General features: G+C 39.4%; 11 protein-coding genes across 18 annotated transcripts; 4 read left to right on the top strand and 7 right to left on the bottom strand.

Moving 5' to 3' along the window:
• Positions 1–5,039: 5,039 nt before the first annotated feature.
• pms1 (PMS1 homolog 1, mismatch repair system component) lies at positions 5,040–21,824 on the bottom strand. Of its 2 annotated transcripts, none has more exons than XM_054615148.1 (13): positions 21,740–21,824; positions 20,720–20,863; positions 20,130–20,312; positions 19,853–19,955; positions 19,206–19,369; positions 15,747–15,863; positions 11,377–11,499; positions 11,098–11,244; positions 10,144–10,943; positions 7,692–8,159; positions 7,356–7,486; positions 5,509–5,669; positions 5,040–5,425 (listed from the first exon to the last, which is right to left on the bottom strand). In XM_054615148.1, exons 2-13 carry the CDS (start codon positions 20,849–20,851, stop codon positions 5,225–5,227), a joined length of 2,730 nt encoding a protein of 909 aa, XP_054471123.1. In that variant the 5' UTR covers positions 20,852–20,863; positions 21,740–21,824; the 3' UTR covers positions 5,040–5,224. The 2 variants fall into 2 exon arrangements, with proteins under 2 accessions (XP_054471123.1, XP_054471124.1); XM_054615149.1 differs by lacking the exon at positions 21,740–21,824 and adding an exon at positions 21,399–21,465.
• Positions 21,825–21,929: 105 nt separating this feature from the next.
• On the top strand, positions 21,930–26,782 carry ormdl1 (ORMDL sphingolipid biosynthesis regulator 1). 2 transcript variants are annotated; one of them, XM_054614859.1, is made up of 4 exons: positions 21,930–22,266; positions 23,599–23,778; positions 25,218–25,369; positions 25,681–26,782. In XM_054614859.1, the coding sequence occupies exons 2-4, from the start codon at positions 23,605–23,607 to the stop codon at positions 25,814–25,816; spliced, it is 462 nt and encodes a 153-aa protein (XP_054470834.1). In that variant the 5' UTR covers positions 21,930–22,266; positions 23,599–23,604; the 3' UTR covers positions 25,817–26,782. The 2 variants fall into 2 exon arrangements, with proteins under 2 accessions (XP_054470834.1, XP_054470835.1); XM_054614860.1 differs by having other exon boundaries at positions 25,218–25,373; positions 25,681–25,768.
• A 132-nt stretch (positions 26,783–26,914) lies between these two features.
• Positions 26,915–31,785, bottom strand: adat3 (adenosine deaminase tRNA specific 3). The gene is made up of 2 exons (XM_054614856.1): positions 31,697–31,785; positions 26,915–28,731 (listed from the first exon to the last, which is right to left on the bottom strand). Exons 1-2 carry the CDS (start codon positions 31,706–31,708, stop codon positions 27,670–27,672), a joined length of 1,074 nt encoding a protein of 357 aa, XP_054470831.1. The 5' UTR covers positions 31,709–31,785; the 3' UTR covers positions 26,915–27,669.
• alkbh6 (alkB homolog 6) lies at positions 29,629–31,782 on the bottom strand. Of its 2 annotated transcripts, none has more exons than XM_054614858.1 (2): positions 31,697–31,782; positions 29,629–30,741 (listed from the first exon to the last, which is right to left on the bottom strand). In XM_054614858.1, exon 2 carries the CDS (start codon positions 30,734–30,736, stop codon positions 30,032–30,034), a length of 705 nt encoding a protein of 234 aa, XP_054470833.1. In that variant the 5' UTR covers positions 30,737–30,741; positions 31,697–31,782; the 3' UTR covers positions 29,629–30,031. The 2 variants fall into 2 exon arrangements, with proteins under 2 accessions (XP_054470833.1, XP_054470832.1); XM_054614857.1 differs by lacking the exon at positions 31,697–31,782 and adding an exon at positions 30,886–31,160.
• A 426-nt stretch (positions 31,786–32,211) lies between the features above and the next one.
• On the top strand, positions 32,212–35,589 carry osgepl1 (O-sialoglycoprotein endopeptidase-like 1). Its single transcript, XM_054614855.1, is given in 8 exon segments — positions 32,212–32,442; positions 32,527–32,861; positions 32,864–32,913; positions 33,011–33,215; positions 33,844–33,992; positions 34,343–34,473; positions 34,572–34,643; positions 34,743–35,589. Coding segments are annotated over 8 exon segments (1,239 nt in total). The 5' UTR covers positions 32,212–32,230; the 3' UTR covers positions 34,828–35,589.
• Positions 35,590–35,951: 362 nt separating this feature from the next.
• On the bottom strand, positions 35,952–42,722 carry fkbp7 (FKBP prolyl isomerase 7). The gene is made up of 4 exons (XM_054615626.1): positions 42,450–42,722; positions 41,664–41,815; positions 39,835–39,962; positions 35,952–36,881 (listed from the first exon to the last, which is right to left on the bottom strand). Exons 1-4 carry the CDS (start codon positions 42,665–42,667, stop codon positions 36,720–36,722), a joined length of 660 nt encoding a protein of 219 aa, XP_054471601.1. The 5' UTR covers positions 42,668–42,722; the 3' UTR covers positions 35,952–36,719.
• Positions 42,723–44,764: 2,042 nt separating this feature from the next.
• glsb (glutaminase b) lies at positions 44,765–78,774 on the top strand. 2 transcript variants are annotated; one of them, XM_054615665.1, is made up of 18 exons: positions 44,765–45,162; positions 52,220–52,316; positions 52,519–52,640; positions 53,596–53,725; positions 54,786–54,865; positions 56,036–56,199; positions 57,204–57,262; positions 62,946–62,978; positions 63,935–63,993; positions 65,509–65,575; positions 65,901–65,951; positions 66,563–66,739; positions 67,518–67,649; positions 68,669–68,761; positions 76,885–76,946; positions 77,502–77,578; positions 78,311–78,374; positions 78,627–78,774. In XM_054615665.1, the coding sequence occupies exons 1-18, from the start codon at positions 44,864–44,866 to the stop codon at positions 78,772–78,774; spliced, it is 1,914 nt and encodes a 637-aa protein (XP_054471640.1). In that variant the 5' UTR covers positions 44,765–44,863. The 2 variants fall into 2 exon arrangements, with proteins under 2 accessions (XP_054471640.1, XP_054471641.1); XM_054615666.1 differs by lacking the exons at positions 76,885–76,946; positions 77,502–77,578; positions 78,311–78,374; positions 78,627–78,774 and adding an exon at positions 70,319–70,852.
• A 25-nt stretch (positions 78,775–78,799) lies between these two features.
• On the bottom strand, positions 78,800–92,902 carry LOC129104815 (signal transducer and activator of transcription 1-alpha/beta-like). Its single transcript, XM_054615663.1, has 24 exons — positions 92,808–92,902; positions 92,284–92,411; positions 91,340–91,484; positions 91,097–91,192; positions 90,705–90,782; positions 90,508–90,586; positions 90,337–90,425; positions 89,518–89,669; positions 89,194–89,355; positions 88,999–89,091; positions 88,326–88,385; positions 88,139–88,165; positions 87,933–88,023; positions 87,772–87,813; positions 86,447–86,530; positions 86,200–86,301; positions 85,830–85,965; positions 85,360–85,400; positions 85,162–85,238; positions 84,890–85,029; positions 84,207–84,386; positions 83,845–83,908; positions 83,544–83,622; positions 78,800–81,660 (listed from the first exon to the last, which is right to left on the bottom strand). The coding sequence occupies exons 2-24, from the start codon at positions 92,409–92,411 to the stop codon at positions 81,529–81,531; spliced, it is 2,277 nt and encodes a 758-aa protein (XP_054471638.1). The 5' UTR covers positions 92,808–92,902; the 3' UTR covers positions 78,800–81,528.
• Positions 92,903–94,784: 1,882 nt separating this feature from the next.
• On the bottom strand, positions 94,785–108,553 carry stat4 (signal transducer and activator of transcription 4). 4 transcript variants are annotated; one of them, XM_054615961.1, is made up of 24 exons: positions 108,495–108,553; positions 108,186–108,314; positions 107,473–107,608; positions 103,892–103,990; positions 102,556–102,648; positions 102,379–102,457; positions 102,122–102,204; positions 101,802–101,953; positions 100,404–100,562; positions 99,792–99,884; positions 99,591–99,650; positions 99,386–99,406; positions 98,664–98,754; positions 98,306–98,350; positions 97,938–98,021; positions 97,750–97,848; positions 97,412–97,547; positions 97,246–97,298; positions 96,925–97,019; positions 96,413–96,549; positions 96,056–96,247; positions 95,883–95,928; positions 95,598–95,703; positions 94,785–95,110 (listed from the first exon to the last, which is right to left on the bottom strand). In XM_054615961.1, exons 1-24 carry the CDS (start codon positions 108,536–108,538, stop codon positions 95,087–95,089), a joined length of 2,256 nt encoding a protein of 751 aa, XP_054471936.1. In that variant the 5' UTR covers positions 108,539–108,553; the 3' UTR covers positions 94,785–95,086. The 4 variants fall into 4 exon arrangements, with proteins under 4 accessions (XP_054471936.1, XP_054471935.1, XP_054471934.1 ...); XM_054615960.1 differs by having other exon boundaries at positions 98,664–98,757; XM_054615959.1 differs by having other exon boundaries at positions 102,122–102,213.
• Positions 108,554–110,054: 1,501 nt separating this feature from the next.
• wdr75 (WD repeat domain 75) lies at positions 110,055–123,134 on the top strand. The gene is given in 22 exon segments (XM_054615128.1): positions 110,055–110,152; positions 110,386–110,515; positions 111,716–111,781; positions 112,098–112,197; positions 113,391–113,515; positions 113,902–113,972; positions 114,271–114,387; positions 115,227–115,315; positions 115,455–115,613; positions 115,923–115,982; positions 116,572–116,631; positions 116,634–116,686; positions 116,917–117,092; positions 117,361–117,518; positions 118,021–118,204; positions 120,074–120,168; positions 120,293–120,388; positions 120,821–120,990; positions 121,265–121,324; positions 121,830–121,970; positions 122,061–122,146; positions 122,494–123,134. Coding segments are annotated over 22 exon segments (2,493 nt in total). The 5' UTR covers positions 110,055–110,066; the 3' UTR covers positions 122,705–123,134.
• A 3,434-nt stretch (positions 123,135–126,568) lies between these two features.
• Positions 126,569–135,200, bottom strand: slc40a1 (solute carrier family 40 member 1). The gene is made up of 8 exons (XM_054615792.1): positions 134,852–135,200; positions 134,652–134,719; positions 134,107–134,266; positions 133,643–133,758; positions 131,567–131,693; positions 130,937–131,182; positions 130,115–130,753; positions 126,569–129,642 (listed from the first exon to the last, which is right to left on the bottom strand). The coding sequence occupies exons 1-8, from the start codon at positions 134,883–134,885 to the stop codon at positions 129,326–129,328; spliced, it is 1,707 nt and encodes a 568-aa protein (XP_054471767.1). The 5' UTR covers positions 134,886–135,200; the 3' UTR covers positions 126,569–129,325.
• Positions 135,201–139,805: the final 4,605 nt, after the last annotated feature.

Below are 139,805 nucleotides of genomic sequence, written 5' to 3' on the forward strand. Positions count from 1 at the left end.
GGGGTCACTTGCAGTGACCGATATTCAGAGAGTAATCCCCCATCTCTAGTCCATGCAGCATTTTAGCCTGTTTTGCTTATAGATTTAGTTTGAAGGCTCAAAATGTTGGTGTGTGGTTCAGTCCCACTACTGTCTTTTACGTCATAAATTAAAGGTTCTCTATTCAACATTCAGAGCATTAATTTAGCAGCAAACAACTAATTGCCATGCAAAGTTGAGTGTTAATTTTGTATGCATAGCCGGGCCGGCTGTTCGTGCCTTTTAGTGAACGAGTGTGTGCCCCTGGCTAGCTCATGTCCGCCCTCCTGACATCCAGACAAGTTAGCAAGACTTAAAAATTGAATTCCGTGAGGATCCCCATCATTTCAGAGCAACAGGTGTTTCAGTTTAACAAATAACTGTGTTAACTGGTGACTCTCAGCTAAATGGGTTCACGATTGCTTGTAGTAATTTACGTAAATGATTGGCATAGATAATAAACACAGATTAGTATATATAAAAAAATGATTAAAGGCTATTATAAGGACACCTTCATCTTTTGTATGTGTTTTCAACAGCTGCAATGGCCACAAGCAATCACTGACAAATTTGGCAGAGTCACTATTTAATATTACTTGTTAAACCGAAATGCGGACAGCTTCTATGGCTGTAAGTTATCAATCACACCACTGGACTGAACAAAATTCTAGTGTTTGTAGCACCATTTTAAAACTCAAAACTCTTTTTCATGGTGTTTCTGTACATGACCACAGATAGCGTAGTTGTAACATTTAGTTACTTGTATGATTTTAATTTTGTGCTGGTGTAACATTACACACTAGGTTTCTCCACCAAATATATGTATATATCTGGCCACTACATATTGTGCCACTTGCTAATGTATTCCAACCACTCACTAATAGCACAAAGATCTGGAAAGTCAATTTGTTGTATTTACTATCTTTGGTGGTTAATGCCCTTGAATAGCTTCACAAGCTGATGTGCTGCACCATACTTCTGTTGCCATCTGTGTACGCACACTAAAGTACTTCATCATTGTATACAAAATGTGACAGGGTCTGTACGTAATGTTACACAAGATTTAAAAAGACTATCATTTGGGAGAAAAGCTATACTGGCTTTAAACAATAAATATAACAGTAGCAGAAGACGGACTAGATGACAAGATGACATTTTGTAGTTTCACTTAGACAATTGTTAGCAACCTCCTTTTTTAAAACCTGTCAAACCCTCAACAAAAAGATAATGATTATAAAATAAAGGAGGTCGTCACTATGCAAGCTATTGATGCAATGTATGCTGTGATTTGCAGATTGAATATTACATTTTTCCCACTTTTGAACAGCAGTTTCAGTAATAATTGCAAATAAAAGGTGAAAGCCTGGTTCCTACTTCTTCAACTAGCTTGTTAATATTAAAACACAGAAGAGTTTCTTGGAAGAAGGTAGATAGAATTTTGCATATTGCGTGAGTTGTATTGAGCCCCTACCAACATACAATGTCAGTGACTCGCTAGTGAAGGCCAAGAAAGAGGTAAAAAATTGTGAATATTGAACTTACATTCATCAGGTGACCAAAAACACGACTCCAAAAGAATGCCAATGTTGCTCCCCGTCTGCTGGATGTATAAATTGGCAACTTTTTGCTAACACATAAGCCATTACAACTTAAGTTGATATTAAAGTGCGGCAGGCCCAGCAAACACACACAGGTGATTTCAGTGACTGTGGTAATCAAGCACCTCTGGTCAGGTTGAAGCTGGGTGGATCTATGCTTAGTGGAGCTATGCTGGGTGGTGTCAACAGGTGAAACACAACTAACATGTGGAGAGGAAGCTATCAATCATAGTCTGTAAACACCCACACAGTAGAAGAGGGCTAATGAGGCAAGTATACAAACCCCCACCCTCTGTATGAATTTCAATAACTTTGGCGACCCCATAACTTTATACCTATCGTGCCATCAGGTCCAAAACTTTGGTTTATGAACACCTTCAACACCAGACATTCTCATGCTAATACGCTAAATCACATTAGCGATAATTAACAACATTGCTATTGTGAGCGTGTTAGCATGGTGGCATTAGCAGCTCACACAGCTGTTAGTGTGGCTAGACTAGTGTGTTTGGGGATTAAGTGCAAGTCAAAATCCCCCTTACAAAACCCATAACATAATCAAAGCTAGCAGCAGAATACGGGCAAATGTATAAAGTATGATCTGTTGAAGATCTCTATGATTTATTTTAAAGTGGCTCTTCACAAGCATTAGACCAATGCAGCTTTAAACACAGATGCATTGGTTAAAGACCAGAGTATGCTTGATACAAATAAGTTTATTCAAAGATTTGTCCGACCATGTGTGAAGGCAAAAGTGTCAATAGCTGCAACGGACACACTAGTACAAAGGGTGAAAGCCGATGTAGCCGTTTTTCCTGCTTACTTGATTTTTACAAAAAGTTACAAAAACGATTAGATACAACTCTGGATTCTGAATGTTGAAAACGTGTGTGTGTGATTGTGTGTGTATGTTCAGACACTGTGTTAAGCTCTAGTCTTTGCATAGCCAGAACTATCTCCACAGCGCTGTTTCAATGGCATCCGGTGAGTCTTCTGACGATCCGCCAATCACCTCAGTAGAAATACCTTTAGTCTGATCATGGGCATTTTTGGCAATATAAAAATAAAAGCTAAAATTAAAGGTATGGCCTGATTATTGGTTACTTTTGAATCTATAAACTATATTATTTTCTCATTTGATTACTACATTTACATTCTCTCCATCTAGTTTTACATTTCTAAACAGAAACAGGTGTTTCTTGCACCTAGTGCCGGGCGAAGTACTCTACGTGACTACTTCTCATACCCGTTCCAAAAATAGAGAGGGAAAGGGGTTAAATTTAGTTCATGTCATTTTATTTTTGGATTTGATGACTCTGGGTTACCTCTGGGTTGTGAGTGGTGTACAGTTGCCCTGGCTGCTGAATACAACTTGAGAAGCAGTAGCTCTGCACATTAGGGCAGTAATCGGAGAAGAAATAACTATCTAGATGACGCTGTATGTAAAGTGAGTATTTTGTATTATCGTTTGGACATTTTTGCACACCTTCCAAAGCTGTTCCTTTATTCTGTTCTTCAGGTTGGGTTAATCATTAGCAAATACCTCAATGTGGTTTCAAAAAATGTCAAAAACAGTGAAACAGGTGGTTTAAAAAAAAACAGCTGGCAAAATGAACCGTTGCTGACCTTTTAAACAGGGTGGTCACATGGTCAAAAGATGATCATCAGTTAATCCTCGCCAATTACTCTGATATGCCCCTTGGGTGCCGAAGGCAGCATGTACTGAGTAGATTCTGCTGCAGCACGCATTTCTGGACACAAGCAACTGAGGAGTGAGAAGTTTCAAACAAGAGTCCATGCAGGAGTGAGGGGCAAAAAAGCTGAAGGGAGAAGGGTGAAAGGAGGGTGAGGGGTCCTCACTGGATTTTATCCCCTTACCAGAGGCACTTTGCAGAGTGTTGGCCCTGCAGCAATGCTGAAGCCATCTGTGGGTTTTCTCAGCAGAGGCCACGTAAAACAAGACGTGTGCTGAGGTTTGACCTTTCACGGTCCTAACTATAATATTATCATAAGACGAGGGGTCAGATTGCACTCGTCCCTGTGGTGGGATTCAGTGTCCATATGAAAAGGCGATGAGTGAAAACCTCATGTGGCTATAGGTATTCCTGTTATCCAAGTTTGGTCAAATCACAGTCAGTGTTTCTGTAACGACAAAACCAAACTTTTTCCAATGACATCCCTTGCTCAGGTAACACCACTTCTCATTACATAAGGCCTATTTAAAATAATTAAGAAATGATATAAATGCTAAAAAAAAAAATCATGCTTAGAGAGTTTAAACTCTGCCAGTCCTCTTTTTTTATTTGTAGAGCGAAGCCTAATTTAATTTGTTTCCCACAGGAAACCTCAATCAACACTGAACACCAGAATGATGGCGTAAAAGACTAATGTCTTTAGGAAGTGGCAACACCACAAGTTAGCGCAGTGTCAAGGATTTGTTCAACTTTGTGGCTGAAATTACAGTGCAAATCTCTGAAGCATTTAATGCAGCCAGGGATAATATACAACTATCTGTCAATACTAAAGGGCGAGCAGCTGGCACTAATTGGGGGAAAAGAATTATGGGTAGTAGCTGGCAGTGTACATCTCTGGCTTGGAGCTCGCCAATACCCATTCCAATGGTGCCACAATGAGGCTCAGGGGTAGTAGGATACTCTGGCTATTGGACAGAAGTCAAGTTAGGGAGAGATATCCCTCTGTGGGTCCCAGAATGCTGTGTTAATCCATGAAAATGCAAATTATAAAATAAATACATTTTCAAAGCTAAATTTGAAAATTGGCTTTGAAAATTCAAACAGTTGCCAAGAGCATATCTTCAAATGAACTAGTCAATGTCTCAATTTTGTTGCATGTCCTGGCGCATTGTTATTAAGTTACAGTACTTAGGTTGAAATAGGAGTTCTTTGTTGCCAGGAATCTGCAGACAAAGTTAAATAGGTTTACTGTAGTTGCGTTATTAATTGTGACCGATGCATTGTCTTTTCTCTACATCTGCAAATTATAGGGCAAGCTTTTCCAGTTCTTTGGAAAAAATGATGGAAATGTTTGGCTATTAGTACATTCATATTGTGAGTAAAACACTGAAGTCTGGTCCTCAACTATTGGCCACTAACTGACAGCGTTTTAGGTTTATTGCTCTAACAGTCATACAACAGTCGATGCTGAGACAACATTACCTGTTTACATTCCTCATCAAGACTGTTTGAGTCAGTCAAATGATTATAACCTGCATCCCTCCACAGAGCAGCTAACCCCTTTTCTTTTGCTGCCGTGTGAAAATTAGGTCACTTTCTAAACTGAGATTATCTGCCATCAGAGATCAATCATAATAGTTTGGATTCAGCAATTCAGTGTAAAATTAAATGCATGTAATACATTGCAAAAAGGATAAACTAAATAAAAATGGACAATTCAAGGTTCACATGACTTAAATGCTTTATCAGTGCACAAAACGAGGAAAAATTATTTGATTTTTATGTTCTGTTTGTAACAAAATTGGACATCATTTACAGAGTATCTTACATTGAGAATAACCAGCTGCGTTAAAATGAGGCGGCAGTTTCATAGATATTGCACAGCTGTGATTATTTGATTCAGGTGTCTTCTTCTTACAGCTCTAAAGGCCTCAGCAGAGCTTTAGCTTCCTGGTCTGTAGAAGGAATGTCCGACAGGTGTTGGAGAAATGGTCGACCGTGGATGCAGGTCTGGTTGCTCTCACCGAGCTGCTGATCCATCCGTCGAAGGGTTTCCTCCACATCTTCCCTGGATAAATTTGTAGGTAACTGACGAGCAAGTCTTACTGCTTCACCCTGCGAGGTAAAAGATACAATTTAGATATCTAATAGAGCGAAGAGTTTATCCACTGCTAATCTTCATTCATAGCGTCTCTCACTTGCAGGTAGTTTGTGACTTTAAGTGGCCGGCACTCTTGCACTGTCCGGGCCTCCCTGTGAAGAACTGCTGTCAGGATCTCCCTGAGGTCCTCCACACCGAGGAAAGGCACGCAGTCTGCCATGGCTGTCACTTCCAGATGTCTCTCTGCTGACGTGAGGCCTGGCCAAAGCAAGCAGAAAACAAGGATTAATATACTCCAGACGCTACTACTATCTCCAGGAAAGAATAATAAATAAATATTGTGGTTTACGGCTGGACTGATGACCAAGTCAAACAAGCGAAGGGCCAAATGGAGTGTTAAATGACTAATAGAAGCCCCAGCAGACTGGAAGGAAGTTGTCTTGTAGGGTGAAAGAATGATAGCTGCTTATTTCATGAGGAAATACTGCAAATCATGTGCAATTTATATTTCTGACACACAACTTTGGATGCAAAATGAACTCAGAATTGTATGAAAAAAAACCTGGAGAAGTAGAGGCAGGTATAATATTTATTAAATATTTCTGTGCTGGTTGTGTTGCCTGTGTAACACTGCATAGTCCAGTGAATTTGCTTTTAAAAATGTATGCAGAGCAATAACTGACAGAAACACGTCAACTTATTGTAATACAAGTTTTGAAAAAAAAAGAAAATTACCAATTTTAGACAATCCTAGCTGGAGGATAGGATACGCAGCAGAGTTTATGGAAAAGAAACCACATTACATGTGCCGCTACTTTGCACCCCACTCCCATGCACACCAACCGAGGCTGGCAGTGCCAAATGAAAATTCCTTGAATTTCTTAAAGGGCAGCCATTCTCATCACCTGCACACTGGGGTACAAACCCACTGTGAGACCACTCAGTCAGGCAGAGAGCCAATGTCAACCGAGGTGAACCATTCCGGCAACAAAAACAACCAACGCTCACAGGACACTGTACCCTTTGCAAGCGAACAAGGAAATAATGTCACAAAAATGGTGAAGAAGCTGACGAAAACAAGTTATTCTGTTTTATTCTTCCATTATATTTATAACTTACTCACCCTTACTGATGACTTCAGTTATTAGAGTATATACACATGATTAAACTACACTGATGTATACTGTAATTATCAGAACAATCTATCTATCAATTTAAGGACCACAAGTGTGATCTCCCTGAAAAAAAACTATGCTCAGTTTAAACATAATTATGCTTTCTGATCAGATATTTGCATTATATATTATAATAGCTGCATAATACTAACTTGTTGTTTTCAGTTACCAGATTTTTGGATTATGGCTAATTTCTTAGTGTATTAAATGTTAAAATATGTGATCAGTTCAAAGATAACAAAACTTGAATAAAGATGCTATGGTCAATGTACATAATATATTAAGTAGTCAGAATGTGTTATTATTTACACTTGATCCATTATAAAAGAAAACTCTTTTAATTACATAAAAACATTCTTGGTTGTTTGGGCCTCATGATGTAGAACTTTCATGATGGACAAATTTGTTGAAGGAATGGGAATATTTAGTTGTATCCACAACTTCTCTGACACACAGAAACTCTGTCAGAAATAATTGCCTGTAATCCAGTTACTCTGGACTGTGTGTTTGACATTTCTAAATGACTGGTGAACTCTGACATTAAATGATGGCAAATGGCTCAAACATTTTGTTAATAAAACTAGACGATCTAGGAGATCTTTAAAAACACCATGAATCAACAATAAAGAAAGAAAGGCCTGTTTCCTGATTGATTAGCTGTGTTTTTTGTAATCAGGTTCAGAGGGACACAATTGGCAAATGACTGTCCAATCATATTATACTGCCTCATACAACAGCGCAGCACTCAGAATATGTATCTACAATGTACCTGGAGTGAGTTTGATTTTAAACCCATTAGCCACAAGCCTGGGATCAGAGAAGAGGGCCCCTCCGTTTAGCTCAGGGCTTTGTTTCTCCATGTTGCACAAAGCCTCAGTATATTCAGCCCCCCCTAGACTTCTATAAAAAAAGAGAGACAAGGAGATGTTTAACATACAACAACTGTGTGTTTCTGGAAATTAGAAAAGCCCTAATAGAAACCAAGAATTAGGATTTGTTTATCTTAAACGTAGTCTCAAGCATGTATGTATGTAAAGAAATTGGATGAGCGTGCAGTTTTCCACAGGGTTGGCATTTTGCTGGTAAGAAGTGAGTGATACGTTACCCATCTGTTAACTGTATAGGGTTCTGGAGACTCACTGCTGGAAGTATATTATTCTCTAGGAGTCTCTTAAACAGCAAGGTCTCCTCCACTCGAAATGGGTTTAACAACATGAGCCTCTGACCGTATAAAATGACCCAGGCGCTCTGAGAGGCCAGTCGGTTTACAAGACGGAGGCCCCGTGGCACTGCGCTGCTCTGGGATGAAAGGCGCTGAAGCTGCAGCCGAAGGGCAGCTACGCTGCAGGGAAGGAGCTGCGAAGGCTTAGGTGCAGGATTCCTCGTCTTCTTTTGGGGCTGTGCAGAGAAGAGCTGGTCCAGCAGCTGCTGGTTGGACAGTGGGGCCTTGCGTTTCTGGCCCTGTGCTTGGCCCCTTGGGTTGCTCACACTCGTCTCTCTGGGGCCTTCAGCTGAGGCCAACTTGGTCCTTTGGTCGTGGTGTTCCATGTGTTTTTTTGCCTTCTCCTCATACCTGCAGAGTTCAACCAAGTGTCTTAGAGTTACAACAGTAGTGGCAACCCTTTAAAAAATATTACAAGTTGCCTTTACAGCATGCACGGATTTGGATATTTGTATTGCAAAAACATGCCCAGGCACCTAGGTTAAAGTAAGCCTATATTAAAGGGTCACCCAATCTATTTTAGACGTGAAGTTTCGTTTACTCATCACGAGGAGTACGCCTCAATCTGCGAAAAAATTAAATGTCTTCTGTGGCTCTGAAGAGAGCTCTCTGAAGATTCAGAGATAATAACCCAAATACCTGTCTCTTGTCAGTCCCTCCGATTTATGAAAGTGCAATACTTTATTGTCTAGGTTATGTATCGTATTTGTTTCAAAAGCATTTAAACGACTACACTTCAAAATGTAGCTAAGATCTGCTTCATACTCAAATTTGCAATTTCAAATGCTGTTGAAACAGCAGTAATATGTAACCTGGGCATCTAAGTCCACCTAAATAAGTGGTACAGAACTCTAACACGTCTGGCAAATCTTTCTTTATATACAATGTTTTTCCCGTTGATAACTTGCTTGTATGTTTAATTTCTCCTGTATAGCCCAGCGGCTAAGCAGCCATCTGTTCTTGTATACAAAAACAGTTTGCCAACTCGTGTTTCCATAGATCTTCATATGTTAGGCATTAGGGCTTACACGTCAGCACCCCATTATTCGAAGAACCTGTTTCGTGAACTTGTGCAAGTGTAATTCCTAGAAGTGATGTGCCACTTAACAGTGGCGGTGAAAGGAGCCAAGTGCTTGCCACATCTTGTTTCATGTTGAAGACAGCAGTACGGCACGGCAGGATTCTAAACAGATGTCTTTTTCCATACGCTCTGCCATACCTTATATGAGGCCCCAGCTACTGCTGATGCACATTATCCAACTTTGCAATTACTTTAAATTGGTATGCAGTAATCTAACATAATTGGGTTGAAGCCCCTTCAGGGCTGTGTAATGGTAAATGTTATTCTATGATACTACTTGCTGAGTAGCTCAGTGGATAGAGATCGGTAGGTAGCACAGTATGTCATTTATTTTACTGACATTTCCGTGCATCTGGACCATTCTAGAAGTTACTAATGACTGTGTGACCAAGTTCACCTCTTATGCTATTTCATAATTGGTTTTGATCAAATCAATCAATTGCTCAATTTAAGAGCTGTGTGCTGTGCTCTTAGACCTGCTAATAGAACCATTTTGTAAATGTTTTTTGTACCTGGATCTTACACTCGAGTCAGAAGCAAATTCACATCTTGAGGCTAGAGAATGACACACTACACCAAAATGGCACATCTGATTCTGAGAGGTATATTTTGTTTGTTTGTTTGTTTTTCAAATAACTCCTCCCCTGTCTCACCATCATTAATGTAGATCCTTTGACTCTTAGGGCGCGAGGTTTGAAAACAAACACCCATTACCTCCATCTGTTCTGTGCCAAATCTGTTCTTGACTGGCCAACTATGTGTCACTCCTCATACCAGCTGTGAAGTAGGTGTAGGTGAGATTTTAAATGGACAGACAGACTGGAACCTGAACCTGATAACAGGACATTTAGATATAAACCATATCATAGTGTCTCTATGAATGTCTCCGTTTAAGGATGTTTGTAGGTATGGGAGATTAAAACAATTGCAATATTATATCAGATTAGTAATTAATAAAATCTGCCACAAATGTGATACATGGGAGACACGTGTATTCTTTGGTTAGATGGCATACTTTGGAAATAGAAGATATTTCACCATAAGTGATACCTGTTGTAGTGCGGTTAATGTCATCTACCTAAACCCCGTTTTAGACGCTGTAAATTAGAAACACAGCTCATATCAACAAAATTTCCAGACTAGGTAGTACACATGCAAATGACAGGTCAGACTCCCCCCCACCCCCTCCCTCTGCCTTGCAAATAACAAGAAATGGAAACAACTGCTAGGAAAGGTGAAGGTCTGGAAACTCACTTCTTACGGTCTTCCTCCCTCAGATTTTTCCACCTCTCGTGAACGGCGTCGCTGATATCCTGCAGGCTGGCTGAGGGTTTCTCCCTGAGGACCTGTACTCTGGCCTCCTTCTCGAACAAGGCGGCGGGAGACAGCGGTGCCCTCGTGGCACGGTTGCTGATCAGGTCGTAGGCCGTCAGCGCAGCCCGCTTCTCTGTTATGGCGTTGAGCATCTTTTTGTTTGAGCTGCTCTGACTCTTGATCTCATCGGTGTCAAAATGACTGCTCTTTGAAGGTTGATGGATTTTGACGGGCTGCAGGGGCTCTCGCGATACAGGGTCGGTCAAAGCCGTCCCCCGGCTCCAGTCTTCAGCTGATATCTGTTTTTTGTTTGAGTTTGCGGCTGACACAGCATTGTCCTCTAGTCTCTCTGCTGAACCCGTTCCTGCTATCTTAGGGCAGCTCTGAGCGGTCTCATCGTCATAGAGAAGCCCGGCTGGGAACTGGTTGACAAACCAGTCCTCTGCTACGGAGGATGAAGAGCTGCCGTTTGAGGCCCGGCGGTCTAGTGAAGCATCAGTGCTTATTGCTGTTGACAGAGCAGAGTCACCGTGTTCAGGTGCATTGTTGAGGAAGTTGGTGAGACTGTCATCCCTCTCTACACTTTGTTCATCGTCCGGTCGTGAAGCATCAGTCTCCAAAGTACTAGGTGTTGATGGGGATGTCTCATGGCTGAGCTGTTTCTCAGCTGGGGGGTCACCATCGGACCGATAGCCATAGAGAGAAACCAGCAATGCATCTACTGCAGTCAGCACAGCGTCCTAAATTTCAGACAGATCACAGACGGTAAAAAAAAAGTATTGACGATATACAAAATGTATTAACCAATCAAATCTGGTAGGCTAGGATCTTGGTCTCTTCCCATAATAAAGACTTGAATTGCGTCTGACAAAATTCTACCCGAATATATACAACCTTGTTATGAAGAAGAACCTGGGTCTTGTCCGGCGTCAGATTGACATCGACTGTGGATGGTGGAACCGTAATTTTAAGCATGGCGGTGGGATAGCGGTTTCGGACTGGGTCATCCGGATACTGGGCAGTGTAGTGTTGACGTAGCAACTGATGATCGACCACACAGTCCAACCAGGATAAAGTGTTCAGGTAAACAAGACATAAAAGAAAAAAGAATTGGATGTAAAAAGTTTTCGTTGTATGAATTGTGTTGTATCGAGTTATCCAGAATGACTCTACCTTCATTATATCCTTTTGGTGGACAGGCCGGTTGTTGACAAATATAAATGTTTTGTCAGGGTTAGATGAGCTTGTAGAAGAGTAGTCCGCTCCGGGTTTTGGAAAAAAGCCTTCTAAAACAATCTGAATAAAATACAAAGCAATGATAATATTAAACAGAAAAGCCCAAAGCAGGAATTGTGCATAAACTAGGAAAATATGACACAAAAAAATTAAAATAATGGTTGTAAAAAAAGGCTGAATTTGACATTTCTAAAATGAGACCTTAGGGCTTTTGCAAAAATGTTCAAACTGACATGCTCAGCAGCTGGCTGGCACGGGGGCATAACAGTGTAACTACTTGAAACCTGGAGGTTACATAAACTTTACCATCATTACACTTCCAATGAAGACGGCACGGTTGATCCATTCTGCTGACAGTACAGCTGCACAGCTGGGATTGAAGCCATTAATTCTGGTTGTGTGCAAGCAAACAGGCACTCGTCAAAGCATACCGTAGATACGCTGTCACGGTATAATGAGGACGAGAGGTAGAGCTACATTCCTCAAGAAGCTCACTACACTCATCTCATCAACCTCTTTAAATTTTTATGTCTGATTATCAACGTGCTTTTCACAAATTTGGAAACAACCAAGAAAGACAGGCAGTGCGACGCCTGAGTTTGTGGGTTCCTCTCAACATGCAGGCTCCACTATGAACATGTCGTACACCATTACCTTTCACCTAGAATCATGCCAGAGGCAGTTCCCATAAGATGAAATTGATGACTCGACCTAAAACTGAACAATTACACTTAAAACTCCATTATTAATATAAGCTAGTAAGAAATTATGGAAAGCTATTAATGTTCTACAGATTGTAGGCGGTGTAGCTATGCTTTTTTTCCCCACATGGCCTTGGGCTCATTATTAGCAGCAACGCACGCTAATGAAGTTAATAAATGAACTGCTGTTTCAGGTCGGGGCACATGTGCTTCTCTCTATTTCTGCTCATTAGGGTCACTTTATGAGAGCACGAATGGCACCTCTGGCCCCAAAGGGCCGCGGCTATGTGTAGTCCTGCAGCCAAAAAGCGAGTGTCAACTTTTTGTTCTGCAGAGGAACAGCTCTTACAACTCTCCCGGAGCGAGGGCCCCGGTGACATTGTCAACCTGGTTCCCTTGATCACTAAACTTTGGTGTCGGGGACAAAAAGGCGAAAAGTGCTAAAGGGAGTAAGAGGGAAAAGGTGAAAGGTCGTTCTCATAACTGGGCACCAAAGTGCAGCAGCAAAATAACAACAACAAAGAGGAAAATGAGAGAGAAACAGGGTGAAAAGGGCTGCTCCATATCTGTCAGACTAGATTAGTTGGCAGCCTAGCAGCAGGTACGAGCCACATGACACCTACCGTGACCAAGCAGAAAGTTACCGCTCGCCAATAATTCAATTACCATCAGCACAGCAAAGCTTAGCTAACGAAAATCACTCACTCTTCATCAGGAAAGAACTCAAGAGAAAAGGGCAAGGGAATAGTTGGCCAGCCACCAACTGACCACATTTGCTGGCTTCAGACCAGGCGTCCATGATGAGGATATTAGCTCACGGTCCCGTATGCATGCTCTCATTTGCTCTGCAAAGAGTATCAATCTTAACCAGGCATTTAATGAAATAATGACAGCTACAATTAGATGTTCCTAAAGCAAGTAAAACAAATAAGACATTGAGTCATCATAATTTATTTCCAATGCAATTCAATATATTTCAAACTTGTTTCCAAGTGTTTTTCATGTTAAGCACTAGTGTCACACAATGTCAAAGACACTGACTTAAAGAACATTCAACCACATGTCAATATACCTAATTCAATTTGAATGTTGACTGATAATGACATGCAATTTTAAGATGGACTTGTTGACAATGACCTTCTTTAAGGGGGCAGGTGTGTGCCATAACTGCCATAATGGTCCCACATTGAAGGGCAAAGGCACATGGGAGCCACACTATGAGAGCAGAAAGTGCAAGTTGTGTACACAAGGAGGTGGGAGTGTTAGCATGCAGCTCTGGGCCAGCTAATGCAATCCTTGTAGTCTCTTCAAATTCATGACATCAATTTTTTCAAAGGAGACTATGTTCAACTGAGCAATGGTCCATATGACAATCAGACAGGGTTAACTATATCAAAGGAAAAAACATCGAAAACAAAGTCTCTCCAGTTGTTCTTAAATCTACAGGCAGGGCTCGACAATCAGGGCTGCAAGGTTGGCAACCATTTTCTAAACAATTGCATCCAATTCTTGGCCTTTGGTTGCTGTCAGTGGCAACTACTTTTTAACATTTAAAAAAAATAGCCACAGCAAACAGGAAAGGTTGCACCCTAGAATATATATATATAGTTTTTCTATATATTTGTTGCATTAGTGACGTTTAAATATTTGAGCCACATGATGTGGTGTTACAAAACATATTTTCAGTATCGGCAACCAAAAGCTGACACCTGCTTGCCAGCCTTGTAAGCACTTTTAAAAGTTGAGCCCTGCTAGGCCACTTACATTCTTTTTTTGTCTTGACTTACACGCAGGCTTGACTTAATTGAACTACTGTCAATTATCTGCATCGACTTATATAGTTATGGTTGGTGATTTCAACGTCCATGTTGACATCCTCCAGGACAGTAGTGCTATCGAGTTATCTTGCATGCTATTAGCTGTGGACAAACCCAACATTTTGACCACACACGAAAAGGGTCACACTCTTGACCTTGTTATCACAAAGGTCTCAATATGTCTAGCGTACCAAATCATGACAACAACTTTGCCACTTTTTTTACAGACAAAATTCAAAAAAGCAGGCAAGCTGTCAGTGTCTCTGTACCAGGCAAAGGGTCCATGTCATCCATGCTTCCTCTTAAAACCAATTCTATCTGCATGACACAATTTGATCCCATAGGCCATAACACCCGGGAGGAGATTGTGTTACGTTTAAGTTCTTCCTCCTGCAGCCTCAACATTCTTTGTACGAGCTTTCTGAAGAATGTTTTTAATTGCATGGCACCAGACCCCCTAGATATAGTCAATACCCCTCTTTCCTCAGGCCATTTCCCCACTAGATAATTGTTTTGTTTTTTCCAATCTGGATTCTGACCACATCACCACTCAAAGACTGCTCTAATGAAAGTCCTAAAATACATCAGACCACAGCAAAGTCTCTGCCTCAGTACTGCTGGATGTCAGTGCTTCTACAGGGCGGCTGTGGCGTAGTGGAGAGCAAGGTAGTTCTCCATTCAGAGGATCGGTGGTTCAATACCCGGCTTCGGCAGTCCTTGGGCAAGACACTTAACCCCAAGTTGCTCCCGAAGGCTTGCCATCGGTGTGGACTGGATGTTGTATGAATGTTAGTTAGAGTCTGATGGTGGCACCTTGCATGGTAGCCTGTCATCAGTGTGTGAATGGGTGAATGATATGTAATGATATGTAATATACTACTGATTGTAAGTCGCTTTGGATAAAAGCGTCTGCTAAATGACCGTAATGTAATGTAATGTAATGCTTCATTTGACACAGTCAACCATAACGTACCTCTGGACATACGGCCAAACTGTGTCGTACTCTCTCTCTCACAGTTTCAACTTCTCTGAATCCTATTTTAGAGACTATTTTGTGTCCGTTGATCCTAACAAATCTGAACAAACAGCAATCACTTGTGGAGTTCCCCAAGGGTCCATTCTTGGTCCAGCTCTATTCAACATCTAGCTTGCATCTTGGGAAACAATAAAATATCCTACCATAATTATGCCGATGACACACAGATTTACATAACTATAAACCCAGATTATTATCAACCAATATAGTCACTGAATAGGTGCCTTGAACAAATCAATTATTGGATGTGCTTTAAGATCATCTGGCACAGGCTTGCTCACCTTCACCTGTCCCAGAACAAAAGCAGAAGCAGCTTTCAGTTTTTGAGCACCACAGATCTGGAATAAACTTCCAGAACACTTGAGATCTGCCCAAACTTTTGTTCTTTTAAATTGAAGCTTTAAACTTTTCTGTTTGCCACTGTTTTTCCAGAGGTAATTTAAAGATGTTCGATTGTTATACTTCTGTACCTCTTAAATCCTTAAAATCTACCTTATTTCTACTGTTTATTCAATTTTTTTCTCTGTTTTATGACTTGTCTTTTTTTGTAAAGCACCTTAGATACTTTGTGTCTGAAATGTGCTATATAAATCAACTTGCTTTGCCTTGATATCAAACTGACTTATCTAAAATATGAATGATTTTAAGTAATGCACATACATGCATTTCTGCCAGCAACGTTGTGAAAACCAAAAGAAAACTGTAGTTTTGTACATTTTCTCTCTCATCTCTGCATATTTCCCCTTAACTAACCTCTGGTTGCTCTTGGTGATGGTGGCAAGGTAGCAGGTTGGCAACGGTGCTGGCCCCCAGAGTAGCAAGGAGGGCACTTCTGTGATCGGCCACCATGGCCTTCTGCCAAACCACCACCTGCAACAATATGACACCAGTCAACTTCCATGAGTCCACATCACGCAAATCACACTGCATACGCACGTGTCAAGTTAGTAACACACATTTTGTTTTGGTCAAGTGATTCAGCAAGAGAAAGACAAAAAAACAGCAAAGAAGCAGATGTCAAATGTAGGGAAGGGAGCATAAAGATATGGAAGAGTCATTATTGCCAATGTAAAAAGGATATGTACAATAAAAATGAACCATTCCATTATTTCTAATCAAGAAGAACTGTTAATTATCTGGCATTATCTAAACGTCAAACCCAAGTTGCCACATGCCACAAATACTTGTAGATATATTGCTGTGAAAACAGTTAAGTCGACACGCTGCAATACTAAATCTCAAGAACTCTAAAAATGACAATGTTGGCTCAAAAACATTTAGTTCATACTGTGATTTTGTTCAGGGACCGGTGAAACTACCGTACATTTAAAAGAGTCATAAACTTAAGTCATTTTAAGAATTATGTTGGATCAGAAATGATCTTAGGTACACAATATGTTGACACCCACCACGTATGTGCTAGTAGTTTGTGTCCACCAGTGAATGTATTTCCCGGGTGTTGATTTCTAAAAGTATGCACTCTGTTTGCAGGGCATGTCTCGGCTATTAAATACGCAATTTGGCCCATGTAAATGGAACACTCCTGTAAACAGTTCTTGAAGAAGCTGTGAAACACGACACGGGCCAAATAGCAGAGTTGGAGATAAAGGATAGGGGCAACTGAGTGCTGATTGAACAAAAATGGCTTCACTACCTTCCTCTGACCACCTCTAAACTGATTTCTATGAACATGTGGCCCCTCCGTGACCCACACCACCTATACACTTCTGTGTTCAAACTGGCTTCAGCCTGAAACTGAATCCGGGGTTAAGTCCGCAGCTGTGTTCAGCAACTTACTCAGGTGTCATAATCAGCCAAATCAGAGCTCACAGTCAGCAATATTTGGGTTTGGAGCACCTGACAGTTACGCTTAGCTGTGGTGGGGAAGGGCACAAGGGATGGAAATGTCTAATTGCTAAATAATTCCACTGCTGATTATTCTAGGGTTATGCAATGGAACGACTGAAAATAACTGGCTTTTTTATTGTGCATTGCAAAAGTCTACAACCCTGTGCAACCCAGGGGACAGGTGATAAAAAGTGAACAAAACTGGTTAAAAACATGCTACAAAACAAAATTGCTGACTTTGCTCTTGCAACAAAAACATGCAACCTCCATTTAACTGATGACAATTACTGACTGATGATTAAGTTGAAGATAAATGATAAAAACTAAAGTAGCACTGTTTTGATATGCGTGTTGGTTATATTTTGTTAAACTTCCATTGTCAACTACCTCACCTTCACACAACAATCAAGTACGTCATTTGACTGTTTCTATTTGGTAATGGACATTAACAAACATGCTTTAAAGCAATATACACATTACTTTGCAGACACTATAAATGCAAACTGTAAAAGTTGCAAGAGTCAAATATTTTTTCAATGGAAAGGAAAATCATGATCAATTATTAATATTTTTTGTGGAGTCAGGTGAGTGTTTGGAATGATATACAGGCAGACATGTTAAGGGCTCTGACTCAGCAGATCTCAACCAAACCTTTCAAAAGAGGGGACCTTTAAGCCACACCTAAATGCCATATCAGTACATTGGTTACATACCAAATAGCCCTTTTCATACATGTAATTTTCCCAGAGGTAAACATACTTTATCCGTAAGTGTATTTAAGAAATACTAGTGCAAAAAGTATTGAAAGTTTATCTATTTTGATAATCAATTAATAATTTCAGTCATTTGTCTAATAAAATGCCATACATTTTCTGGTTCCATCTACTCCAATGTCAGGATTTAAGGCTTTCACCAAGTGTTATATCACTATTTTTTAGAGTTATGAATATGGGTCGGACAAAACAAGGCCTTTTTTTTTTTAGATGTCAGGTTGATCTCTGGAATATTGTGTGGGGGAATTTCCCCCAAATTTCACAACAGATTGGATTAATCAGTAATAAAAATAATTGTTAGCAGGAGCCAAAATAAGTAAATGTAATAAACTGTATTCAGGTAGGGTTGTATGTTTTGAGGACAATTAAAACAGTTCTTATGACTCCTATTATTGCTCCTTAATAGCTACAGGTATATTCTGTTGCGGGCATGACATTTCAAGACATGACTGAACTTTCTCAAGCTGAGCCAATAAAAAACTCACTAACCTTTCTATCAGGTTAGACAATCCGTCCTCGACTGGCTCGATAAAAGATTTGTGTGTTCCTCAAGTGCTTCTACAAGCCAAATAAGTATTTTCCATCACACGAAACGATTTCATAGCTCAAAGACTCGTATTAGCACTGACAACAGAACAACAGGAGGCTGGAGACAATTACTGTCTTCAAGAAGGTATTTGATAAATAATTGACCTAACAAGCTCCTGAATATCCTTTTATAACCTTCTGTAAAAGTTATTTTACAAGTTTGACACAGAATTTACATTATCATGAGTGAAATTTAGACAGGGAATTTGGTGCAGGTGTATGACAGGGTGGGATTACAGTTTTTTTGTATTTTTTTATATCATTGTTAGACTGAGTTATTTAAACTGAGTTATATGTTAACTAAATCGATCAATACAAATATATTTTTAAAAGCATTAATCTCCATACGTAACATTTTTATTTAATGTAGAGTCAATAGTTACTCCTTTCATATTATTATTAAATCGTTATTTTGCTGGAAGCAACCATATTTTAGAAAGTGCTTTATAAATATAATTTATTACTAGTAGTAGTAGCTCCAGATGATGCAGTAGTAGTAGTAATAGTAGTAGTAGTAGTAGTAGTAGTAGTAGTAGTAATATCAAAATGTTGAGGACCAATGAATATCATGGAATCAAGCTAACCTTTCTTCCCTCTTAGATCTAAATGATGTTCCTATGTGTATCAATAATCTTACATAATACGTAATCTCACATGTAAGTGCTTTTACACATTGTCAATGTCATCGCTTAAGTTCGCCACACATACAACACTATACTGTGAATACATGGCATTTTAACAAAAACTGAGGGTGATGTTGGCTCATTTGAAGACAAATGAGGACATCTAGTGGATGCTCTGCATGGAGGACATGCTGTCTGAGCAGGGATTTAACCCTTATGCATCACTTGTGTCACCATTGTTGATTTTAATAATATATATTATGCATACATTTGGATGCTGCTGATTGAAAGCTGTCTGTTACATCTGGCATTAACTGAAATTGTCAGAATACGTTTCCCTTCACTACTTGAAATCTGAAAAGGCAGAAGGAGTTACTGACCTTATTGTGAATGAGTGTGAGCCTCAAGTCCGGTTTTATAATGGCGTAGGCCATCAGCAGGTCCTGTATTTTCTTCAGTTCCTCCTTGCACTTCTTGGTAGAGGAGTAGTATTGCCGTCTCACTGGAATGTTCTTGAAAAGCTTGAGTGCACTCACTGTTGTGCCTATAAAACACAAAGAGCAGAGGTGTGCAAAAGATTTTGACATAAAATTTCCTTTTTGGGCAACAAGGCTAAAGAGTCAGGTCGACAGATCTAACTAGTGACTGGTAAAAGTGTGTGTTATTCTGAAACTTTTCATGATCAACAACAATATTACCTCGACAAGGAAGATTTTCCTTGTCAATCTTTTTACTGTTTTTCCAAGATATTCATAAACAGTATAATCCAACTACATAATGAATCACATTCATAGTACAGCAGATAATGTGCTTGCTAGTCGAGTCAAACAATATGCAAATTGCTGTCTAAATCTCTCAGTGACATGGCAATGCATTTCAAGTTAAGCGGTATCATTTTTTTAACTGCTGTCAAAGTTTCTCTATCTGTGACTACAGCTTAAATGGTTCACGTTACCATTTCATTATATAAAGCAGTCTACACTTTTTGTTGCTCACTATAAGACTGATTCAATTATTTATGCCTTGCCTTGACCTAAGTGAGACGGCTTCTGAGAGACAATCCCCCCTGTGAAGTTAAGCGTGTACTGGGTGCTGATGTCATCCTCCTCTGTCTTTGTGATGACAGCGACCTAAAAGGAAAGAGTACAATAAAACATCAGGAAATGTTTCCTTAGTTTTGCTATTAGCTCATTGCATGTACACAACCTACAGATCAATATGTATAACTTCCAATAATTCCGTCCCATTCGCCTTTTCTTTCTTTTGATCTGACCGTAATTTAATATCACTTTAATACTTTTCACCTCGGCCATAGAACAGATGGAGCCCAGCGCCTCTCCTCTGAAGCCGTATGTCTCCAGTCGCTCCAGGTCCTCATTGCTACAGATCTTTGAAGTGAAGTGTGTCACGGCCATAACAGGAGTATCTTCAGCTTTGATTCCATGGCCGTTGTCACGCACTTCTATTCGGTCCAAACCGTAGTTCTCCTGCAATACATTTTATAATACTGTAGTCTGCGGGTGCAAAATCAGTACTATGACTTGTGAGGATTTAAAGCACAAAACTTGCAGAAGAAAAATATAGATATTCTCTATTCATGTCTTTATAGCAGTGTGTGGTTTTATACCATGCTTTATGCTGATATTTTACATTATCCATTACAACCACAATAGAGCTACTTAATAGGAAAGAAAACACCAATTGACAAAGGTAATTAAAAAAATCCAAATTCCTGAGTTGACAACAGAGATGCACTCATGCATATAGCAGGCATCAACAGCTCTATTGAGACAAATCCTACTATAATCGACCCTACTTAGAATTCATCGTTTACTAATCAATCATATTTTCAAAAAAAAAATTTCCTTGTTCCAAAGTCATTTAGAGATTCTACCAGTTTAACGTCAATGTTCGAAGACCCAGCATCCAGGGAATTTTCCATCAGTTCTTTCACAACGTTCACTACAGAGGTGATGACCTGGGAGCTGGACAACAGCCGAACAGTATCCGGAGGCAGCTGCTTCATGATTTAAGGTACCTGTTGGAGAGTAAAGTCTGTTTTTAGTTTGATCCTTTTGAGTGTTGTTGAGTCACAACAACATGACATGAGAATTGAAAGAAACTTGAAAATTGTCAAGATTTAAGTGACATCTGTGGTTTCACATGCTACAAAACACTTCCATGAACCAGAATTTCATTACTAAATTATGGAAAACACATTCAAACACATTCAGGGCCCCTCTTAGGACTACATAAATTGATAAGAAAAGATAGTTTAACACTGCACATGATTGTTGTTATTGTTGATGTTTTCAGATGGGTTCAAATGTGTCTCTGACCCCAAAGGTATTGCTCAAACACCTAAGTCATGATAAACCAGCCTCATTCATGTCAACAAATGCATGCATGGGTGCAAGCCTGTGAACAGGTGACAACTGTGCAATTACATTTGCAGCACACTTGAAATCAAAATGTATCATGCTAGGAAGCATAGCCTAACACATTATGCGAGACCAACAGATGCATCAAAAATACTGATTTATTGCTGCAGTCACCTGACAGAAATACTTTACCTTTACCTATTGACGTTATATTAGATTTTGCAAGGGACGTACTGTACAATTGCCAGTTTACAGAAAAACTCTAGTTATCTTATTTTAGTCAAGACACAATTTAGTCCAAAACAATCAAATATAATAGAGGAACGTAATGTCAACTTAACACCATAGTAAAATGGGTTTTACTCATTGTTAGGTTAACCTTACTGCGGTTTACACTAGCTCACTTAACTGCTGTGAGTTGCTTAGACTCGTTAGTTAGCAATTAAAAACCCACTCTCTTATAAACTCAAACACACTCCTATCGAGCTTAATGACAATGTGAATAAACAGCTAAATATTAGTTGGATACTCACCTGGACGAGTCCTTTTGACTGCAAACCCTGTTGAATCGATCCATAAACAACACACATGAGCCACACAGCGGAAGCGACCTGATTCCCGCCCCCTTCCTTGAGCGTTGATTGGTTAGAAGTGACATAGAGGGCGGGTTCTGTAATAAGTGGGTCATTTCTACCCTGAGTTTAGACTAAAAGGTATGATTTATTTTGGTAAGGGTAATTAGAAAACTATCTTTTGGTTTGATGTCATGCCAAAACCAAACGCAAGACAGACTCCAATTTACCTTTACTTCAGGCTCATGTAATCGAAACGTGTACATAACCATCTGCTTCGTGTAACGTAATGGTGTCGAGGCACAGCCTTAGAAAAAAAATGTAGGGCATCAATACCCAGATATAGTTCGGAGCCACGACTACTTCCGCTCAGGTCAGTCTAACGACGTGCTGTCTGCGCTTGGGACCTGCACACATCAACAAGGACATAAACATTTCTCTCCATAGCAGATTGTTTCTATACCTACCTCCACTGCTCGCTACTTCTCGTAAGTTCGCAACGCTGGGTGCATGAATGATTAATGTTTAATGCTTTTAACCACATAACGCGTCTCACTGTTTCTTGACGTACTGAAGCTGAACAACTTGGTTTAGAATAGTGGTGGTTTGGTCTGGGCTATGTGCTGGAGACCAAGACATGTCCAAGGCAAGGGACGTCTCGTGTTTACACACCTAGATACTTGGCAAGGCAAGTTAGACATATATTATACAAAAGTATAGTTAACATCAAGTTACATTAGGTCGATAAGAAGTTGTATCAGCTTGATTGTGTGTATCTGTGTAACTAAAGGATATGTAAGCAGTTTGTTTTGCTATTGCTACAAAAAGTCATCAACGAATAATAGACTAAATCAGTAATATTTGTGTGCAACTTTTGTCAAATATTGTCTAAAATGTAATATTCTTTCCAGTTGTCTTGTCATTCCTGTCGTTGCAGATACATGTTTTCTTACAAGCATTTGTCTAATGCTGTTAGGGCTAACGTGATGTTAGACTGAGACTCACATGTGGTCTAAAGCCAATAAGAGTCTTGTCATTCATAGTGGCGTGTGTGTGTGTGTGTATATATAATATATATTTATTTAAACAAATACCAGATGTCAAAATCTAATCTGGCTGGCAGAACAGTAACATTGCCTCTTGAATGATGGCATGCACCAAGCTTTGTTGGGAATGTGGAAGAAATGCATCATAGACTTTAATAACTGCAACGTTGCAAGTCTGTTCTTTAATCCAGCCTGGCAGCTTAAAGTCTGAGGGTAGAGTTCAATACGATTGCACAGTGTGTTTTGTTATCACATTTAGACTTGCAGGGAGGTCAAAGTGCTACAATGGCATTTAGATAGTATCATTTGTGGCTTCAAATAAAGCTATACCATTTAGGACATTTTAAATGATGCACTTATGCTGTTTCTGCAGGTAGATCATTTACAGAGTATATTTGCTATTTTCAGGGCTGCTTAAAATTGGTACAGGATTGTGGTATTCAGAGCCTAAATAACATTTATAGTTTGCATAATGTCAAAGTCTGATTAATTGATATTGCCACACATCATTTATCTAACACACAACTCTTAAAGAACTAGGACAAGACAATGGGAAAAGAGTTAAGTTTATTCTGAAGTAAAGAAAATGTTTTAACCCCAATGATGATTAAGACAGCCAATGCTGAAAGTTTACTATTAACAATATAACTACTTCTACTTTACTATTTACATTATTCCTTCTTCAAGAAGTAGGTAATGGGGGAGAAACAAACAAATACAAATTTGGCACAGAAATTTGATTTGTGACCAAATGTATGTATTTTCTGTTCCCAGACCAGAATGAATGTGGGTGTGGCACACAGTGAGGTGAACCCAAATACTCGGGTCATGAACAGTCGAGGGATCTGGCTGACCTATGCGCTTGGTGTCGGAATACTTCACATTGTGCTCTTGAGCATACCCTTCTTCAGTGTACCATTGGTGTGGACTCTAACTAATGTTATACACAACTTTGTAAGTAACATTCTCACACTGTCACTGCTGCTCACCACGTCAAACCAAAAAGACAGGCCGTTAAGTTTAATGTCTTATTGCTCCCCAAAAGAATAATCGTTTTGATTTTAGGGTGTTTTTGATAACATTTTTTGAATACAACAAAGTTAGTTGTAGCCACACAAGACAAATTAATCTTGCATGCATGCTCAGCCGACCAGCCTGGTGTCTGTTACCTTGTCTGCTTTTTAAGATATGCTCTATCCTTTGGGGAGTCCTTGTGGCAGCCTGACTCGTGACATAATATGCTAATTTCCCTACTCCACATTAGGTCTGTGGACATAAACTGACCTTTCATTGTTACATGGCTGGCCTCAAATAAAGAAACAAAGTCGATGTGTGTGTGACATCATGAAGTAGTGCGAGCTCGAAGCAGTTTACAAGGATTGCGTGTCACAGCCAATACGGAAGGCTATTAACGGTAACGGTTAAGGTCAACTATAGCCTTTTGTTTCCCACACAATACAACTGCAGTGTGCTGATTATGCCTTGGCCATATGTCAGCATTTTAGTTGTATTTCTTTTCCCTCTGTAATGCAGGTTTTCCATTTAAAGCTTCATTCTTGTTATTTGGACAAAGAGGCACACAAATGGAAATGCATTGTCATTGCTAAAATAGCTTACTAGGCAATAAATCTACATCATCCCATCCTTTTTTGTCTCTGCAATGTGTATTTATTATTGTTATTTTATTGTTTTTTATTGTTTTAATTCTTTGTAAGACAACAGGAAAGTAAAATGCTTTGCAAATAGTACAAAATAATTATATTTGCAAAAAAAGAAAAATAATCTCTTTTTACACTTTTTCAACATCTCCTTCGCCCTGGTCTGACAGTTGACCCTGGGATAAATTAGTACCTTTTCACATACCTATTGTCAATCCTGGGTTAATCTTAGCCCAGGGCATTTCTACTAGCCCCGAGTTCAATTTCCGTTGAAACACTCAACTAATGTTAACATTCTAGAATGATGCATGATTACTCTTAAAACAGATTGGGCAACCAAAATGTAATGAAATGATATTGTGTACTTTAGCCCTGTTTCACACCGGCAACTTTTAACCCCCGTGCTTAGTCGATTTTCAGGGTGAACTCGAGGCTAACCCTGCTCCAGAGCACGGCCAGCAAGCCCTAGGCTAAAGTTGGTTAGCCTCTTTTGGAATGTGCCAGGATTGTGTCAGTGCGAAAGCTTTTTTAGCCCCCATCCTTGGACTAAGACAGCTTTCACAGTGACACAAAGCAGTGCAGTGAGAAAAGCCCTTTAGATAAATGGTCCCCTCTTTTACATATATACACTATACTATACTATACTAAGGTATAATGGGAAAAACAAGATGAAAACAGAAAGGACTTAATCAGACTGCAAGCACTGCTCTACTGGCTGTGTTTTTGTCTCTACAGGGAATGTATGTCTTTATGCATGCGGTGAAAGGCACACCCTTTGAGACCCCTGACCAAGGAAAAGCCCGACTTCTCACACATTGGGAACAGCTCGACTACGGCGTGCAGTTCACGTCATCTAGAAAGTTCTTCACCATCTCCCCAATCATTCTGTAGGTATTAGATATCATCTAATTCTGTCTTTGCACTGATGTGGACATAGTTACAGGAAACATTTTATAGTTTGGTAATTCCCACTCATTACTAGAAATAAAACAAAGCATTTCATCATCTTCATCGCTAAAGATGTTGATCACGACAACAGCATTTACTTTTGTGGAACAAAAGGGAAACCGAAATGCTAAAATGTTCCTAAATATACAGGCAATTGTTCTTCACTCCCTTTGTTTTGTCTTACTGCCTATTTCTTCTATTAAGGGATGTCATGGTTTAGTTTTTTTAACTAACCCGTCTTGTTTTGCAGATACTTCCTGGCAAGTTTCTACACAAAGTATGACACAACGCACTTCGTCATAAACACTGCCTCGCTTTTAAGCGTTCTGATCCCCAAGCTGCCACAACTACACGGAGTAAGAATTTTCGGCATCAACAAGTATTAATTTATTGTGAATGCTGTGGCCCACAGCAACAGAAGTTGAAATGTCAGTGTAATCCGTACTGCCGACGTGTGTACAGTTTGTGTGAACGTCACTGTCGTCGTTTAGGTTTATCAGGTTTAAGATGAAATGTTTAAAATAAACAGGAGTAGGTTTGTAGATGACAGGATGCCATATGCATTACTAACGTATGTGAATATTTAACGATGTATTTTTGGCCTGCATAGACCTGGGCTGGCCCGGGAATCAGTGAGGCTTTTGGTTGACTTTTGTTTGTTTCTTTGCCCTCAATTCACATGGCAACACAAATTGTGAGTATGAGTCTGTTTCTTGCCACAGAGACGTCCCTGACTGTATTTTTCAAAGATGTTTACTTCGTAAGGGTAGGGGCCTGTGGCTCATTGTTTATTGGTACACTCTCATTTTGCAATGGGTGTCAAACTTATTCACGCTGAGTGAAGAATAGAATCATACTCTTTATTTGCACAATTTCCTTGGTATGTGAATCTTTTCTCGTTTGTAACTCAATCAAACAGGGCAGGCTGTCTCATTGTACAGTTTTATTTTTTTTTGTGAATGTTATGTCCTGTATGTTAAAGAAAAAGTCACGTGTTTAGAAATGAGACAAATTATTGTTGTCTGGTTAAGTGTTTACTGAGGGAGGTCTACAGTATCTCTGTGATCAACTTGCATTCATGTAGCTGCTCTATTTTAGATTTACTTTTTGCTATCATCAAGGCAGCTAGTCCTGCTTTGTTTGTCCATAGCTCTTGATTTGTCCTGTTCTTAATCTTATTAAAAGGTTTGTGCCCTCTAAGTGTTTCATCTCTTACTGTTGTGCATAAGCATGTTTCCCGATGATTAGGGAATTTTAGGAATGTAATGAGATTTTGTGTAATCTCCACAGAAGACAAGTCAATTATTTTGAGGATTCTCTCAGATTATCAGGGAACACACATGGTTTACTTCTAAAGATGAATATAGAACATTTACTACCCACCTTAGATGTGAGCTGTTCTCATAAACTATGGTCAGTAGAACCCTCAGCTGTGGAGGAAACAAATTCTGACCTGAGAATAAACACTGGGCTTATCAGGTAAAGACATTAACACCAGCCTAACCTGTATAATTAACACAAACACAGTTCAATAGATGTAATGATTGAGTATTACAACAAATTGCATCAGAATGACACAGAGAAGCTTTACAAATAAACTTCATAAAATCTGCAAAATTGTATACAACATGGTCAAAAAACTAATTTGCCATGCTTTGCAAGTTGCTGGATACTTTCAGATTCCACATAAAAAGTTATTTAAAAAACAATGACAAAAAATGAAGTCACAAATAAGCCAGCAGCTATGAGGAAATGAGAATAAAGTCCTGAAGCTAAATACTGATTGTAACTATTCAGTACATTGAGCCATTTTGGAAAATACTTAAAACAAATGCTCCCTCACCTGGACCTATGCACTAAGACTCTTACGAAAGAAAACTGCTGTCATTTCCCCTGAATTAAGATTTGTGATGCTAATGTCGTAATCAAATTCAGGTTTGTCTCTTACTTGTGATGCTAATGTCGTAATCAAATTCAGGTTTGTGTCTGACTTGTTAAGCCTTCCACACAAGCCTGTAAATCACAGAAAGGTCAGGGGGTCAAACTCCCCCACCGAAAAGGAAGTCAGCACTATGGTGGGTGCCTTGTTAGAATATTCATGAATACACATGCTCCCAATAGAAGAAGCAAATTATTAAAAACTTTAAAAAAATAAATAAAAAAACATTGGTTTAGTCCTGCAGTTTCACCTGTGATAACTGAATTCCACAGCTACTAGCCCATCCATGAAACTGAAACGTTAATTATTTATCTCTCTTTTGATGTGGCTGACCAGGCCATTCAGATCCTCACACTGCTTTCCCACCACGCCTTTGTAAACCTCAAATCGATGGTTCAAATCCTTCTGTGAGTGGATTTTATATTTGGTCCCCATGGCGCCGTCGGCAGAGGAGGTCCCATAGAAGACGCTACCTATCCGGGAGTGCACCAGCGCCATGGCGCACATAACACAAGGTTCTCGGGTCACATAAAGGTCATACCCAGTGCATATGTACGGCTGGGAGCTCGCCTCTTCACCAGCAACGCTTTGAGAGGTGTCCGAAGTTGGTGAAGTAAATCGGCAAGCAGGGTATCTGTCAAAGGAATAGCATCCTCCGCCCTGGCTCTGAGCCACGAGGTCGATGCAGACCATGACTGCATGGTGAAGGGGATGGTCACCTCTGCAGTCGTGGCCCACAGCAACGATTCTCTCCGTTGCCGGGTCGACCACCACGGCCCCCACCGCCTCCATTCCCAACTCAACACCTGCTTCGGCAGCAGTCAAAGCAGCCGTCATGTACGTGTGCATCCTGGCTTTCTGAAACGGACTGAAGAGCTCTCCTCTCAGAGCGACGGTCACCTGTTTGTCCTCATGAAAGGAGGTGGGCCAGTGTTTGGTCGCCAGCTCAAACTGGGGTCGGGTCAAGGGGGGACGTGCAGGGACTTTAACCACAAAAGGTTCTCCTAATCCGTCTCGTCGAACGCCATCTGAGGGGAGCAGGGAGTCGATGCTTACCACCTTCAGGTCTGGTGCGTCACTGACGAGGCACACGAGGACTTCCAGAGGATGAGGGCTGCCCTTCTCCTTCACCGACCGCACCCTCTTGATGTGCTGGAGGCCGTTCAGCGGGTAGAGGCCGTTCAGCTCCCGGAGAAGGCGGGAAGTCTCTTTCTTGTTGACAATGGGTGCTGCGAATGCCTCAATCAGCTCGACTTCTTGGGACTGCTGATCTGACAGTACGGGATAAGCGACCCAGGAGTCGGGGTCGCACACTGACCCTTTCCAGCGTTTCTTCTGTGGCTCCATTGTTGTGGTGTTCTCCTGGGAAATATGATTTCACATCAGAGTTAAACAAGTTAAACAGAGTCAGCGCATGTTCAGGACAGAGCACATGATGACAAACACTTTCAGTCGTTCTGGACAGAAACTAAGCCAGCTCTCTACAATACAACCACTTTAGACCACAAAAAGACCTTTAAGATGCAGCTTACTTTATTATGTCCTTAACAGAGATCAGCCGGCAGGTTGTGTCCCAACAGTCTAGGCCTATATCAAACTCAGAACAAGAACAAGCCAGTTGAGACTTAAAAGAAAAGAATTGGACTAGAAATAAATAATTTAGCCCATTTTGTTTAGTAAGATAGGATTTTTTGGGATGTTTTACTTGATTTCTTAAATGCAACAAAATGTTGTATGTTTCAGCTGAAACATTCCGATTTGTAAAACATTCATACGCTTAGTTGAAGTAAAAATTATTTATAGTAAGAGCCAAACTGATACTTGAATGTTGAGGCCGATATTGATATCCACACCCGAGGGTTTCAAAACATATATTGTTTAATATATTGGCCATTACTCTTTTTAAATTTATTTATAAATAAACATTACATTTGATTAATTAAAAGCTGTGACCAATATAATGTACTGGATCATAACATTTTAGTGAGATGAAAAATAAAATTGTCAATGTTCTCCCAAAGACAAACTATGTAATGGTGTCAATGGAGTTTCTTAATATTCTCAGACATTTCTTTGGCACTTTTTTTCCAGCAATTCTTAGTTACTTATCTGCGATACAATACACTGTTGAAAATCTGAAATCAACCACGAGCCATGCTTGTTTATCAGTTGGACTAATTTTTGTAGCAGTTGACCACCTTGTCCTTATAAATCCATGAAGTAAACAATGCATATGCCTTCACAAAGCACAACCAATAATACTTTTAGATCCATTTTATGTAATGCAAGAAGTTGATGTACAGAAACTATTTTAACAATTGAATATTGATTACAGTCATTCATCAATTAAAAACACCAAATTTAAAGACGCCATTCTTCTTCCGTAGATATTTGCTACATCGATCCCATACTCCCTTAAAATATTTTTAGAGAATGAAACCATAATTTAAACAATTTCAAGTTGCTACCCTATCTGTATTGTTGTCTTTGACAATGTCCAGAAAGGTTACTACAGCAGTAAGATCACTTGAGGCAGCACAGATATTTAACAAAGCCAGAAGTGATCGATTACGACTGAAATACACTTCATAAAGCAGCCAGGAGGAGACAAACGTGGCATGTAGTACTGTAACAAACTATCAGTCAATCATGCAGTCTTTCTTCATTTCCTCCCCAGTAGAAACTTAGTCTTCATCACTTTGGGCACGTGTCGTATGGTCAGTGACACTCTGGTGCCTCGGGTCAGGGTCTCTCCTGGCAAGGCCCCGGCAGCAGACAGGTTCACCACTTTGTCTGTCAGCGTGTCCTGGGCGTGGGGCCGGATGCCGTGAAGGAGACGCTGGTACATTTCATCCTGCAGGATCAGAAGGCTTCGAGGCTTGACCAGCAGGGAGAACAGGAAGCGGCTCTCCTCTGTCTGCGGCGCGTCGCCCTCCTCGACGCTGACGGGCGTGTAGAAGTCAAGGAGGGTGTGAGAGCCCAGACTGATGGTGGTGACAGTAGGGTGGTACAGAGGGCCGTCCTCATGGGGCATAATCCCTTCCCCTTCTTTATACTCATTCACCAACACATGATTGGCTGTTTTCCCAGCGAATGCACCCAGAGAGGAAATTTTCTCACAGTACGGCTGGAGCCAGTCAGGGATCTTTTCTGCCAGCATGCCTTTTGGATGTGGCAACCCTCCCCAGTTCTGAAGCCTTCGGCCTGACAGCTGAGTCCATTTAGTTTTGGGAGACTTATACACCTGCTGTTGAAGATAAGACTCCTCATCTTCCGTTATGAAATCTGGGATGCAATACACTGTCGGTGGGGCATCGTTTACGACAAACTGCTTCAATTCCTCCAAAATACAAGCTGGGTGTTCCATGCTTCCTTTAGAAAAGTCAACATGAAATGCTTGTTAAAACCAAAGACAAAAAAAAAAGTGCTAATGATAGCAAATCTCCCTGGTGGTGGCTAACAGGGAGGAAAATGTACAGGTTATCCAATTAATGGGTTTATAATAAAGAAATCTACCACTTGTTAGCAGCATGACGTCCCACATCAACCACAGCTGTAATATCACAATGTAATCCGAGGCATTTCCGTGTGTGTTGATAGCCTTAGCAACATTTAGCTCCCACAAACCCTGTACATACCCTCTATGCCTTCAACACAATAAAATACAGAGATAACGTCAAACTGATTGTATGATACAAGTTCACTGACACATGAAATGGGTACTGGTTCTTTTTTCTGCAGACAGCCATCGACAGGGAAATCCCAAATGGTAAAATCGCCTACAAATGAGAGTAATGTTGCCTTCAAAGTTGTAGTACTTAGGAACCCTCTAGTGTTAAATCCGATCACACTCTCATCCAAATGAAGTGTTTTTGGTTTTGGATTACTAGAAATGAACCCTTATATTAATTGGTTTGCAGTGGTGATTCTCTATTAATCACTCAAGTCGTCGTTGCCTGCTGATGCATTGACATACAAGATACATGCAAGTAATGTAATGTAAATAAGTGTTTTTTTTTTAGCTATACTGAGTAATGAATATGTTGCCTTTTACAACACTGAGTGTTTTAGGAAATGTATGAGCAACTCGGTCGACTTTACCACAATGCACAACTTTGTGCCCGCGTCATTGTGCTTTTTTTGATCAGAGTTCCGCATTTCCGGAAGCCGTGAAGGCAGCAAAGGTAAATTCCCAACACAAGGAAAGGACTCATTTCAAATTCAGAAACAGCGCCATGTTGGTAACACACAGCTTAGCGCCGTTGCCCACACAAACAAAAAAAACGGACACATTTTACGTTATAAGTGACACAAAAATCAACTTTACCTCTTTCGGCATCAAAACTTTAATGAAAGCACCGTTTAGTCAACAAGCCCAGTCAGTCACTCGACTCCATGCTTGCATGCCTGTGCAGCTGACTAAAATGTCCCCCAAAATACAGCTTCAAAACTTTGGACCCATGCTTTGTTTTCCGAACTAGCGTCTCAAATTCTTGGCTATTTAAAAGTATACGTTTGACAGGAATAATTTGAATATTATGCCCGTATTCTTGTTAGTGTCTAGATGTCTGTTCTTAATCTAGGGTCACAAACTTGACGTACACGGAATTATTTACATGTCACGCAGCCACACGGTGTAAGAGCGAGGGTTCAGTGAAGAAAGACTTCAGGGTATACTTGTGTTTTCTGCTCTGCACTCTACGGGCTTTGTGTGTTTTTTGCTTTTGGTTTCCCTGAAGCCTGTGTGTGACACCGTCGCCCTATTCGTCTCCGTCATGGGTTTAACATTCAATGGGAAATGAAGTGAGGTCACCCTCAGGTATTAGACTATTTTACCTCACAGTAGGCTAGCATAAGGGTCATGACCATGTTCCCTACACAAGTAAAATGTCTGCACAGACTGCTACAGCTTAAGCACCCATTATGGTGCTATCTTTCACTGGGAAAAGCACCTTGCTCCAGACTGGTTTTGGGCATTGAGACAAGCTGTGACGACACTGGAGCTGCTGTGCTGGATGAGACAGGTGAAATACTGGGAGAATCTTTGCATTCACAGAAGGAAGTTCATCTGAGGTGGGTGTCAGAGCTGTATTCAGTTAACAAGATCTTTGCTTTAGGGATTTCGCTTTGACTTATCCCCCCCTTTGAATGCTGCAGGACTGGCGGTATCATCCCCACAGTTGCACAGCAGCTCCACAGAGAAAACATAGAGCGCGTGGTCCAGGAGGCTTTGGAGAGGAGCGACGTGGACCCCAGCCGGCTCTCAGCTGTGGCCACCACTGTGAAGCCGGGCTTGGGCCTGAGCCTGGGCATCGGCCTTGAGTTCAGTCAGAAGTTTGTTCGACAGCACAACAAGCCCTTCATCCCCATCCACCACATGGAAGCACACGCCCTGACCGTCAGGATGCTTCAACCTGTTGCCTTCCCCTTCCTGGTCCTGCTCGTCTCTGGCGGTCACTCACTTCTCGCTGTGGCTCGAGGAGTGGACGACTTTTGCTTTTGGGTCACGCTCTGGATGAAGCTCCAGGGGATATACTGGATAAAGTGAGGCCTTAACACTAAAATATGGCTGTCGTTTGTGGCCATGATGTTCCATTTTTGATTATAATCAAATTAAATATTGTCTTTTGTGGATTCACAGGTGGCAAGACGTTTGGCCCTCATAAAACACCCACAGTGCTCCACACTAAGCGGAGGACAAGCTATAGAGCTTCTAGCAAAGGATGGCGACAGGATGAGGTTCCCTTTCACAACACCTATGGGACAAACGTACGACTGCTGCTTTTCTTTCGCTGGACTACGGAATCAAATTAACAAGACGATAATGAAGAAAGAGGCAGAGGAAGGTATAGATATAGATAGATATATTCCTTTATTGATCCCCATGGGGGAAATTCGAGTTTTGCAGCAGCTCAACTACAGAGAAACAGATGAGGACACACAAGGTCTCGTAAATGAATACCACGACCTGTATACCGGTGATCAAATTCAAAGAGCTTTTTCTACAAAATACATTGATTTGTCCAGCACAGGTTTAACTCAAAAACATGAATTACTGCATTGCAAGGATTCCTGGGATCACTGATGTAATTAGTTTCACCTGTCCTTTTCCTGCTATGACAAAGTCAAAATGTCTGCTGTGAAACACATTTTAGAATTTTATTCTTCTGCAAAATGCAAGAGAAAAAAAAAAAAAAGGGTATCTAGATGAGCAAATTACAGGATTAATAGAGGGTTGACCGGTTTATATGTAAAGCTGGCAGTTTGGGAACATTTACATATTTAATTTGCACACAAGAATCAAATGAGGAACAAGCACAAAAAGAAAGACAGTCCTAATCAATGTTTATTCAATAACATGTACTTGCTGTTTTCGCTTCTAACTCCTCAGTATTGTCAAATGTTGACAGAAACTGTTGGGAAACTTCATATCTAAATATATTAAACTAGTCATTTTTCCCCCTCCATCTTTAGGTATAGAGCAGGGGACACTGTTATCATGTGTGAATGACATTGCAGCTTCTACACAGCACACAGTCGCCTCTCATCTTGCAAAGCGAACACATCGCGCCATCTTGTTCTGTAAGGCAAACGGCCTGCTGCCATTAAACAGTCCCAGCTTGGTGAGTTTGTTACTTCAGGTTGTTTATATATGTATGTTTTTATATATATATATATATATATATGTATGTATATATATATATATATATATATATATGTGTGTGTGTGTGTGTGTGTGTGTGTGTGTGTGTGTGTGTGTGTGTGTGTTTATTGTTCAATTAATAATACTTACCGTTTTAAATCTACAGTACATTTTAATCTAAGAAAGCTAAAACACTTTCTTATTGTTCTCTCACATTCTAACATTAACATTATATATGAGGGGGTTCCCGGTATCTTCTCTCATCCTTTTAAATAAGAGTAAACTGTGAATATAGATTTCAAGATTTCATCATTTCCTCTTCCTTGACAGGTGCTGTCTGGAGGAGTTGCAAGCAATCAGTATATCCGCAAGGCATTGACCATTATCACAGACACAACAGGACTAAGCCTGCTCTGTCCTCCAGCCAAATTCTGCACTGACAATGGAGTGATGATTGCATGGTGTGTATATTGACATTCAGTCAATCTGATTGGAGGATTTGCCCCACTGTAAAGTGTTGTCAGTCTGAGACAAACATACTTTTCTCTTTGTTAACCAGGAACGGTGTTGAACGCCTGAGAGAAGGGAAAGGAATACTTTCTCCAGATGTGGATGTCTGCTATGAGCCAAAGTAAGTGAACACTGAAGCAAAGATCTCATTTGCAATTTCAGTGGAGAGTAATTTGAGATACAGATTTTACCATTAGCTCACATAAATGTTGTATTCCAGGGCACAGCTGGGTGTTGACATGACAGCAGAGGTGAAGGCAGCAGCGATCAGGTTGCCGTCAGTCAGGATGAAAATCCCCAACTGACAGACTGTTGGTGTTGGTTGACACTCCGAGATTTTCACAGTTCAGGGTATATGCTATGTATATACTATATAATAGAAATGTTTTTATACATCTCAGTTGATTTGTTTTGTTTGAAAACTCCTTACAAAACTACCTGAAAATGTGTTGTTTTTCTATGACTGGATTTCAGAGTTCAGCTTATTGTGAGGGGGTATCCAATAAATATGTGTAATAACTAATTCTGTGTAATGAGAAGAATGACGGCAGCAGCAATCTGAAGGCATGGACGTGTTCTCATTTTAAAATGTAAAAGGTTTTGTCTTTAGATTTTTTGCTGTATGCATGCACTTATATTTGATTATGTGTAACACAAAAAGCTGTTTTTTAACACCTGAAAACTGAGAGCAGCCTACTTACTCAAGAGGGAAACAAGTATTCACTGTGCCTTTGTATGTAAGACCAATCTGTCTATAGTAATGCATGATCACCAAATAAATAAGAAAGTTTTATCATCTCCTGTAATAAAGGAGAACTGTATAACATTTTAACAACCAAATAGATCAAAAGATATACAGCTGTTAATGATATTAGGTACACCCCATTCAATTCTGTCAAACCCCTGTACAGCAGATACCATTTAAATCACATTGAGGCATGTACTTGTTTGTTATTGGCTAAGCACCACCCAGTGGTTAGTTTATATAAATGCACCTCAGCACACTGGAGAGGAATCGCTACAGTAATTGACCCAATGAGGACAAATCTAAATTATTTTCCTACGGAACATTATATATACACATATACAGAGGAAACACTGACATAATAATTTGCATGTCATGCTTGTTGGTTGTACAGTGACTGATCATTTCAGGTCAGAAGAACACCTCACGCTAAGACAGATGTGTCTTTTCAGGTCTGTCCTCTAATACCAGTTACAACCACCAACGCTGGAGGTTAAACTACAAATTCTCTTCTGAACGTTTTTTCTAATCTTAGTAAAAAGGCCATAAATGGTTTCAACCTCGAGAAAAATATGAATTACTTGTGGCATACTATATTTTTCAACCTTCAATATGGTTTATTTCTTGTGTTACTAAAACAACAATTTTTCAACTGGATACAATGATCATCACTATTTTGACCACATTAAGATGTAAAAAAACTTTGAAAAAATATCAGAAAAACCACAACACTTTATTATCAAACTGGTCAAACACAGCCACCAATACCGGCTTGTTTATAATGGACAGAACAAACATCCTTTCAACAAACTCTATGGATCCGTACACTGGTGTGATATTGCAGAGGAAATTCACAGGAAGGATGGGACAATTTTGGCTCTTTTTTCTCAACTCTGGTTAAACCATCCTCTCAGATCTCATATGACAGTCACATGACAGTTTCAAAGCCAAGGACATTGTGCAACACAGTGGTTTCTTCTTTGTGCTGCAATGTTCATCGGGACACAAGACTTAAAAAAAAAAAGAAAAAAATGAATTCAAATGCGAAATTTAGTGGTATTTGCACAAAAGTTTCCTTATGTGTTGGAGATGTTCTTGCATAGTTTAATACTTAGTATTAAAAATGAGTGGCTAGTTTGCTGGTATGGAAAAATGTCTTAGTGACTCCAAACACCTCAACACTTCTAGTCTACTTTTTAAAGGAAAATTCCACCTCAGAACAGCTGGGGCTGATTCTTCAGCATTTTAGATCCCATTTAGGCTTTGATAACTGGTCAAACATGGACAAAGTGGTGTCTCATTGTAATATTCACTGCTTCAATATTTTCATAGGGAGAAAAAAAACCATCTGCATTGTGAGAACATCTGGCTTTTTCCTTTACCTATTCATGTTTTCTCTCTAATTGATCAAAGTACATCATTTAAAATAATTTCCAAGATCCACATCCAACATTAGAGCTCATCGTGTTCGTATATATTATACTCCTTGGCACTGATGTGTCCGTCGCTGTCTTTGTCGCTCTTGCGGAATATATCTGCCATGATCTTCTCATAGAACGGGTCATCACGTGGCTTCCCACCTTTTTCATACTCCAGTTTCAAGTATGCTTTTACCTGAAAAATAAAAGCACTTCATTGGTCACACTTTGGAATCAGTAACAGACATTTATTGTACTTTTACAACAATGCTATTCTATATTGAGCAACTGTTGTGCCTTACAAGCAGCATATCATATGGGTGATAGTTAAAACTGTAAATGGTATTGATAGCGGGTCGTTCACATCTTCTTCCAATATGCTGTCAACAATCCAGATAACGTCATGACTATAAGCCTTCTTTACATTTTGTTATCATAACATTAATAACTGAAAATCAGGGGTTAAGCAAACATTTTGGTCCCTTTTAAAATAGGCTTCCTTGGTGGTTTGTAGTACTGATATTGTCCTTGATTTAGTTTTGACAATACTGTAAAGAATTACTGCGAGCGAATGCAGTAAATTAATTTAAGGTAAAGTGACTTATAGCCTCACAGCTTTCTAGTAAAATCAATGGATGTTTATGATGTGAGATAATAAGATATTCAGAAACAAACATGGCCTTCAGTCTTGCTGAGGCGAGGTTACTTTGGGTTGGATTGTTTCATTCTTGGTAGGCAGAAAGCCTGTGATTAGAAAATAAAGTAAAAGTGTAAAATCCAATTTAGATGAAGGTTCACTGGGATGGGAAACGCATTTTGAGTTTATTTTTATTCGTGCTAATTTGATCTGTTAAAAATAGACCCACTACTAAATCACATGTCTGACAATGTAAGGACAGTACAGAACAAAACACTTATTTACTTACTTTCCTAGAAGGAGATGACAAGATTTATACAACTCTCAAGTCTGTGTGACGATTATGAAGCTCAAGCCAGAAGCAATTAGCTAACTTTAGCTTAGCCTAGCATAAAGACTGTCAGCAGGGTGAAACAGCTAGTGAAACTCTCTGGTAACGTAGACAGTACGACGTTAAAGCTCACCTATAACAATGTATTGTATTTGTTTAATCAGTACATAAACTGGACTAAGCTAATCACCTCCCAGCTTTAGCTCCATAATTAATGCACAAACAAGAATACTATCAATGAGTGGTATTGATCTGATCATCTCTCTTGTGAGTAAAAATGAATCAGCTTATTGCCCTAAATGTTGTGTTTAGACTTATCGTTACTGTGGCCCTGACAAAAAGACTTCCAAAGCTGTCAGAGACGCAGCTTGGAAGACAGCCCAAACCACCAATCATCTGTCTGACTGGCAGAATTTCAGGCATTGACAGAATAACAGTCTCAGATCTCAAATCTGACTTTTGCTCATCCTCGCTTGCAAATACCTCTGGCAATGCAATGTTTTTAAAAAAAATGATCTGCCTTGCTCCCTCCTAAAATCAGTCTTGAAAATCAGAACTTGAAAGACAAATCAAGTTTGTGTGAAGCTTTCAATCATGATTTCATTTCTTCTTGCAATATATTCAACAATCATTTCACTAAGAATTCCTTAGGTGCTGGCTCTCCATCTCCTGGTTCTTCCTCAATTATTTATTTTTTTGTCAGTAAGTTCAGGTGAGGTTTGAATATTTTATCATTTACATCCGGCAAAATGCTGATAACCTGGAAGTCTGCACAGGTTAACGCATTACATAAAAGGTGACCCTAGTGACTTTAATACCTACCCACTAATCTCACAGACAGACATGAAAGCCGGAGCAATCAGGATTTAGATCAAGTCATAGCACAACAACAGCTGCAGTAGATGTATTTAACACTATAATTGAATCCTTGGACAGTCATCACAATGAGCTGCACTTGTCATACACCCATCAGGCAAACTGAAGGTCAATCAATCTACAACGCTTGATTATGTTGATATTGTACATATGCATGTTTCTCACTTCTAAACCTCCAGGAAGAGCTCCGGGCTTTTAAGCAAATTGTACATAGTGGCCAAAGCGTGGTATTACATCTTTGGGATCCATCACGTGATGCCATTGGGCCTGAAGATACTTTTCCCCATAGGCTTACATTGGGAAAGAGACGTCTGTCAATCGGATGATTTTATTTTTTTTTATTTTTTTAAATGAAACAACTTAATAGTACAAACACTTAAATTGCCCCTATTAACTCATTAGGTCCTAAAGGTTGTGAAATGCACTAATAGCCAAATCCAGAGTTATGTTCTTTCTCTGTTTATGTGAATGAGGCTGGTGTGGAAACAGTCAGAGGATCAGGGTCATTTTATCAGAATTTTATACTCAGAAGTCAAACTTTTTTTGCTTCTTGCGCCACTAAGCAACTTATATAAGCCCCACCTCCAATGCTGTATCCAGATGTTTTTATACATCCATGCTCCCTTCACTTTATTACAGTACAGTACAGTCATTTAGCAGACGCTTTTATCCAAAGCGACTTACAATCAGTAGTATATTACATATCATTCACCCATTCACACACTGATGACAGGCTACCATGCAAGGTGCCACCATCAGACTCTAACTAACATTCATGCAACATCCAGTCCACACCGATGGCAGCAACTTGGGGTTAAGTGTCTTGCCCAAGGACACATCAACTGCCGAAGCCAGGTATTGAACCACCAACCCTCTGATTGGAGAACTACCTTGCTCTCCACTACGCCACAGCTGCCCCCTTTATAACCTCTTGAATCTCTATATCACAATGTGCTGCGCTTCATCACCGGTGATACATTTCTCATCCACCATTGCATTTTATATAAAAAGGTTGGATTGTCCTCCTTAATAAACAGAATGGAACAACATTGGATGTTGTTTATTTTCAAGACTGTGGTGCCAATACTGCCTAGTTACCTCTTCTCTCTGGTGACATTTAATTACAGAATCCCAGGTATCATCCTGAATGGAAACATGTACACACTGCACAGGAAGAGTAACCGGTGTTTAAAAGGGGCCTAGCAGCTTATTTTGGCCCCACTAGCATGTTAATCCAACCATGGTTATTGCCTTTCCTGTCTGAGCTACTTTTGTGATAATTACCAGCTTGTGAATTATTATTACCTCAGCCTTTGTGAGACTTCTGTCCTTATCAAGGTCCATGTGTCCGAAAGCCTCCATGCTGCGTGGTCCCCTGGAAACAGAGTAGACCTCCACTTCAAAGACCACCGTAGCGTTGGGCGGGACAGGATCTATTTTATCAGGAGGAAATAACAGCACATCAAGATTCTATAAAAACCACAAGCAATTATAATGTCATAATCGTGACCCCATAGTTACTGATCATTTTCATCATGCTCTAACGCAGGGGTTTACAACAAGTAGCTTGTGAGCTGCAAGTTGCTTGCTAACCGTTACACACATGGAATTGTGAAGTCGGTGAACATTTCAGGAAGGATGGGAGTTGCATTTTACTGAGTTTATCTGGTTAGTGCTTCTGCTACATATTCAGACTTTGTGATGAACTGAACAAAAAGCCACTAACTATATAAACTAATTGTTGTTAACATAGTGCTGATTTGGCATCTAGAGCTAAAGTCATTAAGAAGATGTAAAGACCAAGAAGAGATATGGCATTAATTCAGCAAGAAAATAATATATTGTCCATTGAGCAACATGCAATTAAAGTAAAAAAACAAGAACATGCAGGTCCCATAGCAGCTGTACAACAGAGGGTTTTCAATCAGCAGCTCTCAGACCTTTGAGATGTTTACATGTATGTAACTGTAAAGCACACTGTTGTCGGGACAACTAAAGCATGAACTCTCAGCAAAACAATGTCCTCCGTAGTCAAATAGTGAAATCAAGTGAAGAAACCTGAAATGCAGAATCCCAGCCTGGGCAACACCAGAGTCAGATCATAACATAGTGCATTTATGAACAACAATTAGGAAAAGTTAAAACACTTATCAGCTGTTAGTTTTCTAAAAGCTCCAATGCATGCAAGGAAGAGCGAGGTGAAGTATAGTCCTTTAAACCTTTGTGCATGCTGACAGTACATGCCATGGTGGGATGAGTAGCAAACGGGATGCGATGCCCTTCCGACTAAAGTGCTGTGAAAGAACAGAAGACAGTATGATAGCAGCTCTTCCAGCAGAGACAATACTACATAATAATCACTTGAAATGAATGTCTAAGTAGAATTGATTGTTTTTAACTCATTAATCACAACATATGCATACTACTGCTGCCCATTTTCATTGATTTCCTATGTTCCCTTGGGCCACTGCCATACATTTATTTCACAAGGCATTTACTTGCAAACATAAAACTTTCTGGAAACAGGCGGTCCATCAGAGAACACGTGGACAAAAACATTTTTGTAACACGTTTTAATTGCCTAGTAATATAACTTTTTGGTACTTGGTACTAAAGAAAACACTCACATAACTATCAGTTTACTCATCACATGGAGCACTACCGTAACAGTTGTATAATGTATTATGTGGCTCTGGAGGAGCTTTCTCAAGTCAAGGAAATAACCCTGGTGATCATAGTGATGTAATCAGGGTTATCTCGGCTCGGGCTTAGGGAACTCAAATTTATGACATTACAAACTGAGGCTGTGGAGTTTGAAAGACATGGATGTTCACTAGGCAAGGAGTGTCTAAAACATTCTATCATGATGCATTATGGGAAGTGCAGGATCCAGTGTTCTTAGAGTCCGAACAATATTAGGGGCTAAGACCTTCTTTAATGTAATCTCATTGTGTAAATCTATGGTTTTGCATTGGGTTTTTTTGGTGATGCGTAGTACGAATGCTCATTATGTTCTTTCCAGAGCTGAAAACCCAATAAAACTTAAAGTAATACAAAATCTACAGGAAAGCAATGGGCAACATAGACCCTCTGCTGACGCTTGTGAAACATCACTGTGCATAGCTTTTACTTACCTTTGCCTTTTTCTCCAAAGGCCAGGCCAGGTGGAACGGTTATTTTTCGTTTCTCTCCAGGACACATGTCTTCCATCCCTTTATCAAGGCCCTTGATGACTTGTCCAACGCCCAGCACAAACCACTGAGGGTGCCCAGCTTTGTCTGATCGACTGAAACAAATACAGGAGAAAAAGAAACAACATCCTGTCAATAGATTACCCTTCACATCTATGGAATATACATATATTTTATTTTGGTTAGGGACTGTACCATTACAGTGGGGGTTCAGAGATGGTCTCGCTTTATAATCAAATTCATTTTAAGATTCAGCCCCCCTCCCTACTACAATAACTCTTCATACTGTCCCTTATGAACATAGATCCAGGTGAGGACTGTTGGAATGCTATACACAGTTTTAACTACAGTTTATTTAGTTCTCTAAATTTGAATTTGGAGAAATCTTTTACTATATACTTAAATATTTCCCATAATATATTATTAGATTTGGTTAGAATTTTTAATTGTGTTATACAGTTGTTTACCCAACCCTTTCTTCATTTAGGTCACACTGACATAAGGGTATAGAATTCTACTAAACACAGTAAGGAAACCTTTGCATAACATGCAATGTGAAACCTTTAGTGATTACTCACCACTCCCTTCAGAAATCAAAGCTAAATAATAACAATAATAATACATTAATAAAGTGCCTTCAAATTTGCATGTGGACTTTCACAGCATAATTTGGCCTGTAGAGATAATATATATTTTAACTGTAGATAAGTTTTTCTCAAAACCACAAACCTGCAGTAGAACTGAGAACCATCTTTGGCGAGGAACCCATCGTAATGGACGTTCATCAGATCTCCTCTTTTGCTCTTTTGAGTGCACTCCTCGGGCTTGAACAAAACTTCAATCTTGACCTCGCTGTCCAGATCAGCTGTTGTCGCCAAAACGCACCATAAACCGATCTGTGAGGAGACAAAGAGGCACAGTGTGCAGCTTACTAGCCTCCACATCATGCCGCTGTCTGTGTATTCGTGGCAACTTCTGGGAGCGACGTTTGAACACACCGGAGGACGTGGATAGCTGCTGCTATGATGGGCTTTACTGCCCTCAATTTAGACTGTCAGGGATTTCTCCCTTCTCGTTCGGTAAATGCCATCTCCTTCACTCTGATTGGCCCAAGCCCTGGCCCTGGCCCTCCTTTAGTGACAGCTCATTGGACGAGACGACCTTGCTGTGGCTTTCAGCCTGACAGACTAAACTAAGAGCAACAAGAACATCCAATACCTCAATTTCATTCCAAAAACGTTATAGATGACTGTATGTTGTGTATGGAATGAATGAGTACCTAGGGTTATAATTAAATAAGTGGGAAATGTGCTAAAATGATAAAAAAATGCTACACGTGAAGATTATGCTTATACTTATTGTATTCGTATCAGTTCGCTGCACTTATTGTATTCGTATTCGTTTATTGCACTTATCCTATTCGTAGTAGTTTGTAGCACCTATTGTATTTGTATTAGTTTGTTGCAATTATTGTTTTCGTAGTAATTTGCTTCTGCACTATACTTTTGCTCTGGTTTATGCTTTTAGATGCTTGTTTAAGAAAGGAGATGCACTTATGACTTCTGGTGACTAGTAGTTCTCTTGAATACCTATGTTGAATACACTTATTGTAAGTCGCTTTGGATAAAAGCGTCTGCTAAATGACTGTAATGTAATGTAATATACAACTGCTGTAAAACTAAAACTGTAAAATACTTGTGCATCAAGTCTGAGATTCATTATCATCACATATGCATACTAGTTTATAAACTATATAAAACCTTATTAAACAAAGAGCAGCTTCTAGTACAGTGCAGTTAAACATAATGCCAGGGATATAGAAATACATGTATCAAAGGTTAGGCTATATGAAAAAGAGAACAGGGCATGAGCCAGATTTTAGTAGTTTTACTTTACTGGCAACAGTGGTGGCACTTTCAACTACACTGTGGTGAGACAAGATGAAATGATCTTTAATTTGAACAGAGCAGAAAGTATATATAAAAATAAGTAAAAGTTGTACATTTGGCAGAAAAGCTATCACAGAAAAATATGTATAACAAATTAGTCTATAAATCAAAACGTAAAAAAGGTTATGGCAGCAACATCAGTAGTATTTATGATGAGACAGCTTTTTCACAAAATAATGTCCCCCTATGCATATAAATTACATAAAAATATCTCTATTTAAATAATAATTTAATTGATTGTCATTGTCATTAATGACAGTCGCAGTTGTTTTTTGGCTTTCACGACCTGCAAAACTATCTTTTAAACTGCATTACATGGCACAATTCATACAGGATAAAAAAAACAATGTTTCTCACCATTGAATACTGTCAAATTTACACATTTGTTTTCAGAAATAAGTCATTTTGGTTCTCTTTGCAGTTGTTCTGCTCCTTTTCTTGTCTTTGAGGTCTTTTTTTTTTTATCTCTTTGCAGCTGTTTAACATGTCTTAGTTAATGAGGTGTCTTTGTAGTCTTGTTATGTAACTTTGTGGTAATTTTGAGTCTCTTCTTGGCACTGTCCCTGTGAGAGTCGGGCAGCAACAAAACGTATTTAAGACACTTAAAAGAAAGGCCCACCTAAAAAAAATAAAAAATCTATATTATATTAAGTGTTACACTATATTTAGAATATATTCTCATGGGTACCTGAACTAAAAGTATAACAATCTATAATGTTTGTCAACCGGGTCTTGTGACTTTGAAAAGAGCATTGATAGTTTTACTTTCTGTTTCAGAAATATTTCTAAATGTAGCGTACACTTAAATGGATATGGAGTTTGTGAGGCAATACATTGCTTTGCTCACGTTCTGACACTCCTGCCATGCAAACAGATTCAATCATCCTACAGTGCAGGAAAAAAATACTCAACCAGACTTGACAGACACGAAGACACGAAGACACTCCAATAGCAGACTTGGAAGCGCCTTAAATCATCTTCGGACGCGCGCATCATTTCGATTTGAACCAATAGGAGCCGTGTGGGCGTGAACGTGCGCTTCTATTTATCTTTGGCTGCCGGTGCTTCTGAGTCATCGCCCCTCAGTCAGTCAACGTGGTAGCAGCCTCAGCGGAAACTACCGGATATATATATATATATCTATCTTTCTATTTGGAACCACGACAGTCTCTCTCATTGCCCGACAGGATTGAGATGTTACATTTCAGGTGTTCGACAGTGCTGAAGGAGTTGTTTGAAGCCAGCCTGAAGCGTCCCTTGTCCGGCTCTAGACAGAAGAGCTGGTTGCCGACCCGCCACTGCTACTTCGGCGCCGCCTCCGTTGACGCCAGAGCGGTCTCCACTCAGCTGAGGCTCCTCTATGCCGCTCCGCATCGCCCGCCGCCGCGCACCGCGCACCGCGCCGCCCCGTTCCGCTCTTACTGCACGAAAACGGAGGGTGCCGTGGAGCTGGACGAACAGCTGAAGAAGGATGGCGAAGCGTCCAGCGACAAGTAGGTTTCAAGCCCCCTTTCGTTGGGGTGGGGTGGGGGGACGACGACAAGCCGTCTGGCACGACACCGTGGTTTGTTGCGGCTGGCGTAGGAAACATGGCGAGTTGTGACGCATACGACTACGCAACTGGATGCACGTTGCGCTGTTCGCCGCCGCTAAAACCGCGTTAAATAGCGCTAGCTTTACATTTCACACCTTAACATAGCATACAGATGTGTTGCCAATAGACGGAACAGCCTCTCCCCTCAGACACACACGGATGGTGTCCAATAATATACCTTACCCACCGCCATGGCTTCACAGACCATGTGTGTGTGACTTGAATACTGGGTGCAGCCTCCGATGGCTTTGTGCCAAGAAGAGCTGTATAAATACCGCGCCAGCAACTTAAACCCAAAGTTAATTAGGAATTTATTTGACCTTTTTTTTACCGGCTTGGATGTCTTTTTGGTTAGCTATCTGTTCTTGTGGAGACAACACGCTGCTTGAAAGGGAGGCAGCAGGGTCGATGTGACAAGGTCAGAGATCACGTGGAGGATAATAACACCAACTCATGGCCGGGACACAACATAGGAGGATTGTAATCACTTTGTTGGTTGTTTTATAATAAGGATGGCGGCCTGGCTGGAGATCAGACTGTGTGAACTGGTGTTTGAGGCTTCTGGAAGTTTCTAGTGTGCCCTCCCACTCACCTTTAGTGAAGTGGCCTGGGTCACAGCTTGAGGGCCATCAGGCTACTGACTATGCCTGTTTTCTGTCCTCTCCAGCAGTAGGCTGAGAGAAAGTTGAAAACAAGAAAAGCCCAATTTAGTCTCTGAGGCTTCGACTGCTTCATGTGACAGTAAAACATAGAGAATATGTACTAATGCAAATGTTATGTTTAACTAACTGTCCACAGTTGAAGTTGTGGTAGTAGTTTTTCCTATTCAAATGCATGGCAACTATTTGTGCATAGTTTATCTTTTTATCATTCCCTGATTTATTAGTCCTTTTTATATCCGCAGAAGCACTGCCACTTCCATATAGGGCTGTAGACGTGAAAGCCAATTTGTTTTTATAACTGCGACTGCTTCATGTCTAAATTGTACTATTTGTCCAAGTCTATGCAGTTGGCTGGCGGTTTATCAGTAAGTTCAGTCCCAATTGTATTTGCCATTTTGTAATGACAGAATAACGCACAGGTCCAAGGATGAGGATGATCAAATAAAGCTCAAAGCAGTTTCTAAGGATTGTACTATGAGAAATTTCAACTTTCAGAATATATATTTATAAACAAAATACCAGATTTTTTACAGTTTAGGGTATTATTTGAAGTGGGGTTGTGTGAGCCACTTTTACACAATCAGTGTATTGCTAAAAGTAGATGGCAGTCCGCACATTTGTCCAGAGCACCAGCCCTGGAGAAAAGCAATGTACTGCTGTGGACAAGGGTCAGCAACAAAATATATTTTAATCAATGTGTACGCTAAATTTAGAATATTTTCTGATGAGGGAGCTGAAGTGAAAAAAAAACAAAAAAACAACTGTTTTGTCGACAGCCTTGAAGTTTTGAAGAGAGCATCGATATGTTTTCACTTTCATTATGCTCTCTTCCATTCTACAAGAACCACAAAAACAGTTGCCAAGAATGCCATGTTTCACTTTCCGTTCAGTTCCCCGTTGGAAAGAGCTATCTGACGGCAAGATAAAGCGGTGGAAATATGATGAATATAGCGTGCCCTTAAGCTGATATGGATTCGTTCTGGGTGGTTCTTTGTTGTAGGTGTCTTTAAATACTTTTTGTTGCTGCCTCGTCCACATCAGTACATTGCTTTTACTCCTTTGTGGATACTCCTGCCTGTTTCTCTAAACTCAGGGCGTGCCAACCACCATGTCCTGTAGGTACTACACTGATTACAGTACCTCATACAACCCAACTCCAAATCACCCAATTTATCCCATAAGAGTGAGATGCAATCTCTCATATCATGACACTACGGTAGAGCATGTTCTCACCACAAAGCCCAGTACTGATTTTTGAAGTCCGCTGTCCAGAGACATGAGTGAACACAAAGCTCTTGATTCAGATTCATAGCGGTACTTTAAGCCCATCCTGTTTTGTTGGCATTTTCAAATGGCCCAAATGTTCAATATTCCTTATGTTGCGGATGAAATTAATACTTATTTTCACATTTCAAGTCATATTCCTGGCAGCCAGCTGGCTGTCTGTACAGGGACTGCAGTCCATGTATTTCTCTTTAACCGTCCTAATGTGTAATGAACTGACCTGAACTGAATTGGACGGCTTGGTGGAATCGCAGGCTTTTGAAGCTAGGCAGTTTTTATGAGCCAGCTAAGTGTAGCCAAAAAAAATACTGGGATATATTCTGACTTAGAAATGAGGCTCAACAGGACAGGGCGGTATCATCACTAAGTGTCGACCGAATAACTGATGATGCCTCACACAAAACTCTCAGAGGGAAAAGCAGTTTATTCATTCTGTGCATTGAGTAACAATCCATAAACTCCTCTATGGCTCTATATTGAAAATGTAAATTGATCAAAAATGTTGAATTTGATCAAATTGACACCGCAGTTCAAGCTGAAGACTGAGCTGTAAACTAGTAGTGAATTAAGAGAGAGGCCAAACCGTTGGAGTTGATTCCTGGTAAAACTTAGGAAAACAGTGTTTGAATGTTAATACCTCCTGAGAGCCTCACAGACGTGTTGCACAGCATAAGTTTCCTTGGCTTATTGCCCTCTACCAGTAGCAATTTGTGGGATCAGTGACTGCTTAAAAGGGGTTGAGGTGGATAAGATTAAGATATCATTATTAGAACAGACAAATGACTGTTGTGAAACACATGACAGATTTGGAAAGTGAAAGACATTTGGTGTTAAGCCCACACACTACTTTGTGAATTGTGTTTAGATCACTGATATGACCCTGGATATCCCCACACTCTCAGGCCATATAAACGAATAGTCATTTACAGCTAGCTTTTGGATGTTAAGATGGCTTGACCACTGACATGAGGTGAATTGAACAATAAATGCACTGAATGCTGCGTGAATAATAAAATACTGGCCACCTCGCTGGGCTGTAAATCCTCCACAGCAAAAAAAAAAATAGATATCGATATCACAACCCAATCTTTACCTAGTATCCAGGAAACACTCAAAGTGCTCTGCTTACACCAATGAGCAGCCATCCAGAGACAAATGGACCGAGCCATCTGCCTGTAGAGAGGAAGAGGATGTTTAAATGTACCAGTAGGGAGAAACGAGGTGTTTTTGGGTTGTATTAACACCTGATTTGTTCGGCAGTTTTGGTCATTAAAGCGGCCGTTTCCACCGAGCATATCACATTGTTACACATTAGAAGAGTTATTTATTACAGCAAAAGCTGTGGATAGTACCTGGTACTTTTTTAAAAACTTTTTAATACCACCTCAATCGAGGCTCCAAGCGAGCTTAGTCAATACTAAAAGGTGGAGTAAAAACACTGCAGGCCGCTGATTGGTCAGAGAGAATTGTAATTTTTTTTTTTTGTCACCCAAAACTGTGCCATACAATTGACAAAGTGCCTCTGTTTGATGTCCAGTTCTAAATAATGTCCCCTCAGTTTCAAACTGCGAGCCTATGGCAGACCAGCTGCAAACCCCGCCCAAACTAACTGGATACTATCCACAGTAAAAAAAATCAAATAAAAAAAAATCAGAGAAAAGCACACAGTCTGGTAGAGCCCAACCAAGCAGTGGAAACATAGTTTTAGTTCAGTCCAGTGTCTGCTGGTGAACTGAAAATAGCAACCATCCGCAAAATTATGTGATATGCATATTTGGCAAATGTTAATTCCGCCATCTGCCCCATCCTGTCGCAGTAAGCTGTCCGTCAGTATTTATGATAGATGACGTTCAGTTGCAGCATGTATATTATACAGTATTTTCGTGTATCTTTTAGTGACCACAATGGCTGTTGATCTCAGAACAAACTTCCCTGGGGCTTCTTTAATTGTTTGTCTGATCTTGCAGGAAGTCCACTAAAACTGCCCAAAAAACGAGTTAGTGGTGTTAAACAAGTTGCCGGGATTACAACTCAAAGCCAGCAGTGGATCAATGTCTGTTTTCGGCCTTTAATTACACCACGCCTTGGCAGAAATTAAAACTACTCATCAGCATGTTGCATTAATGGTAGTATGTCAGTATAATGCCAGAGGCAGATCTGAACAAACAACGAAAACAATGCTGGAATAATTTGAAGAGAAATTATTAGAATAAAGCCGCGTTTCAATTCAACGTTTTTATGCACATTTTGAAGTAACTCATAAGAAAAGACTGTATGTTAACGACAAAGTTCGATTAAAAATTCCTCAATTGCTCAAAAAAGTTTCAATGCATACATCTCTCATTCATCTTTTTGTTTTTAATTTGTTGTTTGTGTTTCGACTTTGTTTACTGGTGGATTACAGCAATGCAAAGCATACAGCGCTAACTTCTGTAGAAGAGTTTTTTTTCACCCCAAACATGTTGATTGAAACACAAATCATTTCCATCTCCTTTTAGCGCCAATGTTCTCAAGGAAGATATTTAGTGTCATCCTTGGATAATTCCGCTTTTGATCTGCTCCCTAGTTTATACACTTTTAAAAAAATGTTGGGTCATTTTCCTTTTATTAAATAGACAGGACAGACTAGAAAAAGAGGATTACATGCAGCAAAAGGTAATGGGTCACATTCTGCCCTGCAATAAAGAACTCCGCCTTGTTGAGCCACCTGTCCTACCAGGTGAACTGCATGAGCACATTGTTGATACACCTTTTAGAAAAAAATGCCCTCAGGCAAGTATTTGAAAAATTCTCCTTGTGCTGTAGTCACTTATTTACAGATAGGCCTGTTTAATTGCCCAAATACTTCCTAATTTGCCCTCATTGTTCTTGCAGATTGCAACGGCAAACACTCTTAAAATACAGTTTCACAGGTTTTCTAAAATATGATTAACCTCCCATTCATCCATCATTCTACCCTTAATTCAGCTTACTCGTAAACATGTCTCTGTGAGGTGTGTGTCATCCGTTGCACACTTGTTTGCCGTTTGCCTTGTGATAATGTGGTGCACCTGTTGACTGCTGTATGGAACGCTGTTGTAGTGACAGATGTGCGGGTCAATAACACTCCCTTTGCGTTAGGCATGCCTGACGGACATCATTTTTGTCAATCTTGGCTTGTTTGCACATGTTCAGGCGCAGTTGCCTTGGCTGTATGTGGAGTGTTTACTCTGTGGAGAGCAGAGGATGTACCAAAAGGAGAAGAGAGGATTGCGGAAAGGAGATGCCGACTGAATCCGGGGATATCAAACGCTGGTGTGGCTCATGTGATGTGGTCATTGCCCTGTCAGTGTTGAATTAGAAGCATCTGTACCATGTAAAGCTTCAATTTAATAGGGTACCTCTAAGGACAAGTTTGGTTATTCATGGAAAAAGGTTGCATTGAACAGCATTATAACTTCTCTAATGTGATGCATGATCTTCATACAGAGGAGCTTGAGTGGGACAGTACAGAATCAACCTGAAGCTCAAATGGAAGAGTTGCAGCTAGTTATTGAGAGAAAATGACTGATTCGATTGGACGAGACCATTTTGAATACTGATCCTGCACTGAGTGGAGTTTGCCCCACTGATGACCATGCCGCTGTGTCATGACCAGCGTGTGAACAGGCCACAATGTTGGCTTTATTAATCCAAGAGTCACAGAGGGCTGGGCAGCGCTAAAGACTAGAGAATTCCTGGAATTTAGGCCTGGTCTAACACTGCTCCAGACACTACCGCCCCGTACTGGGGCATTATGTTTGTGTAATCAAGTTATTAGAGATACAGTACCACATATAGTCACATGAGTGACTTGAAAAAGCAGTCTAGTTCGCTTTGCAGTGGGTTCTTAAGAATTATGATTACCCTATTCAAGTTTTCATTTTTTAGTCTTTTGATGTTTACTTAAGATAAATTAAATCAGTTTCTTAACAAAATATAAGGCAAAGCAATTCCAGTATGTTTTTGATGATTATTGGGATTATGTCTTGCATTATTATTATTATTATTATTATTATTATGGCCAAGAGAATAGTGACATTACATTTTCATATGGTCCCATGCCTACTAAGTACTAAATTGCCCTGGTTGTATTTGGTGTCAACTATTGTCTAGATTGAAAGGTTTTCCGAAACAAATTGATGTTGTCTCTAAAGTTTTGTGAAAGGACGCACCTCTAAAGTTTTAGCTGTTAAAAGTAAAAAAAACTGCCTTTAAGCGCTTTACTCAGGCTTGAGATGAGCATGCCGTCCACATGACGCAATCTCCCTGCCACAACAGACCGACACTGACTCTCCTCTTTCTTTGGAAATTATGCAAAACACTACAGAGCCCAGTAAAATATTAATGGAAACCTGTAAAGCAGGCTGTATTTTCTTGTTGACAGTTTAAATGTGGGCCGGTTTTACAAGGCACGTTGTGTAGCTATATCACAGAGGAATTTATAACTCAGTTTGGTATTTCCTATAATCAGTATGACATTACTCTTATCGGGATCAGGGCCCTCTATACAAATTTAGCCCATTTTCTTGGAGCCACACCAGCTTTGATCTGTCTTTATCTCCCGATTTCTAGCCTCACACAGTGTTACCCATCAGGGAGCACTGCCAACAGGAAACATTTAGTAATGTCCTGCTCAATGAAGGCTTTGCGCGCTATGTTTCACAAACAGACACACACGCCTCTGTGGCTATTGCTAATGTGATAAGACTGTATCAACAGCTGCAGATAAGCTCTGTGTTTACACTGGCAAGCCAGGTGCGAATAGGCTTTATTGTAGCTTGTGCTAAAGGGCAATCGTGTTGCATATGAACCATGCCTTCACTGCAATGGCACTGTATTTACTGCAACTTACACAAAAACAAATGCTTTGCTGCTTACCCCATGTATTTTACTCCAGAGTTGACCCCCACACCGTTAACGTTAACCTGACTTGAAGTGCTCCGTCTGATACGTGTGTGTTTTGTGTCTTTCCACCACTTTCCAACCTAGGAGAATAAATGCAAACGTCCTCCCCAGTTTGGAAGACCTGCTCTTCCACACAGTCGCAGAAGGTCAAGAGACGATCCCTGCCCATAAATTTCTTACAGTAAGTCCTTCAAGTTCAGTTCAGCCTGATGGTTGGTGCTTATGTCACAGCATTAACAAGTGCATTAACACCAAATTGTCTCCTCACTCAATTGTTTCTTTTGCATTGGCCCTGTTGCTATCGCCCTACTACTTAATGACATGTCTTAACAGGGCCATTGTTTCTATTCAGAAGTGTTTTCTAAATACTCTTTTAATTTTAGGCGCTTAAGGCCACCGGGCTTCGCACTGGAGATCCCAGACTGAAGGAATGCATGGACACCCTCAAAGAAACTCTAAGGAACACAACAGATGGCGTTACGCTGGACAAGCACCTATTCAAGAAGTAAGGCGTGGCGTGGCGTGGCGTGGCGTGGCTTGTCTGTACATCATAGTGGCTTGTTTTTACAATGTTTCCCAAGAACCGTTTACTCTCTTCAGCCTTTTATACATTTTGATGACCATATTATTTATCAGCAAAAATCATTGCAATTTCATAATTGCAAAAAAAATGCATCCATTAAAAAGCATTTAGACAGCAATTCTGAGATATGCACTTCCATTACAATATAGTCTATGCATGAGATCCTTCTCTTCCTGAACGCATTAAGAATGGTATCAATAGATGTGATGTAAGGTCATGCACCACAACTGGATCTCGATAAAATGTGAAAGTGCCCAAAGATGTGTTTTTTACATTAGCTAATGCATACTTGGTCAAAGGAAACTCCAGATTGCACTCATTTGAAAATCCCCAACTTCCCTCCTTTCTTCAAAGTACTAATAGAAGTCAATAGATTTCTGTCTACAGGACGCTATAATTAAGTTTCACTACTTCTGGTGTGTGTTGTGGTCCCATAAAAATCCCATTAATGCATAAGGAGAAGTTTGTCCTTGGACTCATTTGTCCACAGAGGCGCTCCACTTTTCTCATATTTCTTTTTTGACCTAGCAGTAACCTAAAATGTGAGCATCATGTTCCAGAGAAACCCTTGGATAAAGTCACCGGCACTATGACCATTGTTTCCCACAGTCTGTGGTTTGATCACTGATGTGTGTGTATATATATATATATATATATGATCATTCATCCCTAAATGGATTCATGTTGGATGACACTATATTGATTAAAAAGCAGCTGATCAATATGCTATGATGAAGCCTCTTCATCAGCCACTTTTATTAACATTCATAGAAGTTTGTCACACTTCAGGGTTGCAAACTTGGTTGACAAACTTTTCCTCCGGTTGCATGCGGCGGTCACAGTGTTTTTAGCATGCTATCTGTGGTTTATTCATCAGGTGTGTCCAGAGCAACATTGTCCTGCTCACTCAGGCCTTCCGCAAGAAGTTCGTCATCCCAGACTTCCAGTCCTTCACCTCCCATATTGATGAGCTGTATGAGAGTGCCAAAAAACTCTCTGGAGGGCAGGTGTGTCCTTAAATCCATGACTCTTATTTACTTTTTTTTCTTCTTTTTTTTTTTTGCTTCTCCCAGTGCATCATCATTAATGATTTAGCCCATACAGATTCAACCCCATCACTCTGTTTTAACAGTCAGGTTTCAGTCGGCATTCAGCTGGTATCAATGGTGTACATCAGTCCTTCATTACAGATCCATCAGCACCCTCATCTGATTGAAAACCACTGTATTACCATTTTAAACCTGAAGGAAAAATCCACCCCAGAATATGTACAAAAAAGATCATAGTGTTGTTCCCAGCAGCTGTGAGCAAGCAGCCTTTTTCACACGTTGGTGCAGAAGTCTCTTTGGCAGCCGGTTTCTGTGTGTTGTGTCAAGTCATTTAAAGTTTTAGCTCCCAGAATGTTCAGACATTTAAAGAGGGAGTGCAGCAGAAATTATTAGGTACTGATTCTCAGACTCCACAATGTTTCCCAAGAACCGTTTAGTCTCTTCAGCCTTTATACATTTTGATGACCATATTATTTATCAGCAAAAATCATTGCAATTTCATAATTGCAAAAAAAATTTTATCCATTAAACGGGAGAAGTTACCGTGAAAACAGAATATGACAATTTTTTCACTGCAGAGTCCCCAAAGTAAACATTGGACCCATTTTTCACAAGCCACATATGTTCCAAACATTCTGACATAAAGTGGCATTTTTCTGAGAAATGAGGACTTGTCTGTCTTAGCAACACACGCTAAACTGAGCATCACAGCCAATGAGAACAACGTCTTTTACAACATCCTTGTATTCAAATGTCAAAAACTATGGCTTTGTGTGGATGTACTGAAGCATAGAAACACAATTCTTGGAAATATGGGAAATTACTTGCTTTAATACATTTAATGGAAGGAGATAAAACGGGCAAAGTACTTTGTCATAAAGTAACTCCTTTTTGATAGGGGTATCTGAGGGTGAATATTTCTGCTTTGGTCAACAGATGAGGATTTGGAAGACGTCAGCGGTGTCAGGTGAACCGCTGCTGCGTCGACACATTTTCACCTGCCTTACCTCTCTTTCAGGTTGCCGACTATATTCCTCAGCTTGCCAAGTTCAGCCCCGACCTGTGGGCCGTCTCCCTGTGCACAGTTGATGGGCAGAGGTGAGACACGAGCCGTGAGAAGTGTGAAAGCGATACTGTGACGTTTTTAAATGTTTGTATGACGTTTTCTCAGTTAACATTACAATGCTAGCTCTGTGCTGTGTGCATTCCTCCGTCAAATCACAGAGATCCTGTAGGTTACATAATTCACCAAATTGCATCCAGTGGCGTCAGTGAGGAATGCTAACCTTTCATAATGTATATTAGTAAAACATTCAGTTTCTAACTGTCTACTAAAATCCCCCTTTGTCAAAGTTGTTTTAGGCTGAAGTGCCACATAATGATTAGACACAGTATTTGACACAGAATATTGGTTTAAAAACGTTTTAATATTCTTATAACTGTGTACGGAGAACCATAGCAAGCGCCTGTTATTCATACCAGCGGTCTGCTACAAAGAAGTAACACCCCGTAGACTTGACCAATCAGAATCGAGTATTCATCGAAGCCATGTAATAATGCTTAATATATGTATCAGAGAAGCATTTAGCTTTATGGTTTGATTTATTGCAGGATGCTGCATTATAATATAAAGGTGATTGGTTCTACTGTGTAAAAGCCCCCCATATTTCCAAGTAAAGACGTAACTAGGAGAAAGTCCAAAGGGTAGTATAATGACGTCAGCAGGTGTTTTGTTCAGCCTGTTCTCTGATAGGCCGTTGTAAATTTACAATGGAGAGTATATGTATATATGTTATGTTTGTGTAAAAGCAGATGTCATAAAGATAACATGGTACTGAACTGATTGTATTATCATGCTGGAACGCTCTGTCACTGACGTTTATGGTTTTCCCCAAACACCCACATTGTTCTATGAAATGGCATCTTCTTAATAAGTATTTACTTTAGAATATTTATTTAATGTTGTAGTCTGTTCATGTTTCTCATTCTGAATGTGTTATTTCTAATCACTGATATTTTTAATTCTATTAAAAATAAAAGATTTACCTTTTTATTTAGACCGGATGGTACCTTTTCCCAGGGGGTTCTGGCCAAAATAGCAGCTTGAAAGATTTGTATAAAAGCACCAACAGCAAAAAGTAAAAACCTTCCATCACTGAGTTGGCAGCGTCATTCTTGTACAGTCAGCGTTCAACTAGTCCTTAATCCTGATTTGTATTGCAGCTGCTTTGTCTACTTACATAACTTGTTGTCTGTTGTCTTCTGTAGGCACACAGTAGGAGACACCAAGGTCCCCTTTTGTCTGCAGTCCTGTGTCAAACCCCTGAAGTATGCCGTGGCCGTTCATGACCACAGCACAGAGTATGTGCACAGTTTCATTGGGAAGGAGCCCAGTGGCCTGCGCTTTAATAAGCTCTTCCTGGATGAAGATGGTGAGCGTTTTCTCCTTCCATCTGTTTATTTTGTATTCTGTTTAGGTATTAGTTTTTCCTTTTTTCTCAAACCATTGAGCAGAAAGTGGGATTGAGTTATAGTATCACATGCTCTGTGTCCAAACTGCTTGTAACAACTGACAATGTCAGCATCTCAATTATTACTATTTTCTTATCTTGTAAACAAGGAAGTATTTAGGATAAAGTTGCATGTAAATAATTGAAAAAACATGGATAGTGTTTAGAAAAAATGAATATTGTGCATGCTGCTGTTACAGTTACTGACACTGTTTACTACATTACCCCACAACCCCAAAGTCACTAGGTAGAGCTGCACGATTATGGCCAAAATGTTGATCAACAATATTTTGATCAATAATGAGATTATGATTATTTATCACGATTATTTACTGATTTTGGGCACAAAATATTTCTATTGACAAGCTACTGCACTCTGCCTTACTTCTGGTGCCAAGCTGTGTGCGCAAGCTTACTTGCGTCATAATTGTTTATAATCTTTTTAATTTTGTAATTTAATTTTTTAATGTACTGAAATGCATTGTTTCCAGCAGGATTTGAATTGTAGTCAGCGTTGGCAAACCGTTAGTTCTGAAGGTGTGTGACACTAAGCTCGGTTTAGTTAATAACATAACGGCTTCTGTTGCGTACAGATACAGTGAAGACAAAATTGCACACAAACTTTGTCAGCCTGCCAAGCTGGGTATTTCCAAAAACCTACAAACATATGAACAGAAACAGTTGGTTACATGCCATGTCAACTTTTCAAATCAAACCTCTAGATTAAATACTTTCTGCTGCTATGTCATATATATACTTTTATTAAAGGAGATATTTTTTATCTGTTGTATCTTGAGTCAATGTGTGCGCTACATGTATTTGATTGTCAGTGTTTGACCTGTCTATATACAGAGCTCTCAGACATGACCAAGTGTTTACACTTTGATCCTGTATGCCACGCTAACTGAACTCTTGTTGTTTTGCAGATAAGCCCCACAACCCCATGGTTAATGCTGGCGCTATTGTTTGTACTTCACTGATTAAGGTAAAGGCAAAACACTCTCTCCCCCCCCTCACCTTCATGTGTGTTTTTATGTCCAGTCTGTTTGTCATTTCCACTGAAACCTGATATAATTCCTGTATGGTGGGTAGCAGTGAGCTGCCTTATCAAGTAATTAAAATCAAGGTTAGCACAACTATAAGCAGCAGATAGAATTTGACGCTTTAACAGTGTCCCAATTAACCTACATTTGTTTGAACACAATGAAACCCACTCACAGTAATGCAGGGTTTTGCTGATTTAACACCATGTCAACACTTTTTTTTTTTTCCCAAGTCATCATTTGGTGGTATTGCTACTTACTCAGTAGACTATAGACATCCCAGTGTGCTCAGATATTTATGACTCTTGACTCAACTGGAGTCATTTCTAGGTCACTACGTTAAGTCCACTGCCATGTGTCTTATTGTGGTGATTAAGACTTGTGCTAATCCTTCCTGAAGGCACTTAGCGAGCCCTGGCAAACCCACACACACACACACACACACACACACACACACACACACACACACACACACACACACACACACACACACACACACACACTTGTTATTGGCCCTGCTGAAAATAACCTGGATGGAGAGCTAGTCAAAAACAGGTGCACGCAAACCTGCCCCGGTCTGCGATAAGACCTCACCTGCCACAGCTCCTCCATTTTGTCACCAAAGTTTGGTGTTACACCGTTTCAATCAGAGAGTTCGGAATTGAAACGGCCATAGTCCATCAAATCAAAGGAGATGTGGCTCACAGGTTCACTCTTAACAAAGAAGAGATTAAATCTGCCTTAAAGGGTAACTTTGGTTTTTTTCTAAATCATTTTCCCATGTTATTGTGTCTAAGTGACTAATGTGGACCACAAGTTTTAATTTGGTCCAGTATTGAGGGAGAACATTGTGAACGGCATGCTCATGGAAACTCCCCCAGTCTATGAACGTCCACTAAAAGTGCTTGTTTTTTGCCACTGCTCAGATTGTTATAAGTTTCTTCAGCATTATTAAAAGGACCCCTGCAGAGGAATAAATTGTGTCTTTCTTCCATTGGTTGTTGAAACTGCGTTTTCCTTCAATAATGGACCAGTTTCAAAAAACTGTATTTGTCACTTAGGCACAAAAAATAGTTAAAAATAGTGTCCAGGGTATTAACCTCCTTACAGCTGTTAATGTTCATTCTCAGGTTTAATTTTTAACTCTTTAACCTAACCCGCCTCTCTTTACATAGTTAATGCTAGCAGTGGATTATTAGCACTCCCATTGACACACACTCATACAAGAGCTGTCTATAAATACCTTCTTACACATGCAAGACTCAATCAAAGACGTTTGATTTTTCTTCTTGCTTTATTGAATAATACATTTTTTACACATTCCGTGTTAATTGCTTCAAAATTCTCACTGCCAAGGGCTGGTATTTGACTGTTGCTTTCTCTGGAGATGACCTGATGTTATGTCAAGCTTTTGTCCCAAGCAGTTTGAACTGAATTTGGATTTAATAATAATATATTAATCGTCCATGATTCATGCTTATTGATTTTTTTAAAGAAATAATGTGATACCAAAGCTTGGAGATGGTATTATTGTTAGTTTGTTTTGGGGGTTGTTTTGTTTTCTTGAGGAAGAAATCTAGAGAAGGATTTCAATGAAATCTTTCACAGATTAATTAAACTGTGGATGATTCCAAAATCATCCATTATGTATGACAAAGCATGCTGAAGCATGGGGCCTGTTTGATCTTGATTTGATTTTGAACCTCCAATACTAGCAGGGTCTGGGACCTGTGTGTTTTCAGTGTCCACATGTTGTTAAAATCACATTCCATTTGTGCTTGTTGTGCATTATCACCATGCAAACATAACCCTCGTTAACTTAAATATATTAAGCCTAATATATTTAGCCTTTTTAGATTAAAAATTGTGCTGTCGTTTTTTCCATGAAAGCAAAGCCACCACTTGAACTGAAGTCGATAATGGTATATTTAAATAAGTCGATAACAAGTGGTTTTACTCTTCTTATCCCAATCACTGCCCGGATGTATAAATTGTGTGTTTAGAAAAAAGATCCAAAACATAGTTGTCAAAAGGGTTAGGCCATTATACAATGGCATGTTTATAACGTTGGCTCCATAAAGTTTATTATTAAGCAAAGTACCAATTACCTTTCCGTTGTGCTGCTCAGCAGGGCAGGATGTTAATGAATATTCCATTAAAGGACCATTCAAATAGTATGCGCACATCTTTTTTCTTTCTTTTTTTAATACAGTTTCACAAAAGAATGTGCAGGATAAAGCTGCATCATGTGTCAAAAAGCCACTCCCATTTATGCAGGCATTTTGACACTAAACAGTTTTCTACTTCCGCTTTTAGGACACTTGGGAGAACTGTTACTTTCTGGAATGTGAATACTAGAATTGACTACTAAGGCAGCTTAAGGAAACATTGGATAAGGATTCCAAACGTTTGTGACCAATATTAAAATAATTCCCACATTTGTATAAAACCACAAATATATAGTAAGTATATATGGTAAATTGACTTTTAGTTGTAGCTTAACAGTTCTTAATCGTTCAACATGTTAGGAAATAAACATTGGCTTTCTCTCAGAGAGTAAGATGTGACGTTTGATTTCAATCTCATGCCATCACGATAAAGCTACACAATATTTTTATATAAGCAAATTTTTTTTACATTGTTTTTTTTGTTTTTTAAATGGCTTGCAACTCTACTGTTTTGATCACTTTCTCAGCTCTCATTAATGTTGTTTTCAGCAGCGTCAGGAAGAGTTTTAACAAACAACTGTACATTTCATTCGCCGGTACCAAACGGCAGACAGATAAATTTAGCAACCAGCTGGTGAAAGGGTGGAGCATTTAGCAGCTAAAGAGCCAGATATTTCCCTCTGGAGTTATAAGGAGCCAAAAACAGATCTAAACGAAGTATACAAAATTAAGCTTACATTCCACAGGTGGACAAAAACATGACCCCACATTAATGCTAAAGTACCTTTGCCCTGTTTCTGTGTTTGGTTACACATTCGACAAAGTGGTCCAGACAGGTTTAGCTAGCTTAGCAAAAAGACTGAAAGCAGGGGGACCCCACCTAACCAGGAATGTAGAAATGAAATTTGAAGGTATTGGGGGTCGCTGGTTGTTGGTAGGCTTTGGTCTCCACACAGGCACAATGATACTAAACCTATGGCGGTTACTTGGATGACAAAACTGAGAAGTATCCCACGGTCACTGCGCCAAATTGTTGGATTTAAAAAAACACAAAAAAAAAAAAACTGTAAAACAATGGGGTTTAGTAGGATCATATTTCCATAGACTTCTATACTATTGGACTTCTTTTTGCAACCAGAGAAGTCTTCCCCTGCTGGCCAGTAGAGAAATTGCAGGTTTGGTTGGCTTCACTTTTCAGAGCTGGAGGTTGCCACCTGAATGAGCCTGAGATAACTGATCTTCTTTTTGACTGCAAATCCCAAATATTGCCGATTATCGCTGTTTTAGTTTTCTTAGACACTTAATCTGCCATGTCTTGTCTCGTCACCTCAAAAAAAAAAAAAGTTCTAGTAAACGAACACGCCGTGCACCCTTTCCTCTTCCACCACTACCTGCACACCGCTTAACAGACACTCCATTGACTCCATTGGTCTGTCTCTAAACAAACATTATATTATGATAATAATGTTGTCATATTGCTTATTTCTAATGGAACAAAAGTTGGATTTAGTTCTGTGACGCCGTTTTCTCAGGTTGCTGATGTAGGCTACTTTTTGATTTTGTGTGTCGCAAGACCGTGTCACAATGAAAAATCTATCCGGTTCAAGCTTGTAAACCTGACCAGACTGGCAACCTGAACATTTAGTTCCAACATATTACTCCCTCTAAAGAAATAAAATGTCTTGATTAGTCAGCCTTGGTATGCCTAGGTGTGTTTTTGAACTTCGGATAGAGCCAAGAATCAGAATCAGAATCAACCTAGCCGTTTCGCCCTGCTTCAGTCCTCATGCCAAACTAGCTAAACAAGCCCTTGATCTTCTCATCTCACTCTCTGAAGGAAAGCATATACAATGTTTAACTACTTCTTAAACATAGCTGGCACTGCTGTGAGCAGATCTATACTGGGCTAAGATGAAGCAAAAGAACAACTACTGTATTTTTAATTAATCTATTACAAGAAATCTACTTGTTTTATGCTTTTAATGCCACATAGTCCAGTAAGCTCCTCCTTACATAGGCTCCTGAGGAGCCTTACAGTAACTCATGTCCTTGCAGTAGTCAAATCAAACAGGTTTCCATCAGTTCCTCATTGATTTATGCTGCAGTTTGACAGGGCAAACCTGTTAAACTGGCTTCTAGACAACAACATCACATTTGTCGAGACAATCATGCGTGTCTGTGTCCACACCCGCTCACCATTGTCATCAGTGTTCCAATGTGTTGTTTTCATTTTTCTATACTGAAGCACAAATGTCAAGCCGTTGATCAGGTTGCCCAGTTAGCTTTAACCCCGGTGGGAAAACTGTGGGATGGTTGCCGTGGCAGAATGCCCCCAAACTGTTGTTACATGGTGCTTGAAGGCTACATGTTGTTGCTGTTTTTGTATGTTGTTGCATATTTTCCAGACTTAGGAACTGTGGGAAATAATGACTGCTGCTGCAGGTCAAATGACGTTGGTAATTTTTTCTTCCTTTTCCATATCTATCTCCTCGCACTCTCCCAATCCCCCCCCCCCTCTCTCTTTCTCCCCAATCAGCTGTGTAGAAACCCCATTTAGTGACTCTTTAACACCTCCATCCGTGTCACTTACTTTTTCTTCTGCACAGTAAAGTGTGGAATTAAAAAAAAAAACTGTCAGTCAAAAATGAAGCATTCGCATTTTTAAATGTAAAGTTAATCTTTTCACACCATCCAAATCATAAAGTGTTCTGTATTGTTATATTGGCAACTAATGCTATAGTACTTTAAATGTGCATGCGAATGTCCATTGTTATTTCTTTGCTGTGTTTCTTTGGTGTAATAGCCAGCATCAATGAGCATGCAAAATGTACACTGAGCTACAGTACAAGCTGTGGATTTTATTCTCAGAGGAAGACCATTCCTCCCTTTGTTCCCATCCCTCTGTTTTTGGCCGACAGGCTCTTTACACATGACACATGTTGACCTACAGTAGAAGTAAATCAAACGCACCTGCATTGTGGTAACCCATAATGCATCCATACATAGTGCATACACCCATGTGTACTTTATGCAAAAACATACACACAGTCAGAGCTGCTTCAGAGTTTGAAAAAAAATGTATTTTTTACTCTTTAGACTTGAAATAATAATAATAATAATCAGTGTTTTTTTTTTTTTATTTAACTGGCTAAGCTCTGGTAATGCACATGTCTACTAAATCTCCCTTTCAATTCAAAAAGACCTCCCTCTTTGTAACCCATTCGCAAGCTAATTGTATTAATATTTTGTATCTAGCTGTATAATTCTTGGCAAAGCTCATGTGATTTTTACATTTTGTTTGTAATACAAATCTATTCATGTCTTTTCTAATTTCGTAGTTTGAATTTGTTAGCATTATCATTTTAGAATAATCGTTTTATGATGTTGTGCTTGTCCTCTGCAACATCCCTTGGTGAATGAACTGTACTAACTGCTTATTCACTTGTTCTCCCCTCAGCAAGGTGCAAGCAACGCTGAACGATTTGACTATGTAAGTATTAGAGGTCCGATCTGGGTCAAACATTGAAGTCAGAAGTATTCAGTAAACTTTCATGTACTTTGTGAAGAGTCCCCTTGATCGGGGGGCCATGTCTGGATGACTAAACACTGTCTTTATTTTTTTTGTTTCATTGTCTATTTGATACTTTCTTTAGAGAGTCTAATGAAGTTAATTAGCTGTGACCAATTCCTTACTACACAGTGATTCTAAGTAGGGTTGATTGTTTAGTGTTTGCACCAGAAAAGTGACCAAATAAAGTACAATCAAAAAAGAAAGTATGCATACTAAAAAATGCTTGATTTTTGAGTATGCTGTTAATGTAAACTAATGTACCACAATGAACCGTTCGAAGAAAGTTTTATGTTTCTGCTCATTGTTTATTTCCTCTCAGACTCACCGCTCATATAGCATACTTTTACAGTCCCAGCAGGCAGCTGTTTTCACCACCAAACAGCAGACATAGAGAGTGTCTAGCTGGTATACATAGTGGAGCATTAAACAGCTAGAGAGCCAGATGTTTCCCTCAGGATTTAGTGGAGACAAAAAACAGACCTAAAAGAGTTATTAATACTAAGCCAACATTCCTCAGGTGGCCAGAAACACGACTCCAAATACAAATTTTGATATGAAACCGACTAAAATTTGATATGTCAATGTTCACAATTTATTGCTCCACCTAAATGGCCAAAAAAAAACAGTAAATGCAGATTCAAGTTTATGGTGAGATAGCTCAAGGAATATCCCTAAAGAATGAAACTACTAACCGCAAAATCTGTATACTGTGACACTAGTGTGTGATTATATAGAACATACCGTTTACAATAACTATGTAGTATGGAATTGGAACACAGCCAATTGTTTGATTAACAGGCCATCAACCAGTAGCAGAATTTAACCTCATACCATTAACCGCTGTTGATCATCTTGTCACTCTGCTTTCCCTCCAGGTCATGAACTTTCTGAAAAAAATGGCAGGAAATGAGTACGTGGGTTTCAGCAATGCCACGTAAGTCCCTCTAAATCATGAATGATGTCTCCTTTCACTTGCCAAGGAAACCACACATCGCAGAAAAATTGCTACACTCAGGTCTCAAACTTTGAATCTTGTTGAACCTCTTAACACTCCACAAACAGTCATGTAACAGCAGGAGTCTTTTAATCAGCTCTTGGATAAGGTGCTCTAAAACCCAATTGACTCTGTGATGGTTTAACAACCAAATCCGGTACCTGAATCTTTGGCTTGTGCTGTTTACCAGGGAAAACAAAAAGAGCCACTGGTATCAACACCATTGTAAACAATGACTGGTAAATCCGTCTCTGACGTTTCTTGTCATGATTGAATCCAAGCCAAGGTGTTGTATTCATTGTTAACACTTGTAAGCTGTAAAAATGTGAAATTAAAGGCTTTGCACACCCACACAGATATCATCACTTACTGCGGCTGGTTAGACCTCTGTTTAGGCCCATGTGGAGCAGAGCTGTACTACGAATTACATGATGTCCCCAAACTCCATGTACCAGTTAGAATATGATAAAGGTGTTCGTTGTTCCACTCTCACAAATTCAACAACAAGGGTGCAATAGAGAGCAGATCTTTGCCAGGTGTGTCTGCAACAACCACCTCTGGATTGTGTGATTTGAGACACCAATGAGCAATAAGATGTCGTAAACATACTTCATTCAAACTCAAAAACAAGCGGTGATGAATGCAGGCAATTGGCTGAAAGTCAGCGACTAAAACACGTCATATAATCTCGGCAAAAACTAAAATTCAGTCACCAAGCTGTCTGCCCGCGTAGCAGCAGCTGAGATGCGGCAATGTACTCCGCAGTGTGTTGGCTATTAGCTGTTAGCGGCCTGCCAAACATAGCCCAAAACAATAAAATTGAGTCGACTAACAACCGGGGATGTACACAAACAATGGCACCTTCATCCCCTTGCTCGTACCACAACCATCTCCGACCTCAGGCTTAATTTGATCTCAACTACACACTTGTAAAGTTTCGTCACTTGGTCACAAAATATGTCCACAGAAATGTAAACACCTGGCAAAGTACGCAAAACCACCTCTGTGTTATATCCTCTCCTGCCATTTTAGCCACTATTTAAGATCATGGAAAATAATCTAATAATGAGGGATGCTTTATTAATGTTTGAATGCTCAGGCTCTTTACCTCAGTTTAACTGAAATTTGCAAATTGGTCAAACTTTGATCCTTGTTACTCATATAGTAGAAGTTATTTGTTGTGGACTTTATCAGGATTAAAATTGGCATCGGTGTTGTTAAGATCAGGATTCATGATGACACCACATGCTAACAATGTGTTCGGAAAAAGACCAAGCAAGGGGGTCATGTTGCAGTATCATCGTCACATGATAGCATGAGAGGTCTGGTTGTACTGTACACGTGAGGGGAGGGGTGGTGGCATTCCAACACACAAGTGCAAACAGTCACTCGCACACGCGGTGCAAATATTTCCTTCCTCTATGTAATGTGATCTCTGTGCTCTTTGTGTGGCAGATTCCAGTCTGAGCGTGAGTCAGGAGACAGGAACTTTGCCATCGGCTACTATCTGAAAGAAAAAAAGGTTTGAGCTTGGATGAGTCATAAAGCATTGTTGACTTTGTTTTCTATATATTTCTGTGCCGTATAAAAGTAGTAACTGTAAGGATGAAACAACATCAAAGTAAGAGGAGGAAGTAACTGCCAGAGTCCCAATAGAAGAAAAAAAAACACATTTTTGTGTCCCTCAATTGATCATAATTGTTTAAATTTACATTTGTCTCTTTGAGATCTCTTATCAGTAAAAAATGTGTCTGTCTCTTCACTAACTAGAATTTCAACTACATGCACTTTACTTGATGAATGTTCATCTTTGTGATCTTCGTGTTTTGAACTCTGTTTCTCTGCAGTGTTTCCCAGAGGGGACAGATATGACATCAGTACTGGACTTCTACTTTCAAGTGAGTCTAGCAGAGCTTCTTCTTTTTTTTTTTTTTTTCAATATGAATTTTCCAATCATTAATTTTTAATGTATGCAGAATATTGTTTTGCTGCTCCTCCTACTCTATTGATTCCAACCCTGAGGGTCAGAGATCTTCCTGGCTGGATCCATTTAGTGCTTTTCCACAAAATGTAGTCATCTACTTCTGTATTTCTGTCAAACTCCCTCTGTCTTTCATCATGTTTACTTCCCTTTATGCTACATTTAGCTTCTTCTCTATGCACAGATGGGTGGTAAATGAAAGGAAAATGCATCATGAAGTGTCTTAATAAGGCGTTCCTCCACTATGATCTCCTTGTCATAGATTCCCATAGATAGTAGAGCAAATACAAACAGTTTGCATTGACCCCTTGTGCCTTGAATGGAAGCTACATTTGAATTTAAGCTTTCCTAACTTTTTGGTCACCCTTACCACCACTCTACTGTCAATTCACCTTCAGACTCTCATTTCTGCTCTCCTGTTCCCACACCGCCATGACTCTGCCGAAATTGTGTGCAGAGCTTGCTGTGCAGAGTGATTTGAAAATTGGGATGGAGTAATGATTCAAGTTTCTTTGCGTGTACCTCCAGCTGTGTTCCATCGAGGTGACCTGCGAGAGCGCCAGTGTCATGGCAGCCACCCTGGCTAACGGCGGCATCTGCCCCATCTCGGGTGAGCGCGTGCTGAACCCCGAGGCAGTGAGGAACACCTTGAGTCTGATGCACTCCTGTGGCATGTACGACTTCTCAGGACAGTTTGCCTTCCATGTGAGTAAACAGGCACGGATCACAAGTATAGCAGGGGGCATGTTTTTGGTTTCATAGTAGGAGTGCCATTCATTAAGCTGGCACACACAACGTCCTATCGTCTCCTCACGTGATGAAATAGAGACTTGACATTGAACAACATACTCATACATAATAAGTAGCGATTACCATTTTGTATTTTTTTTTTTTTATATGACAAACAAAGAAGAATGTATTAAACGTAATGTCCCGGCTTTGTGTCATATAGTACTTCTACATATACTAAATCTGTCTCTTTGACCCAGTAAAAATAAATATAGTAAAAATCGATAAAGGCATGTATGTTTGTATTAAGTGATAAAACGCCAAAGCATAGCTGTCATATGAAATGGTCTGTCTGAGGTGTTTGTGCTGATAGGATGGCACATTTTAACGAGAAACTGCTTGGTGGCAGAAAAATGTAGAGAAGGAGCAATGTGTGAATTTTTTTTTCTCCAGTTTTTCCATGAAGCAGTAGGTTTCGTTTTTGCTAAGTTAACGTTTTCCACTTTTTAATTGATTTAAAATGAATTATCAATAGAAATGCTAACCTCAAGACCTACATTTTCCCAAAGCTTCTTGAGTATAATGTCACAGGCAGAACAGTGGATAGATTTCTCTAACTGATGAATTATTGAAGCTGTGTTGACTTGTTCTTTGCTGACTTTCCATTTCCAGCATCCTGCCATGCTTGGCCATGTTGCGACTGTAAATACACACAGCTGATCTTCTGTTATGTAACTGTTTCTCCTTGTTGTAGGTCGGTCTGCCAGCCAAGTCTGGAGTAGCGGGGGGGATCCTGCTGGTCGTACCCAACGTGATGGGCATTATGTGCTGGTCACCTCCACTAGACAAACTGGGCAACTCAGTCAGAGGAATACAGTTCTGCACGGTATGTGATGTCCGGCATCAGAAGAGCGGATCACTGCATGCCTGCAGTGTGTGCTTACAATACATACTCGAAGCCAGAGCAAGAAATAACTGCATCACTATTATTTATTTATTTTTTACATAACAGGGCTATAAAAAGAGCAAACTTTTGCACATCAGTAGGTAGACAGGTGCGTAGGAGAATACAAAGGGTAGACAGTGTAGAACAAAAAAAACCTGCACACTCTCCTCCACTTGCATTCACAGATATTTAGTGACTTTCAAGACATAGACCTTCATTAGGTCAAACTACAAAATGACATCACTTCATTTATCTGGAATCCTAATCATCACATCATAGCTCCAAAGGCCTACAATATAACTATGAAAACATATACACAAGAAATGGGATTATGAAAAAATATATAAATAGGCTATCACGAAGCTCCTAAAGACGAGGTTTGTCATAAAAAAATTCATATGATAAAATACTAATGTAATCTATTTACAAAACAAACACACCAGGGCTAGGAAAAAGCAATTTTTAAGAGTTGGAAATGTATTGTTTGTATCCTTCTTGCATACATGTATTACAATCAGTCACACGCATATCAGCTTAGAAATAAATCTAAGAGATGTATATGTTTTTCTTTTTGATTTTGACAATATAACTTTAAGGTGTGTGTGTGTAATTACTATTATTTTTTAGCTATTCTTTGTTGTTTTTGTTGATTCAAGGAAGTGATTGTACACAGACAAAAAATGTTTAATTATGCAACAGGGTATGGATTCAACTTGGCTGACATCCGTCTAGAGTAACTGAAACTGTTTAATAAGTAAATGATGCTTTATTAATAATTACCCAGAGACTAGACCCAGATACAGATCTTTGTAAACACTGCACGCCAGAATCTGCCTTTGAACCAAATGTCATAGATTCCAGCTCGTATGCTTTTATTTTAATGTATATACTACTGATACCATTGGCTTTTCAACCTCGCATGTAACCATCTGATGTATGCGTCTGCCTTTTCATTCCAGGACCTCGTGGAGCTCTTCAACTTCCACAACTACGACAACTTGAGGCACTTTACCAAAAAGCACGACCCACGCAGAGAAGGAGGGGACCAGCGGGTAAGGACAAACAGCATCATGTTGTGAGGAACAAACCATCCAAAACGGCACCCATTTCTCTCATCAAACACACTGACCAGAACACTCTATCTCTCCAAGAATGCCAGTGATGCTGATGTTACTGTAGTTCAGATTTAACAGTTGTTTGCTTGTATTGACTAACGCTTTGATCTCCATGACTGCACTACACCTGAAATGAAAAAAAAAACATGCAATTTCAGACTAAGAGCAAAACAGGATAAACTTGGTCCTCTTTCTTCCTTTATTTTTGGGTGTGCTGTCTCTTGTGGAGATCGCTGCAGGTGTTTTCTGGCATACTAACTTTCTAGCTAAGCCTCTGGGTTATTTTTTACATTTATTTTTAAGATGTTTTCTTGGTAGAAAACATAGATATAATGATAGGAAAACACACCAGCGACATCTGTTTGTTGTAACGCAAATTCGTTGTACAGCAGGTCCAGTGATCAGTGGTCTTTACTTCCAACTATCACAAGCTGAACGTACATAGCAACCTTTGGCAAAAATGTCAGTAACTGATTTGCGCAATGGAATCTGTGTTGTACACCCTTTGACAGATTTGCATTGCTAGGCAACAGCTTGGGTCCAAGTTTACTTCCTGTCAGCTTTTGTCATTCACATACACTGCAACAAGAAATATATATATAAAAGAAGGAAGGGTCATCACGTCACTGCGACACCTTTCTAATTTTAGGTATTGAGGTCCAGATTTGAAGAGGCATATCAAATTTGGTGATTAGCACCACCTCCTGAGAATAATAATAATGGGAAACATTATCAAGACAGCTGGCTAACGTTAGCCATCCCGAATATCATTAAATATCATTAACAAATACTGACTCAAATAGCTGAATAGGGTATCCCTGACAACAGGCCGAAAAGAACCACACAGTGAAGCCTACAGCTTGTTAATGAAACACTGGTATTGGATCGGTACTCTCTATCTGCCAAAACCCAAAGCCCAGGTACCGGTCCAGGGCCTGAATTGGTCAGATCAGTGCATCACCAATTAACAGTTTGATAGTTAGTTATTGATAACAAATAATCTCTTTTACAATCAAATACATGTAGAATACTACCATCTTGGCACCAACGCAAGTTCAGTAAGGAAACGACCCTTCCCTCTTTTATATATTAGTTGTGGTGCAACAGAAAATCAACTCTGACCCAATTTTTTATGTTAACGTTTACAACTGCAGAATGGTTCAAAGCTTTTTTTTAAATTCACAATTCCGTGATTCCGTCCATGACTCTGTTGTCATAGAAACTATAGGGCCCTACCTAAATACTACCATTAGTCTGTCGCTGGTCTGCGCCGAGCCCCCGACAAAGGTTACTTGCCACCCTCTCTGGTGGACACCCTGCCAAAGTCTTTCTGCCTTAGAGATATACTTATAGCAAAGTGCTGAAACCTGTGCAATTTTGCCAGTAAATGAAAAGATGTTCTTTCAAAAGACCACATGTCAGTTAGACACCACACATACATACCCACACACAGAAGGAGCAAGACTAATTTGTTATTCGTGTCAATTGAAACAGCAGTTCTCCTTCGGACCCATGGATTACGAGAGCCTCCAGCAAGAGCTCACTCTGAAAGCCCCCCTTTGGAAAAAGGTGTCCCCCACTGAGTCGCACGAGGACAGCTCCACCACTGTAGTCTATAGGATGGACAATGTCACCGAGAGAAATTAAATAAATAAAAAAGAAGGGAGACCCACCTCTCCCCCACCTACACTGATCTCTCTCCCCACCTCTTGCACAAATGCCACCACCTTTCCTTACCCTCGAATATGTATACATAAATTATGCAGAAGATTATTTATTGCCTGTGAAGGAGTTGGTGTGTGGACAAACAGAGAAGCTTCTTTTGTTTTTATTTGTGTTTGGGGGAAAAATGGGATGGGGTTGCTGCTTAATTTTGCTCTGAATTCCAAATTAACCCTTAAGCCTCCACCTGCTTGTTGCGTGCGTGCGCATGTGTGTGTGTGTGTATATGTATATGTGTAGGACCAGGTGCACAGGTTGTGCCCTATCACCCCTTTTTATTGAAATGTGTTTTTGACAGCATCCTCTTCAAAGATATAGGCTAAGGGTTGATTTCTTTTTTTTTTTTTTTTTTTTTTTCCTTTTTTTTTAAAATCTGTTTTATTTGTAACAACAACAACAGAAAAGTGTATGCATGTGTTTGCAGGTGTGGAGCTTCAGTTCAGCCAGCTATCAGATCAGCAGTCTTAGAATATACATTCAGCTCTAGTGATAATTGGTCACTGTAGCTTTCACTGAGGCCTGCTACTCTAGTGGTATTATCTCATGTACAGATGCAGGCTTTTTATTTTTTATTTTTGGATTATTGATGGGAAGTTTTTGGTCAAAGGAGAATATTGTTAACATATCAGTTAGCTGTGAATGCCTGGGCTAGAGTGCAGCAGCGTTATAATTAACATAACTGAGATTCGCATTTTTTTAAAGAGCCATGAAGGGCTGAAGGGATTTTAATATTGGAGGTATCTTGCTTTTCCAATCCTGACATGCAGGACCTTTTTGTAAAGAAAGATGAACCCAAAAAGTGAAGGCTTATCTGAGTCACCTACGTTACACAAACCAAAGAGTCTCTGATCCTCTTTTGTAGTTTACTGTTAAAATAGAACTTGTTTCTGAACAGCATACACACACTTGAACCATATTTATGAATATGCTTTAGCTCTGAAATGCATCATGCTTGCCTAAAGATGTCTGCAGTAGAATAAATACAGAACTTTGTCAAATGAGATTGGTTGAAAACCCCCATTGGAGTCACTTTATATGCAAAAAGGATTGCAGGAGATTTTTACTGCACATTTGTATGTGTTCTAATTACTTTAATAGTAAACATTGATTTGAATGACCTTGACATTTAGCATCATTTGTGCCTCCCTTAATATCTTAAAAAAAAAAAAAAAAAAAATGGAATACAGAATCGACATTAACTTAGAGAACACAGGTATTAGAAGCCCACTTAAACAGAACTGGCATGTTGAACAGAGGTGAAGCCCCTCCTAGCTGCCGGACCAGTCGTGTTACCACCTTTAACTTCTCTGCTGTGAGCAGGTGACTGCAGGGTTTATCTGGGCTGTTTTTCCTCTGCACACAAGAAAATGTCGAAACAGGATGCGTTAGTCTAGAAATTAAGCTGCCTACAGAATTTTAGCACTGCAGATAAAAAAAAAAAAAAAAAAAAAAAAAAAAAAAAAAAAAAAAAAAAAAGCAAAGGTCAATATGATGAATGGTTTAAAGCCTTAAAGGGAAAAAACAGCAGCATCAGAGGAAGGTGACTTTAATAATTCCCATCTTGCACCAGTTTTCAGAAGGGGGGAAAAACAAACTTGATACTGCAATATCAGTTAGATGTTATCAAATTGAGTTGGATGCCTCAAGTCCACTGATCTAGAAATGTGTATCCATAGAAACCAATTGTATTCTGGATGTCAGAATGCCAACACACACAATGCATATTCAGTATTGTTTGTTAAGTTCCCAAAGTGTTACTCTTCTAGTAAGCTTGCACATTATCAAAACTTCTTTCCATATACATAACTACTGTTCCTCTGAATGTACATAGTGGCAGGTGTACATAGATTTTTAGGTGCGCGTCTGTACATGAGTCATGATCCTCAACAGCAGACCAGAAAGGTTGTTGAAAATACACTTCCGACGTTCCAAATTCGTATAACTGTCTCATCCAGGAAATATAAATACTTGCACATGAATGTCTTGTCAGCAGCTGTCATAGATGTCGCTCTACTGTGACTGTAGTATTAGGAGTTAATCCGTCTGTTATTCAATCGTTAAAACTGTAGTGGTGTGTGGTGTGTGTGTGTGTGGTGTCTTTGGCTAGAGCTCAAAGGGATGGCTGCTGGAGCCAATGATGTCATGTAATAACGTTTTTTTTTCTTTCTATTTTTCATGTCATGGACTTCTGTTAACATAACTTCTGTTTTCATGTTACTGCTCATTGTTGTGTGGAAGTTAAGAAGTATTCAAAAGCCTCAGTCATCAGTAATGCTCGTTGGAAATGTTTTCTACAGGAAGCAAGAAGTAGAGTTGGTTCTGTTGGCTACTTTGAATGATTGCTTCCATGGACCTTGTTGCTTTCTACTAAAGGTTCTGCAGTGGACTGTCTTAGGAGGTACTGAAAGTAGAAATAGTTAGACAGTGCTTCTGTATGTTTTTGTTTTTTTTTGTTTGTTTTTTTAAGTTATAATCCCCAATTTTCTTTCAACAATTTATGGCTAGCATTTCTTCTGCTATAACCATTAAATCTATTTTAATTCATAAGTTGCCTCTCTATATAGTAGGTTGTGGATTTGAGATTCTCAGCAAAGGATGCCTGCATCTACTGGTTGATATTAGGAAGACAAACGGCTGGCACGTGCACACATTGAATGTCATTTCTGTGCACGTCACATAACAAAATCCTCCAGAGGCGCTGTGCAGCCGGTCCCACGTATTTTAAAGAGGAAACATTGTGTCAGTAAAAGATTAGTTGCATCGAATTATACATAAAAAGTTATAATGAAAATATTACTAATAATGGAAGATGTTCCTAATGTTTCCATCAGTAGCCGCAAGTGGATTAAGGTTTAGAATTTTAAAAAAAAAGAAGTATACCATGTGCGGGCAAATGCTGAACAAGTAGGGGATTTCCAGAATGTGTGTTACCTCAGATGTGATCAGGTTCCAAGAGTAGCTCTCATTTTAGTACCTCGTCTCGACCTCGGTTTTCTTTTTTTGTCTTAGATTTTTGGACAGAGAGTCAGTCGTGTGGGTTTGCCTTTCTGGTATGAGAGTGAATGGAATTGGTTAGTAAACACTGTGCAAGCCGTTTATTTTGCTGCTACAGAACTGGGTCATTGGCACAAGATCATGTCTACAAGGCTGGGTCAGAGACGGATTTTAACCTAAATGCAACCAATCAGAGCTGATTTTCCGATATTTCCTTTTTTTTTTTTTTTTTTTTTTTTGTTGGAAAATCAGACAGACGAGCCTAGGGTTGCTTTGCATGTGGGCAAGTTTGTAACTGGCAACTCCTCTCTCTCTCTCTCTCTCGTCCAACTGTGATTAGCATTCTCTACAATCAAATTCATGACGGAGGGGCTTTTGAATGCAGTTACCCTTTCCATAGAAATCCTCAGATTTTGATTGTTCATGTCATATATGTAATGTTTCCTGTTGTTCATTTTTTTTTTTTCATTCTCCCTCTTGCATGCATATTTTTGTATGATTCATTAAATATGTTTTTAATCCCATGTAATCGCTATGTTTGAAATTCATTTGATTACCTTCCATATCTTATTTTATGTTGATTTATGTCTTGGACATCAATTTTGCTTGTGACATGAAATTTGCATATACATTACAGTCATTTAGCAGACGCTTTTATCCAAAGCGACTTACAGGAAGTGTATTCAACATAGGTATTCAAGAGAACTACTAGTCACCAGAAGTCATAAGTGCAACATGTGCATATATACATTTTGTAAACTATCACTACCATAGCAATTTGGTGACCTTGGAATTGTAAGGTTCTCTAATGTTTTGGTCAGATAAGAAGGGGAACTTATGATTACTTCTTGGAGAAGATTCTGGAATTGCAAATTTTAAATCAGACAAAAAGTCTGATTTATAAAGTAAAGTTGTTACATGGGTTGTAAATTCCCGAAAAGTGAATGTCTCCAAACATACAGTAGATGAAGCCATGCAGTTCCAAGCTCATGACTGTCAAACCTTTCTATGTTTTGATTTATTTTCTTCGTCTCATGGTTGTAACCCTGTATGTAAAGTCTCCATAATGTTCATAAGTGCTGTCTGCTTTTAGAAGACGGTTCTAAGACATGAACTTGTCTGTCTTCACTATTCTGAGCAAGTGCATCCATTTCTTTGGCTGTAATGGACTTGCAGACATGACGGTGAAAGTGGGTGTTAAGATATTTTTAGCCTTGGTGTCCCTTGTATAAATTAAATAAAGCACTATTATATATCATCTTAATTCTCTGCGCCTGTAACAATTATTTAACAACAACCATCTATGTAACTAATAAGCATCAGCAGGGGTTTATTGTTTGACTTTGGTCACTGCTACAAGAAAAAAAATCAACAATCCTGCGGCAGCTGCGTGTCACATCGAAACATGGGTGTTACTCTTGAATACATTAAAGCAAAAGTCTGTAGGACATTATGTTCTAAACGTAAACGCACAAGGTGACCAATTTGCTCTTTGGACACTGTCCGTGTCACACTATTCCAGTTTAACCGCATTCTGTAGTTTTGACAAGCTGATGTCAACATGTTTTCTCGCTGGCAACTCAGCTTTTGGAATGTGTTTAGTCTAATATTACTGGTAGGTATGTTTTGCTATATCTGAGTTTGGTTGAAAGTGTCTAAAAACATTTATTTTTACTTAATTTTTTCCATATACATGTCATGAATGTGTCACATGTATTAGCCCAAACCATTTGCAATACTTTTTTATTTTTTTATAATAATTTATGTGGTCGTTTTTTTGTTTTTGTTTCAACTGGCATATATTGATTCCCAGAAAATAAAGTTTTTGTTTTTTTCTGAAATTCTCCATTGATACATATTGTATATCCAGTGTTCCCAACTACGGGGTTGCGACCCCGAAAGGGGTCACAAGATAAATCTGAGGGGTTGCTAAACAGGATGTTCCTCTAATCTTTGTTCCTAGCCCAGAGCAGTGGCTCCCAGCGTGGGGGTCAGGTCCCCCCATCAGGATGCAGCAGAAATATAGTTCTGCTACAGAATTATTATTTTGTTTAGGGAATTGTTCAAAGCATTGATTTTACTCATGAGTTACTGAGTATTTCTGAAAAATAAAACCATCTGAGAAGGAAAAATCGGCTTCATTATCGGGGGTCACAAGAGAATAAATATGTCGGGCAGATGAATATTAGTCCCTTTTTACACAGATATTACGCAATGCTGCCTTTTTTTTGCCAGCGAGTCACGCTCACATGAACTAAAAGTATTCGTTCATTCTCTGCTCAGGTAGACATTACTCCACCATCTATCTTTACATAGCAAATAGTTGTTTGGTGCTACATTAAGGTTCAGAATGTCGTATAGAGAACCTATAATGACCATGTTTAACTGACATGAGTTTGGCTACTGGCTTTTAATTATTACTGGCTTCAAACAATCAGTACTGAGAATTTAAACTTGATGTGAATTCAAGTAGATTGAGAAAAGTAAGAAACAATTCTAAAAAAATAAGTCATTTCTTTTCAAAAATATTTTTTCTAAATTTGATGTGACTGACTCAATTTGATAAAAGCTCTTGTTCATTCTTGAGCAAAATTATGAAATTATTTAAGTAAATACCCAGACATATTGAATTAATTGTACCCTCACCCTCAGATGAACTGGAATACAGAGAAGGCATGGTGTGAGAATGAAGTCTCATGCTACTGAAGTTGTGTGTGTGTGTGTGTGTGTTTGTGTCTCTCACATTTTCTAACAGGGTTTCACTGAATCCGTTTCTAAAGCAGTGAAGGCCTTTTAATGAGCCTTATTGAAGTGAGGCTTTTGGTGAAAGGAGGCCAAATAGTTTAAGCCTCTCTGTCTTCTCTTCGGTCTCAATTTCTGCTCTTCTAATCTTGACATCACACTTGCGTGTTTGTTTTCAGTGTTTTTCTCAACTCCTTTTTATAATTGTAACTGGGGAAGTGGTTCGTTGTGCTGCATGGGCTGAAATATTGGCTTTCTGTGTTATAAAGCGATGTAGTCCTTCTTGCAGTGGTGAAGTATGTGTAGACATATTTTCCCCCATGTTGCACAAAACATAAGTCTTTTGTTTTTGGAAATTAGTTTTTTTTTTGAGTTTGACAAATCCCCAGGGCTATACAGGGTAGGGAATTCTGGAAGTACTGAGAGATAGACTAACTTTTTTCATGGGATCTGTTGACCATTTATACCACCCAGTCCCTCATGAAATAGTAATGGAATTTGGTATAATTTCCTATAGTTGGGGGAGTTGGTGGAGCATTAATGGAAATAGGGTGAGTTTGTGGTCTTGCAAATGTTCTGTCTTTGTGTGTGTCTGTCCACAGGTCAAGTCTGTCATCAACCTGCTGTTTGCCGCCTACACAGGAGACGCCTCTGCACTGAGGAGGTGAACAGCAAAACTTTTTTTTATTCTCTTGTTTATACGTTTTACTAACTTGTCATTTTGGCCACAGAAGAATATAAGATAATTTCACCTTTGTCAACCAGTGGAGTCCACTCTTAAAAGATAAACTGTGTGATGCTCACAGAGACATCAAGATGGCAGACGTTTAACTGATTAGTGGAGTATTCTTGTAAACAAACAATTTTACATTCAGTTACCGAAACTCATGTGTATCCTTGAAGTCACGCATGCCTTTCCTTCATCACAATACATTTGTGGGTTTTTTTATGTTTCAAACATAGGCTGTATAAGAATTATTTACATACATGTTTACCAGCTTGCAGTCTTCTTCTTCCCTGCTTTTGTTGGCACATTGCTACGTTTCTTGGTGGATTACTGCCACCTGTAAGTTGGTGGAGTTGTGTCACACAAGACAAAATAAACAGCTCAAAGTGTAAAAAGCTTCCCACAAAAGATCTAAAGATGGGGAGTCCACCTTTTTTAACATGCAATACTTACATACTTACAAAGTTAGTTAAACAAACATTCTGTGTGTAGGTTTGCACTCTCAGCCGTGGACATGGAGCAGAGGGACTACGACTCTAGAACGGCCCTCCATGTGGCAGCAGCTGAAGGTAACCTGCATCCTAAAGTCATTCTGTTCATCTTTATTGACTTCACAGTTGTCATACAATGTTTGTACATCAAAATCTGATTATAATAAAAGGATAATGAGAATATACAAAAGTATCTGCTACCTTTTCCACATATTTTGTGTATTTTTGGTCAGGGGCCTTATATCCAAATATAAAAATGTTCAGATTTGAATTTTAAACTAAAGGGTGATTTCAATGGAATGCCATTTAATTCAATATTAAATAAATCAATACATAAATAAATATGCCTATGAATTGAATAACATTTCAAATCTAATAAATAAAAGTAGACCTTTAAAAAAAAAAAAAAAAAAAAAAAAGATTTATTTGTTTAACTATATTAACATTTTTATATATTTGCATAATTTCTTTATTCCAGCATAGCCATAACATTTTTTTCCATGTGCATATTTATTAATTTATTTATTTATATATTTAATATTGAAGGAAATTGCATTGCATAGCTTCTAGCTATTTGGGGACGGCCCTTTCATGTTTAAACAAGACAAATGAAATAGAAGGATGGAGGCTGTGATGGCAGCATGTTAATGCCCATGGTTTTGGAATGAGACGTTCAGCCATCACGCATGTCTGTAATTCTTGGCTGTCCTCATACTTTTTTTTAAATGTACTACATTTGGAATTAAGCACAAAACCCGTTTACCTTGTTACACGTATGCGTTACGTTTCCAACATGTGTTCTGCTCTCAGGACACACAGAGGTGGTGCGCTTCCTCCTGGAGGCTTGCAAGGTGAACCCAGTACCCAGAGACAGGTGAGCCCAGACTCTCCATCATGGATTTTGGCTTAATTGTCTTTTGAAAATGCTTCAAATATTGAGTTCCATAAGCGTAATAAAAGGCATGACTACAACAAACTGTTACCATGTCGCTGGTGACCAGTGGAATCTAGAGCAAGTAGCCTATTGGATGAACTGTTTAAAAATGGGAGCAGGCGATGATGTATAATGTTTGTGTATATTTTTCCACCCAGTAGTTTTTCACATGCCAATGTTTTCTTTGTACAGATGGGGGAACACGCCGATGGATGAAGCGGTGCACTTTGGCCACCACGATGTTGTCAGCATGCTGCAGAACTACCACGACAAATACAGCCCGCCTGCTGATGCTGACAACAAGGAGAGCGCTGAGAAGAGCCTGGACAGCCTGCTGTAGACCTGCTGCACACATCTACAATATTTAGGTTTCTACGCTGCTGTGGACCACACTTCTGAAAATGTGTAGTGAATTAGTTATTGTTGCTTTGTCCCCGTCTGGTGTGCTTTGCTTTCCGGCTGTACATCGATGCTCTACTTCGTTATCACTCCCTCGCCTCTACCATAATGTAGTGCGTGTTGTATGTGTGAGTGAGCACCTACTCAATACTGTTTAAACAAATGATACAGCATCCGGGTATCCGTAATGCAATCATGTTTACAGTATATTATTCTTGTAATGTGTCGGTACCGTAAATCTTGTGGTATCCCAGGCTATGGTTTGTATAAAAGTGTATTAGTTTAGTTACAGTATAGCTCATGTTATATTATTCTCTTACCAGGAAACATTTGAGTGATATCTGACTGTGTTTGTTTGTGAGATAGTGAGGTGTGTGGAAATTATGATATAAGCTTTATAATGCGTCTCTGATTGTGTAAATGTGTTAAGGCCCACAGGCATTACGCTGACAGTGCAGTCGTGTGCCTGTTTAATCTCCGTATAGCTGCATCTATATTCTCAGATTGTTCTCCTGACTGCTGCGAGGTCAGCGGCAGGTTTCAATGAAACTTCATCTCGTTTGAAGTCATTGAAAGATTGTACTCAGAATGTATTTTTCAGTGGGAACACTTGCAATAGAAAAACTATGTATTTATTTCACAGAGACTTTTTAAAGAGGAACATTTTTAGAGATGTACGATTGTGTAGTTTGTTGCTTCTGGGGTGAAGGCAAGATGGTTTCTATATTTTATATTTTGTGTTGTCATATTTACATTTTTCTGTCATATGCATTTCCCCCCATATCCTCCAGCCCTTCCTATCAACAATATCAGATTTTTATTCCGTGTTCAATTTTTTTTTTTTTTACTTTGTTTCGTGCCATTGTTTTTTTTTTTTGGGATAGTCACAATGTTGGGTTTTCCTGCACCGAACAATTTTAGCAGCACAAGGACAATTTATAAAACTTTTGACAATTATCAATCTGTATGGACGTCTTGCAGTAATTCTTACTTAGATATGATGTTACCTATGCACTAGAGAGTTATTTCCAAAATGCTGTTTCCCACAATCCAAATCAAAGACTGTACTATAAGAATGTTCTGAATTTACCCTGATTATATTTAGTTGGTGCAAGTTAAGAAATATGAACAAACCTTACTGTACAATAACTGACCTGAACCACACAAAATGTGTCAAGACACAGGATTTTATGCTATGCTGTAACATTCCAAGTGGCGGTTTCTCATAGTATCACTATTACACTGATAATCTCACTATAATAATAGTGAATATATATATATATATATATATATATATATACAAATATTCGTACTATGGGGGCCTAGAAGTCACAAGTATCAGAAACAGAATACCTGAAGAGTCAAAAGAATAGTTTAATTCTTACTTAAATTCATGTTAATTATGTTAATTAGTTTGTAGCAGGCCCAAATAAAATTAGCTGAAACACATGTAATTATATTGGATTTGATTTTGACGAGTGCTAATGTTAGCTATAGCTGCCAGCGGTGGGGCATCAGTCTGCAGACATGTCTATAGTTGTGTCACCAAATGGGAGACATGTCAGCTTCCTACTGTAGTTCCATGTCAAAGATATCAGGAACTCGTAACTTGTAATGAAAACGATGTGATGTGACAATCCAATGGTAACACTAGCATGCTGACTTTTTCACAATGACACTGCTCTAAAAAAATAAAGGCAAAAAGTAAATCTTAAAAACATGTCGATGTTTAACAGGTAACATATGTTTCCTTGCTCACCATTATGAGTTTAGTAAATATTTGCACACTGCAAAATGTACTTTTTGTTAAACATAAATAAAAAGGGTTCTGTTTATAGGCAGATGAAAGTATTAACTGTTCAATTTTAACAAACAAATTGAGCTATTCAACTCACTCTTATTAAACGTGTAGTCAGTTATACATGGCTTAACTTGACTCATCAGGTTACCCATTTGTGAGACTTGTTTCTTATGGGTCTCAATTTATCTAGTGCTAAATAGATATTTACAAGTAATTCAAAAGGACACATATTTTAGTAGGTGTAATGTGCTGTGCTGTTCTTAGACTTTTTGATGAAAGATTGAAGATTGAACTGCTTTCTAAAAGAGCGTGGTATTTTTTAGTAGTGCAAGCTTGTGTATTTTGACCAGGACATGTAGGGGTCAAGACAGAGAAAAGGTGAAAACAAGCAGCCAAGACAATAGGCCACTGACTGTGTTTGTCCTTTGACCTTATGTATAAATAAAGTTGTTCAGTCCTGTAAAATGCAGATGTTATTTCTCCTGGCACTGGAATGATATGTTTATTTTAATAAACAAAAGTTAAGAACATTCAGAGTACAGTATGGTGTTTTTTTTACACACGACAGCAGGATTTTCTACTGAATCAATAGATTATTCAAAAAGTGATCGTGTGGAAGTAGAAAGGTTTGCAGTACACTTTTAAACAATACAGTAGAAAACATCACACATTAATTTAGAAACACCCCTTGCCTAACATTCCTTTTAGCTTTTTTTAGCAAAATTTTAAATAATATTGATCATACATCATTGCTTTTATGACATTTACATTTTTTTTTATAGTAAGTGACATGTTCTGTTTCTTTATTGTAATACTGACACCTGCTATGAAAACATTCCATGTATTTCATTAATGTGTCCCATTGTGATTCTGAGACAGTGACCCAGCACATTTTCAGAAGGAGCAACTAAGATCGCCGAAGGTATGAGTTGATGCTGTTTCTTGATAAATTGTCATTAAGTCGGGGTGTTCAGGTATGTCGAGTAAATCAGCGAAGAGTTCAGCGAAGAGTTCAGCATTATCCAGCTACAGGGAAACAAAAAAGATTTTGTTTTAAATTAACGTCAGAGGAAAGGTTGTCTCATATTTAAAAAAAAAAAGGAAATCAAACTTAATCTCTTAATCAAACTGCAACTGTATCTTTGAAAAACCTGGAATAACTGAAATGGTGAGATTGTTAAAGCTGCACTAAAACATATTTTCATATTAACAATGGAACAAATTTACAAGTTCTGATGCACTGAAAGAGTCCCCGCCCCCCTCTCATACCCATTGCTTTACCCTACTATGTCTACCTGGGTTGCAGTTGATAACTTCAATGATGATAGGACCAGTTAGCTGTTAGCAAGCTAATGGTAGCTATGTGTAAGCAAAGTAATATAGTTAGATAAGGCTCTTGCAAACGTAATAGCCTACTGCATAGCTTTCTGAGACATCCACATTCCACCATAACACAAATTGCATGCTGTGAAAATACTTGAGCTTAATTTACAGAACATGGTTATGCTTAAACGGACATTTGGACAAAATGCTTGCTGCACACTTAACGTTAGGCATTCTGAGTATCAAGATGTCACTTTTTCACATTCTTCCTGCTAATGCCTCAAGTCTTATTGCCTGTATCCTCAGTTTTTTGGTTTGGCAGAGTATAAATACTTAGTTCTGGGGTATATTTAACCTGATGGTAGTGCATCCCAAGACACAGCAACTGTTTTTCTGTTTTTTTTGCTAGCAGACAAAAAGGCACCTTCACGCAATAATGTTTTTGGATGGGTTTTTGTTAGATGTTCAAAATAAGGTCTGTGGTTAACACAAGCTTAAGAAACTTTAAACGTTTTGTTTTACAATATATAATTTGTCAGTTATTACCCTTCTCGTGAATTTTGAAGATTTAAGTCTCTTAAAAAAGGCACTTGCTAACAAGTGGCTAGATGAGACTACAAAACGCCATCACATGGACAAGTCCGCCTTCACAGCCTCATTGTGTATACTCATGCTACCATGATGTAGTTGGCTTGTAGCCCAAACTTTATAGCTTTTTACTTCTACCAATTGCATCTTAACCATACAATGCCACACACACTTTATTTCTGCAATAATCTAAAATCTAATGAAAATAGCCCATGGGCTTTTTGTCGAGGGAGCCAGTGTAATGCTAACTTTCTCGGTTAGCCTACAACAAAATGTCCTCCCTGTTATATACAAAGCCTATTTATCTGGCCCAAGACAGACAGTTCGGATTCTGTTTACAAATAAATACAATTTAAAAACTGAACAAAAAACGAATCACGCCAATAACTTTTTTGCCACATTATATCCTTCAAACCATCAGATCCCTCCTGTGCTGTCAGTGCCAGCCAATCAAAACATGTGCAACTGTCTGCTATTGCACGAAGGATAAAATGGCTCCACTGCCTGGGCCACCACAGCGTGCAATGCACTCAACTTAGTTATTGCCTGGTCATCTGCCATTGCCCAGTCAAAGAAGTGCAATCTCTCTCATCGGTGGCCTACAGGCATCCAGGCTAAATGTTTACAGGAAATGCTGGGATGTAGATAGGTAAGAAATTATGATGAGCTGTAGGCCTATAAAACATTGTTTACTTTTGGGGCTATATCACAGCTTGAGTTGTTTATGATTAGGCCACTTCTGCAATTTAGAGAAGAAAAAGTTTGGAAAATGATGTGGCGCGTTGTGTCAAGTGTATATACATAATGAGACTGATAGTGCAGGGAAATTGTGATTGTCATCTGAAAATGTGCCCCCCCGAACAATTTAGTTTAATAGCCCTGCTATAGATTCCTCATATGTCAATGTTGTGTTAGTAGCTTGTGCCACTGCCCCACACTGGCCAAAAATATCAATAAAAGCCACTGTAGAAAAATATGTTGTAAAATTTCAAACCCACTGTTATTCCAGGGTCCATGTCCATGTCCATGTCCATAATGGGCATCTCGGTCGGTGGAGACGGCGGTGGCGTAGGATTGCTGTAGAAAAAACATAGAAAATTAAGGCAAATTTCTCCTATAGCATTAAACAATATAATTATAATAAAATACTGTTCATAGTTTTATTTATGTGGTCATTTAGCATTTTGAAAGCATCCCCTGGCTCTCCATGAGGGTAACAGTTGTAGATGGTCAAATATATGAGATACAAAGCGTTCAATCCCGATGTATTTTTTGTTCAGTTATGATTATCTCACTTACTCTGAGACGGGAACCATAGTTCTGTTCACGTAGTCACTTACGACCTTTTTAGTTGCCGACATTTCTGCATGAACAGAGGTTTAGAGATTAAAGATTATAACAGGATTCATGTTCAATTAAGTATAGTATGCTACTAAGAACACATCATTGACTTAAACCAGATAACCTCAGCATCATTTGCAACATTAACATCATGAATCCACTAATCATAACGAGTGCGGGGAGGTTTATTTCCTCCAACTGTTGCATGAAGTTCAAATTAAGTTGTTATGCAATACTTTTAAAATTAGACAAGATGTGTCTGCAATTATGAAACAATTCAATTTTTGTCCTCAAGGGGAAAGTCAAACGAGAGACAATACCACGAGGTTTGTAGTAGCGTTTAAAGGCAGCGTCTTTGTCTATGTCTGGGTAGAGGTAGATCAGTGGATTCCTGTGCTTTCTCCCCTGGGCTCTCAGACTGTAGTGGTAAATGATGTCCGGCACAGAGATGGACAACAGCTCATTCTTTGTGTAGGGCTCGACTGCATGCACATGGGTTTCTACAGGGGAATCACATACAGAGAAAGAAGTAAGGGAACAAAGAGATAACATACATGAATGTCTGGTGTTGAAATAATTTAATTCACTCAAGACAAGAAGACTGCAGCAAGAAGAGAAAAGATGGAAAAGGGAATGCTCATTTGCACTTGATGTATAGTTCATGGTGGTTTGTTTGGACTGTATTAAGATTTGGCTTCGGTGGGCTTAGGTGGAGGACAATGAAAGAGAAATATCAAAACAATATTATTTTTGTACACATGCAGGATTATTAGGAATGACAAAAACTGCGGCAGGGAACAACAACAACAGTGTGAAAATGCTGTGATGGTACAAACTTTTGAGCGACCTGATTACATACAAGCTTAATGTAAAATCATGCAAACGTGGAATCTATGCAACTTGAAATAAGTCGCATGATGCTTTGCCGCGGCATCATGCGACTTATTTCAACTTGCATAAATGTCTTGGAAAATCCATAGAGTTAAAATCCTCCTTAACATACCACCATTGCAGCGATCAACCCAGCTGAAGGTGATTGCTCCATCTTTGTTGCTTTCGCTAAAGCGTAGCAGAAAGGTCCCGGTCTGTTTTTCCTGCAACAGAACCTGTGTTCTCTCCCGGCTCACGAACCCCATGATGGACCTGAAACAAACACAGAATATGACGAAAGTTTAGTTTAATGGGATGTATAGTGTGATAATATTCAGAAATGTTAGGTTGTTGTGAACGAAACAAAACCAAAACAGTAAAAAGTTGCCTGGAGATGAGTCTTACCCATCCCGCCAGAGATCCACCAAGTGCCTTTTGATCAAATCCAGGATTCCATCAATCCAAATCCAGGCACTTTCATTCTGTCCACACAAGAAATAAAAAGTCAACATGTAAACACACACACACACACATACACTGAAGTCCCTCAGGTTGAACCAATAGTTTAACTACAGTATGAACAGAATCTTGCTCAACGCTCACCTTGGAGAACTTGCTCCACTGAACGAGACCATCAGGATCGTCTGCGAAGAAACTAACAGTTAGCCTACATAAGAAATGTCATGAAAATAAAAATGAAAATTAAGTCATATATTTGTTAAATTGACTCAGTTTTCCCCAAAAAATATGGACACAGTCGCTTTTTTCACTTTTCTCTCATATAATTAAATATAATTAGACGATGCCGATAGTGTTTGAAAGGAATTGTTTGACAAATACGCTTTCTTTAGTTAGATGAGTGAATCTACTCTCAAGTCTGTGCAGTATCAAGCTTCAGAAGTGGAGCTTAGCTTAGCATAAAAACTGTGCCAAGTCAAGAATGAGTACAATAGGCCACATAACCCAAGGTAAAACCAAAACGTGTTGTTTTTAACATCATGTTTTTTGAACTCCTTTTAGCAACCAAACACTTGAAAGTGACACTTGTGTGGAAGAAGCGGTCAAGCACTCACCCACGATTCTGTCTTGCAGCATGGAGAGCTGGTTTTCGTCGAGCTCGCGTTGGCCAACGGACATAAACTGCCAGCTCAGAACCTGTGAGAGCTTGTGCCAGGTGAGTGGAGGAGGGTCGAGAAACATGGACAGGTTCTACAGAAGAAAGTCACAGAATTCAAATGTGATTCAAGACTTGACAATTGGACTTACAAATATGAACCTGTGCAACACAATAAGAAGAAAGAAAATGGTACAAACTGTAGAAAATAAAAAATAAAAGCAAAAATGCATTTGTACGACTGTTTGGTGCTGTCTGGATGTGTCCTATCATGTAGTTAACAGAGCCTGATATTGTTTTTTTGTTGTGTTGAGGTGTGATGGCTTTACCCTTGGTTCACTAGTGGACAGCATGTTGAACCACATGACAGAGACCCAGGCATTGACGACCTGATTGGTGCTGGAGATGACAACCACAGGCAGAGAGCTGGTCTGGAACAACACAGGAGGAGGAGGCCATTAAATAAACAGCCTGGCTACAATTTTCCTGCTCCAATAGTGCCTCCTCTTACACCAATAATATCTTCGGTTCAGCAGCAAATAGTACACAGAGATTGAAATGCCTCTGTTTACTTACCTCGATGTTAAATCCCAGTCCAGCGTGCTGAAACCCTGTCTCAAACTTAATGATGTGGAGTTCCTCGGTGACCACCAGATGACTCTGATGAAGAAGAAAGAGAGAAGGAAGAAATACTTGTTTAATCATTTGCAATCACATAGGTATTGTGTGGGGGAAATCACTTTTAATGAAATCTAATACGAGTGAAACACACCTATGTTGTGATTTGATGGTGGTTATATTTACCCGCCATCCATAAAACGTCTCACTTTTGCTGCTCTCCTTACTAGTTGGGTAGCAATATTTGCATTCACTGAATTCCATCCATCTTTCTTATCTATCAACATGTAGTTGTCCCACACAAATGTTCTTTGGAAAGCTACCTTAAACCTTCATTAACTGTTTAAGGATTAAGGACATGTCAATGGCATGGCAATCTCGGTCCAACTACCAGTCAGTTCATCCACCACTTTGGCCTTAATGGACATGTCACAACTGGTTGATGTACCATAAAATGTGATACACAACCCTTCAGAATAAATTAAACATTATCAGATCAAATGTTTTATTCCATTTCTTTAGTTTTGACCAAATACCTGCAAAACGAATGTAGTTCCCATCAGCCTTAGCTGTATTATGTTGTTGTTTTGCTAATTAGTAAAATGCCAAACTAAGATGATGAACCATGGTAAACATTATACCTGCTAAACATTAGCATGTTAGCATTACCATTTTAAGCATATTAGCATGGCGATGTAAGCATTAATAATAATAAATAATAAAATGTATTTATAAAGCGCTTTTCACAGACAGAGGTCACAAAGTGCTTAACAGCAGCGGAATTACAGTCAAGCAAGAAAACAAACACAAATTAATAAAAACAAGACATAAAACCTTAAAACGTGTATACAAAAAAGACATCTTAATCTGGCATTTGAAAGAAATAACCGATTCAGCTAACCGCAGGTGTTTGATCATGGCTCTAGCTCTAGCAAGAATTTACACATCCAGTAAATACAGGGCAACATGAGCATTTATTGTGACAGAACACCGACACTGCCTTGACAAACCAAGATTAGTGCTTTTTAACTCACAGTTTGGCCCACATCTGCCTGAATAACTGGTTCCACCGTCATGCAGATGAGGGACACTTAGAGCTGACCCTCTTTTAAAAAGGCCTAAAAACCTCTTAGTTGTTTCATTTGGAAATTCTATCTCTAAATTTTAACTTTTACTTTTCTTTTTTTCTTATGTTAGTGTTGTTAAATGTCCACAGCCATCAGATGGCGACCAATACACAAAGAACAAACTGCAGTTAATTAAGTTTGAATGTCTCATCTTACCTCATATGATCCTTTGGTTCTTGATTTGCTTTCCTTGAGTGACTGAAAAACAAACAAAAAAAGTGTGTCTAAGAAAATGCACTCATTATATACGCTAATATATTTTTTGGACCTATGCATTATATCATATGTATGTTCATAAAACAGGAGGAGTTTCCTACCATGTGACTAAATTCTGCCACCAAGCCTCCACAGGGCGAATCCACGTCCAACACTTTACTGTCATCCTTGTTGAAGTCAAAGTGGCGGAACCTACAACGATATCAGGCCAGAAAGCGTTTAATGTCCAAAAATGTATCAGTAGTTTATAAGAATTTGCCAATTTACACTTCAGATTGTTTTAATTGTATTGGTACCCTTTACCTACCCTTTAAGTGTCTTGGCTTCAACATCCCTTTAAGGTGATAAAACATATTATAAAAATATTGATTAGAAAACAAAGGCAAGTGTTTTTTTTAGAAACAGAAAAGTAACAAACAAAATCAGTTAAAGGAAAATTAAAAAAATGCAATGGAAGAAATCTTTATGTAGGATTATAGTTTTCTTTGACTTACTTGTCAAATACAGGTTTGACTTTGAGCAGGCACTTGAACTCTGGGAGGTTTGCCAAGAACCTGAGAAAAGAAGAAACAAATACTGACTGAAAAATATCTCTCCTTCTGTCCATAAAATACATCCCAGAACTATTTTAAGAATTATGTTATTATGCTATAAAGCTCATATTTAGCAATTCCAACTGGTACAGATAAAATGCTAATAAGTTAATTTGATATTTCTAGGCTGCATAAAGTAGTTTTAGACATTTTTAATGGCATTTTAATACATTTCAACACGTGTTGTTGGAGGCCACAGCCACTTTTCAAGCCTACTGGCACCAAGAAAGTATTTGATTAGGAAAAAAATTAACGCAACTTTATCATCACGAGTGGAACATTTAATGTCAACACGGTAATAAAAAATTAGCATTAACGATAACAGTAATAATTTCACAGAAAAAGAAACTGCTGTCATATGAATTACAGTAATATTTCTTACAGTACAGTGCCGTATTTGACTACACGTTCAAAAAATGCTATGCATGAAACAAAAGCAAAAAGTAGGTAACCTGAAATCGCTCCACAGTTGACGTTTATTTCTAAGACCCAGACATATCATCCATCTGAATGCTGTTTTGGCTACTATTTCTAAGTAGACTGCAGAGCAACACTGTGTTAGGTGCAGACTTACCTCACTGTCACTGTGAACCGCACACCGGTCTTAAGTATTAGAGGTCGTTGTGGTAAACTGGACATGAACGGTTGTTTCTCAACCACGAGAGCACTGCAAAGCAAGACCACAACAAAACATGTCGACAATATGAAAGAGTGGATATCAGTCTATGTGATATAAATGACACGGAAGAAACCTGATGCCATGTCTCACTTTGCAAGAAGTTTTGTGAGCAAGGACAGCATGAATTTCTCAAATTCCGCCATGGGACCTGTGAGGCTGGAGGCATCGGTGCTGTTGTATATTATGTTTTGGTCTTGCAGTTTCTGCAGCTGTTCGTGTACTCCTAGCAGCGTCTCTGCCACAGTCGTGAACCTGCACATACAACATGAGCAAAGACAGGCACGCATAGAGACGAGTTTGTTGTTAGGTATACAGTCTGACAGCATGGGAACACTCACACGTTTCCTCAAACACACAAAGTTTGTTCCTCAACATTGACCGTAACAAGCCAAGGTAGTGCTAATAAGTTCTCACCACTTCTGGAGATGGTCTAGACAGGTGTCAGCTGGACTTCCAATGCAGGCCATCTGCTGCCTGCGCTTCCACTCAGGTAGCTCCACATCTGTGAGAGTGGCCACAATTTTCTGTGCCAGGCCTAAAATGTTCTCCATCTGCTGCAGCACTATCTGCAAGACAAAAGAAGTTCAGTCCGTTTTTAAGCCACAACAAAGGGCAAAATATGGCCTGCGACAGACTAGATTAGACTTGTTTTTAGCCTAGCTGATTCCTAGGACATGCCTTTTGCTACGGAGCACTTGCAGCCCCTACCAGCCGGTTTAGAAAAGTGACGAGTCAGCAGTTAATGATAGTATAAAACAATAAAAAAAAAAAAAAAAAAAATTGTGAATCACTGCAACCATGCCACGAACATACAGTAATAAATGAGCACAATAAATATTTATTTGATCTGTCAAACAGCATACAAGATAAGCTGCGGACAGACAGACAGACACACACATGCACGCACACGCATGACCATCATTATCATCCCCCAACAGCGTAAATAATAATGTAAAATCGTTGTTGGTTAGAACCATCATATCATGCATTTTATCAAGAAAAGCAATCATGACTTAAAAAACAGAAAAGCAAAAAAAAACCTGAAATAATTATGTAATAATACAAAACATGCTTTAAATAAAAATCAATACTTTTTACTTACAATATCCAAAAACAACACATTTAGAACTGACTTTCTTGCTATCAACATGTAAAGCGTAAAACGCTTTGAGAAAGTGGTTTATCAGTTTGTGCTGTGTCAACAACGACTCACCAAACACGTATCTACAGTACCTCCTTTGTTTGTGTGATAAAGTTGGTGCGCCTGCGACATTCCTCTTCCACAACAGCATGAGACTGGGCCAATCCAACGCACTGCTCCACTGGAAATGACAAATGAGGCATCCATGATGCAGGAATTCACACCACACCTGTTTCTTTTTTCTGTCTCCTACAATACAGTACCTTGCGTTTGCCAGGTCCTCTGTATAAAGTCAAGGTTTTCATTTAGGAACTCCAGTGACCTCATTTCCCTCTTCACCTCCTGTGTTGAGAGTTTAAAGTCACAAATTTAGAAAATAATGAAGTATGTTTCTTTCTCCTAGATGGCTGTCCACCAATCTGTGTAATCAAAAAATATGTTTCAGTCCAAGTGACTTTACCAAAGACTGTCGTTTCAGTTCATTGACATTGTTGTCCACCTCTTTCCATTTTTGATTAACGGCTGGACTGCTGCAACCCTGACAAAGACAAAAAAATATGTGCTTTAATTAATTTGCTATTACTGGCATATCGTGGTTATTCTTACAAAACAGACTCTTTGACAGTGTTTGCCTCTTCAACCGCAAGTTACATTTCAGGGTGCTCTGCAATAGTTAATTGTGCAAAAAACTGAGTTTAGATGCGTCCCCTCAGAGCAGGAATAAAATAGTTATACCAAACAAAAGACAGATTTGTATTATCTTTAGCACATTATTAGTTCATAGGGCATTTTGGATATTTTGACGTTTACAGCGTTTCTGCTGTTCTGTCCATCCATCCGATACCATCTTACCTTTGATTCAGAGGCTGAAGCCAGGATTGTCTTTTCCTCCTTTAGGTTTACAGAGAGGATAACAGCCAAGTTCCGAGGCTCCTCTTCAAAGTGTTTCTAAGAGAAACAAGATCATAATAATCAAATACACACCAAATCAATAAGAAGGTTTTAATCATTCTGATTTGAGAATAGAAATCAAGGTAAATCTAAATCAAATGTTTACTGTAATGTTCTGTTCACATAACGGCATGTCTGTCCTACCAGCAAGTAGTCTTGCATGCCTGGAAAATCAGGTCCCAGCAAGATGTTGTTCTGCTGAACAGAACGGTTCCGCAGTTCTTCCAAAGACACCAGGAGTGCATGGAAACAAGTTCTTGCTTTATTTTCATCCACAGCTGCCAAATCCCTATCAACAAGCAACAGAAAATGTACATCCACTCAGGGCTGGTGTCTGTCTACATGTGCTGAATGAGGGCATACAGTGCGGTACATTTCTGAACAGTAAAATTTGGGCCATCCAGACAGTTTTGCTTTAACTCTGTATACTTGTAACAGGGGTTCATAATCTGTGTCCCAAAACCAGTATATATACATTTTTTGGCCGTTTTTGAGGCTTTTCTTTTTCCTATTTTTCTTCCTCTTTATCATCAACTTCTTCTTATTATTAAGTAATGATATACAGTTCATGGTTCAGTATAAAGATTTCTGTTTTTCACCAAAGTCATGAAAAATTATAGTTTTTAATCTTTTTTAAAGAATCTTCTTTTAGGACAAGTACCGGTTAACCCTGTATAGGGGCATGAGTGGGGTCACCTTGACCCTTTATGTCCAGTGGTACCGCCCCATTTTTTCCAATCTATGTGCATTTTGTATGCATTGGTTAACAATTTGTAATTAGTTATAATAACTAAATTAAGCGAAACATCTTTAAATCAAAATTACAACTTAAGGACAATTAAAAAAAACTGACAAATCAACTAGATTTTAACTGAAAAACTGTGTTTCAAGATGGCAATAATGCAACTATGACTCTAAGAGCCCTATCCTTTATCAGTAGCGTACACAGTATTGACAAACATGCAATTACTACAAACTGGTGAATTAAAGCTCATGCAATGTTTTTATTTGTTTTTTTAATTAAAGCTCAGGTAACGTTTTCATTTGTGAACCTAGAAGAAGAGGGCCCCTATTGGTGTCTCTCCTACCAGTCATGGCTCTCTATGGTGACGCACAGACAGTGGCGGATCTCTCTGGGGAACCTTCCCTCGTACAGCCGGCTCACTCGGCCCTGGAGGGCTGAGTCGAGACTCAGCAGGTCCTGCCACTGGGACATCTGGAGTCAGCCGGGGAAAAAACAAACAGAGACCATGTTAGTCTGAACTCCATCTCTGAGAGAAAGTCAATAACGCCGATGCGTTTTGATTTATTATCATGTTTAAGTTATGTTCAAGATTTGAATCAATTGTGTCGTCATTTATCCGCGAAAAGTAATGGTACTGATATCAATAATAATAATACTGATAATAAAATAAAATTAAAAATAATAATAATAATAGCAGATCATTTTGACAACACAGCTAAAAAAAGTACGAATTAAGCCAACACTCACTACAATTACGTAAAATATCACGGACGTTAAAATCGCCTTTATATGCACCTCCTTAAAACAAAACAAAAAAACAAATGTTTTTCTTACAAGTAGTCCATACAGACAGAAAAAACAACTTACCTCTTGGCTGTTTCCCCTTGTTGTTGTTATAGATCGGGCTTGCAGGATAATATATATTATATGATAGAATATGTCCTGACTGTCTCGCTTATGAAACACTGTGAACGTATTACGGAGAAGAGTGTGGCGTTTATTTATATGGGGCACTCCTACGCAACACCACGTGATTCTCGAGAAATCATCCCGATCAGATGAGTCAACCGGTGTTAACACGGGCTGGATTTCCCCCTTCAAAATATTACAGGAACGTTTTTTGTTTTTTTGTTTTTACATTGGGCCGTTCTGTTGTTGGATATTTAAAGGATGATTGACCTTTACTCAGGACCCAAACTCAGTTTTGAAATATATATAATATGTTTCCATTTCATTGGATGTATCCGGCCTAAATTACCAGAGAGAGAGAGCTTTTTCATAAACCTTTGTCACAGGCCACAGTTTGACATGTCCAACAAGGAAAAGCACAGATTAAACATGAGTCATGTTTTCTTCCATTGAGGTCTGCAAGTTTCAAAGCTCTGCTGGCTCACTGTCGGTGGTGGAAGAAGCACTCAGATAGTAAAAGTCTCGGCACCATGTAAAAATGCTCTGTAACAAGCAAAAGAATTCCACATTTTTTCAAAACATGAAGTAAAAGCACAACATTTGCATAAAATATACTTACAGCACAGAAATGCATTATGGCCTTTTAAGAATAATATGTATAACTGCATAATAATTGTTGATGCATTAATGTATTCATTACTTTAATGTTGCTGCTCACAAAGGACGGTTCATATTTTTTGCAATACTGCTGGGAGGTTTGTGAATTCCCCCCAGGGATCCATAAAGTATTAACTTTATCCATTATAATACACCTTAATTTGTTTGGTGATTACATTTTGTGTTATTAATCGGAGTCTGCAACTGCAACTAGTAACTGCAAGTTTTCTAATAAGTCGAGTAAAAAGTACAAGATTTGTCTCCATAATGTAGTGGGATTTGAAGTATAAAGCAAAAAAAACCAATTGAAATACTGAAGTAAACTGACTCCATTTTCATGTCTGTGTGCCTCATGATTATGTTCTCACATTGATATCCTCCATGATCTTTAAATATTATTTGCCCTCCATTTTCTAAATTTGGGTTTTTGATGTTTGTATTTTCTGTATTTTAAAACCGGCCCCTCGACCTGATCTCACAGGTACTGGGCAAATTTTTCTTGATGGAAGCCCCCAACCCAGTCCAATCCTAGCATTCTTCAAAGATAGGTGTCTGGTGGGGCCCACCTAATCTTGGGTTGGTTGACATGCATCTTATTGTCTCGGGTTCTTCATAGTGTTCAACAACAAACAAATGGGGGCTTTGTGCAATATTCTGGATGTAGTCTGTTGTTTATATATAAACATTATTCTTTTTTTATTATTATGACCAATAATCAATTCTAAATGATATACAACTTATTTTTATCAAATGACAGAGTGTCTACGTTTGGAATCTGTAATTAGATTTTTAAAGATATTGTACCTGGATGATGTTTGGAAGAACTGACTCATATAAGAACAATCAGTTTGATAATATTTGACAAATATCAACTCTCTGTAGGCCTATGTTGAAATATATGAAAATGGTTTACTCCCACAAAGAAAAAAAAAGAACATCCGCCCTTAATGAACGCTCTCCGGGAATCACGTGGTTTTCGACAAACGCTGGAGGAGCGTGCATCAAGTAAGTAGTAGTCAGATTAACCCTTCATTTCCGGCAGCTTCCAAAATAAAAACCCTATAAACTTCTGGTGTGCCGTAAAGTTATCTGTAGACCTTGTGATGAATTATCTTGAGCTATAGATTGCAGATGAGCTTATCTTAAATATTGAAATTAATTATTATGCGGGTGAGTGTGTATGCAACAAAGGCAAACTCAGGGCAAACCAAATGGTGGTGCCACTGATGCAGAGATAGAGAAGCATTACGTCAATAGGATACATTGTAGACAGCATACACATGTTTAAATTGTTTTATATGCATCAAAGGTCTTACAACTCAAAACCAAGTTGTCACAGACTAACAACAAACATAGAATATACATATATAGTTGATTGTGTGTGTGTGTTTGTATATATATATATAACAGCTCACACAATCAGTCTAATTAACCATAAAACTTCTTTAAACACAACCGGCTCAGTTTCATGATAACAAGGATGTAGACATTGATCAAAGACTGGTGGTAGGATAGAATAAAACTCTGTTGGGAATGATTCAAGGAATCTTTCAGCGAAATGTTGCATGTTTCATCTTGCTTTACTCGGAATATGGAGAGCTCATCTGTAAAAAAAAAAAAGAAAAAGAAAAGGGCAGCATTATAGCAACACAACATATAGAGGACATAGAGGATATAACATTAGCAGCTGAATTTTGCTTATTCAGAAAAATATTAAAACCAACATAATAATACTAGTATAGTAGTTTGCTAATTTTAATGCTAATGTATTAACCCTGTATCAATTTTGCATATATGATTGGCACAACAGCAATAGCACAAAAATATGACGTCAAGTTGCACTATTATTTGGCCAAGGGTTTTTTATGGTCTGGTTATTTATTTTTTCCTGACATGATCATTTTGTTAATGTTTTTTGTTCAATGTGGTTTTTTTTGTTCAAATTTGATGATAACACAACAAACACAAAGATAAGGCATTAGTTTTTATAATTTTTTTTGTTATTGCCAACTTATCCCATGAAAAGACCAAAACCAACATAGTGTGTTTGTCTCTTAATAACTTTCATATTGCCTATCCTCACGGACTCACGGTGTCAATGTCAAAGCACAGTTGTTCGCTGAGCATGTCAAACTCCCCAGGAGTCATTGGTGGCTCAGGAGACCGACACGAAGGTGATCTGGTGCTTGAATGGGAGCTTGGATAACAGAGAAAAGGGAGACAGTTGAAGGGACTGTTTTCTCATTTTGCTATAGGTTGCATTGACAGCAAAAGCAGTGTGCCATATTCAACATCTGATCGTCTGATAATTTAATGTTAGAGTGAAATTTATAAGAAAAAGTAAGTTTAGTAGGGGTCTTTTTCATAGTAACTCACCGCAATTCGGAGATGGGGATCAGGCTAGATGGTATGTATGGATGGACTGTAAATTTAACAGAGATATGGGAGAGATTAGTGTTGTGGCCTAAAATCTAGTGAGTCAACAAAGATTCAGAACAAGCACTAAAAAAACATGAACGCTAAATGAAAAAATGTTTCTGCACTCCTGCCTTTGCTTGGCTGGCTGTTGTAAAGCCGTCCGAAGGCCTCATCTTTGGGGATGTCGGGGTAGAGGAACTTGAGCGGGGTCTCTGGTACAACCCCGTCTGAGATCACTTTGTAGTCTCTTATGATGTCTGCAAATGGGAGGGCGCTAAGCCGGCTTTTAGTGTATGGCTCCACGGAGTTGAACTTCACCTCTCCTGTAGTAAAAAGTCACCGTTAGCAAAACACAGCAAAAGATATCAAGTAAAGACAACAGGCAAAAAAAACGCCTGAAATATATAATTAGACTTACATAAATTACCTTGACCAAAGAGTATTTAAAATTACACTTCTTTGAGACAAATGCATGCGGTTTTCCTCACCATTATCGTTGTGCTCCACCCAGGTGAAAGTGATTCCTCCGAGGTGGCTCTCGCTGAAGCGTAAGAGGAATGTGCCTGGCTCTCTGTCCTTTAGCAGAGTGCGCTCCATTTCTTTACTCACAAAGCCCATGATATAGCTGCATGGATGGTGTCAGTGAAAAAGAAAGAAGACCATTCCTTTAGGCTTTATAGTGGCAGGTAGTGTAGTGAGTGACAGACAGATGCTGAAACACATTTGTCCTCTTTAGCAAAGTGAAAACAAATTTTAAACTCAAACGAAGATAAACAGGCACATAAGCTGCAACATCATCTCGTCTTAACTTTGAGAAACAAAGCTCTGCTCCCGCATCTGGTCATAACTTTGTTGAGGTGCATGAGTCAGTGCCTCAATACAGACATATTCTAATCCAGGGAATTATTGAACATCCTAAGAGGAGCAGTCGTACTGCAAGGCAACGATTTATTGGGACAGTTGAGTGGGGTGAGACATAGCAGGTGAGCCAGTGGCTTACTTCTCATTCCAGACTGGCAGCAAGTGCTTCTTGATGAGCTCCAGGATCGAGTCCAGCCACATCCAGAAACTGAAGGGCTTTCCTGGAATATTCTCCTTGAAGAATGAACGTCACAAGGAGGAGGTACAATGAGTACTTTTAAAAAGATTTAATATGACATTAGATGTGTAATGCAGATATGAAATGGAATTAAAAACATGTCCAGGATCAACAATACAGCATCGGACACAGAACATGCTTTCTCATTAGCCACTAGATGGCACAACCGTACTGGAGATGAAACCACATTGAACTTACTGGTACATATTATTCAACACTTACCTTGGAGAACTTGGACCAGGACACCTGAAAGTCACTACAGGAGGCATGCTGACCTACAACAACACACAGCAAATAACATAAACAGCCGCACAAGATAACAAACTGTTGTTCAACGCCATCCCAAAACCTACAAACTGGTAGTTTTAAAGGAAAAGGGCAAACATACCGAGAAGCTTCTCCCCCAACATGTTAAGCTGCTCCTTGTTGAGGCCTTGACCTGCAAAGGTGGAGAACTGCCAGCTGAGGACCTCAGAGAGCTGGCTCCATGTGGCCCGAGGTGGGTTCCCAAAGAATGCCAAGTTCTGTGGATTATAGAAAAAGAGGAGGACAAATGTAAGAGGAGGGAAGTGGGGATGTGGAAGTAGTTTTTGAAAACACCTGTTAATATAGTGCATCCTCTAAAATGATCATAAAGTTCAATCAACTGCTCACGAAAACGGTTTAGTTAGTTGTACCTAATAAACTGGTAACAGAGTGTAACATCTATAGAATGTGTTAGCTCACCCTCGGCTCATCTGTTAGAAGGTTATACCACATTACCGACGCCCAGCCTCCAGGCAGCTGGCTCACATTGGAAATGACCACCAGTGGCAGAGAACACGTCTGGAAGGATTCACACACACAGTAAGCAGGTTGTGGCATCAATAACAGAGAGCCAAACATAAAGTCAAATCTACACTGCTTGTTCTAACCTCTAGATCAATGGTGAGGCCCTGTACTGTGAAGCAAGCCTCAAAACTGAGAGAGTGAAGTTCCTCCGTTACAGAGAGTAGACCCTGCAAAACACACAAAACAAAGATCTGTTTCAGAGTTTATCCCTCTTAGTGCTACATTTTGAATTTGAAGTATGAGGCTCATTCGACACGACAATATTGGAGTAATGATAGTATTTTTACATTTACTTATTCTCATTCAGACAATTACATATTACAGTAGCACAGGTATTCAGCATCGGTGTTAAGGGACCACTTTGATGGCATATTTAAAGGATAGATCAACCCAAATTTATCCAATCCAATCAATCTGTCCGTTTAATGGTCCACTCATCTTCGTTTCTTACCTCATTCCCCTTCGTCCCATTGATATATTTCTTCTCTTTTAGCTGCTATAAGATACAAACTCAATGTCAGTAAAAGAACAAAAGAAAATGAAATTCAACAAATAACCCTGTGACAAACTGGTTAGTGTTTTATACCATATCCAAGTAAACACACACTGATATTGTTTGTCAACTACTGAGAATATTAAAGTATGAACTAATACATTGACTTTTTCAAGTTATGGGGGAAAACAGCTTTTCTTGTTCTGTCTGAGCGCGATGGAGGACTGGTTATGTGTAGTCCCCAGGTATTGATATTTTCTGATAATAAATGACACATAAGCATTATTAGAGTCAGAGAGTGAATGGGTTGTCTTACCAGGTGTCTGAACTCCACAGAGAGGCAGCCGTTTGAGTAGTCCTCAATGTCCATAACTTTAGTGTTGTTGGTCAGGATAAAAAACTGACGACTTCTGGGGAGAACAATAAGGTAAAACGAAGAGGCCTAATTTTTATGCTACAGGTATCTATGCTGACTGTTTTTAGATGGCACAAATGCAACTGTAGCTCCTGAAATCTGAATGCATTAGCTGAATGCTTACAATTTAGAAATTCGAGTTTTGTGTAAGGTTTTCAAAATAAAAGCTCACAACTCAAAACCTTCTTTAACTGTAAAGGAAAAAAACTTGTTTTCAGATCACTGGAACTATCAAACCTCAGCTGTAGAATTCAAGCAACTTGTGCTCCTGTAGTGAGCTCTCTCCAGTTAAATATTCAGTTACAGTAAAAGTATTTTGAAAAAAATTGAAACAAAACTGAGCTGAAAAAAAGAAAATAAAGTTTTATTGTTGTTCTTATATTGTAGGAAACAAAATAAACTGACCTATGATAGAAACTTTTTCAGACAAAAACTTTTCTCCAAACTGTCAAAACCATTTCTTAAACCAGTAAAATAATGTGATTGTGCAGTTACTAATCACAGTATGAAAACATATCTGTTGGCCACTGTTCTTCAAACCTACTAACTTGCTGCTACACCGCTTTTATTTGTGTTCAAATTAAACATAGCAGTACGTCCTGTCTTGAGATGTTTGTACTCACACTCTGCCAGGGGGGAGGTCCCTAGAGACACACACATACAAACACATACATAATGATTAGCGCACAGACACATTCATGTGAAGAATATAACTTTAACATTTAAGATAAATAAATATAATAATGTATGAACATTTATGTTTATTCAAGTATATTTCTTGGCCTGAAAGTGCAAACCATTATAAAAATGTTTACATAAAAACCTCACTTGTCAAATGTTGTTTTCACTTTCAGCTGATAATCCACTTCTGGAAGTTTAACCAGGAGTCTGAGAGAAATCAGGAGGAGGGAACATATTGAATCAACAACCGCCATTACTACTAATTATGTAACTACGAACTGAGTTTCAAACAGGAGCCAAATATAGCATAAAGAAATCATCAAAACATATTATGTCACATAAGGATACCTGACTTTGGTGGTGAACTGTACTCCGGTCTTGATGATGAGGGGTTTCTGTGGATGTGTGGGCATGCACGGCTGCTTCTCCACCACAAATGAGCTGAGAACAAACCACACCTCATTTGATCAACACCGTTTTCATCATGTTCATTTCACTTGACAGCTCATGCTTGTAAGGCATTCAAGCCAACAGTTGGCTATGTTGGTCCTGTATTTTAGCACCTTTCTGTATCGTGTAATGTGTTATCAGGGCTGTACGTACAGGAGGAAGTTGCTCATACATGTCAGTGTTGCCTCATTATCCATGTACAATATGCATGTAGTTACAGACAGGACAGAAGCTACACAACTTTTAAACTATAAAACAAAATGTGAAAGCTGGGTTTCAAAATGGAATCTGATTTATTAATGCCTACAACAACAAAAAAGCTAGATTTATAGGATTGTGCATCAGAGTACAGGGTTCATGATCAAAGCACCTAATTACTACAATAGGTCTAGAAACACTTAAAAGAGAGTAAGAGCATTTGTGTAACATTGCACAGTATTGCATTTTTTAAGTACATGTACATACTTTTTTAGTTGCATCTAATGTTGCATTGTGTGGTGTTCACGGTACCTCTTGATGAGGTGATAGATGAGGTATTTGATGCGCTCCTCCATCTGTGGTTTTTGCAGGGGGATTGGGTCACTCTCATAGGTGACCTTCACAACCAGCTCCACCAGTTTGTCTAACTGACGCTTTATCTGGAAGAGACTCTGGGCGATCAGAGTAAACCTGAGAAGGGACAGGTGAGAGCAAAATGAGAGGCAACGTAACAGAGCTCATTTCATATACATGTCCTACAAATATTATGTTATGCTGAACTGTGTTTATCCCCTGTTGGCGAGAATAGACACTGGGAATAACCTTAACGTAACAGAAGAGCAGAGATTGACCCAGCTTTCAAGCCAAAAATTTGAAATATGAGGCTTTAAAGGAACAGTATGCAATAAATTGACCGTATTTAATCTTAAAATGACCCCAATATGTCACCAGAGACATGCTAAATTGAAATACTAGCTTCTCTGATAACAGTGCTACATAATTTATGTTCTCATATATAAAATTTCCATTCTTGTGAGGAAATGCTGTTTTTATTTTGACCTGTGTGACCCCCCCCCCCGCTGCCAAATTTGACACCCCTGGTTGCTAGATATGAAACAAACTGGCGCACAAACACAGCATGCTACAGCCATGGAAGCAAGCAAATTAAATTAATTCTAAAGAGTAGCGTTCATAAAGAAAACAATGGGAGGCTATTACTAGTTCAACAGTAACATTGATGAACATCTCTAATAGGAGGAGCGTATGGGCCACATTGTCTGCATGACAAAAAGTTACGACAGAAACTCAAAATTGACTAAATTATTATTATTATTAATCTATAACGTTTTGTTGATAGAATACTGATGTCCAAATTGAATACTTGAGTAAAGTTACTCATGCCCATCCTAAGCCACTATTATTATTTATTTAACAAAATTCGCTAGCGTTAAATAACTAGGTAGATAGTTTAGTGAAACAATGTAGCTAACGTTAGCTAGCTAGCCTGCAGATAATGTTAGTCTTTGCTGGTCGAACAACTGGGAAAGTCCTCTTTTAGCTAACGTTGCATTTTCCAACTAATCCTCCCAACACAGTTTGTAAGTTAACAAACGGCTTGTGTCCGGCCTATTGTTAGGTTTATCTCAAACCCTGTTTTTCCTTTTTGTTCGACCCAGCAAAGTATGATGTTGTGTTCGTCTTGCACTCATATAGTTTCAGTGTCTTTAACCTGGGGAAAAGGGGAATTGGGGGGGACAACTTTCTCAAATATTTTGAATTTAGACTGCAGTACCCATTTTAAACGCTGGCTGTCAGTGTTACTAATTGCTCCTTTACTGTTCCTATGATGTTCAACATTGCACGTTTAATCATGTGCTAGGATTAACATTAGAATAAAAGTAATGATTTCTGTGAATACTAATTCATTACCAACTCTGAAGCTGGTCCAGGCCAGTGAGCAGCGGACCACCAATGGCAGCGATCTGCTGCCTGCGCTTCCAGTCCTGCAGCTCAGGGTTGAGCTGAGAGGTCATCAGGTCATCAATCTCCTTGATCACATCATCCATCTTTGATAAGATCTCCTAAGAAAGGTGTTTAAAACAGCCGTGATGGTTTGTAAGATGCAATGAGTTTTGATTTATACACTGATGAGGTGTTGGCATCTCTGTAACTTTAATATTCGGATCATTTTGGTAAGATTACCTGATCCCTCACATGTCAGAGCTTTGCATGATGACACAAATGCGTACCTTCCTTTTAAAGTCAAGCCTGTTAAGCATTTCCTGCAGTCTTGTTACTTCCTGTTTCATCACCTCAGAGTTCTGTCGAGTATCTGTTGATTCTGACACGCACGCACCCACACACACACACGCACCCACACCCCACACACACACACACACACACACACACACACACACAACCACACAACCACACAACCACAATTCAAAGTTTTGAGCATATTGTGTGCATATTGTGTGATGTGTGCACATTGTATAACAGGGCACACCTCGAGATTGCAGTGTCTTGTAGCGGAAATCAAAGTCATCCTGCATGTCCTCGATGTATTTCACAGCCTGGTCCATCAACTAGACATAGACAGACATTGTTTTGTTTTTTCCATTTAATTGGATGGAATGTAGGTATGACTTTATTTTGGTTTCATTTCATTTTGAGTTTTAGTTACCTGCACGCTGGCCCTGATGATCCCAACTCTGTTATCCATGTTCTTCTGTCTCTCAAAGGCCACAGAATTTTGCAATGATTTCTCCAGTGGACCCTGTTGGAAAACCTTCATTTTAGTCACTGCTGTGTTATTTTAAATTGTTATTACGGATCAAATTTAGACCTTAGACCTTAATCTATATTATTATCCATATTATTTTGATCAAGGAATCATAAGATAAGATAAGATAAGATAAGATAAGATAAGATAATCCTTTATTAGTCCCGCAGCGGGGAAATTTGCAGGCTTACAACAGCGTAGAGTAAAGTGCACACAAGAGACATAGTAGAAGAAGACAAGATAAAAAATAAAAAATAAAAAATAAAAAATAAAATAAAACAAGTATTATAAATAAGCAATAAAAAAAAACCAGTAGAAAAAACAACAATAACTGAAATATTATATTTACAGACAGAAGAAAGAAAAAAAACAAAAAACTATTTTAACTATTTTAACTTATGCCAGCTATTCTAATTTAGTACAAATTTCACATTTCTGCCAGAACACACCTTTATGATGTGGTGCTTTAACAACTATGCACACATCTAATAATATAAAAAACAGAGTCTACAGCCACACTACCAGCTCTGCGAGGCTGTAGAGTTACTCAGGCACAATGGTGCATCAAGCTTAATGTGTACAAACATTTCTCAGAAGCAGAAATGAAACTCAAAATTGACCGCCTTGGAGCAGCAGGAACAAGCTGTAAAAACAACACTATTTATATATATTAGCAACTTTTAAGTATATGGCAAAGTTATTAGCAAACTGTTGCCACCTGATGAATGTAAGTCCTATAGTCACTCTTCTTTTAGCTCTGTTTTTGGTCTCCAATGATTCTTGAGAAGTGAGAACTATGGTCCTTTAGTAGCCAGCACTTCACTGTGTTAACTTGCTAGCTGTTAACTTTTTCCACATGCTGTTTGCCGTTGGTCAGGTAGGATACAGTTGGTTAAAAAATATGTTTTGATTCATTTTTAATATCAAAAACATTTAAGTGTGCATTTAGTTGGACAGCATCTTTGCGGCAGCCTCCCTGGAACACTATACATTAAAAACGTTTTTGGTTGTTTCAGCACTTACAGTTACGTAAGCGGTAGTAGTATCTTGCCATGCTTCATTGTTTCTTAGGAATAAAGTGAAGCTGCTGGGAATATAGGCGTGTTTATTATACAGTATACTGTTTTCCTGTTAGGTTAGCAGCTCTGATTTCCCAGCAGCAGCAGCAGCAGGAGCTGTTTTTTTATTATAAAGTAATCAGAGGGACTTTCCCTATGAGTGAGACGATGTGACAAACCTGTTCCTGCATGCAGGCGCTGGCGAGGATACGGCGCTCCTCCCTGAGGCAAGTGGAGATTACCCTGGCCATGACAGCAGGGTTTGCTGTGTACTTCACCTGTAGGGCCACACACCCACACACACACACACACACACACACACACACACACACACACACACACACACACACACACACACACACACACACACACACACACACACACACACACACACACACACAAAGACAAACACAAACAAAGAGAGAATATTCCATGTTACAAAAATCACCCACACACTTGGATTTTCTAAATCATAGAAATGCACAAACGCCATTAAGAACCAACAGCATAATTGGGTTTGCTTGCTTATCTAACCATCCAGAAAATAAAAGAAGGAAATAGTTTTCACAGAGATTTGTCAACATGGGTCTATTGAGAGACATGAGGTTTTTACTGGAAGTACTTAACATATTTATCCGTAAAGGAATGAGGTTCAACATGACTGGCAAGAAATAAAAGGACCACAGCTCAGTCATTATGAAAGTGTAGAAGGCATGTAGCCAAAGATGTGCACAGATACTTGGAGTACAAACAGTTTTTTCCCCCATGGCATTACTTAGCAAGTACTTTCAAAAGCAATAGAGCTCAGCCCTAGAATGAATTATAGTATATTTTGGGCTTTTGAGCATTTAACCCATAGGAGAATACATTTGGTTTTGTTGACTAAATTTGTTTAAAAATAAATTTGTTTAAAAAGAGGCATAGATATTCTCACTTTTAGTCCCTTGTATTGTTAAAGCTCTAAATAACACTGGATCCTACAATTCCCATAATTCTACCATAGCCTCTGATGTTTAGACCCTCCCGGGCATCACTCTGATGTCATCAGGGTTATTCTCCCATGCCTGCCACAGCTCCTCCAGAGCCACAGAAGACATACAACTGTTTTCACAAGCTGAGTGGTGCTCCCTGTGAATAAACTGACCTTTGGGTTAAATTGATGGAGAAATTTTAATTTATAAATATAAATCAGATATGTTTTCTTTTTCATACACCAGCTAGACCTCGTTCATTGCAGTATGCATGAATAAGGTTCTATGTAGCTCATGTGAAAGCTTTGAATTTGCTTTTCAAAATAAAAACTAAAATAGCAATGCCTTATGTTCATCTAGTTATTCTTAATTACAGAGCAGCAACAAACTTTCCCTCTGTAACACTCCTGCCTCCGCCACTGTATTTTACATCACCACATGATTTTCATGTTCTACTTGGGATTGAAGAGTGGTGCTGTTTTTCTCATCAGCCCGGTCGAAAACCCACTTAGAAAAGTACCAAAAACTTCTGCTGTGGGAAGAGGAAACTTTTTCTCTCGCCTCCAGGTCTGACTTTTTTTTTCATGCATCAGCATCATTGCCAGAATGTAGATTGTGGATGCATCAACACACACCTACACACTCACTTTCATTACAGCAACACCGATTCCACTTAGCATTGTCAGGTAGCAGATTAGTTTGGTTTAGTTTGTAAAGCATTTGGAAACTTTTGGAAGTTCACGTCTCTTTTTGGTTGACCCGCATTGTTTTTGCAAAAATGTATTCTAGACACATCTCAGAGGTCACTTGTCAGTCAAACCAGCAGTGTGCTGACATATTATATATATATATTATTATATAATATATGTTATCTTATATTTCATCAGTGGAAGATTTTAGATGCATCCCTGTGTGTGTACCAGAGGGGTTTTCCTAAGGAAGATTCTAGCTGAATGTGGGTGATGAAACATTCAAATGAAACGGATATTCTAACACGGCTACGGTTTGAATCGATGATACAAACTTCTCTCAAACATCACAACAACAACCCCTCGAGCACCCCTGACTATGCGCACAGGAGTAACTGCTTCCTCTGAGAAGTATTGACTTTGACACATACACACATACACACGCACACACACATACTGACACAGGAAACAGTGGTATGAGCCGCATGGGTTTGTTCTGTAAAAGGTATAGTCTGTTCCAGAATGAAAAGTGTGCTGAGGCTCATGACGACGGTGAGCTCGGACCACAACATCCGGGAGCAAATTCTCGTGAGCTCACTGAGAGATTACCTCCAGGATATGATAACATGAAAACAAAGTGACAGAGGCTGTCTTTTTTTCCCTTAACACATCATTATTGTACTTAGACAAGGATTTTAACAAGCAATACATCGATAATTTATGAAACAATAGACTTTGATACTGTGTGAAACACCAAAAAGTTATACGAGTACTTGCATGGCCTTTACTCTCTTCATTATGACATTTGAGTCGCTGAACAGTAAAAAATAGTCGCTGCTTTCAGGTAAAAAAGGAAAAGCAACACAAAAATAGAGGCCAGTTACACACTCAAAGTGACTTTTTAATTCATTTCCCTTTCACCTCAAGCACACATACAACATCGATGAAAAAACTACTTCTCCTTATGACAGATGTTTTAAATTTGAGTGCTGCAAATGACAAGTATCGTGAGGCAATGGTTTTATTTTAATTCCGCAATGAAGCTAGCAACTTTTTTTTTTAAACTGGGAGTGATAGTGTACAGCAAGTGTAGGGTTATATATGTAAAATGTAAAAGTTTGGTCAGATATTTATAAGCAAATGTAAGTAGACTTGGACATGCCGAACTACATTATATAGCTCTTGGGCTTTTGTCTTTCTGTTCCAGAAATATTGCAAATACCAGGGATCTAAATTGTTGTCTCTTGTGCTTTTAACCCTGCTCATTTTCCCTGCAGTGCCTTTTGCCTGCCTCCCATTTTGTCACCTCAAACTTTATTTATAACGTTTTTTAAAGAACCACATTTGTATTTTATTCCCCAGCAGAGTTCTTCCCTCCTACTTCCTTTGCAATGATACATGTCAACAAAAACATGTAAGTGAGATGATCTATTGTACAGTCATATCTTTCTAACACAGTTTTGAAAGCGCCTTTGCTATTGTGTTACTACTTCCTTTGTTAACTATTTGATGCTCCTGTCTGTCTAGATTCACTGCTTTATATGAATTTCAATTTCAAGTGATGAAAGAAAAAAATAATGATTTAGTATCTCAAGATAATGAGGAGCTTTCTCAAAATAATGTATTTAAGTTAATATTAAGTTTATTGTTATTTTGCTATACTGAGTCATTATTTGTAGAAAGATTTTATAGATACTAAGTCATTATTTTGAAACACTAAGTAATTACTTTGAGTAACTTATTCATTATTTTGACAAGGTTTATCATTATTTTGAGATAATAAGTCATCATTATGACTTATTATGAGATGATTTTCTTCATTCTGCATTCATGTACTGTATGAGCATGTCAGACAATTAAATTAATTTCAGATGTTTCAAGTATTTGATTGACTCCATAGTAACAGTAAAAACTATGAAGTAAACTAATAACTGTGATGTAAAAGTATTGCTGTGGTAAAGCAACTATAAAAGTGTTGGATAGAATCAATCCTTGAGCTTAAAAACAACCTAAAAAATGAAGTCCCTGTTGAAAATTTGAGCGAGTATTGAATATTGCACAATAACTAAGACATGAAAGGAAGAAAGAAGGGTGACACACCTGTAACTGCTGTTGTATGATTTTCATGTTGTGTCTCTGTAGGAAGTTCTGCTCATGTGATCGCACCTTATCCAACTGGGACAGCAGGTCTGTGAACAGCACCCCTGCCATTGACTCATCGTTAGCTGCTATGTCCCTGAAAAACAGACAGTGTGGGTGTTTAGGAGATTCCCAGCAAGACACATGAAGAAGAAGACAGCTGATATGGCTCTTTGACCATTTACTTCAGTCTGACCATCAGCAAAAGTTAGTTTCTAACGCCACATGTGTCTGTCTCCTGTTTGGTGCTGGGCAGGTGAAGTAGGCTAGGCTTTAATTAGGTTTATCACTCGGTTTTCTTTACACTCAGACTAACAACAAGGTTGAAGAGAGTAAAATGCTGTCAAACCGAAACAGAGAACTGACAGATGCTAAAGCGCACATTCCACTCTAGGGTTAGATCACCCAAATTGCAAATAACATATACTCTCACTAAGGCTACCTCATTTATTTTTTGTCAGTGAGAAATGTGCCTTTTCCCTGTAATTTGGGTGATGTGATCTTTTAAGATGATATTATAGTTACCTTTTTTGTGTAAAAAGACGAGTAAGGTGCAGGTGAACGTTCTACATACACACACACACACACACACACACACACACACACACACACACACACACACACACACACACACACACACACACACACACAAATAGCCAGGGAGCAGGACTCACCAATCCTGGGACTCGATCCAGCTGGACAGACCCTGACGGATGTCCATGGGGAAGTTATCATCATACAGATAGTCCACATGTTCCAGGAGTCTGATCTCCAGCTGCTGAATCTGCTTCCACTGGCTCATCCTGCCGTGCATACAGACACCCCCCCCCCAAAAAAAAAAAAAAAAAAATCATTCATCATGCGCTTAAAGATGAAGTAGGTTAAGTATCATCTTGTAATTGTTTAATCTATTATAGATACAGCCTACATATTGTAAAAAAAAATAGTCTGCAGTTCAGTGTTATTTTCGTCATATTTGTTACCTGTGCTGTTTCTGCGCTGCTTTCCCGTCAGTCTCATTTACCATGTGCACTTGTTTCCCTCTTTGACTTTCGCTTTTTAATGTTCAGGAAGCGACCTCATTTATTAAGGGGCTGTCCTCACACTCAGGAAACCCGCCCATCCAGACACCACACACACACACACACACACACACACACACACACACACACACACACACACGCGCGCGCAATATCGTTTGTGTGCGGTGAGAGAAATGGGTGAGAGAGGAATAAGGTAACCTTTTACCGGTAACAGGACCGCATACGTCACAAGTGGACGTATTTAGAAATGTCAGCTATATCGTAGTCCAAATGACAGTTAGTTAATTAGTTGGAAGGTTAATAAAATAAAATCACGAGGTATACTAAATTTACCTGATCATCTCACTGCCAAAGTAGGCTGCTGTAGCCAATGTGTGATTTAGGGGTTATAATCTGATTTTGTAAAGGTGTTTTACTCAGAGTACCAAGTAGAAAAAGTTAACAAGACAATTCTTAAATTAATAATAGCTTAACTTTAAGGATATGTTATCTTTTATTACAATTAAGCAATTGAAAGTTCACAAGACCACGTGAAGTAAATAAACATGACACAGCAACTCACTCAATTCAGGTCAAAATTGTATTCTATTCGCCACTCTAAATGAATTATATTTCTAATTCCACATGCTTTGAGTATAGTCTATATGGTAGAGACAAAGTGTCTCTGAGAGAACTCTCGGAAGCACTGTTTTTATCCGTCTAAACCCTGTGTATTTAACTTATGCAACTCACAGCAACAGTTATGTCTAAGAGAAAGTATGAAAACATAAGCTACTATAGCATTGTTTAGTACAGTAATGGCTTGATATACCAAATTCGTGCGAACTCTTTATTGTGGATTTAAAAAACCACAAAATAAATACAAATCTTTTTTTCCACATAATTACATCCAGCTCACGTCTCATATTTGCCCTTGCAATACACATGGAAATGTGGCATTGTCAAGACATTCCAAAAATGTCTCCACTGTATAAAAGGCCAATATTTAATGCTACTCTTTGGCATACAGGTATGGAGGACGAAAAATGACATAATATAAATGAATAAATAAATGCATAAATAATTGTATAAATAAATACAGGAATAAATAAATAAATGCTTAAATAAATGTTTGAATACAGAAATAAATAAATGTAGTAATAGATTTATTTATTTATGTCCCATTTAGGAATCAACTTTTTTTTAATTAATTTCAGCATTTAATAATTTATATACTCTTTTATTTATTTATTTCTGCATTTATTAATGCATTTAAATATTTCTGTATTTAGCATTTATTTATTCATTTATACTTATGTCATTTTTCGTCCTCCATATACATTTGTTCTACAATGAGTAGAACTTAAGATAAGATCGACACGTTTAACAGGGATAATGGTACTCTTATAGTAACAGCCACACTCCCGTCCAGCAGGGGGCAGTACAGCGGGTACAAACAGTGACGCCACCAGGCGGATGATCACTAAACAGACGAGGCAGCGGTCAGGGGTCAAAGTTGAATTTAGTGAAAACATGGTTGAACACGGGGACATCCGCGTGGTTCACCGAGGTGGGAGCAAAATAAACTCCAGGGAGCCTGTCATAACCAATGATTCAAGGTAAGTGCGTGTTTTCAGTCCGATAATGTTGTATGTTCACTTGAAGATATTCTCGCGTTTCTACAAGTGTTTACCAGCCAGAAAGCTTAAGCCGGTGCTAGCCGTTAGCATTAGCAACAGAGGCTGCTGCTGCTGTTTACTAAGTATCACGAGCTCGTCTCACCCGCCACTCTTTTTTGTCCGTAAACGTTTAAGCTCTCGTGTGAAATCTATGTTTTTTTTTGTCGGTGCAGGTTCCTGCTGTGCGCCTCGGGAGAGTGCGTCAAGGTGTTCAGCACCTCTACGGAGGAGTGTCTCCACGACCTGCGGGGACACACCGACCTGGTGACCGGTGTGCTGCTTAAACCCTCCAACCACCTGCAGGTACAGTCATCTCCACGCACAGCTCGGGATGGAAAGAGTGCAGCTCTGACTTACTCTAATAAAAGTACTGTTAACTTGCCTTGAAGTAGACTTATTGTATTACTTGTGTTGAAAGCTACTGAAGAATAACCACCAAAGACTGAACACCGTAATGAATGCATACTCTATGTTTATTTTAACATTTTTTTATTTATTTGGGCCATTGGTAGTCTTCTGAATCTTATACAGTTCACAAATCAGTTCCTCACCACTTTAGTGATGATTTCCACACAATAATAATACATTTTATTTGTATAGATAAAGGCTACTCAAAAGCACTTTACATGGTAAAGACAGAAACCATAAAATAAATAACAATGTAAACAAGGCAGAGACATGACATTATAACAAAAATATAAAAACAACAACAACAAGGGGGAAAAAAGGACACACATAACTTGTCACAGGTTGAAAGCAGATTTAAATAGATATGTTTAAACTGTAGTTTTGAAAGTGGAGAGTGACGGGGAATGTCTGAGGTGCTGGGGGAGAGAGTTCCAGAGGGAGGGGGCAGCAATGGACTGCATGGGCTGAGGAGGTTGGCGTCGGTGGATCGGAGGTTGCAGTTGGTACCTCAGATGCCAATATCTTCAAGCACTCTTGTTTTTGTTCCACCGATTCCATGTTTATTTTTACAGTTGAATAAAAGACTAACTCAGCATCAAATGTACTGAAAATGTGATGAGGTCTGCCACTGTTAAGGTTTTCAGATGTCATTATTGGGGATCAGCTACATATTCATGCCAATATCTTCAAACCCCAGTATATCCTGGATGGATAGATTGTGCTGTTACATGGAGTAGATGTTGTTTTCGTTCTTTGAGTTTTGGGTGAAGTATTTAATGAAGCTTTTTTTCAAAGCATTAAAATATATTTAAAATGTTTTCCTTTTGGCATTATCCCAGGTGTTTAAGTATGTAACCGTTCAACAACCATTGAGTCATTTTAGCTGCTTTACTCTACGTTTGTTTAGGCATATGTGTTCAGATCCAATAATTGATGCAATTGTCAACTTTCAGGGGCCGAGTTATGCCTCTTAGTGGCTTCATACATTAATTTACTGAAATAGGACTTATGGCGTTGCTGCTTATATAATGATTTCATACATGTCAATTTTTTACATTTTTCATCCTGTGATGATGCATGTCTGTTTTGTTGCAGGTCTACTCTTGCTCAGTAGATGGCACTGTCAGGCTTTGGGACTTCACAGATGGCATCCTTATTAAGGTACAGCTTGAATCTTGTGTTTTTTTCGCTCCAGTCTTTCCAGTAAGTGTGGCTTAACCAGACCCCCCCCACACACACACACACACACACACACACACACACACACACACACACACACACACACACACACACACACACACATTTGCTGTTTCCACTTCCACTTTTTCAAGTACCTGTATATTTACAGGTGTTTATTTATGCCATCCTGCTAAGTGTGTGTCCCACAGTAGTGAAGAAATAGTGGTCTGAGATCTGGTTCAAAAAGAGCCTGTGTTGGGTTTTCTCTGATGTCTGACAGCTGTGTTATCTCTTCTAGACTTACGTCATTGGATACGCGGTTTACTCCATCTATGCATCTGCAGACCATGAAGGAGTCATCTTTATCGTTACTCCAACGCAAAGTGACAAAAGAAGCGGTACGTTTTAAATATTTTCTAATTGTGGTCATTGCCTGGGTTTGATGCCTAATCTGTCATCATCCATTAGACCACTGGTTACCAACCTGGGGGTCGCAAAGGCCTTTTCGAGGGTTACGAAGCCTTTTCTGTTTTTAAGCGATGTAAGACAACTTTTTACTAAAATAAACAGTACTTAAATTTGGCTTATCATTTAGGATATAACGAGGATTAGGGCACGGTGAAGACCTTAACATAAGCTTAATTTGTCGTAAGCCGTTTGTCTCTGCTGAACAGCCTCGTCCTGAGTTAGAAAAATACGCAGTAAAAACAAGCTAATAGCTAATAAAACAAACAAGAATAAAACACTGAATTTATCAAAAAAGAAGCCTGTTAAAAATGTATGATTGTTAAAAATTCTAAAATCTGTAATACAGACTCAGAATTGTATTAAAATGTCCTACAAATATATTATTCCCAAACAATATTCACAGGAAATAATCAGCGCAGAATTAAACCAAATCTTGTGTTTTATACAATATTCTGCAATTATTTCGTTCACTATTTGGGTAAATTATTGATCAAGTTATTGATATGCATTGAATATAATATATCCATAATATATGTCAATTAGTCAGGGGTCGTCAGTTAACTCAATTATAGAAAAGGGGTTCCTTATGGAAAAAGTTTGGGAGCCACTGTATTAGACACCCTGTGTGCTCTGGTAAATGTGAATTCAGTCTAAACCCCAAACTATAGCAAATAATGCTCTGCCCTTACTCATTGAGCAACATGAGACCAAAAGAGGCTGAAACGGTACCAAACTGCAAAACCAGGCCATCTGTCTATATAAAGCATCACACCACTACTTACAGCAGCCGGTTCAATTCAAATGTAAAGCATTGTTTTGTAGCTTCTAGTGCCAAAAAGGAACATTTCTGAATAAATCTCACCAGAATTTGCCATACTGAGCTGTGCGTAGGGTTCTTTGTAAACAAATTGGGTGGGAATGGGTGCACTCCATGTGTTTCTTTCAGCACATCAATTCCAGTGTCAGCACATTTGACCCGGATGTGCATTAGTGTATCACAGAAAATGTCAAATTATTTTTTTTACACATGTGTGAAGTAGAATTTGGGTAAGAGGTCACTGGGTAAGAATGTGTAGTTGGCTGATGTTTGATATTTAGGGTGTGTGTGTGTGTGTGCGCGCAGAGTTGTTCCAGCTGGTTGCGGTACATCTTCCCCAGAGCGGAGATCAGCTGGTGGAGGCCCTAGAGCTTTCAGAGGTGCTCAGCGACGTCAGTTCCAACCCAGCGGCCACCGTCTTCGGCAGAGGGGTACGTACACCGCCACCATCTGGAACAGTTACATACCCAAAAGTGATATTCTCCACTTATTGACGAATCAGAGGGCTATTGATCTGAAAGATAGTCGACTTAATTGGACTTTTCCGCTGTCTCAAAATGTAATTATATAAGAAACAATATGAACTAAAATTGTCTTTAAAAAAATCACTTTAAAATTAAAGCAACCCCATTGGAAGCATCAAATGAGTCACTATCACATGCAATTCAGGTTTTTATTATTATTTTTATTATTATTAATATATACCATTGACATTCTGATTTTTTTCAAATTGACGCCAGCATTTAATAGAAGAGGTGTCAAATACAGATCTTTCCTGCATTAATGTGTTAATAACCAGATGTTATCTTTCTCACAGGGGGAATATATTGCCTCAGCTAAAGGTTTGCATCTGGATGTCTACTTCTTCAAGAAACAGAAGTCATACAGGTGAGCCACGGTGTGAAATGCTTCAGTTATGAGGTTGTGGAGTATTTGACTGAAGAGGAAAAGTTAAAGATGATCACCTCAAATTGTCAAGTAAAACCACAAACTATATATTCAGCTTTGGATTGCAAATCTGCAAAAAAATGTATTTCTTTATTAAGACACAATGATATGGAGATCAGAAGTAAAGTTGTCATGTGACAAAGGTCATGAATCATAAAACCCATGATGTTCACAAACCTACAAAGCCATGAGGATGTTCAATAACACCGTATGTCTGTCCTTGTGTGGTTGTTCAAAGGTTTTCCCTCAAAGAAGACAACAAGAAAGGAGGCAAGAACACATTCACCTGCGTTGCCTGTCACCCAAAAGATGACTGCATTGCCACCGGGCATGAAGATGGAAAGATACGCTTGTGGTGAGTGTAGTAACAAGATGACGTTGGAGCATATACAATCACATCCAGTGTTTTTTTTTTTTAACTTTCATCATTTCAACAATTATTTATTCCAAACATCTGATGCTCACTAATTTTGCATGTATTTTCATATTAGCTGCTGCACCAGTGGACTCCACTATTAGTACTTCTAGTAGCATGATGGGAAACAAACTTTGTATCATTGTGTCTCATCCTCAAAATATTTCCTTAATAATTCCCATATTTTATTTGTGAAAACGCCTCTTAAGTTTACACAGTGTGTGTTCGTATGAATGTACTATAATTTACTAAATGAACATCATGTCGTATTGAAGAAGACTTAAAACCAGCAATTAAGACCATAAACTCATGTTTACAATGTTTACTGAGGTAATAAATCAGGTGTGAACTAGAATCATTTTCTCATAGACTTCCATACTAGCTACTGTTTAGACTACTTTTTGCAACCAGAGCAGTCACCCAAACTTTTTTTTTTATGCCTCAACGATGGCTGTGGCCGAAGACATTACGCTTTTGGGTTGTCGGTCTGTACATCTGTCTGTCTGGTCCATTCTTGTGAATGCTTGGATGGAATTCCTTCAAACTGGGCCCAAACATCCACCTTTTACTTAAGGAAGAACTAAGTCACTGTGACAGCGCAAAAATCTTTCGGCCATTACTCAAGAATTCAAATGCTAGTTTCAAACTAAATTTCCAGTGGGGAAAAAATGTAGAAATTGCATTTTGGATGGACATGAATGTAAACTGCAACTTGACTGGTTGGCAGAGCCATACAAGCATGAAATTCTTGTTTCTTACATTACTCTTTATCCTTTCAGGAGAAACTTCAACCACAAGAAGGAGTACACATACTCCACCCTGCACTGGCACCACAATGCTGTCAGCTCACTGTGCTTCACTCCAGAAGGTACAAAAATGTTTAATGTTTTTTTGTTTTTTTTCTATTTCAGATGGGATTATTCATCTCAATAAAACTATTTTAACATCTCAGATATACAACTGGCGTTTTTTTAACCTCTGTATCTACTTTATCTTTGTTTTACCAGGCACCAACCTGTTGAGTGGAGGCTTGGAGTCGGTGCTCGTCCAGTGGCGATACAGCCAAGAGAGCCAGAAGGACTTCCTGCCCCGCTTGGGATCTGCCATCACACACATTACTGTCTCACCTGATGGAGCTCTGTTCTGCACCTCACATAGTGACAACAGTAAGAAGCTCGTACCTGTTTTATGCACACAATGAGCAACAATAAGTTTAGAAATTACTGTAATAATAATAGAGGACATAGCTGTGCATGTAACACTTTGAAAGCCAGCATCTAGTGGCACTGAAGCAATAATGCACTATGGTAGCCACTTGATTTGAACAAGCTTTACATTTGACAGCACATTTTGCTCAGAAGAGCTCACATCTGAGAGTTGAGAATGGCAACTCTGTAAAATGTGTCAATGAAATGCTTCCGATATTCAGTATGTAAGGAAGGCTTTGGTAACCGTTTTCTGTCTCCTTCTTTTAGAGATTACGATCATCCAGAGTTGTGTTAAAGTGTCAGCCGTCATCCAGGGCCTGGTCAAAGGTGAGTACACACTGTAGGTGGCAACAGCACGTAGCTCAATCATAAACATGCTGTATGGGCTCAGAGATAATAAACATACTTATCATAAATAACCTTCACAGTTCCTGGAAAACCATCTTGCTTCTAAAAAAAGATCTTGCACATTATAGAAAATCTCAATTTGAAAAAAACTGAATTTGACTCTAAGCTATCACAGTGCTGTGTTCAAAGATATAACCAAAAGATATAAAGGAAATCAAACAAGGCTCTGGGGATGCCTTTTTAACTATCAAAACACAAAGAAAGCCCCAACACACAAGAGTGATGAATTCACTCTAGTGGTGGTGATCAATGTGGAAAACGACTCCTCTTTTGTAGTTCAAAAGATCATTCTGTATCAGTGTGCAGAAAATAAAATTGTATTGAGTAAACTACTGTGATTTTTCTGAGCAATTGTGCCTCACTGATGCTAGAATTGAATCTTTCTTTCTTCATATAATCCATGAAACAGAAAACTAGGTTTGAATCATTTAGGTTACTCTGTTTACGCATAAGAAGCAACTGATTTTCACTCTTGTTCTTCTTCTTTTTTTTTTCTCTCCTTGTGCAGGAGATAGCGTCAGAACAGACTTGATGGTGGATCCACGCAGCAAATCCCTGGTTCTGAACGGAAACCAGGCCACCTGCAGTTTTACTCCCTCCAGAGAGACAAACTGCTGTTCAACGTAAGCACTGTGCTTTATAAACTGAGGCAAAGGTAGCACGTATGAGCCAGACCAAGTGAGTTTGTGGACCAGGTTTGCGGCTTTCACAGCAAATTAAAATGCATAGATGTGGTTATGAGTACTTTGAGACAAGGTATTTGCATTACAAACGGTTCCCTTAACCATACTTTCAAGAACACCGTGGTGTGAATTATCCATTAACTAAATACCGTCTTCTGTGTTTCCCACAGCTGGACATTGTGCAGCAGGAGTACATTCATGAGTTGGGCCTGGAGCAGTTTGAGGTTGTCAAGGTGGCCTTTGATGCCTCTGGCAACTGGATGGCAACAGTGGAAGAAAGAAAACAGAAAGTTGCTGAGCTGGAGCTCAACTTGAAACTGTGGGCATTTGACGAGCAAACACAGAGGTACATGTGATTTATATGCTGGTGTTTCAGTCAGTCACCAACACTGATAGAGTTCAGCAGTACACTGGTCTACAAGTGTTTTCAAGATTGTAAAGCTTTGTGATTCACACTGCTGTGGAAAGATCAATGTACAGGTTATTTTGGATTATAAAAACTTCACCACTGCATTTTCCTGTCCAGTAGGTTTTTTGTTTTTCCTAGAACATGTGCAATAGTTTCTGTTTTTCCTTACCACAACCCTGTAACATGCTGACTGTATCACCTGCAGTTTTGTGCTGAACACGACCGTCTCAGCCCCACACGAGGACCGGATTACAGCCATGTGCTTTTGCCAGGCCGCTGACAGCCAGACCACCATGCTGGTCTCCACCAGCAAGGACGGGCACTTCAAAGCCTGGCAGCTGCCTGCATCAGCCAACCCAGAGGGTAAGCAGTCTAGCTCAGTTTTGGACAGAGTTCGGCTGATCTGTTAGTGTGGTAATATTCCCCAAGCTCTTTGAAATTTCTCTCCTTCTCTACTGTTGTAGGCTTTGACTTCTTATTCTTGGTTTGCATCTCTATGAACAACGTGCTTATGAGTCAGTCATCACTTAAGAACCTGCAAAGCTCTGTGGGATGCGTTATCTTTCTTATGGCTCAAGTAGTTAACCTGTAACGGAAGCTGTTTTGAAAATCCCTGCAAAATACTGGCTGTTACTTTATAGTTGAAAAGAATGACATTTATCACTTTATTTCATCTTTACTTGATGGAAAACATCAAAATGTCAATGTATAGGTCATTCTTTAAAACTAATGAGCAAGGAACTGCAAGCCTGATGTATACATTATATTTAATCCTATGTAACTACCAGGCCAATCTGACCAATTGGTAATTGAAAATATGCATTCTGTGTTTCCCTTCCCCTCTCCGTCGTCTTCAACGTGCCAGCAGATGAAGGTCCTTCCTGGTCTTGTGATTTCGTCGGAGCCTATCACGGCCTGGTGCCAGAGTGCTGTTGTTTCTCAGCCGACGGTTCTCTGCTGGCCGTCAGCTTTCAGGAGGTGGTGACTGTGTGGAGCCCGGCTTCCTGGGAGCTCCTGACAACTCTGTCCCAGCCGCCCGAAGCTATCAGGTCAGAGCGTAAACCGGCACTCAATACTTGTAGTGCTGAACAGAATGTTTGAAGTACTTAAAGATCCCCTCCAGCCTTATGCTATATAAACTCACAATGTTTAGAGAAGCAGAGGTGTTGGTTTGGCAAACTGGAAAGTTTTCTTCTTGAGTGCAGGTGGATAAAAGGAGGGGAAAGCTGTGTACCTATAACTCGGATGCTATCCTCTTATTCTTAATTTACATATCAATTTTGAGACATTAAAATGCAACTACCAAAAAAAGCAGACAACAGCATTAAAGCAGATATCTGTAAAAGGCACAGCATGAATCTAAAACATCCTCAAATGATGGGGAATTATGTCTTTCCTAGCAGTTATCTTATTTAGTTTCTAAATCCAAAAGAATAACTTGACAGAGGTATAAAAAAGCCAGAGGGTCACTGTCTCAATTGGCGGCAAATCCGTTACAAATCGGTCAACATTAAATCTGTAAATTGGAAAAAACAAAAAGACATGCCAAACGCAGGAGCAACTGCTTTAACAAAGAGGGTTCGTTTTCACTCGAAAGTTCTCTGGCTGAGCGAAAGACTGCAGCAAGAAAAAAATCTTTGGCTTCAAAAAAAGATCATGGAGTTCAATTGTCTATTGCCTAATATTAGTTGTAGAGGTGCTGTATTGTAAAAGTTTATTTTGTGCATCCCCAGTAAGCACAGACTAGACAAACGAGTGACCATGCGTACACACAGATTCACTAAGCAGCCAGCTGTTCTGGAGTTTGGCTGTAAATGACCAGTTTACCACACTGACAGAAGTCCAGAGCCTTGATTCTCACAGTAAACCGGGGATGTTACTGCCAGAGAAAAAGAAGTGCTGCCTGTCAGCAGAACACTGGAACAGGCTGCAGTTTGGTTGCTCGAGTCTCAGAAATGTTGGCGTTCGGCTCCCCTCAAGAAGGGGCCCTCAGGACACAAAACCGCCGTTGTTAGTTTCAATACCCCTTTTTAAATAATCTGACAGCAAAGCACTGAGTCAGCCTTAAGCATATGTACAAGACAAACAGGAAAAAAATGACAAGTTATCCTAGAATGAAGGAACAAGCTGAGAGAACATTTAACGGCCAAAGAAACCTTTAAAAACTATTAATCATCACAATGAACAACACTAGAAAAGTTCTCTTGTTAATTATTAGTGAATAGATCTGTGCTCTTTTACAGGAATGTAAAGTTAGCTGAACAGATGATGCATAACAGATGCACTCTTCCAAATACACAAACACTCAGAAAGCCTCTTCAAATGAACAGACATTTCCTGTGAAATTTGGGAACTGAGGGGAATTTTAAGCGGGGGTGGGGGGAACGGGAAAATGTTAATGGTCAGCTGTTTTGACAGCTGCCTGGTACCCCTTACAGTACATAACTACCACCTATGGATGTGTAGAGCTTACTTAACCTCCAAACTCACCAACTTTGGACTCTAAACTGGCCACTTGAAAAAATAATAACTTTCGTATGTGCTTTTTCTTTTTGTCTGCCGGAGGGTTAAAATAGTCACAATTCACCTGAAAAAAGTTTTTAGTTTTTAAAGAAAATAATGACTGTTTTAACATATTAATGTCACAGACTCACCATGAATAATGTGTATAAGGTAGCACTGTAAAGTCCAGAAGGGGGTCCATTATTGACTTATCTGCCAGACACACATTTTCTTGGTGGGTGTTCAGACCCGGCTTTCGTGTTCCGATTTGAAGCCCCCAAAGCGGAAAACTCTTCAAAAGCTAATCCTGTGAAATATGTGTGGTGTTAAAAAGCTAGCTGATTGGGGTTTGCTATTGGGATTCTTTATAGTCACAAGGGGAAAAAAAGTACTTCTTTTTTTTTTTTCTCCACCAGGGATCTTTGCTTTGGCCGACTAAGCTGTTCTAAGTATCTGCTGGGAACCACCGCCAACAACCTGCTCTGCTGCTGGAACCTTCTCACCTGCTCATGTATGTGTACATGTGGAAAATACCAATTTGCATTAGTTGACATTTATTTTAGTTTTGTACAAGTCTAATTCTACCTCTCTGTTACCTCCTCCTCCCTCTGCTTGTCTCCTGTCCTCTCTGGCAGTGGAGTGGAGCACCTCAATGGACGTCAGCCTGCTGCTGGCTGACCCCCTCACTGAGAACATGGCTGCCTTCTGCTGTCAGGCTGGATGCACCGACTGTAAGCTTAAAACTGGCTCTCCAGAATCTTGAGGTTTTTTTAGCGTTTCAGTTGTATGCACATGGGAAACATTTATTTACCAACCAAATTTAAACCCACAGAAAACCTTTCTGAACAGTTAAATGAAACCTGAATATTTGACACGACATAAAAGACATTCTGACCTGTTGGCAAGAGGTCAGAGGTAGTGCTCAAGACCCGATCTGAAAAAGAGAACAACATTTGCAGTGTCAGTGTATCATTTTTGTTGCAGTGAATGCTTAATAATATACACCCTCATAAAGTCAGTGGTTCAACTCTACAAGACACTTTCTTTGAGCTGCGGGTTGAATACAAGAAACTCAGACAAGACTACTCTGTATATCAGGTCAGTAGTGTGAAATGAATATAACCATCGTAATGATTTGTTCTGTTTTTTTTCTTTATTTTCAGTGTTTGTGTTTAAGCCCAGTGAGCCTCGGCCCGTGTTTTCCCACAAGGCCGTGTGCTCAGGGAAAGTTACTCGGGCAGTCTTTGCCCCGAGGGAGGAGATGCTGGAGAGCTGTGAGGAGAGCAGCCAGTGGCTCAACCGCTCCCAGCTGTACTTCCTCACTCAGTACATGGTAAAACCAAGAAAAACACACAATTAAATACATTCTCAGCTGGCACATGTTACTAATTGAAACTGTTACTGATGAAATGGTTCAAACCAAATGGACACAAGCTAAATCTTCAGGTTCTGTTCTATTTCTTTTCAGTAACGTCCTTATGTGACCTGAATATCACGACTATTATCGTCACTTTAGTGACATTGCAGTAAAAAGGACTTACTCATTACTCATTCTGTGTGCTGTTACTGTGTTTATGCTATTGGCTGATTGGCTCTCTGCCCTGCAGGACCTCATGACATTCACCACTAAGGCGGAGGAAGACAGATTCATGGCTTCCAACAAACAGGTATGTCACACCTGAGCACCACCCACTGCTCAGCATTAAGGGTGCTCCGACCAAGAAGGCTTCAAATAGACCCTGTGATTTGGTATCTTCCGATACTGCTTCAAGTGATTGGCCCCAAAAATCCTGATCACCTTTACTCTGTTACAAAGGTTTTTACACGTTTCCGGCCTGCTACTCAAAACCCTGGGATGTTGCTTATCGAGCATGTTTGGAGCAGTTTTTTACTCAAGTCATTCTTGGCAGTCTGAACATGACACAACTAATAGTATGAAGTGGTGAAGAGCTTGTTCATTACTTTGCTGAGTTACTGAAACTCCTAAACCCCATAAAACGAGCTATCTGTGGATTCATGTAGCTGTATTTTACATGACCTGTTCTCTTACAAAGTATCCAAATACAGCCCCTTTGTTGGGCTCAGCTTTACTGTATTTCTCTAGCTGTTGACTGATTTATTTATTTAATTAATGTGAGATTTTTCCTGACATTGTGATTCCGCCCTGTCAAGCTTGTAATCGATGACAGTGTTGCCATGACACCGTTCTACCTGTTGCTGGGGAAACACCGGAAACCGGAAAATCAAGACACACTGAGCAACGTGTCTGCCGAGAGGACACCACAGCCACAGGCCTCTGTTGCTATCAAAGAGGTCGGTAGTTCAGCCCTGCATGGTTCATGTCCACTTTGTGCTGTAAAAAAGTTTGTTGTGCATTAAAACTTTTTTCTTTTTTCTTGACAGCTTCTGCAGACCCCTGCCCACGTTTTGCCCTCCACCTCTTTCCTCTGTTCGATGTTTGTAGAGTCTCTACTCATCTCCGTTACCAGGTCAGTAATCCACTTGGGTTGGTCTAAATACCTTATCCAAGTAATGAGTCCTTTAAAAACTGAAACTAGTAGTCATAGTGGTTATTTGTGCCTTTTTTTTTTTTTTTTAGTATGTTAATATTGATTGAGAGGGGTTGTGAGTGCACATTTATGATGTCTCTAATTTTATTACTATGGGTCTGATTATGTCAGCGTGAGTTTGCAAAACGCTGATAAAATTCAGGCTGTGCATGATTCAGCATCTTAAGTCCTGGTTAAACCGGTGCACACAGGGAAAAAGTGGACTCTCTTGTTTATCTCTAAAACATGCAGAGTCACGTTTTCTCATGTGTTCTCTTGGCCTTCAGGGAGGAAGATAAACACGCAGAGGAGGAAATAGAGAGTGAAAAAGAGGAAGAGGATTCAGAGGAGGAAATGGAATCCAGCATCCCGAGACCAGCACTTGGAGGCCAGTCGGCAGATTCTACGGCCCCCACTCTGACAAAAGCCCAGGTTAAGGAACTGAGGAGGGTGAAGAAACTTGACCATAGCTGGCTCACAGGCCTCCTGCACTCTTGAACAAGGCCTTGTACAAAGACACTTTTTTATTGTTACACACAGTTAAATCAGAATGGATCTCCTGGAAAGAAAGAAACAATGTCATAGTTTAAACAAATCTCTAGGCAATTACAAAACAGAAAATATTTGGTTGCACAAATATCAGCTCCTTTGGCAGCAAATACAGTCATGAGTCATGTTTGTATCAGTTTACACATTTGAACAATAAAAAGTTCTCCCCAATTTTTGAAACTGCTAAGGCTCTGTTGGACAGTGATCATTTGTGAACAGCAGTATTCTAGTCTTGCCACAAACTCTGGACTGCATTGAGGTCTGTATTTTGACCATGCCACTCCAGAACATTAACATTTTTTTTTATAGTGTAATTCCTTTCCATTTTTGACTGTAATTGGGTTGCCTTGCTGGAAAATAAATCTTTTCTCAAAACACGTTTTATTGCAGTCTGCAAAATTTCCCTCTATTTTGCTGTGGTTCCGTGTCTTCCATTAACCTGCTACCTTTCCACTTTCTCTTCTCTTTCCACTTCATAGACCGAAACAATATTTGCAATCCATGCACACGCAGCAAAGAACTCTGTAGGACTTACACATTCATCAGCAATTTGGAATCTTTTGTAAAACTGCCACCGTTTGTGAAGCCAGCTTTACAGCTAGATTCACTTCTCAGAAGGCCTTTTAGTAAAACGGCTCCCTGTGACTTACGTACTGCACAAGCCTCCCAGTTGCTGCTGCTGCTGCTGCAGGCATAATGGTGACACCACCAGGATTCAGATAGGGGATGGTTTGTTTTTGCTGATGTGCAGTCTTTGGTTTAGAGTTTAGTATAATTATCAAAAAACTCAAGACCATTTAATTGCAGTCCTAAATGCCTTCTGATAAGTACGAGCTGAGGACATCAGAGTCCCTGGCTGGGAATCAATGGTCCTCAGGAAGTACTATATTGACAATACCTTGATTAAACACACACAATCCTCATTTCTCTTCATATAACTGGCTACACCAGTGGGACTTTTATAAAAAAATTTACTTGCACATAAAAGATATCAATAGGCACTGTTTGCATACACACATTTTTCTCTACTTCTATACATTTTATTAAACATTGTAAGCCTTTCTCAAGTCTTTCTGCCTCTATGATTTTTGCTCACCTTTTTTACATTTTACAGTGTATCTTTGGGAAGGAAGGTTATATGTGAAGATGTTTCTTGCATTGCTGTATAAGCAGGGGAACTATGACACGCATCTAGTCGAACTGTAATAACTGTCAAAATAATTGGGATTAAGAACTGTGACAAAAGGAATGTTTAAAAACATAACAAAATACATCATTATTGCATATAGTTTGCATTGATGCCTGTACATTTGACCTGTGATATTTCACAGCAGCTTCTGGACGGGGTCTTCACATAAACTTTTCTTACGTGACCAAGACCTTGAAAACTTCCATTAATGATGCTGTAAAGTCAGGTCAGACTCCGCTAACTCTTAAGTAACGATCCTGGAAGTCCTGAGTAAGCTGTATCTGGAGGAGAAGGGTCACGTGTTCCCAGAGTCAGATAAGATGGCACAATTTCATCTCAGCATTTTTCAGTTCCTTTCTCTCTCGTGCTCAGACGCAGGGCCTCTCGACACAGAGGACGGATCCTTCATGACCTCTGCGTCAGACAGACATTGAGCTTTGGCGGTCGAACTGCGTCATCCTATATATCGTTATTGAGTCCTAAGCTGCTTATCTGTCACTTATATTGACCTGATATGAGCTGGGATGGTAAAGCAGAAAAAAAGAACACAGCCCTGTCTGATTCCTCAGGGTAAACTTCACTTTCTCTGAAAAATGAAAGCTGTAATTCACTTTGGGATCTAGTTTAAATCCTGGGACTTTGGGACCACCTTTGCATTTACCCCTGAGCAAGGCACCACATTGAGCCTCAGGCTGTCCTTTATCGCATTGTAAATGATACGGTATTTTTTAAACAAATATATGTGAAATACAAATAAAACTCAGAGGGTTTCTTTTGTGATCATTTAAACAAAACCAGTTCAACAAAGACTGTGTGAAAATCAGCTCGCAGAAGAGCACCAAACTCCTGTGTATGAGGGGAGGAAGTCAAATCTAGAATTTCTGTGGAAGTAGGTCATTTTTTTACTTAAAGTAGCACTCCATCTCATTCTTATTCAGGGATTAATGAATGTAGCTTGGAGTTGCTGGCTTCTAGCAGAGATGAGGCGCAGTGAGCTACAAAGGTTTGGTAAGCTCACTTCCTAATTACTTCATACCACCAAATATTTTTTCATTGTTAAACTTGGGAGTCTTTTTCTGTTCAGCACCAACTCACACCCTCAAAAGGCTTCAGTATAGCAGGTTAGCTAAGCTTAGCATGAAGACTTGGAACGGGGAAACGGCTAACCTGGCTCTACCCAAATGTAAAAGACAAACATCAACCTTAAGCTCACCAATTAATACATATTATTTCATTTCTTTATTCCGATTAGAAACAAGATGTTGTGGTTTCACAGATAATGTGCTGGACTATTTCTTGGCCGGGTGTAGTGATTTCCACATGAGTCTAGTCATGTGGTCAGTCAACCAGCAGAGACTCCTGTAAAATGAAGGATAACTTGCTTGTGGCAATCAAAGAGTCAATTTTCTCTAAAAAATGATGCCCCAATGTACAGTATATGATAATTGAGCAATGTTTGAGCTTGTAACACCTGACTTTCCCTATCAGCCGGTGATGTCACCTTTGAAATTAAATTTAAAGGCTGAACACAAGGTCATAACAGGAGTTTCTGTCAAACATGCAAATTTGTTCTTTGAGAGAATCTGCTTCTTTGTGAGTGCTCATTATTTCACAAAATACTACAGATCTTGCACATAAAGAGGAAGCTGTTTTCATTTATCTAGAGTCCCAGTCTGTAGACATTGGACTGGTGCTGCAGTAAGCTGCTTTTTCCCTCTCACATATGCGGTTCTTCAAGCGGTTTGTGTTGAAACTTCTGCCCAATCTGTTAAATGACAAAACCTGCTGTCATTAAAACAAACATATTAAGTCTAGAGCACCAACAACAAGTGCATGTTAATTCTTCCTGCAGTTTATGCTCTAAAAAACAAGCCAGCATGCGACAATTTAGAGTAAATATATGTATTTTGATTTTCTTTGTTTAATTCATGTCATACACTGATGTACCAGAATACCAGAGGCTAAATAAAAAATAAATAAAAAAGTGTTTGCTTTGGCTTTTGAACAAAATGAAAGACGAGGGCTGTTGAAATGCGGGTTTTTTTTAAAGTGTTTTCCAATGCTGGGACAGAACATTTGTCAGGCAAAAACTGTTTTCACTCAAACAGGCGCTATTGTATTCATTAGCTGTCCTACTGATTAGCAGTGAAATTGGTATTTGGTGTTACTTAAACCTCTTAAAAGTGGTACTAACTCCTATCAGAACCAGCGCAATACGCTCACAGATTTGTTAAGAGCATATCAGCAATGCAATATAGAAATAAACTTTTCTATATATATTTAAATTGTTAAAATGAAAAGCACAAATTGCCAAGTCATAGTCATGTCCAAGGCTGAGCCCTTCTATAATGCAAAAACCAGGTCATTCTTTGTCTTTTCAGCAGGCATGCAAGACCAGATCATCCAGCTCAGCTTAAAGTCAGTCAATTTAACACAGCCTGCCTGAAAGAAAGGGATTCTGGGGAGGAAATTAGCAGCTAACTCTGCTGTGGTATGTGACCTCACACAGCAGCAGCCAAGCCCAAGACTGAGGCCAAGAAACCCTCGACATAATACACCGGACCCACACACACACACACACACACACACACACACACACACACACTAGACTATACAGACAAGCATGAATGAATGTTTTCTTTATTTAGGAGACCGCATGCAATACAATGAGTACCAATTCAGTGGAGTGTAATTATTACATATAAATGATTTCTTTATGATTTTATGTTTCTGTCTATTAAACTACAATAACACTGGTTTATTTATATATATACAGAAAGAAATATAAATTGTCAGATTAAAGCAGTATGATACAGAAATGAAAGGAAGTAATTGCTTTATACATAAATTTCCAAAATCTTTTCAAAGAAATGGCAATTCAACACAAAATCAAAACACTAGGTGTATAAAAACATGTACAAAAAAACGGGAAAAAGTCAGCATTTCCAGACAAACAGCATGACAACAGCACACACAATATAAATTTTTTTTTTTTGCATTTTCCAATTGTGTATTTAAGTAAATTTATATTGACTGACCGCTGTTATTTACATTACAAACATAGAGTTATGGCCATGTAAGATTTTCCTGAATCGGCAGACCAAGCGCTGTAAGAGCTGGTTTTGTTCTCATGCCCAGACTGAGTTTGAGGTTACATTAAACCCGGCTGGAACATGAAAATGAAGCTCCACTGCCAGCGAGTCGGCACCCAATGGCACACCTGCAGATATCCTGACTCAGCATGTGCAGCTAAAAAGTGGCCTTCTGTTCTCCTACATCTGGTGTGTCTACCTCTGTTTCCAACCTAAATATTTCTCGCCCAGCCCGATCCAAAATCTCGTCTAGACATTCCATGGCTGGGCTGCTGCTTGTAACCATCTTGATGAAGCCACATGTGTGCGTTTAAGAGCTATCAAGGCTAATTTACAATAAGGCAAGAGAAAATCACTGAAGGCCAGGGGTGGGAAGGAACTAGTTACAGCTACATTAGATACTTTACTAGTTACGTTACTCCTCTTTCAGATGAAAAAGTTGAATGTATAAGCAGTTTATTGCACTCAGGGGTTTTGCTGCTACAGCCTTACTTGGTATGACCAGTAGCTTATGGTGGCTAATGTTAGCTAATGTTAGAAAACTTTAGACTCCTCCTTGTTACACTATTTTTAAGCATTGATCATTAACTGTCACATATATCCACAGTGGCTGCTGCTCAGAGTTATATACAGTAGACTCAGACTCAAAATAAAGCAACGTTCCAAATGTCTATGAATTTCATGTTTTTGGAAACATTTTTTTTCTTACAAAATCACTCCACAGGAAAAGAATCATGCAAAAAAAGCCACAAACTTCCATGAGGTGTGATTCAAATTCATTTTCTAGACCAGAAATGTAAAGCCAAACATGTCAACGTAATTGTTGGAACTTTGACTTAAGTAAAATGTGTCCACCTCTGTTGAAGCTAACAGCAATAACAACTAAAACTGACCCAGTCCAGGTCCAGGAGTCGGTCTGAAGCTATCCAGACTGGTTCAGTTTCTCCTCATGAGTGTTACATTATGTGCCTTTTTTAACCACAATCCCTGCGCAGCGTCTGAACAGGCTGACAAAGACAGTATTAGTGATTGAAATAAGATTGTGCGGAGGGTTTATGGGGAAGTCAGGGCTTCAGCCTTGTGCAAAAATATTGCGTTAGGTGTAATGATGTCAATCATTTAAAGTGCCGGTGTAACAACAATCATGATTTAAAAAAAGAGAAAAGAGAACATGAAATCAAAAGGTGACAAAGAGACACTAATAATGTAAACTATCAGAAAAAAACTAATTTAAGTACAATCGCAGAGTGGGTTAGACATATCCAGGTATACTACTGTCACATGATGTAGAAATATATATTTGTAATGCTTCAGATGTATATCTGGTTTCCCTCACTTCCTTTTATGCAACATATGGACTTTGACTTTGGTAACTGAGAGAGATATCGACGAGGCTGCATAGGATTTCTCATTTCTTTCTTTCCTAACAACCGCGAGTGCGCAACACAATACTGATGATACGATTATTATAAAAAAACACTGCATTTCCTGAATAAATACAGTTAACTGCATAATCCTTATAACTATGTATTAAAATGACTAGACCCAGTTTTGTGTTTGGTTAAATAAAAAGCACCCTCCCTCTTGAGGAAGACATCCACAACCAGCTCACCCTACTTGTATATGTAAGCTTGGCCAATCAGAGAACAGCTAGCAGACACAACTACAGCACCAAAGAAGTCACTGAGAGACAAGCGTCAGGAAATGGGGAACGTTCTCTCTTTCGGGGTCTCGGACAGTCGTGCCCCCCTTAATCCAAGCCTCTGTGCCTCCTCCCTGCAAGATTTCTCCCTTATTCTGCCCTTTAGTTAGCTGAAGCACCTTCACTGAAACTCTTTACAGCTAGATCCAGGCTGTTGGGAGGAGAATATTTGACAGTGCATTATCCCCTGAATGCTTTAACAGGACCCACATTGGGGTCAGAGGTCTAGAAGTGATGGATCCCTGTTTGACAGTTCATGTATGTATCAAAGAGCATGGACCCGCAGGTGAGGTTGAGGCGCTCACCTGACTCCCAGACTTTTAAAAAAGTTAGAGGAACCCTGCCTTATCTACAGTTTTGCTGTGGATTAGTTTTCTATGACTCTAAGCATTCTTCTCACCTCCTTCTACTCATGATTAATGCTGTATTCATGGCTACAGTACGCATAGCATTTTAAGTTACCTTTCTCTGGTTTAAGTTAGCATTAGCATTCTGCCAGCTACAAGCAAAGGTGTTAGTTAGATAAGATGCAGGGGTCGGGTAAGGCTTGAGAAATATGTACCTAGGACGGAGTCTCTTTAACGGGGTTAGACGGTGGTAGGAAGTGAGAGGCTTTCTACCGTCTCCATCTTTTGCTCCGGCGAGCAGCAGAGGAAGAGGCGACTGCCCAGACTCTTGAAGGCAAAGCCAAAGTACATGATGTGACCCATGGCCACGAAGGACACAGAGATGATGACCAGCAGGCCGAAGGCCTCTGGGTTCGGAGCCAGAATCACCATGATGAAGTGCAGCAGGTCTAAGAGGTAATTCATGGAGTTCTGGACGCCGTTGATCACACCTCGCTCCGACTCGATCACATTCTCCTGGATGAGCTGGGTCACTGTCAGGTCAAAAGACCACAGGCCTGCAAGACAGAGATCAATGGTCAGTCCTAATGGTATTTTTACAGCCACCGTATAACCGTTTATGAAGACAACGGTAGCTGTAGTAGGAAATTATCAGGCAATATTATTGGAATCAAAGGTTGCCAATATTGCTCTGAAATTCCGGTTGCTTATGAAAAAGCTCAACCTGTGGACCTGCTTGAGTCACTTTTAGGAAGTCATAATTAGGGAAACAGCCTTTTGCAATCTCATGAACGGAAGTGAGAATGCGAATAAAGCATGGACATTATAATACCTAAACACTCTAATTTCCTTTTAATAAAACAATAAAACAAAGACTAAGCACCATTAACCTCAATGGCAATCAATGATCATTTGCACTTTTGAGCTTCTACTCCGCTCCAAAACAATATTAAATACAACTTCATGGTATGAATAAAGGATTATCTTATCTTATCTCTTAAGATAACACCATGAAAATATTTCACTCACCAATTCTAGCAGCAATTATGCCAGCAAACAGCAGACTAACAGACATGTAGGACTGCAATGGTGGCAGCTCCTCAGCTGGTGCAGCAGTAGTGGCATTCAAACCGGTAAGAATGCTGGTGAGGCTGTGGTCCATCTCTGGCAGCAGCTTCTCTCCAAACAGGTGCGTGTAAAGGTCCTGGAAGGGCGAGACGCTGAGGTCGAAGGGGCTCCCGGGAGCAAAGACAGAGACAATACAGAGAATGAGGCAGGACAGCTGGGCCGTGCCCGAGATGAAGCCCGTGCGGATCAGGCCGCACTTCTTGCGGACCCAAGTGAAGGCGACGGTGCCGCAGATGCCCGACACTGCCGAGGCCCCCATCAGAAGGCTCAGCACCGAGCCGTTGAGGCCCTGCGTGTAGGCGTACCCCGTGGTGATGCAGTCGAAGCCAAGCACCGTCATGTAGAGGAAAGCCAGGGACATGCCAGCGAAGAATATGTTCTGGTTGTAGTAGGCCACCCAGCCGGCCTTCAAGGTGCGCAGCGGTTCGGTCATCTGGTAGCAACAGCCGTGCCCCTTGGGAGAGTCGGGCTTGGCCACTACTGAGGTTTCAATCATCAGCGGCTGAGACGACTCTTCAGGTCTCTGGCCGCTCTCCGAGTCTGAGAAAGGGAAGAAACATGGAGAGATTTGTTTATATTTAGTCTGAATCATCACACAGGCCAAAACACTACAAAAATCAACCAATGAGTGAGATGCTTGTTAGCATAAATAAAATACCAGGATTATAGTTTTGCTCTGAACTCTCAGATGGTACAAATCAAACTCAAGGTTCTTGCGGCTACCTTTCGCCGGGCTGAGCTGTTTGAGCTCCTGTTGCTGCTCCTTCTGGCCGCCTTTCGAGGCTAACGCCGGCGTCTTCTGATAGACCTTCCACAGCAGCGCGTACTCCAGACACATGGAGCACAGGTTCCAGCCAGAGATAAAGCCGCAGCCAATGAAATTGGAGCCGAAGGCCATTATCTGGCCCACCAACATGGGAGCCAGGATGTTGGTCAGCTGGTCGATAATCCGCACTGTGGCATTCATGTCTGTTTAATACAAGAGTGGAAAGCGGTGTAAATCAATTTTATCTTTACAACTGATATTACTGAGGGATGTCAAAGGAAATTTAACATATTATAATTCTCATATTTACGTTAGTTTTACATTCATTTGATGTTGGGTTTTACTAAACTGATGTAACTAGCACAGCAGATTAATAGAGGTCATCAAGTTCAAGTTCATGTTTCCACCATGTGAGCAAATCTTTGAAATAGTTCATAGCAATCAGGGGGAAACAGCCAGGGCATAAAAGGGTAAGAAACGAGAGTGAGTCAGCATCTGGGGTCCAAAGTCACACTAAAGGGATCTGATAACAGGTCAGGTGTGGCCTACATTCGGTGATAAGCCAGCAGCGGGTTAGAGACACTGACCTGCCAACTTGCTGCTGTCCTGACCTGCCACAACCACCACCCAGTCCCTCTGGATGGTGATGGCTGTAGCCGTACTGGCAAGGTTGGCAATGTTGGCGATGGTGATCACCAGAATGTAGCAGGTGGTCTGAAAAACAAAATACGTTTTTTTACATTTACATGTTATTGTTACATTTAATCAATATAAATGTTTTTGTGTCTTTAAAGGATCAGGCTGTTGTGTCTTAAACCAACAAAGAGTTGATGTTATTAATATCTATAGCCTGTATACCTACACGCCTGTATAACTTATTCCTCCATCATTGTCCAAAAGTTATTAAAAACACATAAAAGATCCATGACACTGTTGCACAAGGTGACGTGTTACTTAAATTGCCCAAACACACACTTCAGATTACTTTGACTCAACACAACATACACCATCCTCCTGCCTGAAATTTCAGCTGTACTCAGTGACCTTTTTGGCTTATGACCCCTCAAAATTCAGCAAAATCACAGTGTGTAGTTTCACATGAAATATAACCAGTTTAACCAGAAAGTGTTTTTTCCTTGTTGGGTTGTTTTGTTTGAAGGATTTTTAAAAGGGATTAAGAGGTAAAACTATCCAGAATTTTGCAGGCATAAGGTAATCATTTTTTTGGGGAAAAAAAAGCATAATTTTGTTTAACAGAAATATAAGGTTTTTCTTATCCCTTATATAATCTTGGATGACACTCATCAGACAAATCTCCCAAGGTTGGGAATTACTGCACGTGGGCAAATGTGTATTAGTTCACAGATAAATCTGATCCCAAAAAACAAAGACCGTATTTACTGTTTAAGGAAATACTGAGCCTAAAAAAGCAAACATGTGACTTGCATCTAGTATACATTATATTGTCACTATAGGGGGAAAACGTTTCCAATTTTTGTTATTTTCATCCATAAGTTCAAGAATGACACTTTTATAATTCAATAACATGTAAACATGTACACTAAAGAAATCAATAACTTCCGGTGGAAAAAAAATCCATGACATTCTGTTAAAAATAACTAGCGCAACAGCTAATATAACGCTCAACATGTGACCTCGACTACTGCACTGGTTGACAACAAAAAAAACAGCATGTTTCGTCTGGAAATGTCTCATTTGTGAAACACACTGGCCGGCTACTAGGTTTATCTCTGTGTTCACATTGTAAAGCAGTAAATGCCTCAGCAGGCCAGGCCACATTTCTCTCTCTGTCATGTGACAGGCCTTGAGGAACCTGCTGACTACACAGCCTTCAACGAGACACTCCATCTCCTGTTTCACCGCCCTCTCCCCCACCTCCACACGCTCGTCCCTCTAAACACTCTCACATGGCGAAAAATCTCCCCCCTTTCTCTGAAAACCCAAAGGCGTCCTACAAATGCGGAGGGCAATGCTGGAGACATTCTCCGCGACAGAAAGGCATTTGTGTTTTGACCCGACACGGTTTCCCATGGCGGACAGAAACCTGTCTAGTCTGCAGCTCTGCATATATGTCAGCGGCAGAATCAGGTCCAAATCTTATTGGTCAGGGAGCTCTCATGAAGCCACATAGCTCAACAAGTGTAAACAAGCCGCTTGCAAAACACCGACACAAACATTCTTTTCCTAAAGAAGACTGTGTAATTACCTCTCATGCTTTGTCTACCTATGATACATAGGAAAACCTAATTGTTTATGATCACGACCCAGCAAGCTTTGTCTCATTGCAATTACAAAATACTATAACAAGCTCAATAATAAATTAGTTTACTGCTAGAGAGTATCATGAGCTTTTTCTGTTACGTCATTTTTTGAAAGCAAATATAAAATTACCGACTAAAGTACCCTGAAAATTGAAGTTAGTGGACCAGTCAAAGGTCTTCTGGAAGCGAACTACAATCATTTCTACCATCTGTAGTTAAAGTGGTCATAAATGATAATGAAGCAGGAATCCATATCAGTAAACGCAAGCAACTTTCAATCTCGGGGTCAGAGTGTTGTACTTGCGAAAAAGGGGGAAATTGCTTTCAGTCAAAACCCCAATCATATCACGTTGAAACAGCGAGTTTGTTAGCAGATCTTACCAGAATCCATCCATTGTAAAGCTCCACAAGCTGTTCTTTGAACTGGAAAACAACCATCAGGAGGATCCCACACACGATGACGCAACTGTTCTGGACGACCAGCGAAGTCTGGGCCACTGTGGAAACACCACGACGGACATTAGGGACAGAAATCTGATCAAAGACAACAGATTTCTGTCTGATAACTAGTTCATCTGAGCCGCTTTGACAAAAGGATTGGGTACATTCCCCGCTCCCTGATCTAATCGAATAATGTCTTTGCCAAATTCCTCTGAATAAACGTTCCACAAGAGGTGCACTTAACTGTGAAAATGATGGGGAATTAGCCCATGTGCACACTGTATAACACTATAAGAACAGTCCCTTTGAAAGTGCTCCACATTTATTTTTATAAGTTTTTTGGCATTTTTTGTCATTACAAACTAGTGTCAATAGCAGCTATACTTTGATATGTGCAGCCTCACCTTTGAGTCTGGGATTTTTGTCCACCCAGTCCCCAATGATGGCCCCCAGCAGCAGCACAGAGCCGGCCACCACCAGCCCGTACACGGCAGTGAGAAGCAGGCTGTTCCCATACAGCTCCACCAGGAAAACAGCCACAGCAAAGTTCCACATTCGGTCACCCTGAAAAATAAAAAAAAATGTGATTATTCAGAGCAAGTGGCTGACACTTGATTCAAGACATCCAAGTTAGGGCTGTTAGGAACTGTGGTCTAAATGAATAATAAAGAGCCTTTTTCTGCTTTCAACGCCCTCTTTAGTTTAATTTATCCTTTCCAGGTATTTGTAAAAGACAAGACACGTGTGGTGAGCCACAAAGGGAAAACATGTCATTTTGTATTTGTAATAACAGTTATGATAGCACACAATGTCACAATAACATATTCAAGTTTGACAATGAAAAAGCCACACATGGAGCCTGTCGTCATGATTGAGCATGTAGAAACATATGATGGAATGTCATTCAAATAGACACTGGTGTGGCTCACTGTAACAGTGTGTCACTTACCCATGTGGACAGAGCATGTCCCATGTAAATAAGGAATTTAGCCGAAGTGAAGAAGTCTCGGACAGACTCTGTGAAGAAAACATTGAACGGTCAGAATAAAGTCAAGACGGTAACAGCTGCTGGTCGACACATCCATCCCTCTGGATCGATGTGAAGGATCCGCTTGGGATATATTTTATAATTTCGAAAAAATAACATACCACAGCATGTCTTCTTAGGTCCAGATGTATCCATTTTATGGCTGTCCAAATAGCAAAAACAACAAATTGAATGTTGCTTTTTTTGGGGGGATTTTCGCTGTCTCCTCTTTTGTGATGTTGCAAAGGAGGTCGACCCCCGAACACCGCAGCTTCTTACTGTCGGTAAACGACTAAAACAACAAAAAAGACACGGCGTCTCTCCCCTTCCACCTTTCCAAACTTAGCTATCACTGTAGCTGAAGTCGGAAAGAAATAGTTGTATAAGCTAAAAGGTCGGTTTAGTATTGCAAAAGCCCAAAGCTATGCGCTGGTTTGGGCGCCGCTCCGTTGCACGGTTAGCTCTGTTCTGCTGCTCTGTGTTTACGTCCCGCCTCGAATATACTCACGATGACGTGACGTGCCATTATTTACATTGTGTCAAAAACAAATGTGTGGCCCTCCTACCGCACGCGCGCTGCCCAAAAAAATTTAAAAAAAAAGAGCTGTATCATTTCTGCACAAAATGTGTCATTGTTATAGCCATCGTGATTAAAACCTATTTTAACCCTATTTTGGTCTGGGTTGGTGGAGCTTTTGTTGTGAGATTCTTTTTTGCAGAAATGATCAGTAACAGACTCCAATCAACACCTGACCAAAGATGTGTTCTACAAAGACAACCTGTCTTAAATTCATTAATTGTGAAATAAATGTAGTGGAGTAAAAAGTACAATATTTGCCTCTGAAATAATAATGACCTGACGTCTTTCTTGAAGTACTTACACAGAAATAGAAATAACAGCTCGCACGGAACAAGGACAACAAAGCTGGATAAATTAAGGTAGAGAATAGATGTTATGTACACAATTAGTGAAAAATTGGTGTAAATATCAATATTATATAAATATACATAAAAGGCATTAATGACCAACAATAAAATTAAAAAAAAGACGTTTATATGCAAGTCAAGTGTTCTATAAATCTATTAACTCATTCAACCTTTATTTATCTAGGATAATCCCATTGAGAAATCACATAAAAGAGATGGCATACTAAAAAACAAAACAGCAAATTGCATCAATCAAAGTTAGGAAAAGTACATTCATTGCTCAAATGATCCATAATCCTGTTTTTTAAATTTGTAATGTAAACAATACAAATCGTGCACAGAAATAAACACTAAATGGATATACATGGACTCGATGAATATGAATTGTTCTTTTGAGTCATTTGGACGCAAGTCACATGGGGTCAGATTTACACCAGAACTGTGTCTCTAACTAAACTATGGCCGATATCAGCAGAGCTGCAGTTGAATTGACAGAGCAATACATCTTAAACGGAAAAATGTTTTAGATGTTTTCACAACTCCATCTTTGACAAATCCAATAATGTCACATATATTTTCATCCTGCACTTTTTGAATATGAGTAATACTTGAGTGGTGAAAAAGAAGAACAAACAACAGAACAAAGCAAACAGATTGCAAAAGTTAAAGATTAACTGACCTCGCTTGTGCCTTTGATGCCACACAACACAAATTAAAGTTGGACATTTTGAACATTTTGGTAACAGACTGTCATTATTGGCTTGACTTGGTGAAGCTGTTTACCAAAGAGCTGTTGGAATAGAGCTTGGCAGTGAACAATGTAAAAATGGTGTACAAATCACACATTTGGATGACTTGCGTTTGTCAACCTATGTCAACAGAACAGAATCCCAGCTATAATTACAGGTCACATGGATGAGGGATCCTTGGCTCCTTTCCATAAAAAGCAATAAGCACTGGCACATGGCTGATATGTTTTTCTTAACTGTATACCTGGATGCATAATTTACTTTAAAAAAGTTGTTATCAGCCGAGTGGGACCCCCAGTGTCTTATGTCAGCTTAGGGCCTTTCACTGTACTGGACGGACAGGAAACGGGGGAAACAGCTATTCTGGGTCTGTCCAAAGATAACAAAAACCACAGACAACACCCCTAAAACTCGAAAGTAACTTGTTACATGTTGTTACTTTAAGCTGTGCAGAAAAAAAACTAATGTTTTAACAACTGAGGTTATAAAACAAAATGTCATCACCATGAGTTTCACCCCAAGTAGAGACTGCAGAAGTTACTGTTGGAGACAGCAGGGACAAGAAATAATCTGGTTCATAACATTTTTACTCTTTTAAAGGGGCTGGTAGGTATATTTTGTTATACCATATTTTCTGAGCCAGGCTAGCTCTTTACCCCGTTTCAATTATTTATGCTAAGCTAAAGCTAACCATCTGCTGGACAGTAGCTTCATATTTTGTGTACAGACATGAGCGTGCTATCAATCTTGTCAAAATGTCAAAGCATTGCTTGAAGCATCATATGCTTCGTCAAGATATCAAAAAGTACTAATGCTGTGTTCACATTTCGAGTGACAGAGCAACAAATCGGCTAAGCATGGCCAGCTACATTGTCAACTTTTTTGTATGCCGTCACACAGCAACAAGTGAATCTGTTTGTTTCATGTCCCGGGCTTCCATTGAAAATGAATCGTTGGCTGTGTTGCTCGTAGTGTGAACGCAGCATTAGTAATTGCTTACTAATAAATCAGAAACAGTCAACCAACACTAGGGGTGATTAGTCATGATCAACATAATCACAATATTTTAGCATGTAGTACTGTAAATATAGGCCATGGGGTATGGGAAAACACATATGGCTGTTGGGCGACTAACACATATTAACACTTATTATTTTTGCCAATATAGATTAGCACTAGTTGTTTTTTTTGGCCCAGAGCAACACACCTCCTCTGCCATCTCATCCTATGAGGGAGCAAAATTGACACCTACAAGGAACATAAGCACATATTGTGAGCTAAGTGATGACAATAGGCACATCTATCCTTTTGTGATCTATTCAGGGATCACAGAGAGCTTTCAGCCGTTTGAAAGTCTGCACACATTGAGCTGATACAAACAGATTACCGGCCGCACTATTAGTGGGCCAGTGTGTCAGCCGGGATCAGATACCTGTCATCAGCGGTCAGACGGCTGCTGTGTCATTGTGTGGCCATGTGACCTGCAGGTATGTCTGTCCCTGGCGGAATCCTTTTTCAGCTCAGCTGTGGATCAACAAGCTGTGTTTACGTCGGCTATATTTGGGCCTCCAGGACAAAAATATGAGAATGACTTGCCTCCTGTGGCCTTAAGTTGCCCGACATTCACAAGCCATAGCTAAAGAAGGGATAGAGGTGGAGGGAGGGTGTGAAGGATGCGGACTGTGTACGTGAGGCTGGATCAGATTATTCATCTATTCTTTATGCAGGGCTTCTTTTCACTCTTTGTGCCGATTTCTAAAAACTTGTTGCAATAGAGCTAAAAGGTAACACAGCACAGCTCCCTTTGTTCCGCAGTATATAGAATAACTGAGGCTGGGCTCTTGAGGTCTCTCAAAATCTCATGATACTGGACACAGTGAGATTACCAACCATCTGAGTGACCATAGAACACCAGTAACCGGGATTATAATTATTACCATAACCCATTTTTGGAACACAACAGCGTTGTGGTCTAATTGTTTCTGTGGATATCTACCGCTGGCTGTGGCCTAACACTTTGTGTGCCTGACAGCTCCACCAGAGAACAATAAACATCAAAGGTCACTGTCTGGCTGTGATAACCTGGACACCTTTCCCAAAATGACAGCCCTTGTTTCTAGGGAATGAAACGGTAAACATTTAACAGCTGTGTCAGATCAATACAACGTTGTGGCCCAGTCAGAAGCAAGCCAACGTGAGACCTCAGACAGGTGTGTTTGTCTTTCACATCGCAGGTTCAAAAGGTGCTTGACCCACTGCTAGCGCAAGTTCAACATTTGTGTCATCCAGGGTAATTTCCCCATACTGGTTTTTGACCGCTGCTGAGCCAGTGAAGCTCAGTTCCTCAAAGATATATATTTAATGGAATTGTACCACATGTGACTGGAAGGTTGTTGGGTTGAATCTCTGCATGCTTACCAACAGGTAAAGATTTGAATAGACCTTTTTGGTGCAGACGTCATGATTAAGTCACAGTGTCGTATTGCCCTTTAGTTGTTTATAAATTACTCTTTTTTACAGTGATCTCTTTTGAGTTCTTTCCAATGTTTTGTTCCTACACACCCTTGTGACAGTCCTGTCACTACAACAGGGTGGGTTTCCTTATTTCACTCATCATCTGAGTACATTTTCCACCTTGGTGGAACCAACAACATAGGGCCTAGATTCATATGACCGGAGCTGGCCAACACAACCCTAAGTTTAATTTACTGGCGTCCCTCACGGAATGAGTTTGTGTGTTGTCAATGCGACTCTGCGTGTGTTTCTGCCCAATGACATTGCAAGTCTGGTGGAATGCTTGTGAGTATATATAAAGGTTAATTTGAATACACACTCATGTCTTGAGCCTCTGCACAAATCTGGGACTGAGTTTTAAACCTGGTCTAATGTGGTCTAGATGGAGAAAACTGTGAAATCTGGTGAACATAGTGGAGCATCAAGCAGCAGAGACAGATCTCTCAGGACTCGGTAGAGACCAAACACAGATGTAAAGTGGAGTTAATATTGGACTTACAGTCATCGGTTGGAAACAAATATAAGTTCCAACATAAATGATCATGTTGCTCTGTAACTGCTAGATGTAGACATAAGAAAATGTTTGCCAACACTTCATGAGATGGAGTTGCTCAGATTGATTTAGTCAGTCTGCTGTTTAACAGTGAATATCGTTTTAAATCACGTCTGTATTTGCTCAGTGGGAACATCTCCTTCAAAATGTTGAGATACTCAAGCAACCGCACTCAGTTGACAGCTCTGGAAACGGTTTATCTTTTATCAGCTGGATTTTAAAGTAAAAAAGCAGGTGATGTCACTCTGATGCGAAGTAAGTTGTTTTTGCAAATGTTAGGCTGTCACTGAGTGTAAAAAGACCAAAATGATCAACCTATTGATAGATTTTGCT

Source organism: Anoplopoma fimbria, chromosome 16 (genome assembly GCF_027596085.1).
Source record: "Anoplopoma fimbria isolate UVic2021 breed Golden Eagle Sablefish chromosome 16, Afim_UVic_2022, whole genome shotgun sequence".
Taxonomy (NCBI): Eukaryota; Metazoa; Chordata; class Actinopteri; order Perciformes; family Anoplopomatidae; genus Anoplopoma; species Anoplopoma fimbria.

Excerpts from the sequence above, each read along its gene's own strand:
- pms1 (XM_054615148.1), bottom strand. The coding sequence starts at position 20,851 with ATGAAGCAGCTGCCTCCGGATACTGTTCGGCTGTTGTCCAGCTCCCAG. Across the intron at positions 19,956-20,129 it reads CCATCTGTTCTATGGCCGAG|GTCGCTGTCATCACAAAGAC; the intron begins GTGAAAAGTATT and ends CTTTCCTTTTAG. Across the intron at positions 5,670-7,355 it reads TAAAATCAAACTCACTCCAG|GCCTCACGTCAGCAGAGAGA; the intron begins GTACATTGTAGA and ends TGCTTTGGCCAG.
- ormdl1 (XM_054614859.1), top strand. The coding sequence starts at position 23,605 with ATGAATGTGGGTGTGGCACACAGTGAGGTGAACCCAAATACTCGGGTC. Across the intron at positions 23,779-25,217 it reads CTAATGTTATACACAACTTT|GGAATGTATGTCTTTATGCA; the intron begins GTAAGTAACATT and ends TTGTCTCTACAG. Across the intron at positions 25,370-25,680 it reads ACCATCTCCCCAATCATTCT|ATACTTCCTGGCAAGTTTCT; the intron begins GTAGGTATTAGA and ends CTTGTTTTGCAG.
- alkbh6 (XM_054614857.1), bottom strand. The coding sequence starts at position 30,913 with ATGTGGGACGTCATGCTGCTAACAAGTG. Across the intron at positions 30,742-30,885 it reads CGTCATGCTGCTAACAAGTG|GAAGCATGGAACACCCAGCT; the intron begins GTAGATTTCTTT and ends ACTTTTCTAAAG.
- fkbp7 (XM_054615626.1), bottom strand. The coding sequence starts at position 42,667 with ATGATGTGGAGGCTAGTAAGCTGCACACTGTGCCTCTTTGTCTCCTCA. Across the intron at positions 41,816-42,449 it reads GGTTCTCAGTTCTACTGCAG|TCGATCAGACAAAGCTGGGC; the intron begins GTTTGTGGTTTT and ends TATTTGTTTCAG. Across the intron at positions 39,963-41,663 it reads CTTTGGAGAAAAAGGCAAAG|ATCCTGTCCCGCCCAACGCT; the intron begins GTAAGTAAAAGC and ends CTGATAAAATAG.
- glsb (XM_054615665.1), top strand. The coding sequence starts at position 44,864 with ATGTTACATTTCAGGTGTTCGACAGTGCTGAAGGAGTTGTTTGAAGCC. Across the intron at positions 52,317-52,518 it reads CTGCCCATAAATTTCTTACA|GCGCTTAAGGCCACCGGGCT; the intron begins GTAAGTCCTTCA and ends TTTTAATTTTAG. Across the intron at positions 54,866-56,035 it reads TGCACAGTTGATGGGCAGAG|GCACACAGTAGGAGACACCA; the intron begins GTGAGACACGAG and ends TGTCTTCTGTAG.
- LOC129104815 (XM_054615663.1), bottom strand. The coding sequence starts at position 92,411 with ATGTCCCAGTGGCAGGACCTGCTGAGTCTCGACTCAGCCCTCCAGGGC. Across the intron at positions 91,193-91,339 it reads GCATGCAAGACTACTTGCTG|AAACACTTTGAAGAGGAGCC; the intron begins GTAGGACAGACA and ends TGTTTCTCTTAG. Across the intron at positions 81,661-83,543 it reads ACATGGACCCTGGAATAACA|CTGGATAATGCTGAACTCTT; the intron begins GTGGGTTTGAAA and ends GTTTCCCTGTAG.
- stat4 (XM_054615958.1), bottom strand. The coding sequence starts at position 108,538 with ATGGTAAATGAGACTGACGGGAAAGCAGCGCAGAAACAGCACAG. Across the intron at positions 99,885-100,403 it reads ATCTATCACCTCATCAAGAG|CTCATTTGTGGTGGAGAAGC; the intron begins GTACCGTGAACA and ends GTTTGTTCTCAG. Across the intron at positions 97,299-97,411 it reads GTTGGGGGAGAAGCTTCTCG|GTCAGCATGCCTCCTGTAGT; the intron begins GTATGTTTGCCC and ends GTGTTGTTGTAG.
- slc40a1 (XM_054615792.1), bottom strand. The coding sequence starts at position 134,885 with ATGGATACATCTGGACCTAAGAAGACATGCTGTG. Across the intron at positions 133,759-134,106 it reads CAAAAATCCCAGACTCAAAG|TGGCCCAGACTTCGCTGGTC; the intron begins GTGAGGCTGCAC and ends GTGTTTCCACAG. Across the intron at positions 131,183-131,566 it reads GGACAGCAGCAAGTTGGCAG|ACATGAATGCCACAGTGCGG; the intron begins GTCAGTGTCTCT and ends TGTATTAAACAG.